Source organism: Microplitis demolitor, chromosome 10, assembly GCF_026212275.2.
Source record: "Microplitis demolitor isolate Queensland-Clemson2020A chromosome 10, iyMicDemo2.1a, whole genome shotgun sequence".
Classification (NCBI taxonomy): Eukaryota; Metazoa; Arthropoda; class Insecta; order Hymenoptera; family Braconidae; genus Microplitis; species Microplitis demolitor.
In genome coordinates this window covers 14,565,413-14,687,308 of record NC_068554.1, presented here as the reverse complement: position 1 = coordinate 14,687,308, position 121,896 = coordinate 14,565,413, and the positions used below count along the sequence as shown (strand labels likewise).

The window sequence follows — 121,896 nt, the reverse complement described above, 5'->3', positions numbered from 1 at the left end:
TTTAGGATCCATCCGGAGTTCACATAGTCGACATCTTCCTTAAGTAGTGCACGATTTCTGGAAGATAGGTGGATGCCCTGTAGAGTTTCCGAGGAGGTTTAGGGAGAAAAATGGAATTCGTTGCAACGTGTGTTATTCAAAATCATTGGTATGTTAGCTCGAGATGACATATCGGAGAGTGATCTGAATGAATCGAACGGCAGAATATGAGTATTTAAAATCGAAATTATTAAATTGATCACAATAATAAAAGTTTATGAATTAAGAGCTAACAAATTATAAGATGTAACGATGAAATATGTTTAAGTATAAAATCTTATAAAATGTTGGAGATACTCGTTTTGTTTTCTTTATTATGTGCAGATAATATTTCCAATTTCATTGGGGAAGGCGAGAAGGAGTCCATTACTAGTCCTTCAAGGATGAGAGGAAGGAGTTCCTGTTCTCATCCCGTACCTGTTCCCATTCCTATTGAAGACCCATTATTCAAGAAGAGGGTTACATTTTTAATTTTATTATTTGAATTTGTAACAGGGTAATTTTCAACCTTGCCAAGTTTGGCCCCTTTATTAATTGTTGTTAATAAGGGCGCCACTGGAAGATAAGACTCGGCCTTCCAGAACCGGAGATGTTATATTAAATTAATTTCAGGGTCGTTGAATATTGTGAGAGTAAGAAAGGATGAGGAATTAAATTTATTACACACAACTTTATTAATATAATTAACAATTTTATTTAACACAACAATTTTCACCCACCGGGTTTCACTTATAATTATTTTACCACTAAGACGTCCACCGGACTTTATTACATTAAATATTTAGTCCCCTGGACTTAATAAACTTTAAGTATTTAATTGGCCCCTGGCCTGATCCCCTGGATCTATTCAAAATTTAGTCCCTTGGACTTATTGCTATAGCTTGGCCACCGGCCTGATCCCCTGGATCTTAAATAAAAATTAGTCCCCTGGACTTTATATACTATTTGGCCACCGGCCTGATCCCCTGGATCTTGAATAAAATTAGTCCCCTGGACTTTACCAAAATAAAATAGGCAACTTGCTAGATCCCCTGGATCTAATTATTTCCAAAATATTTAATAAAAATTCCCCTGGAATTATTTCATTTCACACACACACACACACGTTGAATTTATCTTTCTCTTGTCCACTGGAATTAATTCACACACACACCGAAACTGATTTATTTAACTTTTCTCACTAACAATTTAATTTTTCTTAATTTAATTACTTTCTATTTTTCCTTTTATATAATCATTTAATTAATTTATAATATTTTCCAGTAAAAATTTATCTATCCAGTAATATAATTTCTGACTCGAGTAACTGACGCTATCTCTCTCTAATTCGCGCGTCTCAGTCTGTCTCTCTCTATTTCGTGTCTTTTCTTCGCGTTAACTTTATATTTTCCTTTAACTAATTTACAAATTTTTACTAATTTTACTGACATCAATTTGTTCTACTTAATTTTTAATTAATTAATTTTCCAATATTTCCTGATCACTTTTCACAGCACTTGGTTATCTTAATCTTATTAATTCTAACATAAATATATATAAATTTTTGCTTATTAATTATTACCGATTAAATTATATTAAAATTTTATTTGATTTAAACTATTCTAATTTCTGGCTCCACGCCGAGAAATTTCTTTAGTCTTTATTATTTTTTAATTCAAAAATCTGGCCTCTCTGCCGAGAATTTTGTCAGGCGGACCGTGCAATTAATTACAAAAGGAATTCTGGCTTCTGCCGAGAATTTTATTCTATCCGGAACGACTCAGAAATGGTGACTGCCCACGAATAATAAATTCTTAATAATTATGAAAATTAATTGTTAATAAATTGTGGCTACTGCCGACAATTTATTTACCTTTACTTTTCCTCGTGACGGGTTTTTTTTCCTTCTGTCCTTTCACTGCCGATTTCCTCGTTCTTTCCAATCTCCTAACTCTCCTTTTTAATTTATTTTTTATTATTAACCGTTAGATCTGTGAAAAATTCAGTACAAATTAGTTCTTTATTTTAAATTGTATCGGCCTCCTGCCGGATACAAGAAATTCACTTAATTTATTATAATTATTGCTTCAGGAAGGTTCCGCTATAACCTCTCCAGAGCATGTATAATTACCTTTATGATTTGTGTGCAGTTCCGCTTGGTCTCGTTGCCGGTCCGTCCGACTCTGTCTAAATTCACCTCGTGCACTCACTAATATCTAAGTCCGAGACCCTTCGGCTATTTTCGTAAAATTTCCCACTCTTATTAGTTTCTAAGTAAGGAGGGAGGCTGAGTCTCCAAAATTGGCGTTTTCCGGGGACCAGTCGATAAACTAGATTACGGGGTTAATCGATTTTCGAAAACTAACCGACCGCGGGGAATTCCAGAACAATTTAAATTTAAATTATTTGAATAAGTTTAATTTTACCCCGTTACAAATTCGTTGATCAGGAAAATAAAGTCACGCATATCGATTAACTTCTTAGCAGAATATTTTATTTTTTTATCAATTCTTAGCTCAATTTCATTATAGACTATTTTTTTATTTTTTTTTTTTTATTATCTTTGCGTTAGTCTACAGGGTTGTTTTTTCTGCTATGGTGTTTATTTCCCTGTAGGGTGATAGATAGGGTGTGCTGGAACCATAGCGGAATCGCACCAAAATTGCAAATGATTTAAATTCCAATTAGGTTCGAGTCGCCCAACACAATTTTTATCGGGACGATAATTTGTTGAGAAGGGGGTTGTGTAACGAATGTGAAACTAATGTTTTAAAATATTTGAATAACTAGAAAACAAATGCCTTCTTCTCTTGTTTTTATAGATGCGCGACTAAGTCAGTTAGTCTTATATTGACATCTTAACAGCAAACATCTGTATATCAATAAACTATATATCTCTTTGCTTTTTGTTACTGCTGTTAATTGTGGTGTTATTATTTCTAATATAAGTGTGTTATTATTGTAATATATAAGTGATATCAATTTAAGATACCAGTCACTACAGTATTATAGATTTGGATCATTTATCCGCGTAAGATAAACAAATTTAAATTCCATAATTATTTTACCATTTCTGATGATAAAATTTAAACTTCAGTTTCAATTTAGAATTAAATAAGGATATTCTTTAGTTAAGTTTACGTTTACAGAATGTTCTTGGAATTGCTCGTGAGGGAGTAAAAGTAATCCTTAATGAAATGAGTGATTTTGTAAGTAATGCTTTTATACCATCATTAAATGAACTGATAAATTAAGGTATAGACGGAAAATATAATAATGCAATAGAAGAAATACAAACGAAATTAGAAAAAAATAGAAATCCCTCTCAATCTATCTTTTCAGAATTCAAGAGGTTCAAGTTACACGAAGAAACTGGATTTTTCCATTCACCTCAAAAATATATAATTAGAAACACAAGTATCGAAAAAATCCAAAGTGGTTTAATTATTTCGGAGCCAGATAATATCCATGCAGTTTACATTCCATTGATCGATTAATATTTCTTCTCATTGCATATTTCGATGACTTTGAATGCAGTAATGCTTTGGGTAGTCATGTTGTGAATAGATTGAACTGAAGAATAAATTAGGGGCAATATATGCGTTAATTTCTTGTCTACCACGGCACATTGTATCTCATTTAAGCAGCGATTTTTTCAGGTTCTTTATTTTATAGTAATAACAGAAAAATTTTTGGTAATCAGAACATTTGTAAAATCTTTACAGACGAATCGATTAGGTTAAGAACAGATAGAATAATATCGAATATTTATAAGAAAGAATACCGAATATCATTTCAATGTGCTTCAATCTTAGGCAATGTAACGGGTCCACTTATTTTATCAATTGATTGTGGTCTTGATAAAACAAGGGCCCACACATGTGTAAAACTTAAAGTGTTTTACGTACCTGTCCAGCTATGCTCAGTGGAATCTCAGGACGAGGATAGGTAGAAACTATAACTAAGAGGTAGAAACTATACCTAAAGTTACGCAAAATATTCGATTTAACAACATCTCTGAGATTATTACACTCAAAGAAGTAAATAGTTATCGGAACTATAAAAAACAGAATTGAATGGGATCTCCACTATTAACTCCAGTTTCAATAAGTGATATGATATTAGTTAGCAGTAACAGAATAATATTGTTGAGGTGACTATTTAGTAGTTAGTTTAACAGTTTCTTATTCAGCATGTACAGAAGAGAATTGTGATGACAAAAATACTTCTGTAGTTAGCAAGCCTAATTCGATAAAATTATCATCATAATATAAGTATAGTAACCACTATCAATAACTTAATGTGTTAGCTATTAAATTAGTTAAGCGCTTTCGATTATTTAAACCGCGATAAATTTGAAATCTAAAAACAGAAGTTGAAAGACGAAAGAATTCCATAAATTCAAGTAAAGAATTTATTTACTTGTTTGTGGTCTTTGTAGGACCTGTAACTTTACCTTCAACTTTTGATACTATTATAAACAAAGTGCAATACTATTTTGCGTCAGTTATTGAAATGTTAGACACAACATTCAAAATTTTTCTGACAACTTCATGCCTATTTCCTAAAGCTTGCAGTTACGTATGGATATTCATCAAAAAGTCTTATACAGAATTTCATCACAAGATAAATCATCGATCCAATAAGAAAAAGCTATAACCTTCATAGAAAACTATTGAAATACCAAGTTCGATTAATTCAAACGTTACATGGATCCACGACAATTTATCCAAGATTTAAATGCATCAGCTGCCCTTTTTGTTGCTCAGTTATATGATTTTTCTGATCCACCCCGTAATCGTGTAAATGAGATAAGAAATGGTGTAACTGAATTATTAAAGAATGTAACAGGGTATTTCTCAACCTTGCCAAGTTTGGCCCCTTTATTAATTGTTGTTAATAAGGGCGCCACTGGAAGATAAGACTCGGCCTTCCAGAACCGGAGATGTTATATTTAAAAATTTCAGGGTCGTTGAATTTTATGAGAGTAAGAAAGGATGAGGAATTAAATTTATCACACAATACTTTATTCATATAATTAACAATTTTATTTATCACTACAACTATACCCACCGGGTTTTACTTCACTTATAATTAATTTATTACATCTGAGTTCACCGGACTTTATTACATTAAATATTTGGTCCCCTGGACCTTATAAATTAATTAATTAATTGGCCCCTGGCCTGATCCCCTGGATCTATTCGAAATTTAGTCCCCTGAATTATTACTATAACTTGGCCCCAGGCCTGATCCCCTGGATCTTAAATAAAATTTAGTCCCCTGGACTTTATATTAAACAAAATATTAAATTGGCCCCTGGCCTGATCCCCTGGATCTAATTAAATTTTAGTCCCCTGGACTTTAATACTGGCCACCGACCTGATCCCCTGGATCTATTAAAATAAAAATTGGCAACTTGCCGGATCCCCTGGATCCAATTATTTCCAAAATATTTAATTAAAATTTTCTCTGGAATTATTTCGTTTCACACACACACACACACACACGTTGAATTTATCTTTCTCTTGTCCACTGGACTTAATTCACACACACACACCGAATTTAATTTATATAAAATTTTCTCACTAATATTTTAAATTTTCTTAATTTAGTTAAATTCACTTCTCTCTTTTATATAATTATTTAATTAATTTATAATATTTTACCAGTAAAAAATTTCCATCAAGTATTAGATTCTTTTCTCGAATAACTGACGTTATCTCTCTCGAATTCGTGTCTTTCTCTCTTCGCGTTAAACTTTAGATTTTCTTTTAACAATTTTCGGACGTCAACTTATTATTCTCAATTTTAAAATCTCAATCTTTCATCGCGATTTTCATAGCACTTGATTTTCAGTCTTGTAAGTTTCATCTTATTGATTTACCGATTAATTTATTATACAACAAGGACTAAATAACTATTATAAATTCTGGCCTCGCTGCCGAGAATTATTTTACCAAACACCTGGTTAATTATTATTTTATTTCTTTACAATAAATTCGGGCTTCCTCGCCGAGAATTTGCTCTATTCAAGACACAAAGTTGTTAATACTTCTAATAATTTTACTCTCAATGTAAGTTAATTTAATAATTCTGGCTTACCTGCCGAGAATTAATTTATGCACAGCCCTTCGATATTCACATTAAACTTAACACTTATTCACCGGATGATACTGTTGGCGTCTCTCTAGTTTCCCTTGGGCTTTCCTCGGTTTCCGGTCTTCTGGAGAAGGCTCACGGCAGATGGACGTCCGTTAGGCTTGTCGGCTCGACCGACTCTCCCCGATTTTGCGGCTGTCCTGTTGTTATATATTTTCAGCTCAGCCATTTTCGGAAACTTCCGGAAAATGGCCTCCCGACTTAATTAATTTTGGGACAGAAGTCCGAGCTTCTTCAATTAGCGCACCCGGCGACAAGTCGAAAAACTCTAACGGGTACTTATTTGGGGTTTCGGCTCGGGTAACTGACCAGCCGTGGGAAACCACGATTTTCCTTGATGATAAATTAAATTTTAACCCGTTACAAGAATTTAAAGAAAGAAAGAATTTGAAGAAAGTCAATAAAGAATTTGTTGAATCAATTATTGAATCGATTAAAACATTTAGGCGAATCATCTGATAATATATCTTGATTCATTATTGAATCCTTTCAACTTGTTCAGTACTGAAAGTCAAAGCTTACAATATTTTCAAAATTTTAACACATACATACCACCAATAGAAATAACAGTAGATGAAAAATTAGTTTATAAAATCAAAAATGACAATATGAGTTTAACCGTTGATGTTCTTCATGTTCAAATAGTGCCGTTACGAAAAGTTTTTATTAAATTTTTTGACTTGCCTCATATTTTTGAAGATATTTCTTTATCGAGACGACTATCGAATTAACAACGTTTTTGATAATCACAAAGGATTAGGAAAACTAGGAACCATATACGTTATTATTCCGTGTTTACCACCTCATCTGCAGTCTAAAGTAGAAAATATTTATTTATTAACATTATATAAAGCCGAAGATCTGAAGCACGTATCTTTAGAGAGAATATTATCTCATACTGTTGAAGAATTGGAATTTCTCGAGTAGTCAGACGGTATAATTATCACAACTTCGTTAGGTCAAACTCAAATTTATTTTTCGTTAGTGGAAGTTATCGAAAATAATCTCGCAATTCACTCAATGTTTGGATTCATCAGCTGTCTTTCATCACATCATCACCTATATTTAACCTCCCGAAATAAATACCATATTCACTGAATTACTATGTGACTAATATACATTGTGAAATTATCATCAGGACTTAATGAAAAATAAGCTATCTGAAACTGGTGTCGCAAGACAGTCCGTGCTAAGTAAAATCAAATTTTCAACAGCTATTGATCTTTTAACGGTTGATGTGATGCACGACATTTTAAAGGGTACCTGTGAATATGACTTGGGTTTAATTTTGAATCATTTCATTTCTTCAGAAAATTTTTTCACTCTGGATACACTTAATAATAGAATCGAAAGTTTATACTCCGGTCACGAAGCTAGAAATAATCCATGAACTCTCAAAAAAGCTCAAATTAATGAAAAGTATGTAAAAATGTCAGCCGCTGAAGCACTTTGTTTCACCAGAAATATTGGAGTACTAATTGAACGTTTGATTTCACAAAATAATCCTTGTCGGAAATTATGCATACTATTAGAAGAAATGATAGATATCGTAATATCTACAGTTATTCATTGTTACCAGTGAGATAATTTCGAGAACTTGATTAATGAATATTTGAGATCTTTGACTCTCTTATTTCCTGTACGCTTTAAACCTAAGCACCATTTCCTTATTCCTTATGCTCGAATAATGAGACTCATGGGTCCAGCCTGGAATTTGAATGCCATGAGAGGTAGTATTTAATAAAATACGATAATTTTTTACACATGTTTTTACATTTTTAGATCCAGTAAAGTATGTCTGATGATTTTATCAGTAATGTTTTTGCAAGTATGCGTAGCTATGTAAAAGGATGTTGTATATGTGTCTTAACATTGGCTTGAGAGTCAATTCGCAGCATTTTGTACTTGCACTCTCGATAAGTATAGAGACTTTTTCAGCTTGTTTCATGTTTTTGCACACTTTTTTAATTCACGTACGATTTTGCTGAACTTTCTAATATCTGCTTGGCGTATGCAATCTTTCGAATATCGTTCAAACCACACAGCAACACCATTTCTTAAAAATCGTTCAACCACTATTGAACGCTTGAGTGGCCGCCACCGCTAATCTTGTTCAATTACTCCTCAAAGTCCTTAAAGGTTAAAAATACATGCTGCGAACTATTACCAGGTCGGCGGATTACTGGTGTATTATTTTAAGCGCTAACACCGTCTTCCTCTCTATCTTCTTGGTTATTATGGTTACCAGTGGTAGGATCTTGGACACGTCCATCATCTTGACCATCTCTACCATCACGGAGTCCAAGAAAGTTATTTTCGTCGATTTCGTTATCATTTTCTTCTTCGTCCTCTTCTTCATCGTCTTCAGAAACGTGTTCTCGCTCAACCAGTAGTGCCACTGTTAGCCTAGCTAACAATTTGGATTTACGACCTATCACACGAAGATTTCGTTCTCTAAGGTTAGTCATGAGCTCGGGAACTCTCATTCGCATCAGCTGATCGTCATTCAGCATTACCGCGTTTACACCTCCTGCAACCTGATCAAGTATAACATCAACAACTCACTAATATATACTTTACTGACCACTAGTTAAACGCACTTCAGTGACACGTCTTTACGTCTTCACTTGCACGAATAAAGTCTTTAACTGCTGTGATACCGGATGAACCCCCAAGTGTGAACTATCTTACAATTTTCTATTGCCACGCTACATTCACTCTCGATAATTTATTTTTCTATCCCTAAAATTACTTTTACAACTAACTGCCAACCAACATCTGGCGACAATATGCCAGACGCATATTTTTGGCATTACCTATCCTAATCCTTACATTTACAACATCCGATCTAGTCGTCACACAAAAAATTAATACTTAAATACGGAAATACATAAGCAGTAAAAATAATACTACAACTATTCTTAAAATCCCACATTCAGCTATAAAATTACCTGAAAGCATTAAAGTTCCCATCAACGTTTGTAAAGTAGCTGTTGATTGACTAGAAAACTGTAAAAAGTCATTTTTTGTACGTTTTTTTAAATTATTTTTTTTCTTTTAATTGTTTTCTAGTGTATAGCCGTAATTACGGCCTTTTACACTTTTTGCTTTTATATCGCAAACTGCTTTACTTCTCCTCTGCCTTCCGTTGTGCGGCTGTGGCCCGACTTGTGCTTATACTGTACTGCATCATTACGGTGATGCTCTGCAACCTCCCTTGTGCAATGGAGGTGCAGTGCCTAGGGAAACCGCAGAGAAAACCTAGCTAGTACAGTTCGGATTAGGTAACGGTCCAGTGATCGATAAAATTCCCACTTTATCGATCACTGGATCTTCATCCCGCGTCTAGCGATCAGAGACCTACGTTCGAACCCGACGTGTGGCTAGGCGGTCACCCAGCCAAGTAGTGATCATGCCCGATGCTACTTAACTTCGGTGATCGTCCCAGCCACGCGCGTGCCGAACGGCTGCCTCAGCCACCCCGTTTTTTTAAATTAATTTAAAGACATAAAAATAATTTTTGTATTCTAAATCGACAATTAAGCTTATAAGTAGTTTATTCGAGATTTTTAAGCTGCCCATAAACTTACTACAGTAGAACCTCGTTAAGTCGAACCTCGATAAGTCAAAAACCTCCACATCTCGAAAAAAATTTGTGTTCCCTTCCTTTCAAACACTAAAACCTCCATTATTGGAAATCTCAACCCTCTATTAGTCGAAATAATCAGTGGGTCCCTCCAAGCCAATTCGGTACATATACTCCCTCCATAACTCGAAAAAAATATTTTTACCTCTGTATCTCGAAAATAGCAACGTCTTATTTTACAACCTTTACAACTCTATTATTTTAGACTCATTACATCTCATTACATCTTTGTTACGTGCGATGATGGAGTTATGACTGCTGGGAAATTATCTGATGACGAAATTATTGATTCAGTAGCTCAGAAAACCGATACTAATGATTTAGATGACATAGAAGACTCGAATAATACTACATCCGCTTCATGAGTTTCCATAAAAGAGGCAAGAACCGCATTGAATACTTTACCGACTTTTATAGAGCAAGCAAACTCTGAAGAACAAGAATTTTCTGCTCTTTATACCTTAGACAATGCTATAGATAGAGAACAACCGAACTGTCTAAAGCAAAAAAAAATTACTGACTTTTTTTTTGCTTATTTTTGTATTTTAAGGATGTTTTAAAGTAATGTAGATTTATACATAAACAATAAATATGTGTGTCACCTCTGCAACTTGAATTTTTATTTATTTTACCTCTCTTACTCAAAATTTGTAAGAATGAATCTCAACCTCTTTATGTCGAATCAAAATCCGCCTAAGTTGAAATTCTCTCTAAGTCGAAAACTCTATAACTCGAATTTTTAGGCGTCTCCCTTGATATTCGACTTATAGAGGTTCTACTGTATATGGTGATTTGTTGCTGAAATACTGCCAATCGAACATAAAAGAATCCTTTTTCATATGAAGGCTTAGATCTCAGCATCAAATCGTCGTACAGAGACAACGAAAAAAGAAATTATAGTTTAATAAATTTTCTCTTTGAGCTATGTATTGATATTCTTGAAAAAATTTTCCCGAGCCCGTAGACCCAAAACACCAAACCAAACAATTTCGAAAATTGTTGTCTCGAGCAATTTCTTATGATTACACAATAATCGTGGCTTAAAAATGTGTACTAAAAGATCTCCCAGCTAATGATTTTAAACTTTAAACTGCTTGTTTTAGTTTTCCGATTTGACCATTTTCACAAAAATACAGCCTTCTAAAAATCAGTTAAAGAATTTATAAGTTTTTTTTATTCCTTTGATTCGTTGGATAAGAGTAATCAAATTGACTAATCTCTTTCGTAAAATTTACTATATCGGATAGTAAATTTTACTAAAGATAGAGTCAAGTTTACTCATGCAGTTTGCATTTATTGGCATTCTCCAATAAGAAAAATTAGTAACTATAAACTAAAATTGAATTCTAAAAATATTGAAAAGTTCACAATTTTAACAGCGTTTTAACTTTTGAAGATGAATTAACGAATTTTGTCTCATATTTTTTTAGTAAAGTTTCCTGTATTTTTTTCTTCACGTACGTTAGGCAGAACCTTCAAATGATCATCAGTTTAATGATCGTTACTACGAAAAAATTTCCAACCATTATCTAATTTTTATAATCGCAAGAATGATATAATAGATTATTTATTTAAAAATCAATTTTTATTTTACGCATACAATTAATAATTTCTTCAATGACAACTCAATTAATGGCCGCAATATTACATAACTCTTCCTTTTAAGCTCCTCATTGGCGTTTCCACTAGCAGATTATAAATCATAATCTCTGATTGCTATATTTATTTATTATTTACGGCTTAGGTTTTGGGTTTATTATAAAGACACGTTGGGTTTGTACTGTAACAGAGATAAAAAAATACTCGTTAATTATGCGTACTTGAAATAACTTATTGTCGTTAATGTTGGAGGTCATAATTCAATCGTCTTTTTTTTATTATGTCTACGTCTTATGTCATTCAACCATTTGACTCAAACCAACACTGCTCATGAAAAATTATAGATTCTCTCAGCCGTGTGTATACAGCCCATAGTATTTCTTAAAGAACTTTTAAACTTTCATAAAAGGGTGTAATAATCCCGGAAATAACGTACAAGGAACCGGGCTTCATCTCAGAAAGACAAGCGAAGAAATTGTCCCCTATTAGCCAAATGGTATGTCGACTAATACATCGAATCCATGCTACGGGAGAACCTATCGAAGCTGGCACAAAGAACACCGAATGCTAGGGTTCTAAGGGCACGGACTCGGAGTCGATGCTGGTTCAGCCCTACATGCGAAAGGATCCTTAATCTGATGATTGATTCAAGGGTAACACCAATACAGTCAAAGAAAGAGATATACGACGCGGGTGTATATCCTAACAGATAAGGAAACGGCATCTTAAAAACGAGATAAGCTTTAAAAGTAGCTGGCTCATCGGTTAGCTCCGTTAGATGAATTAAGTGATTAATTATAACGCATGAAGTCGCATCAAAAATAAATGGTGTCACTTCATCTACCGAGATTCCAATTTTTGAAAATAACGTATCGAACAATAATTTCGGTAATAGCAACAATTGAAGTCTGATTTGCGAGAAAACATAGGTTAAAATTTTTTATTTATAAAATTTAATTTAATAGCACCGGCGTAGGATCGAAATATATTGCGAATTAAGTTAAATTTATTTACAACAATTTACTATATTACCAAGATTTTTTTAACTTCCCGTTGAGAAAATTGTAAATTTTCACAAATTCGGGAAGTTATTGTTGTCACCTCAATTTTCGAGATTTGAATTTTCATTAGATAGCGACGTTTTAAGGTCCTAGGAAACTATTCTGACCTAATTCAGAATGACTTCTGTGTGTCTGTATGTATGTGAACATTTATAACTATTGAACTAATTAACCAAATTAAATGGTCCTTGCGGCAACCGAAAGATATTGTCGGCCATCAACTATTCTGATTATTTCAGATTATTTGATTCAACAGAATCAAAGATATTCAATATTTATAAAAAAATTTTTTTTTTGTTTTTTTTTTTCAATTTCATAGAAAAGACTTGAACGATTGACTTTGAAATCTAATGAATTTTATAACTCGATAAAATACGTAGATTGCCATCCAACTACTTCAATTGGCTAATTTGTTCGATACTAGTTCTTGACTGCTCTCATCACTTATTTTTTATTTCATTTTAATTTATCAAAAAACAATCGATGTATTTATATACAGACAACGAAGTGACAGTTGATTGAATATACTACTTATTCCAAATACATAGTGTCAAAATTATTTACTCCTAGAATAATAATAGGGTTTGTTCTTAAGAAAGGTAATCAAGTTACTTTACGAATGTCCTTCAACACGTTTGACACGAAAATTTAAACAAGATTTGAAGAAGATGTACTTCATGATTATATTTGATGCAGATTTTATTTAGTCTTGCTTAAGATTCTTCACAAAAATTTACTCAAATCTGTTCAAATAGTCTGATGTCATTCTCAAGTGATATGTGTACAGTTTAACAATTTTAGGTCAAAGTTGCTGCAGAATTGCTTAAGATATCGAGCATCTTTTTCTCCGAGTCACTCCAGGCTCAAACGCAGTACCTATAGCAAATCCAGTGGTCCTCATTCAAATTTATAGTGCTATAAATCAATAATATTATCGGTCGATAAAATTATTTCGAACATAAAGTGGGTGCCACTACATCCACAATACTAATGCTTAATAGACGACTCATGAAAAAACGATGAGGGTGGCCACGTCCAAGAATCTTATGCAATTCTGCGGCAAATCGAAGCAAATGCATCTCAAGCATGTATCTTGTCTTACGCAAGTATTGCTACAGGTTCACTTTACGTATTTTACCTTAGACTAGTCCAACGCTGATGATGCAGACTTAATAAAGCTTGGGGATACCGATTTACGTAAGACTTCCTTAAAAATGCTACTAGGGGAGAAGTAATTTTTCGATATGTGTGCAAGGAAAAATGACCAAGCTATAGTTGTTCAGGAATCATATTCTTTCCCTCTGCTAATCATCGCTCGGAAATAAGACCCGCAGTTGACATCATGAGAAAATATATATAACATATATCCTACGTAACCAATTCGTTGCAATGATAAAAAAGTATTTTTCATAATACCAGTATTGAAACTTGAAGTTTCAGTGTCTCTACAGTTCGTCGAAACAAGCTAATTTCAAGCCGATTCTGCAAACAACTGCTAGTAAATTCGTAATTCACAAATCCCTTCACAGCGGGCAGAAACATGCGTGTTCCTTTCCTTGGAAAAAAACACAATTGTTTCTGCCCTGTGCTAGTTATATTTAATGTTCATTCGCAGCCTTATTACTTTCATTTGTTTACTTGCCACTTCAACTTAATCATTTCATTTTTTAAGTGACAGTTTTAATGAACCAAATATAATTACTAAAAAATGAGTGAAAATAATATTTTTGTATTATTTACTATTTAATAAGTGACTGTAAATCACATATTTCTTATTCTCTAACAGTTCGTCACATCATCGGGTTGAAATTAACTTGTTTCTTACTGGCTGCTGACACTGAATCTTCAAGTTTCGATGCAGGTAATCATGAAAAATATAGTGTGTGACTCAGGATAAAACACGATTTCAGACTGCGGTTGATGTCAGCCTTCGCCTGCGGCTCGGGCAGCCGACCTCACCCTAGTCTAAAATCGTCTTGTTTCATCCCTTGTCACAGAATATACTATTTCCTCCTAGTAAATTTTTTTGTGATGGTAGCAATATTGGTAATCTTGTGGTAAGAATACCAAAGTTTATTTCATAGAGTAATACGTATACTGACTACAGCAAAACTTAATTACATAATATGTACAGAACATAAAATAAACTTACCCTCACTTTATTGACAGGTATGGATTTGTGTAAATAAGAGTATTATTTAATATAATAGATGTATTATCAACAATTGAGACGAAAAATGAATAAAAATTGATCAATAATCTAATAATTAGTAGAAAAGCACACTGCACGGTTTATTTTATTATTTGTTGACAATTACACTGATATCTGTCACATAATAAGAAGAGGTAAAAATGCAGGAAACAAGGATTGCTATAGTAGCATAGCGTAAAGTTTGAGTCCCACGGTAAAACTCCGTATTTCTGTGTGAATAAGACCAGGTTTCGTGCAGGAAGAATAAGTTTACTTACTATAGGAAGATTAGGTCACTAATACTTTAGATTCCAGGAGAAAAAATACTTTTTTAACTTCCCGCTTAGAAAATCGATGATTTTCAAAAATTTCGGAAAGTTATTGTTTTCACTGCGATTGGCAAAAATTGAAATTTCATCAAATGTCAAGGTTTCGATGTCTTAGGAAGCTATTATGACTATTTTTAGAATGATATCGGAGAAACTATATCTGTGTGCCTGCGCGCGCGCGTATGTGTGTGTGTGTGTGTGTGTGTGTGACCGGTCTATAACTTTTTAACTAATGAACCGATTTTAATAGTTAAGGCGTCAATCGAAGCAGCTTGTTGGCCATCAACTTTTCTAAAAATTTCAGAACATTTGATCAAGTAGACTTGAAGATATTGGCGAATTACGAAAAGACTAAACTTTTTTTTTATTTTTTTGATAAAATGCGTCGTTCGCCGCTTTTGCCATCTCAATTGATTAATTTGTTCAAGAAATATTGCGGGAGAAAGAAATGGTAAAAAACAGTTATTCGTGAATATCTTCGAAATAACTTAACCAAACAATTCCAAAATCTAATCAGCTTTAGGACTCAATAAAATACGTCGATTGCTACCTCAACCATTAAAATCGGTTCATTCGTTCGCGAGACATTTTTGGAGAAAAAAATGGTAAAAAACGGGTTTTTCAAAATATCTTCGACACCAATCAATTTCAAACCATAATCAGCTCTAGAATTCAATGAAATGCCCCGATTTCTACCTCAAACGTCAAAATCGGTTAATGAGTTTAAAAGATATCGGCGTTGAAAAATTAAAAAAATAACATTTTTTATCTATTTTTTCCAGATAAATCATAATATTAGGTGTATAACTTAATTTTTACAGATTTTTAAGTCGTGTTTTCAATTAGAAAGAAATAATCAACAACAAACTTAATCTTGGAAATATTGTTCATCTTGCTCTATGACCTTGCGCCATCTATCAGGTAGCATACGGATGCCGTCGCGAAAGAAACTTACAGGCTTCGAGGTGATAAAATCATTGATGAATTTACGCACATCATCCAGTGTTTTAAACTATTTATCCTATAAACCTTGCTGCATTGACCGAAACAAATAAAAGTCAGATGGGGCCAAGTCTGGCGAATATGCCACTTGCGGAAGAACTTCCCATCCTAAACTCAAGAGGGTCCTTTGAGTCACGCGAGCAACGTGAGGTCGAACGTTGTCATGCAGTAATGTAACTTGCCAGCTTCCTTGCTCAGTAAATGGCCATTTCTTATACACCTCTTCATTCAATTTATTCAACTGTAGACTGTAGCACTCTGCTGTCACCATCTGACCAGTTTCCAGAAGCTCATAATAAAGCACTCCCTTTCTGTCCCACCAGATACATAGAAGAACTTTCTTTAAGTTGCTGTTCGGTTTCGGCGTCAATGTAAAGGGTTGCCCGGAATATACCCACGACTTTTTACGTTTGGGATTCTCGTACAAAATGTATTTCTCATCACCCGTCACAATTTTCGACAAGAAGTCCTTTTTTTGTTGCCGGAAAAGCAGTGAAAGACATATTTCCATTAGTTGACCAAGGTTTCTTCGGTCAACACGCGTAAGACGCATCTTCCAAGTTTATGAATTTTCCCTATTTGGTGCAAACGCTTGGAAATAAATGCTTGAGTGACTCCTAATTGAGCTGCAAGCTCTTGTTGTGTTCGCGTTTAGTCCTTATCTAATAAAGCTTGCAATTCTGCATCTTCAAACTTTTGAGGTTGCCCAGGGCGCGGCTGGTCATTAAGATCGAAGCTAACACTTCTCAAACGTTTGTACCAACAATTGCATGCTTTATAAGATATTATGTCGTCACGAAAAACACTACAAATTGATTCCCGTGCTTGAGAAGCATTTTTTCCTTGTTGGAGTTCGTATAAAATTCAGTGTCGAATGTGCTGTTTATCAGTTGCCATCGTAAACTTTACAATTCTGAGAGGTTATGTAACTTGTATAGACTTATCGTTTGGTGTTAGAAACTTCTATCCGATCCTTACAAAATCACGAAAGAACGCGAAATATTTCTGTTTTAAATATAATTTTAAGCTATAGAAAACAATCTGTAAAAATTAAGTCATACACCTACTATAATGTACTAAAATATATCTGAAATCAGATTAACTCTTCCTTTTCATGGTTTCTTTCGATCAGCATATAATGTCATCTAACTTGTTTTTTAGATTGAATCATACTATCAACAAAAAAAAATTGAAAGAACGGAGTTTTTGATATTTTTCTCGAATATTTCATATTTTATCGTTTCTGACATGAGTCAAAACTTATTCAAATCTTGATTTCGATCCCTGACATCGATTTCTGCCTTAATACACTTATTTTTTTGAACATAATCGGAAACCACTTCTTCATTAATGACTTTCGATTATTAAATTTTCAAACTTCAGCATAAAACGTAACTTGTTAGAGCTTGAAAAGATCATAAGAAAAAAATTTTATGTAATATCATTTTCGAGTTCGAAGAGCTCAAAAAAATATACCCACGCTAATGTTTTCGAGCTCTTTGAGCTCGATTGCAGCGGGAAGTTTTTGGGCTGGCCCAAAGAGCTAACCGACGCCCAGATTTTTTTTAAGTTTGTTATTGATTTCTCAGAAATTACCTATTCGATCGACTTCAAAATCTATGCAGCTCTAGAACTTAATTAAACGTGACGATAGCTGCCTTAACTATCTCAATCGGATAATTCGTTCGAAAGATATCGCGGGCGAAAGAAACGATAAAAACATTTTTTTGCGAATATCTTTGAAACACCTAAAGTAAACAATTCCAAAATCTGATCAGTTTCAGAATTCATTAAAATGCATCGATTGCCACCGCAACCATCAAAATTGTGTCATTTTTCTAAGAAGTATCGGCGAAGAAAGAAATGGCAAAAAACGGTTTTTTGCAAATATCTTTAAAATAACTAAACTAAACGATTTCGAAATCCGATGAGCTTCAGACTTTATTCAAATGGGTCGATCGCCACTTTAAACATAAAATCGAATCATTTGTCAATGAAATATTGTGGGAGAAAAAAATGGTAAAAAACGGCATACGAAATTATTTTCGAGCTGGAAGCCGTAGTGGCTCCGAATTACGGGAAATAACCGTATTTTACTGCAAACTACCGTAATTTGCTGCAACTTTGCCGCAAATTACGGCTATTTACCGTAATTTGCGGCATATTGCCGTAATTTCCAGCCGAATACCGTATCCTATGGTAGTTTTTCTAAATACCGTAAATTACTGCAAATTTGCGGTAAAATACCGCACTTTCGCCGTAAAATACCCCAGTATTTCCAAAATTTTGCCGTAAAATACGGTATTTTAGCGGAGTATGCCTAAGTTACCACAATTTGCGGTAAATAACGGCAATTCTTCCTAATACCGTAAATTACAGTACTTAACGGTTATTTACGGTAAGCTGCGGTAAATTACCGTAATTTTTATTAGCACAGTAGAGATCAAAAATATATTCCTGACAATATTTTTGAGCTCAAGGAGCTTGAAAAGAGCGGGAAGTTTTGGGGCTCGCCCACAGGGTCAACCGATAGACCGATTTTTTTCAGTGTGGTGCATGTAGGTCATATACATATTATATTTCGTATGAAATTTGCAGAGAATTTCAAACTCAAGTCAATAACAGATGAAATTTTTCATGCAGCAGTGGTTATTATGTATCTTTCCTCAAATGATTTTAGACACTAAAACTCAAAACTTCAATTTCAGTAACTATGGAGAATACAATGTGAATCCAGAGCAATTAACTGTATTATCAGATCACCTTCATGTATCACCAGTTATCGATGATTGAAATGATGATAATAATAATAAAAATAAATTTGAACAAATTACTTAAACGGAAATTTATGATCTGGGTCTAATATCATGCACTTCTACTTTAAAGTGAAAGTTAATTTTTATCGATCGAAAATAGAGTAAAGGTGAAAAATATTTACCGAAGGAAATTCGTAAAATCACGTAATGAGCATTGTGACCATTGAGTACTATATGTTCCTGGTATTACTGCTGATGACATAATATAACCTGCTGAGTTAGGACATTCTGCATCGTCATGAGTTGCTCCAAGGCTGAAAAAAAATAGAAATAGTTTAATATTTGCTAAAAATTGCGTCGCTATTCGTACAACAAAATCCATTAAAACCTAGATAAACAATGTTGAATTGCTATTTGGATGATAGTTTTATTACTATGACAATAAGTTATAAACAATCTAATCAATTGCTTAAATAACACGATGAAGATGAAATTGGAAAATAATATTTTTAGGTCAAAATGTTCCTAACAAGAAAAGAAACACGCGTTCATCGTGACCTAGCTTAGTAAGCGAAGTCTGCTATAAGTATTAATATAATGTCAACCAGAAATAAAAGTGCAACGTTTACTTGTTTACGTAGGGAGAAAACCCTATAGAGCACAGGAATCATTCACGTTATACAGAATACTAGATCCACTTTTTGTTCTCAGCCGAAGTAATCTGCGTGGATTTTTCAATAAATAAAAAAAATTAATATATATGTAACATTCCCTGCTGAATCGGAGAGTTTGAAAAATTTTATTATTCAATTTCCTTCATTTTTTGATGTTTTGCATTACCTGTTGAAAACTCTAACTTGTAAATTTGAAACTTTTTTTGGTGACCCCTCAAAAATTGCTCTTTTTTAATTGTTTGCCTATTATTCTTGTATAATGTTTTGAATCAAAACATACGAAAAAAATACGAACAAGTTTTTTCGAAATATTTTGCTCCGTGATTTTTAAGTTTTGTACTTTAAATCTGTTTTTTAAGTTCGCGCATATTTTCATTTACTTCAACATTTTTTGGTACAAACTGCAAATTTTTCCACGGTTTTTGAGCCCAGTTTTATGGTGGGATCTTCATGGCTATTATTTTTCTTCGATCTTTGCAAATTTTGAATGTTTTGTGTTCTTTATTAATCATTATGAATGCTAATTCTTATCAATATTAATTTTTTTTAGTAGTTTCCACAATATTTCCTGCAATCAGGTGGTCAAAGTTAATAACACAGGCCTACAAAATGGAATAGGTACCCTGTACTTTTGATAACATCAAATTTTTTTGTGCTTTTCGACGCTATAGGTCCCATTGACTTGAAATACGGCACACATATTCCTTTCTCAGCGTGTATGCTCACTAAGAACGGATTTTATAGAACTCCTATATAAAATGGACCGTTTGGCAATTTTTTGACGAAATTGAACTATTTTATTTTCAGGCGAGTGCAGAGCACAGCCTTAGCACCCCACGCTTGAGGCATGCAATTTATTTTCCCTTAATTTGTGTGTTTAGTTTTAATGTAACGGTATAAAAATAAAATATTTACATGTGTCCAATTTCATGAGCTGCAGTAAGAACATCTTGAAAATCTCCATTCGTGGCTATGATACCAGCTTTCAGCACTTGTTGTTGAAAATGATCAACTGCACAAGCGCTTGATGATAACGCTCTACCAATAACCTCTCCATATGAAAAGCCGTATCGATTACCATTTGTGACTTTCCTATTACTCAAAAAAATAAGAATTGCTTATTTAAATCTAAATTCATTTAATGTTAACTTGACGGAATAATGATATAATAGGTAATCAATAGTAACAAACTGTCTTACGAGGTCATTGTTATTGCCAGATCGTAACTATCGATAGGGATTACATATCTTTGTTGATAAATCCATTTTTTGAAGGATCTTAATGCAATATGCAAATCAACATTATTTCGGCCGTATGAAGAAAATGAACCATCAGTCAAGTATTGTAAAGTATCTGGCTCCTATTATTCAATGGAGAAAAATGATTATCAACCAAGTTGGTGAAATGGAAATTTTAACAAATATTAAAAAAAATATCAAAGTATGATTAATATTAAAAATTAATTGCAATGGCCGGGGAAAAAAAGTTGAGATCTATGTTAATCTATTACTGTAGATTTATGCAGATCGACAACTGGTGTAGCTATTATTACGGTATAATTATAGCAAATTACCGTAGATTTGAAACTTGTAATTCTTTAAATGTTCAATTGATACGATCTAAAATCGACGATTTACGTCACTTATCAATAAAAAACATAACAATTTTCGTAGATCTAACCTATTTTTATCATAACATCAATAATCATTACCATAGGTATAACAATTCCAGCAATGTTCAATTTATACTGTGGATTGCTTAAGGTACGAAACAGTAAATCAACTTGATTCCAAAACTGTATCAAGTAAATAATTATTTTGTCTTCTCCAATATTTACCAACAACTCATAATCAATAATAATCAGTATTTCCGGATAGATTGTGTCTGGTATAGTATTCATTTGTTGGTAGTACGTATAAAAATTATTATTTGAAACTGTGAAATCATATTCATTGGAATTATTACTAAGATGATACGCTATGACATTGATTGACGTACTCACGATAAGGATATTTCGTAATCGGACTTTTATGAGCGTAAGATGTTTGGTATTTATTGTCATTATGTGTGTAATAATAGTTATCATAACTATTGAATTTATAAAACTGATATTTACGGCTCTGTGGAATAGGAATGATAAACAAATTTTCGGAACCAATGGATCCACTCTAAAAAAAAATTTTAGAAATGAAAGTATTTAGTAACTATGTAATAATGAGTTTTATTTTTAACTTACGTGAATAGTTCTTGAACCATTAGGTTGAGTGACAAAAGTCATGGAAGCAGATTGAACTATATCCTCAAATGTTTCTTTTTCTGAATGAACATCTGGTTCCTAAATAACAGTATGTAAAAAATTGCTGTAAATTTTAAGATTACTATGTTGAGCGAAAAATATGTAGAGAAAATAAGAATAGAGAGCCCTAAAAAAACTGATTGGAAAGCAGAAAGTATGTGAAAACTCATTTCTTTTGTGTCTGAGGATCTAACATTCTATTTCAATGATTTTTGGAAATCTCAAAATTTAAGAGTGACCACTGAAAAATTTTTTATCGACCTGATTTATATTACGGGTTCTTGAAACTTGTTGAGCCAATAAATTTTTGAATAAGATTCGAAAAAACAGTTTTGTTTTGGGCTAACCTAGAGTAGAGCAAAATGACTTTATAACAAAAAGAAAGTATGCTTTTTTTTTGTAAACGTTTATCTACAGTTTCTAGAAAAAATATTTTAAATATTTTATTTTGATTCGAAAGATGTAGTTCGCGGGCAGCCTAAAGGGAGTAATGGTGTCAATCATTTGCAGTCATTGGCGGCACATGAATTGTCACGGTGTCTACCAGAATGAGTTGCGTGCAAAACAATAATGGATCTTGTGCTAAACACTAATTCTGTGATATTTAGCCGTCAGTCTCGTGCAGGATATTGCGTACTCGTGTGCGCATATGAATAAGTTTCCTCCGCATAGACTGATTACAGTACTAACATTCTTGTACTGTACCTGACTGATTGTGAGTACGGTTCTAAAAATGAACTGTTACTGTTAGCACACAAACCAGTTGATCATTAACAAATTTATTTCACTATTTTTTTCAGTTTACTTATAAAGTATTGATTCTTAGACTGAGCAATGTAATTGCACTTACATTTCGATACATACTATAAGACATATCATAATTTTTGAAGAGCTTATAAACCGGTGTTGCTGCACCAAAAAGGACACTTCCACTTTTTTTCAGAACCAGCTTTATTTCTTCACCAAAAGCTGACATCTCCATATTGATTTCGTTATCTATCGATCGTTTATGTCGCCGCTGTATTCGAATGAAACCCTCCTCACAATCTGCACCTACGAATTGAAATGTTAATGTTGTAGACAAAATTTTTCTGAACTTTTTGGTGTTGTTTTTTCGATCTATGGGGCCGGGACATTTTTTTTTTTTTTTTTAGAAAAATCAATTCATGGCTCGCTTGGGAAATGTATTCAACTACAATTGGCTTTTTTGTTTCTTTGTACGACAATTTGCTGCTGAGATATAATAAGCTGAGATATAAGCCTTCAAATGAAAAAGGATCTTTTTGTGTTTGATTATCGATGTCTCAGAAACTAATGATCACACAGTAATTTTGAAGGCAGCTTTAGAAACTGAAATAAATTTCTTACAAGCTTCATTTTTGATTTTGGAAAAAAAATCATTTTTTTATTCTCAATATCAATTTGAAAATCCAACAAGTAATGGACTTTTTGTGGTTTTTTAGTCCATCAATTACTGCTTTAAAAACATTGATGGAAAGGGTAATGTTGCCAGATAATTTTGCAGCTTAATGTACCCTTAAAAGCCCTAGAAGTTTTCGAATCGATCCATTAAACTGTTTGTTCGGGCCGATTGCTCGAAGTTTTACAAAACAATTAAAGGAACAAGTTTTGTTCTTTAATTTGTGTAATCATAACCAAAATGAAAAAAATCAATTTCTTTCGGATTTTCTATCATTTTTGCATTAGTTATTCAGTAAATGTAAGGTAAAAAGAAAAAACAAATTTCCGAAAAACTAGATAAAATTAGAATTTTTTTACAGTTGTTTTTATGTTTTTACCCGGGTTTTTTTTCTCTTTACTTTCCATTTACTGAAGAACGACTTCTTTAAGTCGCCTGGCCTGACGTCCGAGACCGAAGGGTTTATTTTTGCCTGCCAAGATGGTGTAATCAAAACTTTTAAGTACCATGCTAAAGTGCTCCAGATGCAGCTACCCGACACTATGTGTAGGGTATGTAAGCAACATTCTGAAACGCTTCTGCATCTCATGTCAGCAGGTCCTATGTCGAAAAGAAATGCATGCATCCAGCGTCATAATGCTGCTCTGCGAATACTCTACTACCATCTAAGATATACGCACGGTATCGATAAAACACCAGTGCTGCCTTATCTGCCAGGAGAAATTCCGCAAGTTGTTGAAAATGACTGTTGCCGTATTTAATGAAACGTGCCATTCGTAACAACGCGGAAGATTGACCACAATAAACCTAATATTGTGTTCTTCAATAGAATCACTCGTGACATTCATGTTATTGAGTTTTTAGCTCCAGCTGAATATAACATAACCGTTAAAGAAGAGCACAAACACTAGATATATCAGGATCTCCTATTTAAAATTGGCAAACTTTACTCAGTCTATCGTGTCAAACTTGTCGTCCTCATTGTTGGCGTTTGAAGAGGGATGAAACAGTCTTTCATGTCTGCATTAGCTAGAATATCAACTTGTTCAGCGCAAGTTGAGTTTCGGGCATCGTGGATGCAGAAAGCTGTTAATTTCAGATACCTCCGTCTACTTAGGCAACGAAATTTGGCCTGCTGCGCATGCTGAATATCTTCTTGATAGAGCATCCAAGCAGTAACAATTTAGCGCTCAAGTGAGGCCCTCGGTAGAGTCGGACTACCGGGGATAACTCCCTGAACATTTTACTAACAAAGGAATAATAATAATAATATGAATATTTGCCTCTAGCGTTAGCCATTTTTAAGCATCGTCGTCGGCTATTTTTCGGCCTCGTGTTCACTACTAAGCCAATTTTTCGGCCGAAAAAAATTTTATAATTTTTCCGTTTGAAATATTTTTAGCCGGGATACCAATAGTATATATGCATGTTTATTAAAATTGATTTATCCACTTGCTACTTATACATATTTTTAATCATTTTTCAATAAATTTTCTAAATCGATTGACTGTGGTTTCTTTTACCTTTAAAGCTATTTTCACTACATCTTGATGCTTTGGCGCCAATTATCTGTAAATATCAACAAATCAAATCAATGAGCAGTAATGTGTTGAATAAAGGTTGTAGCATTCCTTGCGGTTTCAGAAATACTGAAATAATCTCGAAATTATACGACGTTAATGCTGCATAAATACGGTATAACTTGTTATTTTGGCCAGTGTTTTTGTCGAATTATTACCAAAAATTTACAAAATAAATTTAGAATATTTGGTAATAAAACAGAAAAAATATGGTATTGTGACTACATTAAAACCGTAATTATGCAGCATATTTATTGTATATTTTCGGCATTTTAGCAGTATCAAACTATTCTACCAGGAAAAAAAATGGATACATAATTATATACAATTTTATGAAGTTATAAATACAATAACTGTCATTAAAAAAAAAAAAATCCCGCTATCTCGTGGGCTCGACCCCGACTTCTACATATTTAAAGCCTGATCTGTTAAACGCTGTTCCAAATCACATACTTGAAGGATGATGTGAATTATATCAATCTGAATACAAATAAACTTCTTTTGTTTGAATTATAAACGTGTGAACTAATAGAATGAAATAAAAAGTTTTATACTGTGCAGATTTTCGATGATTTTAAATGAAAAAGGGAAAAAAAAAATAAAAATAGATTTTTAACAATTTTCCATTATATTAGCATAAACTTAGCAAAATTGCAGGATATCTATGATATTGCTACTAAAAAAGTCGGTCTGTCGGTTGACCCTGCGGGCCAGCCCCAAAACTTCCCGTATATTTCGAGCTCCTTGAGCTCAGAAAATTGTTGTAGATACATTTTCTCTTCGAGCTGGAAAATACTTTTGTAAGCCTTTGTTTTCGTAAGAAAACGTTTTTTACGATTTTTTTTCAAACGATATCTCTCGAACGAATAAACTGATTAAGACGTTCAAGGCGACAATCGACATGTTTTATTGAGTTCTATAACTGATCAGATTTTTGAATTGATTCATCAAGTCGTTTTTGAAATACTTTCAAAATACTAAAGAAAAAAATTTGGTATTAATCGGGTCAGTCATTTCGAAAATATTTGGAAAAAACCATTCTTCACCATTTCTTTCTCCCGCGATAACTCTCGAACGAATTATCCAATTTTGATGTTTGAGGTGGCAATCGACGCGTTTTATTGAGTACTAGAGCTGATTAGATTTTGAAGTCGATCGTATGAGTCGTTTCTGAGAAATCAATAAAAAACTAAAAAAAAATATTTTTTTTTTTCGTAATTCGCAAATATTTTCGAGTCTATTCGATCAAATGATCTGAAATTTTCAGGAAAGTTAACGGCCAACAAGCTCTTTCGATTGCCACCTCAACCATCCAAATCGATTTATTAGTTAAAAAGTTACAAAGAGTTTACATACATACATACACACACACACGCACACACACACGCACACACACACACACACACACACACACACACACGCGCGCGCGCGCGCGCGCACATATACATACACACACTCGGACATCATTCTGAAAATAGTCAGAATAGCTTCCTAGGACCTCAAAACGTCGACATCTGATGAAAACTCGATTTTTAAAAATCGGGGTGAAAACAATAACTTCCCGAAATTTTTGAAAATCGTCGATTTTCTTAGCGGGAAGTTAAAAATACGATTTTATTATTATAAAATTATTGTATTATCATAGTTTCTGCATATCATTTTCTCGGTAAAAGTTCGGCATTTTTATAGTAACTTTACTGTAGTATTCTGGTAACTTTGCAATTTAAGTACAGTAAATATACACGGACAGAAAATTGTGAGAATGGTTCGTATAATTTTGTGAAATTTCATCCTATACCAGCATAGGAATGACGACCATAAATTATGGGAGCAGTTCCTATAATTATAGGAATGTTACCCATAAATATAGGAATGGTTTCTATCATTTATGGGAATACTTCCTATACTATTATAGGAACCATCCCTATAATAATAATAGGAACCATTCTTATAAATTATAGGAACCATTCCTATAATATTATAGGAACCATTCCTACAATATTATAGGAATGGTTCCCATATTATTATGAAAACATGAATTTTAAAAAAAGTGAGGAAATACCCTGATCAAATAAAACGATTTGTGACGATTAAAACAGTTTTAATCGTTCTGAATCGTTATAAATTGTCAATTGATGATTAAAAACGATTAAATTTTTCGAATGAAGATTAAAGACGATTCATGACAATTTTAATTTTTAATCATCACAAATCGTTTTGTTTAATCAGGGTACCCGGATCGAAAAATTTGACCTGATTTTAGACTAATTGGACAAGTTGATCCGTGTTTGATCTTTTACAAAAATTTTAAGCCTTTTTTGACCTGTTGTTTTAAAAAAGGTTTTAAGAAATCGAATTTTTGTGACATCTTATTACGGAAGTGCATTAGCGTTTCAAATATTAAGAAAATTCAAATAAATTTATAAATCTAGATTATTATTTATATTTGAAAAAAGTTTTGTCTTAGATCTAAAAGCGATTAAAAACAGACTAAAAGTGATAATAAATAAAATCTGTTTTCGACCTTAAAAACAATTGAATACAGGTCAATAACTATCACAAAAAAGTCTGATTTTAGTCCAAAAGCGATTTAAAACAGACTAAATGTCATATAAAAGTAAGTGTGATATTGGCCTGGATAAGGAATAGTACGGTCAAAAACTGACTAAATTCCTATATGAAAAAATACGATTTATAAACTTAATCTAAAGAGAAGTATTTCAATGTTACATTTATTTTGAAACAGATCTAATTTTTTGACTCGAGTAACTTTTACAATACAGAGGAATATTATTAAATATAAAAACAAATATTTAAACATTGAAAATAAAAATTCTTATATTGCAAAGAACATCAAAATTTTTAACAGAAATTTTTTATCAGCACAAAACGTTCAAGAAAATTTAAATTTCGAAAATAAAAATTTAAATTCCAATAAAACATAAGCAATGTTGTAAACATACACAATAAGAAGTATGAATCAAAAAAAAGATTTGATGTTTTTAAAGCTTTTGATGTAAATAAATTGTTATTAGTAGAAATAAAATTGATGTACTTAATGAAACAGTCAAAATTATTATGTACCCTTACAATTTATTATATTTTTGATTATAAACTTGAATATTTTCATTTATTGGTACATAAAAGTTATCCCTGTATAGTAAGGGTAGTCTTAAGCTTAATTTCGTGTATCCATACAAATTTATCGTCGAAGAAGCATCATTTGAGACGCTCCATATCATGAGGAAAATTTCTACACTATTTTGTAAAAAAAAAAATTTATGATATTATAGGAACCACTTCTATAATATTATAGGAATGGTTTCAATACTATTATGGGAATGGTTCCTATAATATAATCGGAATGGTTCCCATAATATATAGGAACCATTCCTATAATAGTATGGGTACAACTCCTATACCATGTAGTGAGATCTCGTTGGATATTGTCAGATCTGTTTGGATGCGCTTGGATCGCGCCAAAATTCGGATCCAAGCACATCTGACTGTTCGGATCTAATCATATATGCTTAGATCTAAACATTTTTTATCGGGGAGTCTTGTTTCTGCATGTGAAATTTTAGTTTTTTCTGTTATAAATACAGAAAAAAATAACTGATTAAAGTTTGCTTTTCTGCAAACTAGAGCAATTTATTGGATTTTCAAGACATATGACTGCAATTTATATTGTTTTTTAAACAACTTTATTTTTTATAACGATAAATACAGTTTTTGCTGGACATCAGTCTTTTAAATTTAGGAATTGTGATGAACAATAGTATATAAATGTTCAGGTATAAAGTCAATAACATTATTATACTCGAAAAGTACTCCAGATTGTAAAATGTTTAATATTTCGTCTAAATGACAACCTGCAATATTTGTATTTATTGTCCATGTCGCAATTCACTTATTGTATTCGTTCTTTTTATTGCATGCATTTTGTAGTGTATATAATAATTATTCATCATAAAGCTATTTACATCTTATCATACACGAATTCTGATTTATTCACACTCTTTTTTAATACACTACTGGAAAAAATTGAAGGATCAAAAAAAAATTCTAAATTTTTGGGTGATTTACAACAGGCTGTAACTTCGAAAGAAATGGTCGTACATGCAAGAAAAAAAAAGAAAATTGTAGCTCCTAGTGTCTATTTTTTGGATTAGAACTTTAAAAATTTTAGCGTCAGCGGTTTTTGAGTAATCTTAGAAAAACCAGCGACAAAAAAATTTTCAAATTTTTTTTAGTTTCTTTTTTTTGGTCTACGGGCGTAAGAAATTTTTTTTTTTGCTTAACTATTCTAAGAATCGGATACCTTCATTATTCAGCTTTAATTTCATTTTTTATAGACCTTGATACGTCAACTTGCCGCCGAAATATCAGTCTTCAAATGAAAAAGGATCCTTTTGTCTTTGATTATCGATATCTCAGCAACCAATAATCGCATAAAAAGTGAATGGTGGGTTTCAAAAACTTAAATGAATTCCCGTGAATGATTAGCCATTGTTTTCTCTAAAAAAAAATTTTTTCCTTTCGTCACATGAGTTCAAAAATGCAACAAAAAAAGGGCTTTTGGTGTTTTTTTGGAAAATTAAGCGCTGGATCGAGAATATTATGGAAATCAATAATGTTAAGTGTGTATTTTACAGTTTAATATGCCCACAAGTACCCTACAAAGAGCTAGATGAATCCAACCAGCTGTTTTTTTGTTTCACTCGATCGAATTTTTGAAAAAATTAAAGGATCACGTTTTTTGCTCTGAAAAGCCCATAATCTTCAGCACAATGAAAAAGAAAAATTTTCCGAGCTTCGTCCACATTTTCATTCCAAACAGTGCTCAAATTTTCAAAGAATAAAAAAATTTGAAAAATAAAAAAATTGAGAAAAAAAAATGTTTTTGAAATTTTTTTTTTTAACAATTTTAAGAAATTTAAGAGACCAACGCCCAACTATTTCTAACATGTTTCCTTCGCTGCATTTCGTGGTTTCTTAAATTTCTCAACGTCGTTTAAAAAAAAAAATTTTCAAAAAAAAAAAATTTCAAAAAAAATTTTTTTTTTTTTTTAATTTTCTCAATTTTTTGAAAATTTGAGCACTGTTTGGAATGAAAATGTGGACGAAGCTCGGAAAATTTTTTTTTTATTGTGTTAAAGATTATGAATTTTTCAGAGCAAAAAACGTGATCCTTTAATTTTTTCAAAAATTCGATCGAGTGAAACAAAAAAACAGCTGGTTGGATTAATCTGGCTCTTTGTAGGTTCTTTGTGGGCATATTAAACTGTAAAATTCACACTTAACATTATTGATTTCTATAATATTCTCGATCCAGCGCTTGATTTTCCAAAAAAACACCAAAAGCCTTTTTTTTTGTTGCATTTTCAAATTCATGTGACGAAAGGAAAAAATTTTTTTTTAGAGAAAACAATGGCTAATCATTCACGGGAATTCATTCAAGCTTTTGAAACCCACCATTCACTTTTTATGCGATTATTGGTTGCCGAGATATCGATAATCAAAGACAAAAGGATCCTTTTTCATTGGAAGATCGATATTCCGGCGACAAGTGGACGTATCAAGGTCTATAAAAAATGAAATTAAAACTGAATAATGAAGGTATCCGATTCTTAGAGTGGTTAAGCAAAAAAAAAAAATTTCTTACGCCTGTGGACCAAAAAAAAAAACTAAAAAAAATTTGAAAATTTTTTTGTCGCTGGTTTTTCTAAGATTACTCAAAAACCGCTGACGCTAAAAATTTTTGAAGTTTTCTTTTTTTTTCTTCCATGTACGACCATTTCTCTCGAAGTTACGGCCTGTTGAAAATCACCCAAAAATTTAGAATTTTTTTTTCCATCCTTTAATTTTTTCCAGTAGTGTATTTATTGTAGCAATTCTTGATATAGGTCAAACAGAAAGAAATAAACATACACATACACACTAGTAGAAAAAACATATTAGTGTGATCAATGTGTACGCTTCAGATGTTACGTGATTTTTAGTTTTTAGTCAGGATTGCTGGCCCGTTACTGGTTTGAAATCAATTAAAAACTTGACTATTTATACAAGGGATTAAATAATTCTTTAATAAAAAATTTAACGAAAGCTCTCATCTGAAATTACACAGGTCGACAAAAAAAACAGTGATGTGTGCTGGATGTCAGACTATGATTTTCTGGCGTATTTTTTCCTGCTGAACACGAATCTGAATCCAGAATCGGGGAGTAAACTGCAAATATTGGAGAAAACCCCAATATACCGAAAAAAATCACGATTGCGGCATTTTTTCCGCAGGATATTATCATTACGCAGTTTTTGTTTATGTCTCTCAATAGTATCCAACCGTAATTTGTAAATGCATAGATTAATTGCCTATTGTGTCTCATTTAGGTCTCACACAGAGGCCATAGATTTTTCATTTTTCGTCTATGACAAAAAATATTACATTGGTCAATTAAATCGGTACATTTACGAGCAGAAACATGTTACCTTGAAATGTTTGGACTGCGATGACAACTGCCTTTTGATGAGATGTGTAGAATGATTCGCTAGTCAACATTTCGTGGTATCGAAGCCAGCCAAGGCGCACTGTTTTGCAAAGAAGCGCGAGAATATAAGGATGATAACGTAATGTGTCTAACAAAGAGTTGACACTGTCCTCGTCAAAGTCGGAAAGCCCTCGTACTTAGGGAGACCTAGAGGGTATGAGGTTTATCTTCCCTAGGGTGGCCGATTCACCTGCGATTGGGTTAGGTTTTCTAGCGTGCAGGGTTCGTTTGTTTTAATGGATTGTGGTAATTTTTTTACTTAATATTTTGCTGGAACTTTTATTATTCGTTATGGTCATGAACGTTTTGGCAAACCCAATGTCTTTTGCCTTGTTTGTGCACTTTGTGTACTTTATTGCACTGATGCAAAAGGACTTATTGATGAATTAAAGTCAAATTTCTATTAATCTGAAAATTGGCGGTTATTCATTGATTCGACTCAACAGAGCCTTAAGGCAGTCCTTCTTCAAAAGACCAATAAGTTTGCTCTTTTACCTTTAGAAATTTTTAACCGGAAATTCGAAAGTTATTCAATGATGCAGAGTTTGTTTTATCTATGATTGACCAAAAAAAAAAACATTATGGCCAAGTTTCAAGGAAGTATGTACCAAATTAGTAGGTAATACAAAGAATGCTGATTACAGAAATATCGTGGCAACTATGATAAAAAAATTTCTGAGATCGGGTGGCCTCCTGAATTTGAGATGCGTTTTCATGATTTCCATCTCAATGAATTTCCGGAGAATAATGGAGACTTTAATAAAGAGTAAGGAGAAAAATCTCACCAAGGTCTGACAGAATTTGAACGACGATTTTAGGGACAGTAGGGAGTAAATATGTTCGCAGATTAATGTTGGGTGCTATAATGAAAAACTCAAAAGAGAGGAAAAAAGCGCAGCAGAAATTTATTGAATATGTCATTGAAGATAAAACGACCAGAAAAGGACAAAATCTATAAGAACATTATTGTCGTACAGAAAAAACCACTACATCGTGATTTTTATCGGTTTTTTGCGTTTTTCTCCAATGTATGCAGTTTAACTCTCAATTCTGGCTTCAGATTTGTATTCAGCGGGAAAAAATAAGCCAGAAAATAATAGTCTGACACGCAGCACACATCACTTTTTTTTGTGGACCTATGTAATTAGAAAAAAATTCGAATTTTAAATGTTAGTTTCATATGAAAAAAATAAAAATTTTGAGCATCAAAATTTGATGAATTTTTGTAGTTTTTGACTGCTCAGTGTTTTTCTCGAAAAAAAATCACAGCTAAGTCTCAAAAATGGCCGGAAATTCCAATTTTCGTAATCGCATCAGTATGAAAAACAGAAGAAACTTATCAAACGAAATTTTTCATTTCTCTGTTTTTTTAAAGCAGAAAAAATCAAATTCGAGTTACTCAAATGGCCGATAATCACAATTTTTTAAATAATTCTCGTTGATGTTGAAGTTCTAAAAATTTGATTTTCTCAAGTGAGAACAATCATGAAATTAAAAACTGTGGTATCTTTTGCGACTTAAATCAAATTTAACGTTCGAAAATGTCGTGAACTTAGAAGTTCATTCGAGTCTTTATGCTGATAAAAATTTATGACAAATCTATAGGAAATCGAGAATCTGACCACTTTTGAGAACATAATGTAATTTGAATACATTTGAGAAAAGTCCCAAAAAATTGAAAATTCCAATTTTTTAGACCAATGAATAAGAAATAAATGAAGTTTTTAAAAAAATTTTATTTTGTCTGGTAATTCCATTTCATAATTTTTTTGTGTTTTTCTGTCTATTAGTATCGAGTTCTTCCGACAGTTCGAAAAATTTGAAATTGTTCCAAATTTCGAAGTTCGAGATCGAATTTTCCGTTTATACACAAAGCTAAAAGACATTTCTTGGGGCAAGAATTTTTTTCTGGCCTCGAAAAATTTTTTCTTGCGCGAAGAAAAGTTTTTCTCGCGCCAAAAAATTTGTTGTTTTTAATTTATAATGCAAAAAAATTTTTGAGGCAAGCGACAAATTTTTTGCGCCACAAAATCATTATTTTCTGTGCAGTTGGCTCATGTATGAAATCAACGCACTTCATTCCTGCATAATTTATTATAATTTCACCTAAAATTTGTGAAAACTTTTACTTAAAGAATAATAATTGCGATCTACGGACAAACAACAACATACATTTTATTATTTTTGTACTTACAGATGCAGAAGTAATAAGACCCAATTTGTTTACTAACCACAAAATAATTACAATTCTGATTCCAATCATTTTAACACCTATTCCATGTAATGACTCGCGACACACTGGCGCCTATGTTTTCCTCAAGGGCTATGATTAGGTATTTTTTTTTTTTTTTTGACAGCCAAGCCATCCCAATTACTGTCGAAGATAGTATATTTCATAAGATTTAAACCTGAAGTATACGTGCGAGCATCCCACTTATTTGAAAATGTCATTAGTCATAATGTCCCGTTATCTTTTGTCTGAAGAAAAATTGATATCATTTAACTATGAAAAGTTCAGTCACCATCAGATAGTGCAATATTCAAATCTTCTCAAGTTGATAATGTCATTTTGTTGACTGTGTCTTCCTTTCTTTTTTCTTGGACGTAGAAGTATTATATTATGAGAAAAAAATTTCTTTTAATCGGTGAATCACTAATTCTACAATTGTTTAACTATTGAACGAATTTACTAACGCGAAGCTTCACTGTGACTATATGAAATGCTTACACTATCAAAAATTCGGAGCATGAATCCGAATTGGACGCTGAGGGGGCGATTTTTTTTATTAAAATCTTGGAAACTATAACAACCCTGATCGAAAACTCCGATTAAATCCAATTAAATCAAATTGAAACACAGTCCGACTTCAATCAGATTCAATCGGAAATAAATATTCAATAAGGATTACTTGGGATAGTTCCAAACATCCGATTCAATTTCGATCGGATTTTATCAAAAAATAATATATTTTATGATTAACTGTCAGTCAAATTAATTCAAATCTTCCGAATTAATGCAAATAGGACTGATTGAAAGTCAATTGGAAGAACCCGACTAGAATTTCCCAATTCGATTCAATCGGAGGTTTTAATCAGGGAACTGGTGGAGTAAATTGCTAATATATAGTAAAGTTTATTCTTTTATACTTTGAAATCCGTATAATACCTATATAATAATAATACGTATCACGTTTATAAAGTAAAAGAAATAGATCTTTTATTTTCCGCCATCAAAATAATTTGGCTGAGTCACAAACTGACATATAACTTACATCAGCCATACTACGCAATATTATTTCATATTGCATTGAAGTATAAAATATTTCCATGAAATCTATATCACTACACTGAAAAAAAAAATTGCTATAATAACAAAAATCAAGATTACGCAGCTGTTTGTTATGATAGCAAAACTATTGTAACGCAACGAAGTGACATTTGTTGTGGGGACTAAAGTGGAATTGCTATTGTAATAAATGATGTGTTGAGGAAAAATTTTTTGAATACGCATAGAATTTTTGTTTTAATTAGGTGAACAATATCATTAAGAATTCATCACAAGTTTTAGATTTTGGACATAAATTGTGTTTATAAATCATGGCTAAAATATTAAGCGCTATTTATTTTGAAAAATATATACTGACAAAAAGAAACCTTTAAGTCAACTTGGTTTGAGTTAAGCCAAATATGCCACGACATTAAGTACGGCGAAACACTCTACGACTTTGGCTAAAAAGCCACACGTATTTGGAGGGAATTCTCTACTCAAATACATGGCATACTTGTGAACATATCATTTGCATTTGCGACGACTTTTACGCACTCAATTAAAAAATATATGTAATTGAGTCAACATACTACAGACTTTATTCCGCCTACTTTTGCTTTTGTTTCTACAATACTTAAATTTGATGTAAAAAATGATGACATTCTATCTATTTTTTTTTAATTTGAGTAAACTTACATTTAGTCGTAAGAATATAATTTTTTGTCAACTCGATTGCTTTACATCTTTCTTCTAAAACACCGTAAATTGTACGAAATTTACATAACGTTACTGCAATTTATTCAAGTTGTCGTTATATAAAAAAAATTATATATTTTTTATGTATTTGAAATATACTTTCTTTATATTTTCATACATGTATTTTTCATATATTCAAAGATATATGAAAAAGGTAGGTAAAATAGGGCACTCCCAAAATCTGATTAAAAAAAAAAAATCGTTTTTTTAAATGTTTTTTAAACCTTCTAAAATCACTTTTGTAAATGTAATTGACCATTGTTTTGAATTTTTTTTTGTTAAACTTTTTCAAAAATCGAAAATGTCAGTCAAAAAATGTTAATGATTTTTGTTTTATGATAAGAACCATTGAAAAATTTTTAATTTTCCCTTGCATCTAATAACTATGAGAAATGTCATTTTTCTCTTTGTAAATTACTTACAAGAAATTACTAACTTACAAGAATTAAATTACTAACTTACAAGAAAATTTAATGTAATTGAATTTATTCAATATTCAGAAATTTTTTTTTCTTCTTACTTTTTTTAGAAACTACCCTATGTTACCTGCAAGAATGAAGTTTTCTTTTTAATGGTCTCTAAAAATTTTTTCTAATATTTACTTTGGATATCATTAAAAAAAAATTTACTGTATTTGAATTCTCAAAAGCTTAGTATTTCTTTAAGAACCCCGTTTTGCTCCATCCATCCTTTTTTTGATATATTTGAGTTATATTTAAGATACGTAAAATATTTACGAACATCGGCCAAAAGTTAACTATTAAAAATGCATTTTTTACACATATTTTATTTATATAATTTTTATGTATTTTCACTATATTTTTTTTATGCTAAAAATATATATTTTCTAAATTTTAATATATTTTTTTTTATAAACGTTTTTCACGAGGGGTGTTTTAGATAAAAGGAAAAGTGATTTTTGTATTCCACTCATGTTCTTGAATATTCTTAAAATAATAAACGCCTGTAAATTTTTTTTTTTTTTCAGTAAATTTATGTACTCTGGATACACACAATCAATGATATATTTAACTCTTCCAATTACAAAAGTACATTATAGGTAGTAAATAAGTAGTCATATAAAACTGAAATAAAATTGAATCAGCGGTACTAGTTCCTTGTAGCCAGAAAGTATTCAATTATTTCAAAGTCATTTATATTATAATTGAATAAATCATGTGATTGACACATCACTATAATATATTGAGGAAAATAAAAAGTGACTTTAAATAATTGCATAAAACTTTCCATCAACAACATTTGCAAAATTGATTGAAAAAAATCAATAATTTCCATCAACCCAAAACAGTATTTTTTTCAAATTCATAGTTGTTCTTATCACATACATAGACGACGTCAGCTCTATCTCTTATTAGGTAGATTTCTTTAGAAATCGGCCTATTGCTGTGGGTCTCATGATCGAATTATCACACAATTTTGTCACCATATGTCTTATTTTACCTCGTAGAGGCATAAAATATCATTAGCTAATAATTTTATATATGCATGTATATATATATATATATATATATATATATATATATATATATATATATATATATCATATAGCAACAAAAAAAATACTTTCGCCGGAAACGAAGCACCCTAATATATTGTAACGAATGTGAAACTGATGTTTTAAAATATTTGAATAGCTAGAAAACAAATGCCTTCTTCTCTTGTTTTTATAGATGCGCGACTAAGTTAGTCAGTCTTATACTGACATCTTAACAGCAAACATCTGTATATCAATAAACTATATATCTCTTTGCTTTCTGTTACTGTTGTTAATTGTGGTGTTATTATTTCTAATATAAGTGTGTTTTTATTGTAGTGTATAAGTGATATTAATTTAAGATACCAGTCACTACAATACATATATATATATATATATATATATATATATAACCTAATATATATATATATATATATATATATATATATATATATATATTAGGTTGCTTTGTTTCCGGCGAAAGTATTTTTTTTGTTGCTAATCAAACAAAATATTATTTTTTATGCTAAAACAAAAATTCCTGCCAAGTTTGAGCTCTTAATTCCAATCCTAAGTACTTTCCATTTGGTTTCCAAAATTTCCCATTTAAAATACACATAAATTAAATTACTTTTTTTTTTAACTTTCTAATACTCAGCTGTTTTATGATATCAATGCGGTTTTGGTCGCAAATTGTAGGGCATTTGGTGTTCTTCAAAAGCGCCCATAGTAAATTAGCTGTAATTCCAACTGTTTCACTTGTGTCCGTTGCGGAAGTCATTTTACTTATGAAATTGACCTTTATTGGCTTGCAGAACGTAAACCAATGAATGCACATCAAAAATGTAAATGGAAATTTTGTAGAAAATTTTATTCCCTTCAAAAAAAGTCCTTTGAGTCAAGTCGCTAAAGTCCATAGTTTCCGAGTTATAAGAATTTTAATAATTTAAAAAATAAAATAGCAATTGTCATTTTTTTTTTAATATTATATTTTTTAATTTATTAAAACTCCTATAATTCGGAAACTATGAACTTTAGCGACTTGACTCAAAAGACTTTTTTTGAAGGGAATAAAATTTTCTACAAATTTTCCATTTCCATTTTTGATGTGCATTCATTGGTTTACGTTCTGCAAGCCAATAAAGGTCAATTTCATAGGTAGAATGACTTCCGCAACGGACACATGTGAAACAGTTGGAATTACAGCTAATTTACTATGGGCACTTTTGAAGAACACCAAATGCCCTACAATTTGCGACCAAAACCGCGTTGATTTTATAAAACGCAGCTGAGTATTAAGAAGTTAAAAAAAAAGTAATTTAATTTATGTGTATTTTAAATGGGAAATCTTGGAAATCAAATGGAAAGTACTTAGGATTGGAATGAAGAGCTCAAACTTGGCAGGAATTTTTGTTTTAGCATAAAAAACAATATTTTGCTTGATTACCAGCAAAAAAATACTTTCGCCGGAAACAAAGCACCCTAATATATATATATATATATGTATATATATATATATATATATATACAATATAACGCGCCTTTTCATCACGATAGCGCCCGCAATTCTTAACGAATCTTAATGAAGTTTTATACACTTATTTATTGGACGATTACCTTGATCAAGTTCGAAGATGAGCCCAATCGGTCGATTAGTTTGAACGTTGTGGGTGTTTGAAATTTTTTTTGATTTTCATAGAAATGAATTTTCTGGTTTTATCCTAAAGCTACTTTTGAACCGAAAATGATAACTCAATTCTGTAACAAGTATCTTAAAATTTGAACGATCAGCTTGAATTTTCACTGTGATACTTGATTTTTTGAAAGCATCTTTTCTAACAATTGGATAATATCGAAAATTTCACAAAAAATGAAAAAAAATTACTTTTGCAGCTTAGTCTTCCAATAATTTCTAATTGATAAGGCATACCTCATTTCCTTTAAATTCATATTTAAGCTTACAAAATAAGTATTAATTACACTATTGTAGCTTTATTGTATTTACATAAGAAATCTACTTTTTCATTCCGGGTAAGGCCGGATGGCTCTTTTTTTTACTGTAATCTCATATTTCATTTCATCAAATACATCATTTTTGACAGAAATATTTCTATAGTAAGCATAAAACCCTAAATTCTTTTATTCAAATTTCCCTATGAACTTGTTTCAATTTTCATGTTTTTAAATCAATCGAAATTCAGTAGACTCAAGAGCGGATAGGCCAAGTACGCAGTGTATTTCGGAAGAAAACACGATTTTTATCAGTGTACCAATATGTTTAAGTATAGTTAAAAGCGGGCGCCTTGAAGAAGTGATTTTCTTGACTCTGGTTACTATCTCGTTCGCAGCGATTAATCAACAGCTATTGGGGACCGTTCTAGGTAAGGCCTTGGTGAAGACTGTGGACAGGTCAGCCATCGTGGTGCTCTCGGTAAGGAAAGAATACCCGAAAGGATTCTCCAGAATAGAGATGGTCCGCTATAACCACTAACGATTCACAAGGTAGTGCCCCGGTCGCAGGTGAACCGGGATCAGACGCAGAAAGACCTTGTGATAGACAGTTAAAGGTAAGGAATTATAAAGCGACCCAGTTGCGTCAGAGTATTGACAACATGCGAGATACAATAGCAATTGAATCTGTGTACATACCGAAGTAACCCAGGTTGTAATTTACTTAGACCTGAGTTTGGCGGTCGAGAGCTGGTAGTCTATAGCAGGATATCACGATCACACCAGTGTGGGGTGAGCCGAAGCGGATGAAAGATGATGACGAGTTGCTGAGTACCTTGGATGCTGCGTACGTGTTCCTTGATGGCTCTTGATGGTAATGAATGCTCGCTAAACTGGGACTAATTGTAACTGAACGATTGTAACTTTCACTGTGTTTAAGGAAAAAACTGAGTGAACTGATATTTGTAAATTGCTGTGAAGCTGGTCAGGAAAGTTTACAGGCTCGGAAACACTCGATGTGCTCGATGCAAGAGGTCAGAGAATGACTGGTAACAACGGCAGCAAGTTAATGCAGAGCTCCAATATGCTAGAAAAATAAGGTTTGAAAAACTGATTTGGAAGTTTCTCGATTTTTCCACTTTCCCAAGAGCGTGAGAAGGTCCTGTAAAATTGTTTACAACAAAAATTACATGTATAAAAAAGAGGAATGAAATCTGGCGACCAAATGTTCGCGTAGTAGAGCTGCGTATGCAGGTGAAAGGCTCGCGCTGTGAACAGAAAGGATCAAATTTTTATGGCCCCGAACCCAGGACGGTCATAAAAGTAGGTACTCAAGCGATGCTGCGAGTAGCATAGAGCCAAAATATTTAGTTTGAGAGAAAGAATTATATTTTACAATATTTTATTTTATTTTTCAAAATCCACATGTATTAAGTTTTTAATATATATTAATTAATTATTTATTTAATATAGCAACTTTCAACTGGCGGGTTTTTGTCTCATGACTCTCAAACAATCGAGATAAACAAAAATGACTAGGGTACATTACTTGTTGGAAAGTGAATGCTCTACAAAAAAGTCTGTTTGAAATTTTCCGTCAGATGAACTGTTTTCTTATGATTATGTATTGAACATTGGTACAATTTTACAATTTGATTATTCAACTTTGAAATTTCGTAATTATCGCAAAAATCAGTTTCCGAATGAAAGCCGATGAATATTTTCAAAGAAAATTAAATGCTCTACATAAAATATTGATAATTTTATTTTTAAGCTTTGATTATAAATTATTCCGCGTTTGTATACGAATGTGTGTGTGTGTGTGCGTGTGTGTGTGTGTGACCGGCCCCCTGGGTCTACCATTATCCAAATTTTTTCTATCATTTTTGTGTAATAATCAAATGATTTATATCGTGGCCAAGTAAAAATTTTCATTTGGGTAATAACGCCCATGCTAATAAATACAAATGTATATGCATACATACATACACATTTGAACATACATTCATAAGCTTTTGAACTGATTGAATTTCTTGGGCTTTCTCAAAAATAAACCTGTTATGACTCACATTTTTTTAAATTGTGACGCGAGAACCTTTACAATTTCTGAATGAAATATACCTAAAAATAAAAAAAAATAAAATAAACAAAACATAATGACTTATAAGAGTTATTTTACAAGGTGATACAAGATGCCCTCGGAAAATTTTTTTTCCCTCTCTATTAATTCTTCTCTACACCCGCAACTCGTCAATGTACGTATTCATTATTCGATGATATTTCTCAGTTGCCCTTCCGCAACGCCTCCTTCTTAGCCCCCTAAAACCTTAACAATCTTCATTACAACCCTTGGTGTCCTTTCTCATGTCATTTTAGTACTGTACGCCACCCCTTTGCTTTCGATAATACTCAGCCTAATATTTAATAATATTTTTGTCTTTAATTATTATAAAAAACAATATTTTTAACTTCCCGCTAAGGAAATTATTAATTTTCAAAAATTCGGGAAGTTATTGGTTTCACCCCGATTTTCGAAAATCGAGTTTTCATCAGATGTCGACGTTTTGAGGTCCTAGGAAGCTATTCTGACTATTTTCAGAAGGATGTTCGAGTGTGTGTGTGTGTGTGTGTGTGTGTGTGTGTGTGTGTGTGTGTGTGTGTGTGTGTGTGTGTGTGTATGTGTGTATGGATGTAAGCTTTTAAAATCTTTTTAATGAACTAACCGATTAACATGTTTGAGGTGGCAATCAAAAGAGTTTGTTGGCCGTCAACATTTCTGAAAATTTGAAATCGATCGATCAAACAGACTTTAAGATATGGAAGAAAAACAAGAAAAAAAAATTTTTCAATATCAATAAATAATATACATAATTTGATGAACCAAAATTTTAATCAATTATCAAAATTCATAAATCATTTATATGAATGCTATCTCAACTTTTCTGAACTCACAACAATTCTCTGGTAATTTTAGATATTCATTGTATAAACAAATTTTATTTAAAAAAAAAAAAAATAAAACAACTTTTTGGCATATTAATTTTACTACTTGTAAAATAAGTATCAAGTAACACATTGTCATGTAATTCACGCTTATTCATATACTATCATCTGACTCTACCTTATTACAATTAGCATCCTTATACATCTAATTAGGTTGATTATTCTCGAAAGACGTTAGTATGCTACCTGAGCTTCTTCCTACTATCCTTCTTGTTTAATATAACTCACATCCTTTCTTTATGACCGTATATACGATATCTGAGATTATTATTTACTACTTTATACAATAATTATTCACAATACGCAATAATTTTGCCATATTCATACACATTATACTATGTCTAAAAAATCGGTTTTTTTTTTTTTCTAAAAAGTGTACGGGGAATATTGTTTAAGATGACGAAAAATAAATGCTGTTGGAGTTTCAGCCCTTCATAATAATATTATCTAGGGATGTACTCGAGCCGAGACAAGATAAGGTTAGAACAATCTTGTCTCGATCTTGACATTTTCCTTCTTGTCTTGATCTCGAGCTCAAAATGTAAGTCTCGTATTGATTTCGAAAATCAGTCAATTCATTATACCGTCTTGTCTTGTCTGGTCAAGACCTTGTCTTGGTCTTGAATTGCTCTGAATTTTTTGTACATTCATTTGAAATAGTTCACACAATAATATTTCATCGGTTTGTAGTTTATGATTGGGATAATTTTTAAAAATATCTTGAATTTGTTATTTAATTTTTTCTGAAGGCAGATTATTTTTTTCATATTTTCTAACTATATTTTTGATAAGCTATAACATATTAAATATAGTTTATAAGTGATAAATTAAATCACTAATATTCATAATAAGTCTTTTTCTCCAATATATAACAATCTTTTTCAATTCTTGAGCAAGTCTGCTCTCAAGATCGATAGGTGCTAGTGTCTTTTTCTACGCATGGGTCTTGCTGCAGATATTTGTGACCCTGACCAGATGTAAATTGCAAGCCTACTGCAAGCCTCACAAAAAAAATTCGTGCCAGATTATAACTTGATTCTGGAGGAAGACTATAGTTGAAAATAGTTGCGCATGGTTTGCTCGAGATCTGCACAAGGCTCAAAATTAACTTTGGGCCTTGAGCAGATTTTGAGCAAGCCATGCGTAAATACATTCTGTAAGTTACTGGTGCAAGACATGTGTCATACACTGTTTCATTGCACGCGTTCAAGATATCTTTAATATTCTTGCGTACGATACCACGAGCAAGACATACACAAATCTTGACATAGGTTATTTGATACACGATCTTGCGAAAGAAACACGAGCAGAAAAAGACACTAGCAGCTACCGGTCTTACTCAAGATATTTATCCCAGAATCTTGCTCAAACACGTGTCACTAGAGGTGCACCTCTCATATATCGTAAGATCAATATTCTGATTTATTTAATACAAAAAATTTAAAAATCAAAACTAAAAGATTCATTTAATATTACCTAAGAGAATATACAAATTTAAATAAATATTAGATAGATAGTTACATGTATAAGTACTGTCACTATCATCGTCACTATTTGATTCTTCTCTTTTTTTTTGTTTCATTCCAATCATATTTATTACAAATTATTTTGTAAAAGTAATTGCCAAGTATGTTGACTTCCAATCAATTCTATTTAAAGTAAAATTAAGGACAATATAGTGACTCTTTTAAGTGCTAGAAACTAATTGTATAATATTCCAAATATATATGAATTTAATAGTATACATAGAAATATTTTCATACTAACATACTCAGACACTTTATATCTATAGAAATATAAATAATCGTATTAAGTTTAAGTTTTATTTCTACTTTAAATTCAAATATTTCAGAAAAATCAACAGACCCAAATTAACTGTTCAATTATATTCATGTATAAACATAAAATCTTGATAAAACCATCCCACATATATTCATTGCATTGTATTGATTCTTGTCACGACATTGCAAAACTTTTGATGGCGTTGGTCTTGATATTGCAATCTACAGTATCGTCTTGGTCTCGTCTTGATAAGCTGAGACGAGATCAAGACAAGATCAATACAATCTCGATCTTGAGTGCAGCCATATCATGAACAACCCCCTCATTGCAATTTTTGATTTCCTATTACAATAACACAAGACAAGATTTTATTAAAGTTTGAAATTTCACTACTCATCGGGAAATCAGTGCATCAAAGAAAATGAATGATTTTTTTTTTTAATAATTTATTGCACTACAAAAGGTCTGATATTATTTTTCGACGAATTCAATTTTTTAGAAATTCTTGAAAGTCAAAGTGTAATCCATAGCAAATTTTAGTATCGTTTGACTATTCAAGCGAAACCATCAAACTTACTTAAAAATGTTAGAAGACGTTCATTGTGAATCATCTAATTCCCATAATTTATTTTTCACAAAGTTTTCAAAATTCCTGAAAGCTACTTATTTTCTCGCCTACAAATGACAATTTATTCCAGTAAATTATATTTAATAAATACTTTTTTTTATGAATTTATTTTTTTTTTTACTCAAACTATTTACAGGCTCATCGCAACATATATATATATATATATATATATATATATATATATATATATATATATATATATATACATTTATATATATATATATATATACATGTATAAATATATTGAGACAAATCGCTTTTTCTCTTTGCGATTTAAACCAGCAGCCACCAAAATTCGCGGGTTGAACCCTGGCTTAGGCTGGCCTCTAACAATATTTGATTTTACTTGGACAGAGCAGTGGGCTGGGGTTCTTGCAAAGCAAAGACCCGCACTTATTCAAACACGGTGACGTATGTAAAACTCACTAACTTACCTCACAGCTTATTACTTATCAATAGATTTCTTATTGTTGATAGAATTATCAATTCTAACTTAATCAATAATACTTTTAATGAACTACTTAATAATTCTTACCAGTAACATAGGACACAAATAGGATGAACAGTGATAGACAGAGTAAAGGGAATTCATTAGAAAAGTACAGGTTTATTGCCAATTATAATAAGGATCAAGTACTTGGGATAAACATCTCCGCAAAACACAATACACGAATTTGTCCTGGTTTATATCGCTGGAGATTCAATAATTATCTACGTGTACAACGTAATTACAGCACTCTGAACTTACTATTTGACTTTAATACTATTCATAATGCGAGTATACCGCCGGTAACGTACAGAAATATTCAATTTACTTAAACTAACTTTATTTATAATAATTAATGCGAAACAATAAAATAATATCGCAAGTAGAATTTCCAGACTATTAACAGAATATATTGTAACTTAATTAATGTAGAATAATTATCGCAATTCGATAATAAGAGAAAAATACGTCTAAACGCTAATTGATCCCGGATCGAAGTCATTGACCGATAAATTTTGGGTGTAGGACTAGCCTCGGGACCCTATTCCCACTTCCCCCATACGGTCATGCGTCAACGTGAAAATTAGTCATGTGACCATGGCACTATGACTTGTGTAGTTTTAGACGGCAACAGGACGGGAAAAAATGGGAACGGCAAGGCTGAGGATGACGAAGACAATTCACATTATCTCAATATATATATATATATATATATATATATATATTAACATGATGAAAAATTCGACATTGACCCGTGGTTTGAATTTTTCTGACATAATCAATAGTTACCGGATGAGCAATTTCTAGTGACATCTAGAATCAAAAATGTCGACTTCGACCGAGCTAACGATCCAACGCATGGATTGTGACGAGAAATCTGGGAGAGACTTTGTACTGAACGGCCGCGTTGGTACTTTGGAGCAATTCGACTCCGACCAAACGACCAATTTCGATTCCGATTTTTGAACAATTCGATTGTTGATCAACAATTAATTAAAGTGACCGACATATAAATTCCGCGTGAGCAATCACCCGACGACTGTGAATAAGCCGAAGCCTCCGCACGAGAACTGAGCAAGTGTACTACCGACTGATTTTGTAAATTGAACAAGTGAAACGCGTTTTGGGTAAATGATAATTGATTTAATAATTAATTACGCGCAATAATTATGTGATAGTGAAATTACGCGGAACTGAAATAAATATTATTTTATTTTATTTTATTACATTCGAGTATTTCTGAGGATTGCGGATTATCTCTTTCTTCTTCGTTGCGGCAGCCGAGTCTTGCCATGTGAAATACTTTGACGTCACCGGTCGAGTATTTCATTAAGAACTACATCGTGTGGGTTCGTGAAATTAAATACGTGTATTTCAATTTCTTCAAACGACTGTGTTGTTTTTCCCGAGCAATGAACTGACCTTGTTACGATCAATGACGATTTTTTTTATTTATAATTTTGTTTATATTGAATCAAGCCAACAATGGCATTTCGATTTTTTTTGTAACCGATAATTTGTGTGAAACCGATCAATTATTTTGTTTATGTAATACATGACTCATTTTGGTGTTACTTCTGATCAATCATTTATCGTAATCTTAAGTGCCTGACCTTTCCCCGATCGGCCACCCTGAGCCGACAATTTTGATAATCGTTTAGTTGGTGATTATATATATATATATATATATATATATATATTGTGACGTTATTTTTCGTATAGGGGGCAAATCAAAGTGAACGTCACAAGCACCAACTGATTTTATTGTATTTACGAGCATGGTAACTCAAGACTTAGAATTTGATACAGATTTTCGATTTAAGTTATAGTTTAACAATTTAATATGAAGTAACGTTTAGCTACAGTTATGGGTTTTGTTAAGAGAAAATTAAAGTAAAGAATTAGAATCAGAATTATGGTAATTGAATATGGAATATGGCTTGAGATTAAAGTTTAAAATAATGATAAAGTTTGAGTTTTAGTTTACAGTTTTGGAATTTCGAGTATGTGGAGAAGTCAGTGTTACTGTGAAGCGGAACTTGAATTAGTCACCCAGTATCATCTGATGATAGAGCCTAGTTCTATCCCTATGAGACTTCTTGGTAGATTGCAGAGGTCTAGCTGAAATGCTAGCGCTCCAGTATATAAGGAATCTGATGGATGCAGATTGGGATCAGTTTTGGAGTTTTGGTTTGTCAGACGTCAACAGTAATTTTGTGACCGTTGCTGTTCTGGAAGCCGTTTGGTTATTTTTAATTGTTTTGTCTGACAGACCTCAGAGGACAAGCTATGACCACTTGTACCGCTGAGGGAGTCATAGGTCACTTAGTTTTAAGTTTTACGATCCCAGCTGAAGTGTGTTCCAGGAGAGCAACTACCAAGGATATCCATACTCAGAGTCAGGTTTAGTGAGTACGTTTGGTGAGGTATAAACCTCCAGTTACCGATAGAGTAGAGTTTGGAAATTGATTTATGGATTTAGAATATAGAGGTCAGTTATAGATAATGATAAGATTTAGTTTGAGGTTTTGGATTCTGGTTATTGAGAAAAAAAAAAGACGAAGGGAGACTTTCGAAGAGTACGGACGTGAGAATTTGGCTCTGGTCACTCGAAGCGAGCAGACGTGTCCAGTAATGGCGTTACAGCATTATGGCATTGCGGAAAGCTACAGATAAAGATAATTATTACAGGAGTATTATTTAAAACAGTGTTAGACGTTACTCGATATTTGATTCATCAGTAATCAGGTATGAACTAATGATTATAATTATTAATAATTAATTGAGTTAGAGTCAGAGGCTTGAGATATCATACTACTGTTTTAATTAAAGAAGGATTTAAGAACTGAGAGGATTATGAAAGTATTGTTACAGCTCAGAGTCATGTTCACGATTTATTTTCAATATTATTTTAAAAAATAATCATAAGAAATATGTTTGATTATTAAACCAATTGTCGTCTAATTAACGTCAATATGAGACCCATGTACGTTAGTTTAACTTGCATTTTTAAAGAAAACCTTCTAGGGTATTGATTTTATTTCTTGTTCTAGTTTACTGAATATTAGTTGATTGTTATTTAGCTCTAGTAATTAATTTATTTATTTATAATGTATCGTTACGCATCATCTATATGTCAATCTTCTTTTTGTCAAGATTAAAATTTATTATTATTAGATTCAGTATTTTGTTATAAAATGAAATTATTTCTATGATGCTACAGTATTTTTGTTGATTGTTAAATAGATGTTATGTCCAATTAATTTTTTTTTATTATTTAAATTTATTTTATCTCAACAAATAAATTTACGAAACTCCTCTTTACAAAAGCACGCGAAAACGCAGCGTCAGTTTTACCACCATTTATGCGTATAAAAGTAGCACGACGATTTTTGCAATAACGATTGACGAATAAATAAAAACTTGTCGTCATTTTCCACCAATGACAACAATTTAATTACTCCCATCAAACATCAATCAAAAGTTTTCAAATAACCTGAGCACCATGGCTCAGGGCCTTAGTTGTTGATCAAATTTTCAGATCTCGAGTCCTACGGTCCGCGTAAACGGCGTCGATAGCCCGTAATCTTATAGCAAAAATCTGTCCTAGAAAAAGCAATAAGTAACCGTCCTTAATAAAAAGTACTAGGCCGATATTTTCATATCGTGTAGCGGCATTATTTTGTTATTTACAATTATTATAAAAGTCAGTCCGGCTCGATCGAATAGTGACACAAAAAGCAAGTGTAATTATTTTCCGATCTCGGGTCGAGATAATCGGCGCATAGAAAGCCATAAGGCTAAATAAGGACGCATATATTAAAAATAATTAAAAATAATAATAATCAATTAAATGATTTTACATCTTTTATAAGTGAAATCCATTGTAACAATTATAGTGAATAAGTGCTGTAATTGAAAAGTTGAATAAAAAGACAAAAGATCACAATCTTAACTTAGTGAGTTCATTTGAAAATAGCACATAAGACTCTATCCTACAACCCCAGCAGCGTCCATTTAACCAAATCCATCCGGAGGAGGCCAAGTGAGCTGCAAAGTTCTGAAGGGATAAAAGCCTGCCGTGTTAGAAGAAAGAATCAGCTAAAGGTAAGTGAGAGACAATATTAAAATCTTTGCTCTCTGTTGATCGAGTAATAAATGCAACGTAACCAAGCTCAAAGGCGTTTGGGTTAACACTCTTCGAAAAACCCACAATAAATAATAAATATAGGAAGTTAAAATCTTCCTCGTATTCTTTATTGTCCGCAACCTCCAAATCGCTCGTTAAATTTTTCTATCGCTACCAAAGGGAGAAATCCCGGATAATTAATTTAAATCGAAGCGGGGTACATAACACAGAGAATCGAGATTATTGTCGTTAAATAAAAACTGCACATTCGCTAATAATCTATAGAAATTTGGAATGATGTAATCCGGACCACTCCCTCTCTCCATAAACCAACACACTGAGCGACACCATGGCATTCCGTAACTCTGTTTTTAGTTTTCCAGTCTCTGTTTTGTTTTTGCTATAAATTCTGAGTATTTTGTTAAGTTTTAGCTTTAGTTTTTATTTATGCGTGGTTTCGAGATAATTCCACAGATCAAAAATTTATCTAATTTTCATGATTTACTGGTTTGGTGATTTAAGTGATAAAAATTACCTGGTACCCTATTCGTATTGAGACTGGAGGCAGAAGATAGAGAACGAAGTTGTAGCGCAAAATTAAGCGTATTAACGTATGCATAGATTTTGTGTTATAATATATATATATATATATATATATATATATATATATATATATATATATATATATTGAGACAATGTAAATTGTCTTCGTCGTCCTCAGCCTTGCGGTTCCCATTTTTTCCCGCCTTCTTGCCGTCTGAAACTATACAAGTCATAGTGCCGTGGTCACATGACTAATTTTCACGTCGACGCATGACCGTAAGGGTGAAGTGGGGACAGAGTTCAGAGGCAAGTCCCAGACCCTCAATCATGAGTCAATGACTTCGATCTTGGATCTAGTAGCGTTTAGTTCTACTTAAATTTCTGAATTAATTGTTAGCTGGCAATTTATTTGCATTATATAAATTTATTTTTAGTTATTCTTATTATTATACTTTATATTTAACTGGCAACTCTGCTTGCGATTTCATTATAGATTATATCTTATTATTTGAGTATAAAATATATTTAATTTATTAAGTTGATTATTACGTTACCGCTGATACATCTGTAGTATCAGCGTATTAATTATAACACATAAAATCAATGCGATAACTAACGATTTCCACGTTGCTATCCATTGTTATTCGGACCACATCTATTGTATTCTTCGAAAATATTGATTGTAAGTAATTGAAATTATTATAACTGGCAATAAACTTGCATACTTTCCTTTCTACCTACTATCTTTTATTCATATTCTAAAATACTGGTAAAATTATGTAATAAGATACAATACCTATTGATTAAGCTGCATAGGATAATTGAAGTAATTCTAAGAAATAATTTATAAATAATAAGCCGTGAGGTAGGTTAATGAATTTTCATATACGTTGTCGAGTTTGAATAAGTGCGGGTCCTTGCTTTGCAAGAACCCTAGCCCATCGCTCTGTCCCAATAAAATGAAAATTTGTTAGAGGCCAGCCTAAGCCAGGTTTCAACCCGCGAATTCTGGTGCCTGCTGGTAAAAATCGCGAAAAGAAAAGCGATTTGTCTCAACTGGCGCTCGAACAGGGACTTTGCAGTAATCCAAACGGGCAACTGAAAATTCTATTGATTTTTCTAACGGCTTTGCAGCAAAAATTTTATACTATTTTCAATAATAATTTCAAAAATTTTACCAGTATTAACAATATCATTTTTTTACATTCATCGCTTCATTCCATTTTCTCACTTATCATCCGCATCAAAATTTTATAAAATATTTAATTGCTTTTTCAATTTATTTATTCTAATTATTATCTATTTATTATAAATTATTTATTTAAAAAATTTATTTATCATTGTAATATTGTGTGCCGGTGTCGTTCCCATAAATATTTCGTTATACTTTGACCTTGAGCGTATACTAGCTATACGCGTCGTAACCCGAGACGCAAGCAACGCAAGCAAACGGACAGCAGTTCGCCATGCCTGGCTTACCTGGGCGTGAACCGTACGCGCACTCAGTGGTCCCACCACCAACTCATACGCTACCAGTGCATACGAATGCCCAGCCGACACTCTCGTACACATATATACATCCACCTAGCAATAATAGTGCACTCGCACTCACAAATACATACACACAAGCTTCATCAGTACTAGCATACCCACATGCTCAGCCGTCAACCTGGCATAATACTTATACAGTTGCAGCGGGGAATTCGAATATGAGTGGGTCTAACTCTATGCGGTTGTATGATCTCAGTCGTTTTGTTAAATCTTGGAATATCTCATTTCCGTCTCATGATCGATCTTCTCCCATTGACGCCAGAAAATATTAATAAAAAATCGAACAGCGGATGGTCAGCAATGATATTTCTTTTGAAAATTTCCATGCAGTGGTAACCAACACACTTCGCGGTGACGTACTCGAGTGGTACTACCAAAACGAAGGTTTATTTCACAGCTGGGTGGCCTTCAAAGAATTTTTTAAGATCTGGCAGGTTCAGCAAACAGATGAGTCGGTGCTGCAAGGGATATATTCGGCCAAACAAAGCAGCGACGAGACAGGAGTTGCATTTATTCATCGGTTGCAAAGCGAATTTGCAAAATTAGAAGATCCGTTATCGCAAGCGAAGCTAATTCGAATAATAACTTCGCGATTTAATTGTCAGTTTTTACAAAAATTTTCGGATACCACTATTATGACTTACGCTGAATTATATACGCGGGTCAGCGCCTGGCAGTCAACAGCTGATGCGCTGAACCCTCATTTTAAAATTCGTAAAGAAAATAACAATAGAATCGAAACTCGTAGCCAATTAAATTCTATCAAAAGTACGGAAATAGATCAATTTAATAGTATAGAGACTTTACATCCTTCTACCGTATCATACAACAATAATTTCGCAAATAATAATTTTAATAGAAATAATAATCTTAATAGAAACAATAATTTTAAAAGAAATAATAATTTTAACAATAATAAAAATTTTCATAATTCTAAATACACTCAAAATCCAACACAGTCAAATCCGGCTAGTACAAATGTAGATTTTGAGTCTTCTACTTTATTAAATAATTTCGAGTCTATGATGAAAACTATTCTAGAAAAATTAGATCAAAATACGGTAAATACGTCACCGGGAAACGTAACTCCTATTAATCCAACTCCAGTATCATCGAATAATAATGCAACGAAAACTCCTGTCTGCGGTCGTTGCGGAAAAATTGGTCACGCTGCCGAAGTTTGCTGTGGACCAGTAACCGACGAATTGCGTATTAAAGCAGGATTACCTCTTCGTCCGCGTCCTCCTACTCCAAAAAACGCGTAAGCGCCCTGGTAGACACTAATCACAATACCAGGGCTCCTGTACCAAATAACAATTCGGACAAGCCTATTGTAAATATTGAGGATAAATCAAATATGCTCAAATTAAATCCTGATGCTTCTGAATTTGTCATCAGTCGTGGAAAATTCTTTCTAAACTATCCCATAGCTGCTGATACTCCAAAATTGGTTGGTAATGTTTCGGAGAATCCTGATGCTGATTTAATGGATTTTTCAACTCCTCTCGATCAAATTGCTGACAGGTTGGTGAGTGAAGATTCCAGTTGGGAGACAAGTTCAGAAGCTTCTCAACAAATTCGAAATAATAAAAGAACAAAATTTAAAAATCCTGTAAAAATTCTAAAATCCAAAATCAAAAATTCTATAAATCCGTCGCGTAATTCTAAAAATAAAGTTAATAAAAATCGATTAAAATCTCCAATTAAAAACTCACTACTAGACCTTGAAATAAACGAACGGCAACGACCAGCGGTCACAAAGTTTGAAAACAGCTCGGAGATATATGGTACTCCTCTCTGTGATCTAAGGGTGGATACTAGTCCTTTATATGACTCAGAGATTGATGAGTATCGATCCAATTCGAGTGAAGACATTGCTTACGCTCCAAAATTCACCATTCAAATGAATTCGGACAATAAACAGAGTACATTACTGCCAATGCTCAGTAATGATAATTAACTCAGCCATATGACCTCTTCAGCCAGTCTTAAAGCTCCGTCAACAGTAAGTCGCATGATTGCCAATATATTTATCGGTAAATATGAGCTCGAAGCATTATTGGACAGTGGGAGTGAGCGCAGTTATATTTCTGACATTGCGTATGAACAAATCAAAGAATATCAACTGCAAGACCTTACACCTGACCCCACTAGTACCCATTGAGTAACTATGGCTAACTCCAAGTCCACGCAAACCCGTAGTGGAGCCCCATTAAAAATTCAACTCGATGGTCATGCTATTATCACTTGGTTAAGTGTTTTATCTGAATTGTCTACTCCAGTAATTCTTGGTCTTGATTTCTAGCAACTAGCAGATATCCAAGTAAATTCCAAGGAGAGTACTTGGAAATTAAATACCAGTAACGTCACTCATACATTTTTCTCTCGGTCCGGATTTATAAATCAAGCATCATTAAATGTACTGTCGTCAGCTGAACGCGTCGATCTGGAAAAATTTCTAGCCAACGAATTTGAGAAAAATAAACAAGTCCAGTTGGGTTTAACTCATTTAGTTCAACATCGTATCGAATTGACAGATGATACTCCAATACGCACTAAACCATACCGTAAAAGTCCACCAGTAATGAAAGCGATGCACGATAAAGTCGATGAATTACTCGCGAAGGGTTATATTCAGCCTTCAAATAGTGCTTGGGCATGTTCGCCAGTAATGGTACCCAAGAAGAACAATACTTGGCGCATGTGCATCGATTACCGGCCATTAAATAAAGTCACGAAAAAATCTGCTTATTCACTACCAATTATGCATCGTATTTTGTCAAGCCTTCAAGGTGCTAAAGTAATTTCGGTACTTGATGTCAGTGATGCCTTCCATCATATTTTAGTTGAACCAAATAGCCGTCAGTACACAGCATTTTGTGTAGATGGACGAGGGTTATTTAAATGGATTCGGATGCCATTTGGTCTCACAAATGCACCAAGCACGTACCAAGAAGTTTCCGATATAGTGCGACGAAAAATTATTGAGTCATTAAAAACCCAGTTTTCACATACTGAAGCAGAAAATAAAATTTTCGCCTATCTCGACGACTGGATAATAATTAGTGATGATTTACAAGAGCATAAAATTCTTCTTTAAGCTGTTTTTGAAGGATTCCGTGAGGCTGGAATAAAAATGAACGAAGAAAAGAGCCATCTTGGATGCTCTGAAGTTCATTTTTTAGGCTTCATCATTAATGAAGATGGCTTGAAACCCGACCCAGCTCGATTGGAGCCAATTGCAAATTATAACGATCTACAAACCGTAAGGAACTGCGAAGATTTAATGGATTAGTCAACTGGTACCATAAACATCTTAAAAATGTTGCACAAGTTCAAGGTCCTCTGAATAAATTGACCAGTACTCGAGTTCCATGGGAATGAACAGATGTCGAAGAAAAGGCTTTTGAGGAAACTACACGAGCTCTGTTAAAAGCCGCAACATTGTCATTGCCACGTCCAGATTTATCTTATCGTCTATATACCGATGCTAGCAACACTGGGTTAGGTTCTGTTTTAACTCAGTATGATGCAGAACTCGATCGGAAAAATTTAATTATCTGTCTGAGTCGACCGTTAAATAAAGCAGAAATGCATTACACGATAACAGAAAAAGAATGTCTTGCTGTAGTGTGGTCCTTACGAAAATTACGCGGCTACATCGAAGGTTTACCAGTCACAGTCTACACTGATCATTCCGCATTAAAATGGCTCCACTCGCTAAAAGATCCTGCAGGTAGATTAGCTAGGTGGGCAATTGAAATTTCCGCTTATGACATAGAAATTGTTCATTATCGGGGTACACAAAACGAAGCTCCAGACGCACTTTCGCGTCGATATGAAGAACCAGAGACTGCTGATTTAACTGTTTCCGATTCTAATCCATCACCACTGTGTGTTATTGCTCAAAATTCTGCTTGGTATGATGAGAAAGTCCGAGTTGTCCAAAAATATCCGGAGAATTATCGTGAATGGAAATATAAAAACGATAAGTTGTATTTTTACCGTCCATTAGCTGTCAAGGAAAACTTGGTGAATTAAATCCTTGGAAAGTCGTCCTAACTGACTCAGAAATTCGTCCAGCGATCGAGAAAGCACACTGTGAAGTTCAATCGGGTCATCTTGGGATTAACAAAACTTATCAACGGATACGAGATCATTTTTACTGGCCAGGAATGTTCAAAGACGTCTCATCTTACGTTTCTGGTTGTGAGACTTGTATAATGACCAAAAATGATCAGACAAAACCGCAAGGATATATCGGAACGAGACCACCAACTCAACCTTGGTCTATTATCTCGATTGACACAATTGGCCCATACACCCGCTCAACTATGGGGAATCAATATGCTCTGGTTATTGAAGATCTTTATACGCGCTACCTTGATATCTTTCCTCTGAAACAACAATCGGGAGAAATCATAAAACATCACCTGATGACCGTATTTAATCACTGGGGCCCTCCTTGCCAAATTATTTCTGATAACGGTAAAGAATTCATAAACAAAGATATGATTAATTTAATTAGTCAATTTAATATCAAATTTACACCTACTCCTATCGGTCACCCCTGCGCAAATCCCGTTGAACGCTGCGATCGTACAATTAAACCTATGATTGTCTTGTTCACAAGTAAAAATCAGAAAGATTGGGATGAACATCTCGATGATTTAAAATTCGCGTATAATACCTCGGTACACACTGCTTTAGGCGTCTCTCCATTCTATCTAAATCACGGACGTGACGCACGATTAATTAATGACACAGATCCTCTTGAAAATCTAGACGTATCTGACGTTATCGTTTGGCAAGCCCGAATGGACCGTGCAGTTGAACTGAGACATTTTGTTGAGTAAAATATGTTGAAAGCTCGGGAACGCACGCGGAAACAACACGAACAAAAACTTTCCGATGTTCCCATAGATTTAAAAATCGGTGATCAAGTTTATTACTTAAATAAAAAATTAAGTAAGAAAGTTGATGGTTATAATGCTAAATTAGCACCAAAATATTCGGGACCTGCGATTGTCTCTAAGATTTTGAGTCCTTTAGTAGTTGAATTACAGGATAATGCCGGTAACGATATTGGCACATACTATTACCATGATTTAAGAATTCCTAGACGGTCTCGAAGACGTAACTGATTATTCTCAATATATTTCAGATCATTCATCATGAAAGTCAAAATACATGGGAAATCAGGATCAGATACTGAAGCCTCATCTCATGAGTCCGAGGCCGAGGTGTCTGATACTGAAGTAACATCCATCCATGCAGTCATACCATCATCTGAATCATTATCACTCTCATCTAACACTGCATCAACATTCACCTCTGAATCACCCCCTGCTACTGAGAAGACAACAGCAACTTCGTCACCGGCGGCTCCTGTAATCGCAACAACCGTCGCAGCATCACCAACATGGTCTACTGGGTCAGCGACATCAACCGGAGCCCAATTCGCGTTGCCGCCATGGCAAACGACGACTGGTCTTGACTTTGGTCGTCCATCGTCTGCACTATACGTGTCGAGTCCAACTGCAACACCAACATCAGCAATGTTCGAGACTCTAACTAAATTCTTGAAGGATGAATTTAGTAAGCTGCATGCTCGCATTGACCGGGCCATCAGTCACCGTCCTGCTGTCACGTCAATACCATCGGGGACATCAAGATTTGACATCCAGTGGATGGGACGCATCGACGAGAAGTTAGAAGATCTGCAAATCGTCGTTCAAACCAACACCGACGAAGTCGCAGAACTCAGAACGCAAGTAGAATCTCTAAAAATGCCTCCAGTCACTCTGCAACCAGAGTCAAATCTTACAGCAAACCTCACGGTACTTGATCAGTTAACTAAGCAAGTCCAGCAAAGCCAGAAAATGATCGCAGACATTCAATTGCCAAGCCCCGAAGAATTTGCTAAGAAATTCCAGGCGATCAATTCGCAAACGCAACTGACCGTTACTGAAATCAGCTGTCAGACAATAACGACCTCAGCCACAACCTCTACTCCAGTCAAAGTAGAGTATGACATCGGTATTCCGCCAAACAACAAATCGGTGTTGCCATTACTGGCTCAACAAGCTTCCGCTTGCGGTCCGAATCCAGGACTCAAGATTCGCGATGGCGCATACCAACGTCCACCGCCGGAAAATGCCAGATTTCCACCATCATCACTGCTAGTCAGGCGAATGGCTCGCCAAGAGCTATCTGAAAAAGAAGTTTCGACACTACGAGCTTCGGGAGCTATTCCGAAGGACATCAAAACCAAGATCCAGATGGTAACTTTTGCTAATTCGTTACCGTATTCGCAGACAGCTCCAGCGCCAAGGTATGAGGTTCCATTGCAACCTACAGATGCCTACAAACAATTCTTGTCTGGCTTACCACCTGCTTCAGCATCAAACTCCATCGCAGCTGCAACAGATCCAACACCACAAGTTGTGATCCATAACGGTGTTCACTTTCTGGATTACACAACCTTCTGCAAGGCAATCGAGAAAATCTGCGTCACTGTCAAGCCTCGGATATGTTATACAGAATTGAGAGAATCATGGACACAGACGGTAACGACCCAAGCTCAGTCGTTGTTTATCTCCAATGCGTGTCAAAATTGTCGGCAACGAGACCACAAAATTGCCGAATGTCAATTACCATGGCGACCTGACATGTGCCACGTATGCTATCAAGACCAAGTGACGACGGCAACGTGCTTCCGTCCACACGACAAAAATTACAAGGACTACATTCGGGGACGTGGTCAAGGCTGTGGCATTCCAAGCCAATTATTTGACCCACACTGCAACTTTTGTAATCGCAGATACCCGGGGTACAAAAATTGGATATCAACGAAGTACACTCCGGAGGACATTGAGCGCTTCCATCGTAGTCACTTGCGCACTACCAAGAAACTGGAATAAATTACCTTACGTTACCGATTTAGATTGTAAATCTAAATAAAAACATACACATAATCTCACATTCATATCATTAATTCATTTTATTATTGTTGCCAATTGTAATAATTATCAATTACAGCTTCAAGTCCAGTAGCAGTTGGTAGCAGAAAAAAAATTACTATACTTTCCTTACAGCCTAGAGGCTGTGGGAAACAAATATTTAAAATTATCTTTTTATTTCTATTGTATATTTTATTTTTTTTTTAGTTCGTAAGTTGTAAAGATTTCCGGATCCAGATCGAGGTCCCAGGATCGAGGTGGACTCGAGATTAGAGTGGCTAGACTTGGAATTGAATTCACAATACTCCTAACGGCTTGCGATCGTTCTCAAAATTATTTTTTTTTACTGGCAATCTACTTGCACTACTGGCGATTAAGTCGCAAAATTTTTGAAACTAGCGATCTGGCGAGAATTTTTCAATTGCAAATCTTTTTTTTACTGGCAATTAACTTGCAATTTTAGGTGATTTATTCGCACCGCTATAAATAATTTAATGTAAATATTTTTTGTTTATAATTATTGTATAATTATCACCGGCAATCTACTTGCATATCTGGCGATCTACTCGCAATACTTTTAGACAACCTAGACGAAAGGTCAAAAGGGTAACCTTAGCTTGGTAGGGGGGATTGAGATAATGTAAATTGTCTTCGTCGTCCTCAGCCTTGCGGTTCCCATTTTTTCCCGCCTTCTTGCCGTCTGAAACTATACAAGTCATAGTGCCGTGGTCACATGACTAATTTTCACGTCGACGCATGACCGTAAGGGTGAAGTGGGGACAGAGTTCAGAGGCAAGTCCCAGACCCTCAATCATGAGTCAATGACTTCGATCTTGGATCTAGTAGCGTTTAGTTCTACTTAAATTTCTGAATTAATTGTTAGCTGGCAATTTATTTGCATTATATAAATTTATTTTTAGTTATTCTTATTATTATACTTTATATTTAACTGGCAACTCTGCTTGCGATTTCATTATAGATTATATCTTATTATTTGAGTATAAAATATATTTAATTTATTAAGTTGATTATTACGTTACCGCTGATACATCTGTAGTATCAGCGTATTAATTATAACACATAAAATCAATGCGATAACTAACGATTTCCACGTTGCTATCCATTGTTATTCGGACCACATCTATTGTATTCTTCGAAAATATTGATTGTAAGTAATTGAAATTATTATAACTGGCAATAAACTTGCATACTTTCCTTTCTACCTACTATCTTTTATTCATATTCTAAAATACTGGTAAAATTATGTAATAAGATACAATACCTATTGATTAAGCTGCATAGGATAATTGAAGTAATTCTAAGAAATAATTTATAAATAATAAGCCGTGACGTAGGTTAATGAATTTTCATATACGTTGTCGAGTTTGAATAAGTGCGGGTCCTTGCTTTGCAAGAACCCTAGCCCATCGCTCTGTCCCAATAAAATAAAATTTGTTAGAGGCCAGCCTAAGCCAGGTTTCAACCCGCGAATTCTGGTGCCTGCTGGTAAAAATCGCGAAAAGAAAAGCGATTTGTCTTAATATATATATTATAACTCCGAGGAGAAAATGGGGCCCTACGCGTTTAGGGACCCATTTTGCCCCCAAATCATGCGAGGCACTCAAAATTTTAGAGGGCCTATTTTGCCATCAGGAACCCATTTCGCCCCCCCCCTTTTCCCTACTAAACTTCGAGAGTCAGGACAAATTGTTTAATTTCAAAAATTGTAGGGCATAAAATTTCCTACAGAATTGTTACCTACATTTTTATACATTATCAATAGTTTGAGCAATAAATGAGATTTAGTGCTATTTTTACGAAATTTTAATCTAAGAAGCGATTTATGTAGAAATATAATCGAGTTACGGACTCGACTCAAAGGACCTTTTTTGTCGCAAATTTAGTCCTCTATAGAAGTCCGTCAAAATCCAAAAAAAAAAAATTACAATACGGTAAGTGAAAGGAAAGTTATAAAAATTATTTTTCATTTTTATTGAAATAAGAAAAAATAAAAAAAAAATGGATTAGCAACGGGTTAAAATCGGAATCAAAAGCTGCCATGTCGGTCAAAATTATTGTTTTTTAACGTCCACGAGATTTGCAGGTGGGATTTAAGGGGGGAGGGGTTCGGGCTAAATCGTGAAAAAAAAACGCTTTTTTCATGAATTTTTTTTTTGCGTATAAATTGAAGTACTTCATTAAAACCTTATGAACATTATTGAGTTTATATTCAACAACATTAGGTAATTTTTTTAGGTAATAGTATTCGCAAACAAGCCGGTGATGGAACTTTCCCCGGAACGTCATTAAAAAAACATGATTTGCGGTAAGCAGTGTATCTCAGCTGGAAGTTATCTCAAAAAAAAAAAAAAAAAAAAAAAAAAAACCACCAAAATTCAATCAAAGAATTATTAAAATCTCCCCCCAACGTTCCCTGATAAGTTTTTTTTTAATTTTTTCATTTTTTGTGGTCATTTTAAATAAAAACATCCATTTTTTTATAAAAATTTACGTCATTTTGAGCGTGGGTACCCCCTTCATGTAAAAAAAAAATTCTAAAACTCAACGTTGGGGGGAGGTTTTTTTGTACGTAGTGTTTAGACTCGCGGTTGGTTTACCGTAAGCGATTGTTGTTACGTGCAAAACTTGCAATAAGTTTTGCACCAAAAAATATACTCAAGGTTTAAGTGAACTAGTATTTTTATTTATGCGACTGTGCGCGGTGATGATTTCGAGAGTAACTGGTCTTACAAAAGTTTACAATATTTTTAGATAACTTGACCCAGGGCGTGGGTCATTACAATATTTAGTAGTGAGAATAGGGAAAAAGGAAGTAGGATAAGTTGTCAACGAATGTCAAGTAGGTCAGGTGACCAGAAGGAGGAGCAATTAACAATGGACAGTTTTGGGAGGGTTTGTAGGCGGTGAGAGAGGCCAGGTGCAAGGTTTAACGTCATTGGTTCCAACGGCATACCTGAGGATAATTGAGGCAACGGCATGTCTGGACCCTAATAGTAATGTTTACCAAACTTAGAAGTACGTCTACTGAATTTTGTAATAATATGCAGGCTACAACAAAGGAAACAAAAACCCAGAATATTGCTAAGAGATTACAAAAAAAAAGATGTCTAAATGTACACTTTATGACTATATGAGGATGAGCGGGAATACCCATCTGTTTTGCTATAAATATTTGAAAACTTTCTAAAATATAATACTTTAATGACTGGGAAAATTCAGTTATTTGGTGACAACTTAATATAATTTTTAAGCCTAAGATTGCAATAAACAAATAAGCAACTTAAAACTTAAGTAAACAATGAAATTTAAGTGTACATTTAAAACATGCGTTTTAAACAAATCAATTTAAAATCTAAAGTCTAAACAAAATAATTATCTCAAAATATAATAAAAAATATTTAAATTAAAATATATCAAATTATTATTGCGCGACTGAACATGCCGCCCCCCTTAAACGGTCTGGTTCAATCAAATGGGGTGAAGTCCTCATCTTCTTCATCTATGGGAAGAGGGCAGAGCTTCTTGACACATCGCTGGTATTCGCCGGTTTTGTTTTTGAGTCTTACTACTCTTAGAATTCCATTCTGGCTACAGTAATGACGCGTCCTAGAGCCCATTTTGAAGGAGGCAAATTCTCCTCAAAAATGAGCACTAATGATCCGACCTTGAGATTATGTGGCTGTGAACGAGATCTGCTGAATTTGATAAGTTGCTGCAGATACTCCTTATGCCAGCGTGTCCAGAAGTGCTGCTTAAGCTGCTGAGCATGCTGCCAGGCTGATAAACGATTAGCTGGGGTTTCCGACAAGTCAATCTCTGGAAAAGAAGTCAATGGGCTACCAATAAGGAAATAGACAGAAGACAGTGGGAGAAGATCGTTGGGATCAGAGGACATAGGTGATATGGGTCGAGAATTGAGTATTGCCTCTATTTCAATAATATATGTCTCTAATTGCTAAAAAGTAAACAAGACATCACCTACGGTACGGGCGAGGTGATGTTTAAATGATTTGACTGCAGCCTCCCAAATCCCTCCAAAATGAGGAGACCTGGGAGGAAAAAAATGCCAAGAGATTTTCTTTTCATTACAGAAATTTAATATAGTGTTCCGATGCGCTTCAGAATTAAACATATAATAGAGCTCGTTTAGCTCGTTTTTAGCTCCAACAAAATTAGTGGCATTGTCGGAGTGAATTTCTAGGGATTTTCCCCTTCTCGCAAAAAGGCGCTTCAAGCTTGCAATAAAAGCCTCCGTTGTGAGGTCGCTGACAAGTTTTAAGTGCACAGCCTTCGTGCACATGCATATATATACCGCTACATAAACCTTTATGCGACCGCGGTTTCGATGACGTTTTTCTTTTATATAAAAAGGACCACAATAGTCCACACCAACGCGGAGAAAGGGCCTCGAAGAGGTCACACGTTGAGCAGGTAGAATTCCCATACGATGATCCAAAAGACGTGGCTTAGCACGGTAACAGGGCACACATTTGTGAATTACGCTCCTCGTGGTACTCCGGCCGTTCAAAGACCAATATACCTGGCGTACAGAATGTAGAGTCGAATGTATTCCGGCATGCTTAAGCCTTATGTGTTCTGTTCGTAGAATTATCCTTGTAATGTGATGCTAGCTCGGCAATAAAATAGGATGGCGCTGGTCTGAGGCTATAGAAGCATGTGCGATCCTGCCTCCAACACGCAGGATACCACAGTCATCTAAAATTGGGTTCAATGGAATTAATTTACTAGTAGCAGGAAGCTGTTCACCTCTTCTTATTAATTCGATATCTTTTTTAAATGATGATAATTGGACCATTTTCATAATTAAATTATGAGCTTGTGAAAGTCCATCGGTGCCTAATGGACCCTATTCGCGCTGCTTATTTAATTTGGCGTTGTGAATAAAACGCATTATGTATGCAATAACTCTCTGTAGCTTGCTGGACGAGCTATATCTTTCAATAAATTATTCTCTTTAAATTCAATTTTCATGCAAGCAATTCTGGGAATTATCGGCTTCAGCTCAGGAATGTCAATAGAAGTGAGATCTCTGTTAGGCCATAATGAGCTTTTCTGCAGTAGCCAAGATGGACCCTCAAACCAAATGGAGCTTGTCATGAATTCCGATGGAAGTTGGCCACGCGATATAAGATCTGCGGGATTGTCCTGAGAAGAAACATGACGCCAGTAGCAAGACGCTGCAACTTCTTGTATTTCTGCTACACGATTAGATACAAAAGTTTTCAGACGGTTAGCTGGAGTATTTATCCAATGCAATACGATCGTGGAGTCAGACCAAAGACATGACTCATTAATTTCTTTCAATATAGTTGGCTTTACAATACGATAAAGTCGAGCAAGTAATAGCGAAGCACAGAGCGCTAATCTGGGCAATGTTAGAGGCTTGACAGGTGCGATGCGCGATTTAGAACAAATTAGGCGTATATGGACTCGTCCATGAATGTCAGTCGAGCGCAAACATAAACAGGCGCCATAGGCCTTCTCACTGGCATCGCAGAATCCGTGCAGTTGCACATTAACAGCATTGGGTATTGTCACTCCTCGGTGAAAACGTAATTTTTCAATCACTGATAGCTGGTCCTGATACGCAGACCACGATGAATGAATTTCAATCGGGATTGATTCGTCCCAATCAACACCAGCCTTCCACAGTAGTTGGATGAGAATTTTGGCGTACACAATAATGGGACCAAGAAGTCCAAGAGGATCAAAAAGTTTAGCTATTTGAGACAAAATAGTTCTTTTAGTTATGTCCTCACGAGGCGTAATATTTACTGAATAAAAGAAGTAATCCTTGCGGGAATTCCACCGGATACCCAAAGCTTTAATGGATGCATCAGGATCCAACGACATATGGGTGCTATCAGGGTGCTCCTGATTCTTGATAAGCATTGAGGGGTGGTTTGATGCCCATTTTCTTAGGCAAAATCCACCTTTCTTTAACATCGCAATGAGCTCATCACGTAATATGATTGTTTCGGAAATTGTATCCGCACCTGAGAGCAAATCATCCACGTAAAAGTCTCTGCGCAGCACTTGAGCTGCAGTGGGATAATTCTTTTCCTCATCCTCAGCTAACTTAAATAAAGTTTTGATAGCTAAGTAAGAAGCACTAGTAGTGCCGTATGTTGCTGTATTAAGCACATATGTCCGAATAGGTTCAGTTGAATTTGCGCGATACAGAATTTTCTGATATTGGGCATCGTCGTAATTAACACGAACTTGCCGATACATTTTCTCAGCGTCCGCAGTAAGCACATAAGTATGGGAACGAAAACGCTTGAGAATAATAAATAAATCATCTTGTAAATTAGGTCCAACCATGAGAGTATCGTTTAAAGAAATCCCGGTAGAAGTTCGAGCAGAACCATCAAAAACAACTCGAACTTTTGTAGTAACGCTGTCCTCCTTTAGAACAGCATGATGAGGAAGGAAAAATCCTTGATCCTTGGCTTCTTGATCATCTGCAAGTGACATATGTCCTAAAGATGTATACTCATTCAAAAATGCAACACAATCATCTTGAATGTCAGGCTTCTGCTGAAACTTCCGCTCCAATGAATAAAAACGTCTTAACGCAGACGAGTAAGATTCACTCAAAGCAGATTTTTTATTATTGAACGGCAGTCTGACTTCATATATTCCATCAGCATTTCTCTTGGTATAGCGAGAATAATGTTCTTCACAAGCCTTTTTTTCTGGTGACAGGACCGCAGCGGCGTCAAGTTCTTCAAGCTCCCAAAAACGAGTTAAAATTACGTCTGGAGGGCCTGACTGAACAGTCATATGACAAAATACACTTGCAACCTGAGGAAATTGATTGAGCTCACCGGCAACAATCCAACCCAATTGTGTTTTTTGCAACACCGCCTCAGGGTGGTTTTTAATGATATTTGCCCTACGCTGAACAATTTATAAAATAATTTGATTCCAATCAAGGCATCCACCTTGGAAGGTTTGAAGAAATCAGGATCTGCCAGTTGTATATTTTTAAGTAAATCGAGCACAGCCTGAATAATAGAAATAGAAGGCATAGTTTGGCTGATTTGAGGTACAATGAAAAAATCAGCTGTTTTTTCATACTTGCTGACACGAGAACGCAATGTAACATGTGCAGAGAATTTGACATAAGTAGAAGTATTATCAATGCCTGTGACAAAAGTATTTGTAGGTTTTTTAACTAAATTTAAAAAATTTGCAACGTCCTCAGTTATGAAATGAGCCTGAGAACCCGCATCCAAAAATACACGACAAGGTTTACTTTTACCTTGACTATTAACTAGGTCAACGATAGCAGTGGCTAATACCGCTTTTGATGATGATTGAGCATGCATGCTCGTAGTACTTGTGGTAAAATGTGACGACACTTGATTTCCATTAGGTTGACCAGAAGGATCATTACCTTTTTCAAAGTGCAAAAGCGTATGGTGCTTTTGCTTACAATTACGGCACGGTGGAGACGTACATTTGAACGATCGGTGGTTCTTTTTTAAACAATCAGTACATCAACCACCATTTCTTGATGCTTCGAAACGAGCATAAGGAGTTAAGGCAGCGAACTTGTTGCAAGTGTATACTTGATGATTTTCATTACAGTATACACACCGCTGCTCATGCGTGGCAGCCATGAATGATTGCTGCGGTTTATTATTATTATTATAATGCCGAGAACTCTGCTTTTCTTGTGCAGGTTTCGAAGCTGAAGTCTGCGCTCTAACACCTTCTAATTGAGCGCGTCGCTTAAGAAACTCTATAAAATTTTTAATAGTAGAGCGACTTGCACCAGTACTGAGATCCTCCCACCGTTCACGGGCGGAAGAGTTAAGCTTTTCACGAAGAATAACGATTAATATGGAGTCCCATGAATCTATGGGCTCCTTCAAGGCCTTGAGAGCACGTAAGTGCTTCTGTAAGGTATTCAGGAAAGATCGCACTGGTAATTCCTTAGATAAGGAAGGCATATCTATAATGGCTTTAATATGACAATCCCCTATGTAATTACGATCATCATATCTTTCTTTTAAAAGTTCCCATCGATAAGTGTAAATAAATCTCTAATTTATTTATTGACAAAAACAATGTAATTTTTAATTGTTTAAAAATCCTCACGCCTAAACCAGACCCATTTTAGTTCATTCGCTCATTTTTCATATATATTGTAACATGATGGAAAATTGGACATCGACTCGTGGTTTGAATTTATTTCAAATAAGAAATAGTTACCGGATGAGCAAATTTTAGTGACATCTAGAATCGAAAATTTCGACTTCGACCGACTAATTGATCCAACCCATGGATCGTGATGGGAGATCCGGACTAGACGCCGTACTGAACGGTCACGTTTTACGATTCGAGAAATTCGACCCGACCAAACGAACAATTTTGATTACGACTCTTGAACAACGTGAATTTTGTTCTATAAGAACAATCCGAGTGATTAACGAACAATTCATTGCGATAAGTAAATTTTTTTTTACAAATAACCGCCGTCGTGAACAAGCGAATAAGCCGAAGCCTCGGCACGAGGACTGATCAAGTGTACGACCGATTGATTTGGTTTTATGAACAAGTGCAACGCGATTTGTGGAAATAATAATTAAATTAATGATTGATTGTACGTCCTAACTGTATGATAGTGAAATTTCACGCGTTACCGAAATAAAATATTATTTTATATTTTATTTTATTCCAATCGAGCAATTCCGAGAATTACGGATTATCTCCTCCTCATTCGTTGCGGCAGCCGAGTCTTGCCATGTAAAAGACTCTGACGTCACCGGTCGAGTATTTCGTTAAGAACTACGTCGAGTGTGTTGATGAAATAAACGACGAGTTTTTTTTTTCTTTCGACAATTGACTGTTATTTTTTTTGCAAAACTGACTGTTTCCGATCAACTACGTTTTGTTGTACTTTGGTTTATATCGAGTCAAGCCGACAACGGCATTTATTATGTTTGTGTAACCGACAATTTGTGTGAAACCGATCAGTTATTTTGTCTATTGAATATACGATTAATTTGTTTAATTCTGATCACTTATTTTATCGTAATTTTAACTGCCTGACCTTTCCCCGATCCACCACCCTGAGCCGAATTTTTTTTTGTTTTGATAATTATTTATTTGGTGATTATAAAATCACCTGGCGCCCAACTTTAAAATTTTGAACAAGGTTGTCAAATAGTAAGTGTACTCGGACTTCACTCCGGTAGATCCCCGGTGGTGAAAAACCCGTTATATATTTTGGCGCCCAACGTGGGGCCCGAAAGGTCAGAAGGCACGGATCTACACGAGATTACGATCGCCATTTCGAACAAGCCGTTTACGACCCGACTTATTTGATCAACTTCGTCAAGAGATTCCTGTCACCACCAGTGACTCATCCGACCAATCTGAATGTGACATTGAAGATCATTCGATCAATGGAACAACTACCGGTATCAACTGATCAGAGCAACCGAATAACGCATCAACGACCGATACTGATCACAGCACAGGTGATCAACCGAACGGGAACGACGCCAATTGCTTCACCGACACCGCCCAATCGAACAAGCTCGACCAGTACTGGCATGGAGGCCATGATAGCACAACATGCTAGCCTATCCGCTGAGCGAACACTTCTTGAAGCCACCGAACGAGAGATGACCCGACAAATTGAAGCCCTCCGTCTCCGAGAGGAAGCGGCCGCTGCTGCATTGCGCAAGCAGGGAGCTCAAACGCCGAGTTCGGTAGGAGACGACTCTGATTACGAGTGGATCAACGACTTGACATCGATGCAGGTACACGAGTTCCTGCGGACCCTAAATGCTAGTGCATTGGGAACCGAACAATTACGCCGGGGTCGACTATATCGTGCGCTTCGAAGGAAACGATACCCCGACACACCCTGGACAATCGAGGACCAAAAACCGCTCGCCCATACGGTTCTGCCTGCATACGACTGCAGTATGCAGTGTTTAACGCGCTCCACTGTGGTAACCACCGTTCAAGTGACCACAGCATCGACTACGACTATGACCAGTACCTCACCTGGCTTACTAAGGATCTATACGAACCCCGAGAACCGATTACCGCCTTGTACAGTGACAGTGAGACCAATCATGAGTACAGCGCTATCGGTATGCCAAGCTAGGCCCATACCGAGCCCTCGACGATTAATTCCGAAGAACAACACCGAACCAGCAGTGACTACGACCGGGAACAATTATACACAACATTCACCGAACAAACTGAATAGAGCGAAGAACGAATCGAGAAGAAACGACACCGATTCGAGCAGTGGGTACTCATCTAGTAGTTCAACCCGAACAACGACACCGACAACATCGCCGAAACCGACACCTATTACATCGCCAAGAACGACACGAACAACGACCCCGACATCGAGTACCTCGCCGAAAACGAGACCGATAAAATCGCCAGAAAGGGCACCGACATCGATTATACCACCGAGAATGACACAGCCACCGATTATATCGGCGAAGCCGACAACTATGAGATCGCCGAAACGGATATTGAAAACATCGCCGAGGACGACACGGACATCGAGTATATCGTCAAAGACTGCCTCGACAAGTCGACAAACCGATTTAACGCCGACAATCGATTTGAAGCTACGTGGTAAATGCTTCAACTGTCGACAAGCAGGTCATGGCCACCATGACTGCCCGAAGCCACGCCGATCTGGATATTGCTGGTCCTGTGGTGCCGAAAACGGCCCAAACCCGACCTGCAGGACTTGCAACCGATATTGGTCAAGGTCAAGGAATAACCAGGCCAAGCAACGACCACCAATCAATCGACTACCGCTGAACAACGCCGCAAAACGACCGATTAGATCAAGTAAACAGGTTACGAGGTTCAACCTGATGAAGATGCCGAACAACGACAACAAACAACGACCATCGATCGATCGACGACTGCCGAACAACAAACCGGACCGATCGAACGACCAAACCGAACAACGACAACGAAGAACAACCGCCAATCTACTCGATCAAACCGACCAAAAACGTCGAAACCCCGAGTCAATGTCTGGGGGGAGGTTTTGTAACATGATGGAAAATTCGACATCGACTCGTGGTTTGAATTTATTTCAAATAAGAAATAGTTACCGGATGAGCAAATTTTAGTGACATCTAGAATCGAAAATTTCGACTTCGACCGACTAATTGATCCAACCCATGGATCGTGATGGGAGATCCGGACTAGACGCCGTACTGAACGGTCACGTTTTACGATTCGAGAAATTCGACCCGACCAAACGAACAATTTTGATTACGACTCTTGAACAACGTGAATTTTGTTCTATAAGAACAATCCGAGTGATTAACGAACAATTCATTGCGATAAGTAAATTTTTTTTTACAAATAACCGCCGTCGTGAACAAGCGAATAAGCCGAAGCCTCGGCACGAGGACTGATCAAGTGTACGACCGATTGATTTGGTTTTATGAACAAGTGCAACGCGATTTGTGGAAATAATAATTAAATTAATGATTGATTGTACGTCCTAACTGTATGATAGTGAAATTTCACGCGTTACCGAAATAAAATATTATTTTATATTTTATTTTATTCCAATCGAGCAATTCCGAGAATTACGGATTATCTCCTCCTCATTCGTTGCGGCAGCCGAGTCTTGCCATGTAAAAGACTCTGACGTCACCGGTCGAGTATTTCGTTAAGAACTACGTCGAGTGTGTTGATGAAATAAACGACGAGTTTTTTTTTTCTTTCGACAATTGACTGTTATTTTTTTTGCAAAACTGACTGTTTCCGATCAACTACGTTTTGTTGTACTTTGGTTTATATCGAGTCAAGCCGACAACGGCATTTATTATGTTTGTGTAACCGACAATTTGTGTGAAACCGATCAGTTATTTTGTCTATTGAATATACGATTAATTTGTTTAATTCTGATCACTTATTTTATCGTAATTTTAACTGCCTGACCTTTCCCCGATCCACCACCCTGAGCCGAATTTTTTTTTGTTTTGATAATTATTTATTTGGTGATTATAAAATCACCTGGCGCCCAACTTTAAAATTTTGAACAAGGTTGTCAAATAGTAAGTGTACTCGGACTTCACTCCGGTAGATCCCCGGTGGTGAAAAACCCGTTATAATATATATATATATATATATATATATATATATATATATATATATATATATATATATATTAGACTTGGCAAAAAATAATCGACTATTTTTTTCTTCTTTCGATACTGTGAAAATATTATTCCTGACAACAAAAAAAAATTATTGTGCAAGTTTGAGCCCTTAATATTGATATTAAGAGGTGTATCGTTACGACTACTCGTTTTTTGACGGAAATTTCATTTTTTACCCGAGACTCGTAAATCATCTATCTAAAAAGTTTGAGCAATGCATATTCTTAAAGGAAATTAAATTTCCTACAAAAAATCTCTCTTAGTAAATTGACGAAAAACGAGCCTTTTTCTTGTAACCGTGCCTTAAATATTGATTCGTTTTTTGAATTCTTTGTTTTTATTTTTGATTTTTGTAACTACTAGAAATATTAAAATTTTTTCTATTCAAGACACATATTTTTGAAGGAAATTTAATGCTCTACAAAAAAGGTCTTTTAACATTTTTTGCTAAATTCACTCCTTCGAAATTTATTCAGATTATTTAAGTCGTTTTTACTCAACTTCAACCTTGAATAACGTTTGAAGGAGTGAATTTAGCGAAAAATGTTAAAAGACCTTTTTTATAGAGCATTAAATTTTCTTCAAAATATGCATCTTGACTAGAAAAACTTTTAATATTTCTACTAGTTACAAAAATTCAAAATGAAAACAAAGAATTCAAAAAACAAATCAATATTTAAGGCATGGTTACAAGGAAATGGCTCGTTTTTCGTCAATTTACTGAAAAAGATTTTTTGTAGGACATTTAATTTCCTTTAAGAATATGCATTGCTCAAATTTTTCAGATAGATGATTTACGAGTCTTGGGTAAAAAATGAAATTTTCGTTAAAAAACAAATATTTGTATCGATACACCTCTTAATATTAATATTAAGGGCTCAAACTTGCACAATAATTTTCTTTGGTCGTCAGGAATAATATTTTCACAGTATCGAAAGAAAAAAAAAATAGTTGATTTTTTTGGTCCAGTCTAATATATATATGTGGTGGTTCGGCTTCACTCTACGAGATGGCATTGTACAACGTGCCTCTTGCAATACCTCGTCCCTACACCTATTTCAATATATGACATTTCCAACATGTGACTTCCAACTCGGCGTCTTAGGTGGGGTATATGATCGACACACCTAACTGTGGAGTCTCAGCTATTGTATAATTAGACGAAACGCCTCTTACCCCACAAATACATTTTTCCATCGCTTCTCTCCTCATTATCATTCACAACGTTGCACTGTTTGATATGTGGCGATTTGGACAGAGATTGCTTCAATCGAAACCTAAAGAGTCGTCGCTACATATATATATATATATAGGCAGATCCATTAATTCTCGAAGAAAGTGTGCGCACTGGGGTTGGCGATTTTGATGCTGATTTTTTCCTCGAAAGTACACCTAAAAAGGAGACAATCCTGAAAATTTGAGCCCGATATGTGCAAGCCGGCCGCTGGAGAAATTTTTTAATTTTTGAAAAATTCGATTCTTTACTAATTTTCAAATATTTGTATCTTAGCTTGTATATAACTTAAAGACTTCTACCCAGCGGCATTCTTCTCAGTGAGACTTCTACTTTTATAAAAAAAAATAGATATTAGGTCTAAACTTATATCGGGCTTATAATAGCTTGCAACTAAACAACTGTTTCTGTCAAATTTTACCTATGTATAAATTACTATTCTATGTACCGTATTTGAAGTTGAGACTAAACCAGCAGCTATTATTTTTTGTCGAGGTATATTTTAGTGGAATCGACCCAGTTTCTGCTTTATTCCTCCGATTTTGTACAGCTATAGCTATTTAAAACCAATCAAATTTTAAAAAATCGCTATTTTTAGATGGCTAGAACTTTTTTCTTCGAACTTCGATTTGTTTCAAAATTTCAGGAAAGTTGCTTTATTCTGGCCCCAAAAAGCCCTGAGAATTTGAACTAGGGAATCGATCTTGTATTTAAGGTATAAATTTTTTAATATTCCCAAAATTGCATTGAACCTGATAAAGAATTCCTTAATAATCACTAATTTAGCACATAAAATAATGATTATTGAATTGAATGGAAAAAATTTCATGTACATATTCAATAGTTATTGAAATTTTATGTTCTCATGTTACGTAAAAGTACAAAAACATATAAAGGAAATAACTAGTGTAGAAAATTTGAAAAATTTATAACTATGAGTTATGATTTTATTCATGTATAAGGTATACAGAGTAAAATCATAACTGATAGTCATGCATAATGTAAATAATGCCCTATATTTTCCGAGCAATATGGGTATCTGATGCTTTTATTCAAAAACTTAAAAAAAATTGAATAAATGATTTTAATCTGTGAAAACCTTCAAGGACACTTGAATTAACTATTCTTTTACACCTATCATTGACAATTCTTGAGAAGTAAGAGTGACTTCTTTTGAAAAAGATTGTAAAGTAGTTAATCTGAATTTATAAATAAAAATTTTTCAAATTTTCTACAATAGTTATTTCTTTTATATTTTTTGTACTTTTACGTAACATTAGAATATGAAATTTCAATAACTATTGAATATGTACCTGAAATTGTTTCTATCCAATTCAACAATCATTATTTTATGTGCTAAATTGGTGACTATTAAGGAACTTGAGTATTAATAATTAATTGTACCAAAAAAAAAAATACCGTGAAAGTTTGAGCTCTTAATATTAATATTAAGAACTGCCGCATCGCAATTTTCTATTTCCCGTTTAAATAACACGGGAAAATTTATTTTTTAAGCTTTGGAATTTCGTAGCTCATGGTGGGACCAATACTTTCAAATGTCCAAGACATATACTTATGGGAAATTTGACGCTCTACAAAAAAGGTCTCATACAATTTTTCGATATTTTTATTTCTCCAAAAATTATTCAAAGTTAAAGTTGAATTGATGATAAATTTTTACATTTTTTTTATTTTTTGACGCAACCATCAAATTTATGGGAAAATTTTGTTGGACATTTTTTGTAGAGAATTTTATTTCCTATAACTTATCTTCGAGAAAATTTTCGAGATTTCTCACAAGTTGTAAGTTATTTGCAATTAACTGAAAACTTAATATAATTAATTTTAAGCAGCAAAATTTAGATTATTTAAGAAAATTTGTGTATGTTAGAAAATAATTGTTATTTAAAATATATGTGAATTGTTGGTTGTGTTTTTTTAAAACTATTCTGTAAGTATAATTTATTAAATGAGATAATATTAAAAATTTATCAAATAATTTTTTTTTTATTTATATCTAAGCAAAAACTAACCTAAACTTCTGTGTTTATTTTTTTTCCAAAATTTAGTCTACAGTCATAACCAAACAGTCATTAGAAAACTGTAAGTTTATATTTGTATGTAAGCTACTTTTTCCTGAATACCGAGCCTTTTATTCGGTGGGCATCTTGAGACCTGTAGCCTCTGACGTCAGGAGCTAGCCCCAGCCCGTGACAAGGTTCACCCCCACTAGAGAAGAGCGAGTTGGACATCGAGGCGCACGAAGACGAGGCATTCCAATGGGGCCCTCCAAGAGGGCCCAACGTGACGTCATCTAACTGTTCTCACTCTTACCCTTATTATATTACTTATTATCAACTGTCCACATTATACGATTAGTTGTCAGGTTTAATAATGTTTAATTGTTAAATAAATATTTGGTTTTATCCACTAGCAAGTAAAATATATTGAAGTGTCCTTCTTACATGTATTAATGATTTCTTCTTCGTGTTTTTTTTTGTTTTATATATATATATATATATATATAGTCACGAATATTAAAAATAATTTATGAGATTTTCATACTTTGATATTTTTTATATTCATCGTTGACAATTTTTTGTTTTTAACTTGTTTCATATCTGTTGTTGCCATTTGTAGTATTATTCATTTAATATCGTTGTTTTTAAGAATTAAATTGTACATATTTGTTATGTTTTAATTTTTATTTTACATACAGCTATTGACGAAGTTTTGTTGTCGGTGTCGGGAAACATTCCACTTAACATAACTTCTGATACCTTCGTTGGGATTGATAATATCATTAACTTTTCACAAATCACGTTTTACGATCCAAATGAAAATATAAAAAATTATTTAAGCCGTGATGTTGAAGGATTGATAATATTGAGCTCGTTTGCGAATAATCCAAAAAAATTTTTATTTGACGACATATGATCGCTATTGGTAAAGAAAATAATTGAACGTGAAGTGAATATTGCATTACGAGACGCAAATTTTGAAGCTGGAAAGCAACCGTTAGAGAAATTTGTGTAGGTTTGATAAAAGAAATTGATAATTATGATTAAGTGGACGGTAATAAGCAATAATTTCTTGACAAATTTTTTTTTAATTTTCAAAATAATATATTTGGCTAAGATATTATTATTTAATACTGTTCAATTGAATCGTTGATAATTTATTTGTTGTTAATCTACAACATTTGTCATTTTATCGTAGTTATTCAAAATCATTTGTAGTATTTGTACTATTTGAAATCTTTATTGCCTTCTTCCAATTTTTTATCTTATATCTCGACTGCTTACTCACCAATTAATCTCGCATTATATAAATTTTCTAATTATCTTCATACTTGTATTAATTAATTTTTTAATGAAATAATAGAAATATAACTAACATTGATCATTAATCATAACGTAGCAATAAAAATATACGTCAAACCCAAATCTTTTTCTTTTTCGAATTGATAAAGATCGTTTCATAAGCTTAGCAAACGAAATTGAAGCTCAGTTTAATGAAGACTCAGGGCTTTATTATACACCTTATTGTCAAGTAGATGGTGTTAGGGTAAACCCCTCTGGAAAGTTGTGGAAACGATACAACCTAGTCAAAAAATTTTACGAGATGCTAGAATTTTGAAGTCTAAGTCGAAACCTTTAGAAAACAACATATCTATAGCTTTAACAGATGGTATATTTTTATAGTTTTTTCATTTACAAATACTTATAATTATTAAGCAATTTAATTACTAATATCTTTATATACATAACTATAGATAAGAGTATTGAAAAAATTCAGTGGCTTCAAGAAAACGTCGAACACTGGGACAAAGTTTTACAATACTGGGATGAAACTTTCGATGAACGGTTGAATTTTTTAAAACAAGGCAAACACACAGATACGCCACTCCACTCACTGTATGAATGCCTTAAACAAGAGAATGGGATAACTCTGGTAATGAATATTATAATTTGTTATTTTGACTACACTTTGATAAACGGTTTAATTATCTGTCCATTTTCAATCCTTACAGATTCACCTTGATTTTCAAAAAATTCAGCCAAATGTATCAGATGATCGTGTCAAAAGAAATTGGCCACTTTTATGCAAATTTATCGGAGAGTATTGTAAAATTGATCCTCAATTAAAATCCAATCCTACAGCTCAACAACTACTTTTAATGATTCCAAGTCTATCTGACGGTTAATTTAAATTTATATATAATTTATCGATATCGATTTATTTATGAATTTTAATTAATATTTATTATTTATTATTTTTTAGATAATAAAAAAATAATACTACTTCTATTATTAGCTCATATGCTTAAAAATACAAATCTTAAGCCTCCGGCATTAAAAAAATCTAAGAAAAAAAGAAAAAATCCATCAGGTGAATCTCCAAAACAAACTTTGGAAAAAAGTGAGCAATTGGCTGTTTCCGATGCAGTAAGCGATTTTATTGCAAATGTCAAGGTAAATATTATGGTCATACTCACATGTGTTTGTATTTATTTTTCATTAATTAAATGTAATTTTTTTTAAAGATTGAAACTCAAATTAATGAGTACATTGAAAAAAAAAGTCTGCGGCTTTTAATGAAGAAAAAAATGTGCAACCGTATATGTTGTTTGTCGGAGGGCCCGAAAAATTTACAAGTTTTTATGTCGTAGTAGACAGTTGTAAATATAAAGTTGACGACCCTCTGAAAGCTCTTATTGTTAATTTTGAAATCTTTTATACGTGTAATTTCGAGTTCCCAACGTCGTGTTACAGTGTATGGGTATTTATTCAAAAATTTTCATTTGGTATCTCGATTGTTGGTAACAAATACCCTGCTAAAATGAAGAAAATGATGGACTACATTAATCATCATATGAATATTGAAATTTAAATCCCTTATCAGATTTATATATTTACTTAAATTGAACCTAATATCAACAGTGATACTTAATGCTAGATATTGCTGAAATACCTTTATATTTTTTGTGTAAGCATTAACGATCGCATCATAAATTATATTATTAAATAATATTTAAGAGTTACTCTTAACTATTTATAATAAAAACTTTGAAAAAAAAAAACTACGGATATTTCCAGTAATAGCATTAATATTATATTGTTAAAAGATTTTCTATATTTGTAATATTCATAATTTAGAGTTAGATCATTAATATTTTTACTTAATAAAACTACGGTATTAAATAGTTTTAATATGGATTTAGCAGGAAGATATGATAACTTTTTTAATTTACCACTTTTAAGTGATAATATGACCGAACAGTCAATGTCCAATCTGTACAGTTATGATGACGTGTCTCGTAATCGTGTGTAGAACATTATTGATAGCTGTTCAAATTTATTCAAAAATTATCCTTTGAATACATTTATAACAGGATTGTTCCAACGATTAGAAGACTTTAGTGAAAGACCGGAAAATTTATATCATTTTCAAACAATTTATGATACTTTGATTGATTCTTTCAAAGATTTAACAACGGAATACAAAAGATTAGAAGCTTTCAAACAAGACGGTACATACATTCCTCCAGAAACAATAAAATCTACAGAAAGAGAGGACTACCGTAACAGTAAAGGAAGTACCACTCTTGTCAAAATTCCAGTTACAATTGAATTTATTTCATTAAGTAAGACGTCAAAAAATTTTTTGGAACTTTCAAATATTTTTGACAGTATTAAAGAATATTTAAATAGTGTATCAGACGACTCACTACTAATTCAAAATGTTGTACAAGGAGATCTATGGAAAGCAAAAGAAAAATCATTTGGAGATAAATTTGTATTACCATTGGTGGTATATCATGACAATTATGAAACGAATAATCATTTAGGAAGCCATAGAGGCCTGGCAAAGACAGGTGCTGTTTATGCAAGTATCCCATGCTTACCTCCTAGTCTTCAATCGAAATTGGAAAATATTTTCGTCGTGTTACTTTTCAATTCTCTTGATGAAAAAGATTTCAATTACAAAACAATTTTATCTCCATTATTACAAGAATTGAAAAAGCTTCAAGAAACTGGATTGATAATATTTAAACAAACTCCATCGGAAACAACTATTTATTTTGCATTACTCACCGTTGTTGGTGATAATCTTGCTGTCTATGCGATTCATGGTTTTATTACCAGTTTTTCGGGAAATCACTGTTGCATATTTTGTTTAATTAATCGAAGTCAAATAAAAGACTTTTACGAAGTCGATGATTCTTTACTTAGGACACAAAGCCAGTATGATAATCAAATAAAAACCAAAAAATTTGATTCAACAGGCATTAAAAGTCCAAGTTGCTTTAATGATTTGATAGGATATAGTATTATAGATTCTATGTGTGTTGACGTTATGCATGACATACTGGAAGGAGTGTGTCAATATGATTTGGGTAAAATATTAAATACTTACATTTAAAAAAAAAAATAATTTTACTTTAGAAACGTTCAATAACAGGATGCGAGGGTTTGATTATGGCCCAATCGAAAAACGTAATAAGCCACCGGATATTACCCATAATCATATTAAAAATGAGTGTATCATTCTATCTTCATCTGAAATGTTATGTTTCGTACGCAATATAAATCTCATATTAGGAGATTTAGTTCCTGAAAATGACGACCACTAGTCACTAATTATCTTGCTGAAAAAAATTGTTGACTTTACAACAGCTAAAGCTCTTTATAAAAGTACTATAGCTTATTTTAAAGTTCTTGTTTCGGAGAATCTACGAAAGCTTTTGGTACTGTTTCCAAGTTGCCTTAAATTTAAGGAGGTTCGACCGCAACTAGTGAGTCAAAGTAGTGTTTGAATTTTTTTGTTTGCTAAATTCTCCTAATAGTTATAAAAATTCATTATTTTAATTTATAATAACATAACGAATTCATAAATTAATATTTATTACTTATTTAATTAAAAAAAGTAATGGAATGACTTGGTTATTTTTGACTCATATGATTTAATAAAAAGATGTGGCAACAGCGCGCTCTAACTTCTTACACATCAATATTCAAATAAAGCGGGAAAATTTATTTCTAATCTCGTCTCTCTTATTAATGTATTTCTATCTTTGTTTTTTCTCTCAGCTGCTTCCGCGACGTTGCCAAACCCTCAATAATATGTATCTCTGTCGATGAACGAGATTAAATAATAAAGTTTAACTTGAATTATCTAAATAATTACAAAAGTAACACTATATTGTTAAAATATTATCATATTCGCAAAATATTCAAGTTTATGGCATGTGGTTTTTCATTTCTTAAACTTTGGAGGTTAATAATAAAAATAATCGAACAAGTCATGACGGGAGCTTGTCCGCCATAAGAGCCTATGTATAAGAACTTTAGAAACGTCATTTTTAAATCTTTTTTCCTAAAAAACTAGACGTCGGGTCATATTCAAATTTTGAGAATACATAGATAATGTACTTATTTACATGATTGGAAATATGGAGTGCTCTATCTACGAAAAACTACGCAGAAAAGGAAAAATTGTAGCCTGTAGTTCGATTAGTCGCGTTAATGTCTGTCACACAGTAGCTGTTAAGAGTCAATTAAAATTTTATCATTTACTCCGAAACTCAAATAATCAAACTCATTCTTTTACAACCGGTCCAATATCCAAAATTTAAAATCTTCAAGCAGTACCTAATTTTCACTTATTCGCACCATTCCTTCCTACTGGAATAAAAAACGTTTCAAGTATCTCATTTGTAAAATATATGGGCCAAGAATTGATGAAAAGTACAGTATTAATTATGCCCTCCGAAAATGGACCATTATTCTATTATAATCATTATATATTTTTGGAATCTACTATAAAATTAATTTTAGTCGTCACTCGTATTGAAGAATATTTTTTTTAAGAACACTATCAAGGATATGAAGTTACTCTTGATCACAAAAACTGGTTTTGTTTATTTTATTCTGATTTGAAGTTTGGTACTATGGTAAAATGTGTAATAGGCGGAAATGGAAAAAGTTATATACCAAAGCGCTGGATATAATTAATATTAATACTTCGAGTTAGCTATAAGTTTTTTTGTATAATCTATATGTCAATGTTATGATACACTGATCAAATAAAATAAATATAAATACATAAATTTGAAAGAAAAAAAAAACTTATCTTTGAATTTTTAATTAATTTTTTTAATTTTACAAAAAATGATCCCTCATACCTTGAACGCTAACTTTACTATAAAAAAAAAATATTTTTATTATTTAAAGCAATTAATATAAATAATGAGGCATAATATTTCAATTTCCATTGAATCTCATTGAGGGGTTTTCATCGAGAATAAAAAAAAATGATGCACTCAATACATAAATAATAAATATTAATAACATACGAGTAAACACCCGACTCGGGTAAAATATTCATGCATTAATACTTTGTTTTAAAAAAATTTCAGATTTATAAACATTAAGTCCAATTTTATAACATTAATAGACAGTATTTTTAAAGACTACAAACCAACAAAGATTACCTCCATGATAAAAGTTTATAAAAAAAATATATGTTAAAATATAAAAAACAAATTTTTCATATAAAAAACATGTATTAAAAATATATAAAAATATATTTTAAATAGTTAACTTTTAGCCGATTTTCGTTTATATTTTAAATACATTAAAAATATATCTTAATTCAATATATCTTTATAAAGTACATAGAAGTTATAGTTATGAAAATATAAAAAATCCACATCGAAATACATTTTTTTATATAAATTTTATATATTTTTTTCTTAGGTTGCTGGTTTCAATAAAAATATGATTTTTATATGTATTTTTAACATTTCCATAATTGTATTTTTTTATATTTCTAATATATTGTTAATATAATTTTTTTATATTTTTATATATGTATTTTTAATATATTCTAAGATAAATTTTTAACATATTTAAAATATTTAAAATATATATGAAAATCGGCCAAAGGTTAGCTATTTAAAGTATATTTTTTATATGTTTATAAATTTTTAATACATTTTTTTTGTATGAAAAGTATATTTTCTTTATAAATTTTTTTCATGGGGGATATAACCTATTTTTTGAATCAAATAAACTTTGGTAATACTACAATGTTAACATAAGTAATTTGACAATATTGAATAGCGTTATCTACCAGAAGCATTGTAGATACCGCCAAGCAGTATGGGCTTGACGCCAATACTGACATAGGCTCATCCGCAATGACTATAGTGAATGTTACTATTCCCGTGATGGTCAAATCATCTGTATTTACAATTTTTAAACGAATGAAAAATCCTTGCTACCATACGGTATGGTCGAATCGACCATACGGTATGGTTGAATCGACCATACAGCATAATAGTATCCATGAAAAATTTCTGTCCGTGTGAGGAAGTAATTTTTCCTATGAAATTGACCTTTATTGGCTTGCAGAACGTAAACCAATGAAAGTACACTGAAAATGTTCGAAGAAATTTTGTAGGAAATTTTATTTCCTGCAAAAAAAAATCTTATAAGTCAAGTCGCTAAAGTCCATAGTTTCCGAGTTATAGGAATTTTAATAATTTGAAAAATACAATAGTCAAAAAAACAATGACAATTGATATTTTATTTTTTAAATTATTACAATTCCTATAACTTAGAAACTATGGACTTTAGCAAATTGACTCATAGAAGAAATGACTTCCACAATGGACACAAGTGAAACAGCAGGAATTACAGCTAAGTTACTATGAGCACTTTTGAAGAACACCAATCGCCCTACAATTTACGTCCAAAACCGCATCGATATCATAAAACGCAGCTGAGTATTAGAAAGTTAAAAAAAAAGTAATCTAATTTACGTGTATTTTAAATGGGAAATCTTGGAAACCAAATGGAAAGTACTTAGTATTGGAATTAAGAGCTCAAACTTAGCAGGAATTTTTGTTTTAGCATAAAAAACAATATTTTGCTTGGATAAGTTTATTCCAGATTCAGACAACTAAGAGTTTTTGACGTTGAATAAAACAAAAATGTTTTAGAAATACCTAACATGTGCACATCACATGTTCCCGTTACATTGCGAATAATCAATTTACTCTTATGAATTATCGACGCACGTATTCTTGGATAATCTAAGGAAGTATTTAATCTATTTCATTAACATTGAATATTTCTCAACGCTACGATATCAGAGATCATTTTCTATGCTAACGCAAAGAATTGAAGAAAAAGAAAAAATTTTTTAATTTTTTAGTGATTTTTGCACGGCTGTAACTCAAGGTTGTTATGTCCGCCGCTTTGATTTAAATTAATTATCCGGGATTTCTCCCTTGGTAGCGATAGAAAAATTTAACGAGCGATATGGAGGTTGCGGACAACAATAAAGAATACGAGGAAGATTTTAACTTCCTATATTTATTATTTAATGTGGGTTTTTCGAAGAGTGTGAACCCAAACGCCTTCGAGCTTGGTTACGTTGCATTTATTACTCGATCAACAGAAAGCAAAGATTTTAATATTGTCTCTCACTTACCTTGAGCTGATTCTTTCTTCTAACACGGCAGGCTTTTATCCCTCCAGAACTCTGCAGCTCACTCGGCCTCCTCCGGATGGATTTGGTTGAATGAACGCGGCTGGGGTTGTAGGATAAAGTCTTATGTGCTATTTTCAAATGAACTCACTAGGTTAAGATTGTGATCTTTAGTTTTTTATTCAACTTTTCAATTGCAGCACTTATACACTATAATTGTTACAATGGATTTCACTTATAAAAATTATTATTATTATTATTATTATTTATTGTTCATTGGCCATGGAGTAATAACTCCTTGCGGCCATCCATTTACAAATGCAAAATAGTATAGTTTAATAAATGCTATATAATGCTACAAAAAGTTTACATATAATAGTTAACTATAATTAATACAATATAATTAATACGATATACGATACACACAACCATCAACAAAACAATCAATAGTTTATAAATCAAATATAAAATGTTCATAACATGACTTTCTAAAGTCCAAAAACGTCGGTTGCGATGTACAGTGTTCAGGCAAGGCATTCCATACTTTAATTGCACTAATTAAGAAAGAATTGTCATATTTAGTACTGTGACAATTTGGTATTACAAGAAGATCTTGACGAGCTTCCCCTCTCCGTAAACGAATTCCAAGTAAACGTAAGTTCTTAGCTATTAGAGGTTTTTGATTTAAATACAAGGCTTTATATATAAGACATGATAAAAAGAACTTTCAATGTCAGTAAAGATTGCTGCACAGTAGTCAAATATAAGAAATATTAAAGTAGTAACAAGCTTTTTTCTAATTTCTCGATTAAAAATATTACCATTCATTTTTAGCTGAGCAAGAGTTCTCATGCTTTTTTTACACATTTCAGTGATCTGTTGCGACCAAGTTAACGTATCTTCTAGTATAATACCTAAGTATTTGACAAACTTATGATAATTTATTAATTGACCATCCACGGAGATATTTGGAACAGATATTGATTTGAGATTTGCTAGCTTCTGTGAAGTTCCAAAAATTACAGCTTTTGTCTTATTAAAGTTTAACTTAAGGCCATTCTTAGCACACCATTCAGCAATAATTACAATTTCTTTTTCAAGAATATTAGTACATTCAGTAATATCTCCTATTCTACAACTTAAATAAATGACAAGATCATCAGCATAGAACAAGTGCTTACATTTTCAAAGTATAAGACCTAAATCAATTACAAAAATAGAATAAAGAAGGGGACCTAATACGCTTCCTTGAGGAACACCACGAAAAACTTCTTTCCAGTTAGATTTCTGACCAGTACTAATACGAATAGCTTGCCAACGGTCTTTTAAATATGATTCAAACCAATTACATGCATTTTCATCAAAACCCAAAGCTTTAAGTTTAAAAATCAAGATTTCAAATACTACGGAGTCAAAAGCTTTACTGAAATAAAAAAATATAGCTATAGTTATCATAGAGCTATCCATACCTAAGCGAACATCATCACAGAATTTTATTATAGCATCCTGTGTGTTGAGACCTAGTTTAAATGCAGTCTGAAATTCATCAGCAATACCATTACTTATTAGATAATCATTAACTTGATTATACACACAACGCTCTAAAGCTTTTGACAAGGTACATAGTATAGATATAGGTCTGTAGTCAGAATACTCTCCGGGGTTACGTATTTTCGGTAGCGGTAATACATACGATCTTTTCCAAGCTGTTGGAAACACTCCTAATGTAAGCGAAAAATTAAACAAATTTGTAAAATGCTGCAGAAGGTGCGGCATCATTATTTTATACAATTTGATTTCATATCCATCTGGACCAGTAGAGCTGGAAGTTAATCTAATAATTGCCTTTTTGACTTCAAAATTATCAATAAATCTAAAAGAAAATCTGCTGTTAGATTTGAAGATACATTTATTTAGGTAAACATAATCAAATGCTAAACTTCCGGCTGAAAAGTCAGAGAAGTTAGCTGCATTAATAAAATAATCATTCAATTCATTCAAATTTACATTATGATCAGACCATGAGTCTGAACTTTTTATAAGGCCAAGTCTCCTGAAATCATTCCAAATTACATTCCAAATTAAAAATTGTAAAACCATTTAATTGATTATTATTATTTTTAACATATGCGTCTTTATTTAGCCTTATGGCTTTCTATGCGCAGATTATCTCGACCCGAGATCGGAAAATAATTACACTTGCTTTTTGTGTCACTATTCGATCGAGCCGGACTGAATTTTATAATAATTGTAAATAACAAAATAATACCGCTACACGATATAAAAATATCGGCCTAGTACCTTTATCAATTTACAACTTAACTGAATTTAAATATAAGATAAACCGCTGTTAACAAAATAATACCGCTACACGATATGATATCGGCCTAGTACTTTTTATTGAGGACGGTTACTTATTGCTTTCTCTAGGACAGATTTTTGCCATAAGATTACGGGCTATCGACGCCGTTTACGCGGACCTTAGGACTCGAAATTTAAAGATCTGATCAACAACCACGACTCCGTATTACGCGGATCGTAGGACTCGAGATCTGAAAATTTGATCAACAACTAAGGCCCTGAGCCATGGTGCTCAGGCTATTTAAAAACTTTAGATTGATGTTTGATGGGAGTAATTAAATTGTTGTCATTGTTGTCATTGGTGGAAAATGACGACAAGTTGTTATTTATTCGTCAATCGTTATTGCAAAAATCGTCGTGCTACTTTCATACGCATAAATGGTGGTAAAACTGACGCTGCGTTTTCGCGTGCTTTTGTAAAGAGGAGTTTCGTAAATTTATTTATAAAATAAAATAAATTAATAAAAAAATTAATTGAACATGACAAGGTACAAAAAAGAAAATAATTTTAAAGCTTGAAATCTCTAGTTTCAGTGCATCCTCAGTAAAATAATTCCTGAGCTACGGATATTTCGCAAACATGAGAAATACCGCGAGACAAAAAATTTCTAAATTTTTTTCTTTTTTCAGGGCTCACGGGCTGTGGAAATTGTTTTTTATCTAAACTTCCCGCTAAGGAAATTGAAAATTTTCAAAAATTCGAGAAGTTATTGATTTTGGTCTGATTTTCGCAAACCGAATTTCTATCAGATCTTGACATTTTGAGATTCTAGGCAGTATCCTGACTAATTTCACGATGATGCCCGAGTGTATGTATGTGTGTATGTACGTAGGTAAATGTCTGTAGCTTTCGAACGGATAAACCGATTTTGATCATCATTGTGTCATTCGACGCTGCTTGTTAATATCTAAAAGCGGTGACAAAATTAAACTTGATCGGTAGAGTGCGTTCCAAGATATTCCAAAAATAAAATTTTTTAAAAAATGTTTTTTTTAGATTACTTTTAAAGTGCTCGATAAATCAATTCCGAAATCTAATCAGCTCTAAAACTTTATATGCCACGGCGAATGCAATCTCAGCCATCAAAATCCGTTCATTCATTCAAGAGAAACCGTGAACGAAAGAATGAGAAAATTTTTTTTTTGTATTTATTGAAATTTTTAAAAAACGACTAGATATAGTTATTTTCGATACATCCCTGATTAAAAACTCTGATTGAAACTGATTGAAACTCAATCAGAATTCTATCAGTTTCAATCAGAAACGAATTTTCAATCAGAAATGTTCGGGAGCGTTCGAGCGTCCTGATTGACTTTCTATCAGTTTCAATCAGATTCTATCAGAAAAAAATATTTAGTATTTTCTGATTGAAACTGATTGGATTTTTTTCTATCAGTTTCAATCAGGTTCAATCAGAAAAAAATAATTTTAATTTTCGATTATTTTCCGATTGAATCTGATTGAAACTGATAGAGAAAAATCCAATCAGTTTCAATCAGATTCAATAAGGAAATAATAATTTTTAAGAAATAATTTTCTGATTGAATCTGATTAAAACTGATAGAGAAAAATCCAATCAGTTTCAATCAGATTCAATAAGGAAATAATAATTTTTAAAAAATTATTTTCCGATTGAATCTGATTGAAACTGATAGAGAAAAATCCAATCAGTTTCAATCAGATTCAATAAGGAAATAATAATTTTTAAGAAATAATTTTCTGATTGAATCTGATTGAAACTGATTGGATTTTTCTCTATCAGTTTCAATCAGATTCAATAAGAAAATAATAATTTTTAAGAACTTATTTTCTGATTGAATCTGATTGAAACTGATTGGATTTTTCTCTATCAGTTTCAATCAGATTCAATAAGGAAATAATAATTTTCAAAAATTAATTTTCCGATTGAATCTTATAGAAACTGATTGAGAAAAATTCAATCAGATTCAATCAGAAAATAATAATTTTTAAAAAATTATTATTGTAATAAAAATTCGTATAACGACAATGTACAGAGAAATTGAGCTTCAATGTAATATTAAGCATCAAAATAATTTTTTTCTCTCTAAAGTCAGTATTTAATTTGTAGATAAAAATAAAAGTCAACGTCAGGGTTGAAATTATAACTTTTTTTTTTTTGGACCTCAAAATTATTCGGTTGCATACAAATATACCCTGATTAAAAACTCCGATTGAATCTGATTGAAACTAAATCAGAATTCTATCAGTTTCAATCGGAAACGAATTTTCAATCAGAAATGTTCGGGAGCGTTTGAGGCCTCCGATTGAATTTCAATCAGATTCAATCGGAAAAAAATATTTTTTATTTTCGATTATTTTCCGATTGAATCTGATTAAATCCGATTGAAATATCTCAATCAGTTTTAATCAGATTTAATCGGAAAATAATAATTTTTTAAAAACTACTTTCCGATTGAAACCGATTAAATCTGATTGAGAAAAATTCAATCAGATTCAATTGGAAAATAATAATTTATTTCTCGATTTTATCCCGATTGATCAATTTTTTATTTCTCCGTTTAGAATGTTCTACTTGATTTTAAACTATCTTTCTGATGAGCTAGATATAGCTAAAGTCCTTAGTAAAAATGAAACGAGGCACTGAATTGAGGCTAGCGTCGCTAGAATCAATGCTAACGGTAGATGACAGACGAGGCGGCCCTCGTTTATTTTTAATAGGGGTATGCGTATTATCTATGAGATACGAGTAGTTTAACATTAGACAGTATAAAAATTGTAAGCTTAATATAGTATAAATCCTTTTTACTGTAGAATGTTCTACTGATTGTATCTTATAAACAGTGCACTTTAGCGATATCACCCTGTTTAGAAAATCTCATAGATTCTCATACGTTTCCATAGAGATTTTATGAGAATGAATGAGTTCTATGAGAAGTGCTGTATGGTTAAGTATAGGGCCTTATACATACAGCTATAAGAATCTCTCGGATTTTTTTAGCAGGATAGTATAATAAACAATTCTGTAGAGGACGAAATTTTCTAAAAGATGGGTGCTATGCATCTTTTTCGTACGATGAGCCGTTTTTTTTTTCACTATTAACAAAATTATATGAAACAAGTGAAAAATAGACTTTCGGAGCAGATAGAATCGACATAAATCGAGTTAGAGCAATTTGTTTTATAGACTTTCAAATTCAACAAATTCTCTGCAAATTAAAACTGGTTTCAAAATGATAGCTTAAAATCTGGCTAAGTTATAGCAATTTTAAAAAAATGTTATTCAATTAATATACTTTTTGAATGGAAAAATTTGATACTCGAGAAAAAGTACTTTAAATTAAATTTAAGAGCTGAAATTTTCAGGGAATTTTTTTCTCAATATAAACAACAAAATTTTTTTGTATCGGCTAGAAAAAAAAAATTTCGTTTCAAACGAAGCGGATTCAATTAGAAAATAATAATTTATCTATCGATTATTTTCCGATTGAATCCGATTAAATCCGATAGAAAATTTTCAATCAGTTTTAATCAGATTCAATCAGAAAATAATAATTCATTTATCGAAGATTTTCGGATTAAATTCGACAGACAATTTTCAATCAGTTTCAATCGGATTCAATCGTAAAATAACAATTCAGATAGTATTGATAATTATTAAAATTTGGGCAGATATGAATTCCATTTATCATTAATTCAGCAATTTTTAAAATATCCGAGTATAGAATTTTATCTGTCTTTCCAATTTAATCAATTTTATAAAAAGTTAAAACAAGCATTTTTCAGGATTATATAAAAACTTTTTTTAAAAAACTGTATTGATTGAGTTTAAAACTATCACAAAAATAAAAGGAAACATCAATAAGAAATTATATATATATTAAGATAGTTAAAAAAAAAAAATTTTTTTTTTTTTGGTATCCCAAAATTGACAGTCTACCTAAAAATAAAAATTTCGGTACCAATCCAAGCTCTTAATAATAATACTACGGTTTGCGTCAATCAATTTTTCTATTTTCTATTTAAATAACACGGGAAAAAACTTTTTATTTTTTAGAATTTTCTAACTTACAAGCCAATCAACGAATTATTATGCACGATAGATATTTTTGTAGGATATTGAATGCTCTACAACAAAAGTCTCATCATTTTTTGATAAATCTAACTGTTCAAAAGTTATTTGAGCTTAAAGTCAAATTTATAGAAAATTTTGGGATCTTCTTACTTTTCCGGCGAAACTATCAGTTTTATCAGAAAATCTCATAGAAACTTTTTTGTAGGTAATTTCATTTCTCAAAAATTATTATGAATAAAGTTTTTTAAAATTTCGCTTTTTTTTTCTAGTTATTTTCATTTCTATGTCAAGCTCTTAAAAAAATAGTTTTCTGATTGATTTTTTATAAATTCTAAAATATATTTTTTGTATTTTAACTTATATTTTTTAAATAAATTTTTTTCGTGGGGGGTTTTTAACGCAAGGATTTTTGTATGCTCCAACTAATAGAAAAAAAAGTTGCTTGAACCAAGAAAAAAATTTCTTAGGAGAAAAGATATATGTAGAGGAGAGGAAATTCACCAGTCCTAGGTAATAGCATTGGGAGTAGTTCGGTGCTCGCCACTAGATAGCGCCTACCACTTGTGAAGTGTCCCTGGTAAGAAACGTAGTTCAGACGTATTGTATTCCAGACTTGGAAGCAATTCTGACACGAGCACTCCTCTGTTCTGTGACAGAGTGACAAGTGCCATTTTTGGTGGTAATATAGTATATCCTATATTACTTCATGACATGAAATCTAATTGTTAATATAGATTCAACGTAGATTTTAATATATTTGATTTTTTAATTTTTTACCATTTAATAATATATAAAATTATTTTTTCCCGGGAATCGATAATTTTTGATTAATTTACAATCGAAACCTTCCGGAAATATCTGATTAAATCCGATTGAAACTAATTGAAAGTCAATCAGAAATTTCCGATTGACTTTTAATCAGTTTCAATCGGATTCAATCGGAAACTTCCGAATGATTCCGATTAAAACTGATTAAAAGTCAATTGGAAATTTCTGATTAACTTTCAATCAGAATCATTCGGAAGTTTCCGATTGAAACTGATTAAATGTCAATCAGAAATTTCCGATTAAATCTGATAGGACGTTTTCAATCAGTTTCAATCGGAGTTTTTAATCAGGGATATGCGGAACGGTAGGAATTCTGACGGTTTGAAGTGACGTCACAAGTTTGAGGCTATGGGCGCATTCTTAGCAAGACTGGATATGGTACGAGGTTTTGATAAGAATGTATCCATAGCCTCAAACGCGTGCCTGCACTTCAAGTCTGTCAGGGTTCCTACCTTTGAGCATAAAATATCGAACAAAAAATTTATTGTCATATCGACGGCGGAAGTTTATAACGTATACCGTAATTAATTTCCGCGACGGAGACGCGGATTAACCGGTAAACCGTATGCGGTCACCCACGTGTGAAAATAAAAATAATAAATAATAATAAATGAATGATTTTAAATGTTTCCTCCAAATTAAAATAAATAATAAGTTATAAACAACAATGAAATTATAAATAATGAACTCTTGGAGTGCCTGAACCAGCTCCTCAGGCTGGGTTAGTGCACGCAGGCGCCAGACCGTTTATCCCAAAACGGACAAAATTTAATTCAGGGGGAAAATCTGCAAGGGAAATCCGAGCAAGTGACACACGACAAAGCGGACAAACAATTGAGGAAAATAAAATAAAATGAATAATAATAATAAGAAAAAGAAAAATAGTCAATATATAATAAATAGTTATATTACAAATAATAAATAAACCAGAAGAATGAAATTAAGTAGCAGGAAAAGACCCAGGGAAAATAAATATTAAATTTTCCCCGACAGCTGTTGGTTTCCGTAATTTAATTTTAAACAATAAGCAATATAATTGATAATGTTTTACAATCAATAGTTTTGTTAAATTAACCCCAATAATGACACTTGGTGGTTATAAAAAAATAATAACATTATATAAATTCAACCCAGAATAAATATAATTTAATTTAATCAACACTAGTAATTTTAATATTAAATAAAAAGAAACCAATTATTTTCACTCAAATTTTCCAGACGACAATAAAAATAATAATAATAATCTTACTTTATTTTATCTCTCAACACGCTTGAGAGAGAGAAAGACACGGAATTTTTCCTCACTCACACTCAAAAGGATAAATTTCTCGGTACTACCAAATTATAAATATATAACATATAAAGTTAAATAATAATTTTTGCATAAAATCTCGTTAATAATTTTTACCGCTGGGGTACATATAATCAAAATAAAATAATTATAATGCTATGCAATTATCTTAAATAATAATTAACGTGAATAATAATTGATAATCTTATACAAATATTCTAAATAAAATAGAAAAATAATAATTATATTAACTCGGGAATTTTTCATCCGAGTGCTGACATCAGTGTCTGAGGAATTTATAAGTACAGCGTGTATCGTATAGCTATTTACACTACCAATGGGTATGGGTATATATATATATATATATATATATACCGGCAACGTTTCACGACGTTGCGTATGCTTTTAATATGAATATGTATTTAATTACCAAAAATTTTCACCAACATACGAAATAATATTTAATGATAATCAATAATAATTCTCTCGTGTATCATTCAGTAAATATGTAATAACTGCAGATGAATAATTTTCTCCGCGGCGACCAACAACTACCGGGGGAGGCTAGCACGTGAAAGTATATTATCCAGCGAAATAAATACAAAGTACTTACTCAAAATCAGCAATAATCAGCAAAAATAATAATCAATATTGTAAATGAAGTAAGGTAATTAATTGTTTGAATTTATTCACCCGGTAAACTTTACTTATTTTAACCAAAAAAAAGAGAAACTTTATTGCAACAACAAAAATCACGTCCGTACACAACGCTTGTCCGTATCTTTCTAACTTAATTGTCTCAACCTCCACCTGTTGGTCGTCGCACACATGACACTACTGTCCCCTTAATTTTTATTATAATTACATTTGTCAGCCCTGGGCCTTACTTAAATTAAATAAATATAAAATATAAACCATAAATCCACAGACAACTGAATGGTACATAATTAATTAATTAAATATATGAACTATTACTCTATATCCTTCATATCGGATAATGAATTAAATAATAGTAACCCAAATAATAAACATCAATTCACGTCATCAGTGGGATGACAAGTTTAAACAAAGTAATGGGTTGTCAATTTTTGGGGCATAATATAATGCTGGATTATGCACCCCAATTAATTCAAAATTATAAATACATAATTAAAACAAACAAAAGTCACGCGTTTGTGCTTAAATCATAAATTATAAAAATAAAAATAAATTAAATCACACATGTGCTCTCTCATACCCTTCGCGCATGCGCGAGCACCGTGTACGGACTGCCGTCTCATCGGCGAAATGGCGGAATGCCCGCGTAACGATTCAAATTTAAATTTATAATTAAAATAATTAACTTAAAACTAAATAAAATCAAATAATTTGAATCGTTACGTGACAAGTTGAATTTGCGAGAGAAACAGTCAAAAATGTTTAATTACTGTTTATTTAATTTGAAAGTTCTACCTAGCGGGCGTTTGTCGAATTAAAAGATAATTCGACTCATCTATAGCGTATTTTAGTAGTTGTGTAAGAATGTAGAGACATATAGAGAGAGAGAAGTTACTTTTCGATACTAGTTCGAGGAAAGTTAACTAAACTATAGATTGCCAGAAATCGTATAGTTCGCGCCCTCTGCATGTTATTTGAAAATTCAACTTCCACGGTTGATATGACAAAAAATCAATTTCAATAGACCGTCCTTTTTTTTAACTTTTCTTTCATTTTTACGTAGGTTACTCAGTAAATGTGAGGGAAAAAGAAAAAAAACCAATTCCAAAATATGCCAAAAGAGTTCAAGAAAACAAAAAAACGGTCTGTCAGTTGACCCTGAAAAACCAAAAAAGTCATCTTTTTGTACTTACTTCTAACGGATGATTAAAATAAAAAAAAATTTTTCCCATAAAATAATGAAAAAGCGTTGTAGGGAATTAATTCAAGTTTTTAACACTACCCCCTGATTTATCATGCAATTCTTGGTAATTCTGAGTGAACAATAAATCGCCTTCTGCACTGAAAAAATTATATAATTATAGTTAAGATATTTTTTAACTTCCTTCTAACGAAATCGACGATTTTTAACGAATTAGGCAAGTTATTGGTTCCACCCCGAGTTTCCAAAATCAGGTTTTCACCATATCTTGACGTTTAAATGTGCTAGGATGTGTGTGTGTGTGTGTGTGTGTGTGTGTGTGTGTGTGTGTGTGTGTGTGTGTGTGTGTGTGTGTGCGAATGTGAACCTCTCATATCTCTCTATTGAATAAGCCGATTAAGATGGATTTTGCGGCATTTGAAAGATTCCTTCTAAACTTAGATTTCCAGAAAATTTAATATCATTAAGCAAAATAGACTCTGAGATATTTAAGAAATACAAAATAATAAATTTTTTTTTTTATATCTTGAAAACTATTGGATCAATCAATTCCAAAATCTATTCAGCTCTAAAACTCGATCAAAACATTCAATCGCTACCGAGGACGTCCCAATAAGATAATCTGTTCGAAAGATATCGTCGTCAGAATAATAAATGCATAATCTATATCTGCTTTCTTCATCGAATAACATCATAATTACTGATCAATATTTCTCAAAAGTAATATGTTCTTCTTTATGTAAGTCATTGAAAGTGACTGCTTAAAAATCGTCAGGTACGCACGTACCACGATATACTTACATGTTACAGATATAACGTATTACGGAAATACTAATTTTTTAGAAAATTATTGAACATAATTGTGAATAAATACATGAAAAACGCTTATTCATTCATTATTTTGGATTCTAAATTTTTTAATTTTGATATGAAACGTAACCCTTTCGAGCTTGAAAAGCTCATAAAAGAAGAAAAATAAAGGTATTTTCGTGCCCGAAAATGTATTTATACTAGTTTCCGAGCTCTTAGACGAAAACAGCGGAAAGTTTTGGGGCTGGCCCGCAGGGCCAACCAATGTCCAAATTTTCTTAATACAAATGAATGGTAAAGTTAATTATGAAGAATTAAATTTCCATACATTATGAATAAACAATATATTCATTTTAAATAATCAAATATGCTTGAAACAACTCTACATACACTAGAGAGAGAGACACATTTATTCGCCAGGAATAAAAACACGTATTAGAATTTTTTTCTCAAACGTTACTACTTATAAATGAATTTTAGTTACACTATAACAGGGCTATGCTGTTACTCTGGTCGTCCTTAAATTACCTTTTTAAGGGTGCCACTGGAAGTGATAACGGCCTACCAGAACCGGATCTTAGATCGTCAGGGTCGGTGTAATTTATTTAATTGTAAGAGAAGGATGAGGAAAGATAACTTATAAATAATTTACTTCTCTGATTGACACTTTAAACCTTTTTATTTTCCAATAACCTTTTAACCTTTGTTTGACCTTTATAACTATTCACTTATAACCCCTTATAAACCTTATATATTATAACTTTTATAAACCTTATAACTTATACTTTATAACTTTTATTAAACCTTATAACTTTTTATAAATCTTATAACTTATACCTTATAACTTTTATTAAACCTTATAACTTATACATTATAACTTTTATTAAACCTTATAACTTTTTATAAACCTTATAACCTAATGCCTTATATAACCTTTAAACCTTATATGAACCTTTATTAAAACCTTATTTTATTAACCCGCAATAATTTCTTGATTAAAATTGGCCAACTACCTTTGGCACTTCTACACACACACACAGTTGTTAAAAATGGCTTAACCTTCACGATACTTAATTACTAAATTTTCCACTAAATTAGCCAACTACCTTTGGCATTCTCACACACTCACACGCACAATTGTTAAAAATCGCTTAACCTTCACGATACTTAATTACTAAATTTTCCACTAAAATCCTTTTCTATTTCACTCACACACTCACTCAATAATTTTAACTTTATTTACACACTCTGAGTTGAAATAATTTTCCGCAATAAATAAATTAATTAATTTGAAGAATTATATAATTATTAATTAATTTATTAATTATTTTCCTTTTCCCACTTTGTTGATTATTATTCATTTCCTTAATTTTTTTCGCCAATAACTTTTAACTTTAATAACACAATGATCGCGACGTTACCAATTTATTCCACGCAGTTCCGCCAATTTTTTTAGCTTTTATCACGTACTTCTTTTCAGGTACTTGGTTCTCGCAAGATTTATTCTTAATTTTATTAATACTTTTCTTTAACTATTTCCTCTAATTAATTAATTATAAATTCATTAATTCACTTAATTCTTCCTATTTATTTTTCAGCGACCACGAACCCTTTTATACTTTTTCCAGAGATAATTTCTTATTAATTTTATTAATTTTTCTTACTTATTGTTATGTCGGATTTGCAACAAAAGCAGGTTTTGAGCCCTGACTATAAGATGCCAACGGTGTTAAAGATGACAAATTATGAGCGAGAGACTCTACCCACTTTAAAATCGGATTTATTGTAATATTAAAATATTCGGTCCTAGTCTTGCGACTAATAGACCGGGGATCGATGAAATCTTTAAATGAAAGTTAATGTGTAGGAATTTAATTTATATAATAGTAGTATATTGAAAGAAAAATTACAAACAAGATAAATTTCTGACTTACTCGGTTTACAGATTTATTTTACGTCTAATAGATAAAGTAGTGGTACGGCCCTTCTCCCTTTTCTGTGAGTTTCTCCTTTGATGACCTGTTTAAATTTACACGCACACACAACTCAGACTTTGTTTTACTAATTTGCTTATCAACTTAACTTTTTGTAACCTTTAAATTTCCAACTGCAGAGTGGCAACCTGCCTACCCTGATTTATTACTATTTATTTTAATTATGGTTTTCTTTAAAATATCAGGTGGCTACCAGCCGACTCTGATTTTCTTCTATTTATTATGCAACCGTCCACTTTGGACAGAAATTAACGACTGACTTTTTAGTTAACATTTCGGAGTCTCACAGAAAATGAAAAGGCGTTTCTTAACTATTTGTTCGGGGAAAAATCAGGTCCAATAGAAAAACATCTTGGCCTTGACTTTCTTCCCATTCGTTTTAAGGCCCAATGTTTCGGGGGTCGCACCATCCCCTCCGCATTAGTCTTAGGCGTGTTCTTTTGCCCTTCCTTTAAATTAGCTTTTACTTAACTTACTATTTGTTTAGCTATTTATTTAACTATCTATTATTTATTTATTTACTTATTCACTTATTTATTTACTTAATTATTTCATTAATTATTCATTCATTTGGATATTTATTCAATCATTTCGATCCTTATTTATTTATTTAGTTATTTAGCTATGTATTGATTTACTTATTTATTTAGTTATCTATTTATCTATTTATTGATTTATTTATTTATCTATTTATTCATTTAATTATTTTATTGGATTTTTTTTTCAAGTATTGTTTGTCTCTTATTCTTATTTTTTCTTTTGGTTCCTTTTAGTTTTAAATTAAAGCTGTGTTTAAATAAAATGTTTAAATAAAAATATTAAGATAAAATGTTAAAATAAAAATATTTCCGTTACTTCCCAAAAGTGATCTGGAAAGTTTCACCTTTGGGTCGGAGCACTCCCAAGCAGCGGAAACATAAATTTTCCATTTTATTACCACTTTTATGAGTTTTCGTAGAAAAACTCTCAAAAGTGATGTTCGGCCTTATCGCGGGAGTTATGCAGCTGTCCCCTTTAGAGGACCCCTGCACAGCCCCCACAATCGGTTTCCTCATAACGAAATACTAAAAATAAATTCTCTTTAAATTATTTTTGTTTCTTCTTGAAATATTTTAACTTAACTTTTTTTTATTAAATTGTCTAACTTTAATTTTTATCTTTTGTAAAATGAGGATGGTCCGACATAACATTATAATTAATTAATTTTCGACTAGCGATTATGACTAGATTCGACAGTTCCGGTGCGTGAGTTACTCGACCTACCTGGAAACTTCTAGAATAATTCCGGCTACCTGCCTGGAAATATTTCACTAACGCATTGGCTCCGGCTACCTGCCTGGAGTTTATTATTTAATTTTTTTATATAGTTTGATTCCGGGTTTAAATTATTAGTTTGCGCTTTATGAATTTAATTATTCGAATTACGAGTAATAAATTTTTGAACGCTAAGACGCGACGCTACCAGACGTACGGCAATGTATTAATTAAAATTTTCCAGCTTCCTGCCTGGAAAAATTTTAATAAATACCTTTACAACAATTTAACTCTTTGGTTCCTTTCTCGTCGTTGTGTTTGTCTTGGTCTCGACCTGGTCTGGTCTGGTGATTATAAAATTTCCGTCTCGTTCCAGTATTTGTCCCTTGTCTCTCCTCTTTCTCTATCTCTAACCTCTCCTCTACCCGTTCTCTCCTTCAACCTGCTTAATCAGACGCAATAAGTAATATTTATAATAGATACCAGCTAACCGCCTGGTATCTGATAAAAGATTTGAATAATTTATCGCTCGGTTCCACAGTAAAACACAAGCTCTCAATTAAATAATTTTACCTAATATAAACTCGCAGCGTCTAAATATCGGCGGTTATAATGGAGTCCTATCGTAGCGTCTCCTCAGCTGTTGAACTTTTCCTCGACTGGACTAGGTCCGTTCGGTCTGGTCGTTCCGGTCACTAATGCGCGATTCTCGTTTCGGTCCCCGTTATAATTGCTCCCTCACTTCTTGACTTTGGTTGTCTTTCTTCTCCTACTTAATTCTAAGTGGGGTTGACGATCGAGCAATTGAAATTTCCACTTCCGGACGACTAGTCGCTACCTACCCGGAATACCCTGGGGGGTAATGTCACATGACCGACAGTACACATAATGGATTATATTTTGGACTTATTTGAACGCGGTAAATTCGAATTTACCCCGTTACAACACATAAGTATGAATTTTATTTTATAATTTTAAATACGATTGCAAAGAAATAAATGAGAGTTTTATCAAAATTAAAATTTCATTATCATTTAATAAAATGTTATTAGTATTCAATGAAATTTTATTAGTATTTAATAAAATTTTATTCGATACAAATATGTGTTTACTAAAATGACCGCAAGCTTTGTTCTATGACGGCCATCTCTAATTCGTATGAATGTCAAATAGGACTGCAGTTAATTTAAAAAAAAAAAAAAACAAATGTTTGTGAAATATATACGAGAGACGTTTAATAATGGGAAATTTTCAATAAAAATAATGTTTTCTTCGATATGATTGGTGTGTTTATTATTTTTTCATGAATTTAACCTATTTTCAAAAATTGGAAATGTTGTTTGATGAAGTATACTGGAAGTAATTTATAAACTTACGAAAAATATGTATTTATTAAAAAATTAAAATTATTTTATAATCTATGTGATTTAAAAAAAATATCCACGTATCAAAAATCGCCCGAAGTTTAATATTTAAAATTTTAACCGTTAACACTTTTTGCTTCAAATCTTAGGATAACTTTTAATATTTTGATATTATTTACTGCTAATAAATAAATTTATCAATAATTTCGATTCATCTATGGAATACAAGGAATTTTTAAATTTCACATACTCATTTATTAATTATTCGCAATATTTATTCATTTAGTATATAAATAAACATGTAGTCGATACTAATAAACACGTATTGAATACTAATAAAATTTGAAACGGGATTTTAATAAAGTTTTTATTCGTATCTAGTAAACTTTTTATTTGCGCATAACCATAATACGTGTTTTACTGAATACAAATAAATTTTATTACTATGCAATAAAAATGTCTCTCATCGTATATTAATAGTTAAGATACCAGTATTTGAGCCTAGCACTAATTTGTTAATTACTAGTACTCTTCACTCCCGTGAAAAATGGAGCATATAGGCCCATGTATGGTCGTATATAATTCATATATGAAGCATATATGGTCGTTCATGAAACATATATGGCAATACATGGACATACTAACTTCTTCATTAGTCATTCCTGGCCATAAATGGTTTTGTATGACTATGGATGGCCCTTTCGGCCCATGATTAACTAAACATATATGGCCATACATGCCCGTTTATAGTCTGTGCATGGGTATATATGGCCATGCATAAAAACGTATAATTATATATGACAATTTATGCCTGTGATTAATTAAACATATATGGCCGTACATAGTCCACGTATGGCTATGTATGGCCTTACATAGTTGCAGTGCTGAGCACTATTCCGGACAGTAGTGGATACAGTCTAGATAGCATACAGTACGGTATGCAATTTTTTTTATTCAAAAAGTACTTAGCACTATCTCAGAGAGTTGCCATTACTATGTTGTTTTTCCCGTGTATGATATACATTTTGTCAAATGGGAATCTATTAAACTAAATTGGATATAAGATCAACTATATGGTTACCGGTAAAAATGGAACACATATGGCCATGCATGGCCGCATATAGTTCATACATGGGCATGTATGGCCATAAATAGGTATAACAACTTTCCAATAAAGTTATGCATGCCCATTAAGGTACTTTAATAAAAAAATTTTTTTTCGCTCTCACCTTCTGAAGCGTTAAAGGTAGCCGAGAAAAAAAACCTCCCAAAAGATGGGCTTTCTAGCTGAACTCTAAGAGGTCGCGATTTTAATTTTTATTTCCCATCTAATTAACATGCAAAAATTTACTTTTTCACTAAAAGTGTAATTACTCGTAAGCTGCTCAATATTTTATAAATTTATACAAAGATCTTTATAGCTGATTCCTCAAGCTTTCCAAAACCCTATGATTAGTCATAATTATCATAATTAAATCGCCAATTGAAGCTATTTGAATGGTATTGATTTTGTATTTCAAAATGAAATTGTTAATTTTCATTTTTTTTTACTAGCTTCAATTGGCGATAATTTTGACTTATTGTAGGGATTTGGAAAGCTTGAGGAATCAGCTTTAAAAATCTTCGGATAAATTTGAAAAATATTGAGCAGCTTACAAGTAATTACACTTTTTGTGAAACAGTAAATTTTTGCATATTAATGAGATGGGAAATAAAAATTAAAATAGCAACCTCTTAGAGTTGAGCTAGAGCCCATCTTTTAGAATGATTTTTTTGTCGGCAACCACTAACGTTTAAGAGGGTAAAAGCGAATAAAAAAAAATTTTTTTTAGCACCCTAATGCCCATATATCAATCATATAAGGTCACATATGGCCATGCATAATTATGTATACCTATATATAATCATGTCTGCCCATAATTAATGACTTATGTATGGCCATACACAACCGTGTGAAGTTCATACATGGGCATGAATAAACTATATAAAGCATTTCGTTTATATTTGTTGCGTAAACTGATGAATTCTGAAATTTAGGAACTTTTATGACAATTATAATTAAGGCCAACCTTTCAACCTCTGTAACTCGAGTATCGTTGGTCGTACCCACCTGGCTTTTAAAAATTTTTATGTAGCAATTCTTATGCTCTACAAAAACTTTCCACTGCTTCTTTGCAAAAAAAAATTTTTTAACACCCAAAAATCAAGTTGAGACCGGAAAAAAATCTGGACATTGGTTGGCCCTGCGGGCCAGCCCCAAAACTTTCCGCTGTTTTCGTCTAAGAGCTCGGAAACTAGTATAAATACATTTTCGGGCACGAAAATACCTTTGTTTTTCTTCTTTTATGAGCTTTTCAAGCTCGAAAGGGTTACGTTTCATATCAAAATTAAAAAATTTAGAATCCAAAATAATGAATGAATAAGCGTTTTTCATGTATTTATTCACAATTATGTTCAATAATTTTCTAAAAAATTAGTATTTCCGTAATACGTTATATCTGTAACATGTAAGTATATCGTGGTACATGACGATTTTTAAGCAGTCACTTTCAATGACTTACATAAAGAAGAACACATTAGTTTTGAGTATCATTGTTCAGTAATTATGATGTTATTCAATGAAAAAAGCAATTATACATTTATTATTCCGACGACGATATCTTTCGGGCAGATTATCTGATTGGGACGTTCTTGGCAGCAATTGAATGCTTTTATCGAGTTCTAAAACTGGGTAGATTTTGGAATTGATACATTTGAGAGATTTCAAAATATTCACGATAATCAAAAGATTAACGGTTTTCTTTCCATTCTTTCGTGGATGATATCTTTCAAACGGATTACCGTCTAAGACGGTTAATGTAGCATTCGGCGCGTTTTATTGAGTTCCAGAGCTGACAAAATTTTAAATAATTGGTTCAGTCGTTTCGACGATATTTGGAAAAAACCGTTTTCTACTATTTCTTTCGTCGACGATATCTTTCAAAGGGATTATCCGATTGAAATGTTTTTGACGGCAATCGAAAGCTTTCATCGAGTTCTAGGGCTGAGCAGATTTTGGAATTGATCGATTTGACAGTTTTTAAATATCGAAAAAAAAAACAAAAAAAATTTACTTCTTTGTTTTTCTTAAATATCTCAGAGTTTATTTGACTGAATGATCTAAAATTTTCTGGAAATCTAAGTTCGGAAGGAATCATTCAAATGCCGCAAGAACCATCTAAATCAGTTCATGAATTAAAAATTTTCAATTCGATGAGTGATTCAATTATTCGCATATCTGATAGTCCCTGCGTTGTAAAAATAATTAAAAAATCGGTCTGTCGGTTGACCCTGCGGGCCAGCCCCAAAACTTCCCGTTGTTTTCGACCTCAAAGAGCTCGAAAACATTAGTGTAGATATATTTTCGAGCTCTTCGAGTTCGAAAATGCTATCACACGCAATTGTTTTTTTATGATCTTTTCAAGCTCTAACAAGTTACCTGTTATGCTGAAGTTTGAAAATTTAAGAATCGAAAATCATCAATGAAGCGGTTTTTAAAATTTAGTTCCTAATTTTGTTCAGTAAAATAAGTGTATTGAGGCAGAAATCAATGTCGGGGATCAAAATCAAGATTTAAATAAATTTTGACTCATGTAAGAAACAATAAAATATGAAATATCCGATAAAAATATTAAAAACTACGTTTTATCGATTTTTTTGTTGATAATATGATTTAAACTAAAAACCAAGTTCGATGACATTATATGATCAAAAGAAACCATAAAAGAGATGAGTTGGTATGATATCAGGCACATTTTAGTAAGTTATATTATGATTTATCCGGAAAAAATAACATAAAATGTTATTTTTTTAACTTTTCAACGCTGATATCTTTCGAACTAATCAATCGATTTTGATAGTTGACGTGGCAATCGGCGCGTTTTATTGAGTTCTAGAGCTGATTAAAATTTGAAATCGATCGCGTCAGTCGTTTCGAAAATATTTCGAAAAAACCGTTTTTCACCATTTCTTTCTCCCGCGATAACTCTCGAACGAATTATCCGATTTTGATGTTTGAGGTGGCAATCGACGCGTTTTATTGAGTACTAAAGCTGATTAGATTTTGAAGTCGATCGTATAAGTCGTTTTTGAGAAATCAATAAAAAACTAAAAAAAAAATTTTTTTTTTTTCGTAATTCGCCAATATTTTCGAGTCTATTCGATCAAATAATCTGAAATTTTTAGGAAAGTTGAAGGCCAACAAGCTCTTTCGATTGCCACCTCAACCATCTAAATCGATTCATTAGTTCAAAAGTTACAAAGAGTTTACATACATACATACACACACACACACACACACACTCGGACATCATTCTGGAAATAGTCAGAATAGCTTCCTAGGACCTCAAAACGTCGACATCTGATGAAAACACGATTTTCGAAAATCGGGGTGAAAACAATAACTTCCCGAAATTTTTGAAAATCGTCGATTTTCTTAGCGGGAAGTTAAAAAAAAATTTTTTTTAACTTAGCTAAAATTTCTATACTTAGTCATATCAAGTCATATATGACCGTATCAAGCTATGTATGGTCGTGTATGGCCATACACGGTTATGAATGATCATATATGGGCATCTCTAGTCATGTATGGTCATACTTAGCCAATTTCCATACATGGCCATGTATGATTCATTTTTTACGGGCTCACTGATAGAAGGATTTGTTTAGGAGTAATAAATTGATTTATTAAATTTTTCTCAATTGACTTTTTTGGATTTAACAAATATTTAGTAATTATTAATAATATTTATTATAATGAAATAATTAAGTTCTTTATTATTAAGAAATATTTTTAATGCTAACAAAGCCTTATTAACATAAAAGAAATATTTGTTAGCACCAAACAAGATTTGTTAATATTTAATAAATATTTCTGAGAAGAATTTGTTGGTAGAGGACTACACACGAGCCTGTAGTGGTGTACATGTATTAAAAGAGCTATATGTGTGTGTAAGTGCTACGCCATATTGTTTACTCCGTTCTAGCTTGCATCGTTGGGTAAACGTTGCCTACAACTGAAGCTCTCGTATACTTAAATAATATTTATATCAGAAGTGTTTTGTAAATAGTCATTTATATTATAAATATGAAAATATGGAAGCCTTGTTAAAATTATGGGACTTAAGCGAGTTATATCCAACTTTTTGTGGTAAGTTTTTGGTTTGATCAAATCATACACTCGGCATTACAATCTATCACCTATCCATTGTGTTTACATTTTACTCAATCATTTGTATTCAGTTTTCAATTTCAACTCCAATTTAACCAAATTATTTTTCTCTTCTCCCTTTAGTAAATCATATCACTGACCTCGAAATTCTCGAAGAGTTTCTTACACAAGCTACGGACGATGTCCAAAAAAAAATTATTCCTAGTGTTGGTTTACGCCTTCTATTTAATAAAAAAATACCATGAACATGTACGTTTCAATATTATTTTTCAGTTAAAAAATTTTTTTTATTACTGTAAAAAAATTTTGGAGTAAAAATTAGATTCGAGAAATTTTTTCTAATTTTTATTGGTTTATTCAATTCTCAATTTTTTGTTATATTTTTTGTAACTTTAATGCCAAAATTTTTTATACCAAATCATTCACACTGTAGAGCCCAAAAATTTTTTACAGTGTATAAAAATAATCATATCTTTTAAAGTTTATTTTAATTTTCAAAATAGTGATCTTATTATTGTTATTAATATTACACACAACACAAAATTTTTCTTGATAATTATTAATTTTTTTACTTCATTTACAGGTTGCTACATATAAGGATTATCAATTCATTCCAGTGATTGATGGATGACAAAATAATGTCGTAGTTGAAAATTTACCCGTGGAATTTATTACTTCTAACGACACCATTGGAACTACTAGTACTGAAAGTGATTCTTTTTTGACTAGAAAAAAAAGAGTCTAAATTTTGTCATTTTGAATTGAGAAAGGTGTTGAATGACCACCCTGTTGGCAAGGAACTGCTGTTGATCGCCAACAAGGAAGACATCTCCTTGGAATCTGTATGGATATCTCATCTCTGTGAAATTATCGTGATTCACTGCTTACAAAAAAACTAAACTCTTATTAACGAAGATTTTCAAGAATTAGCCAGGAAAATAGTTAATTTGTTTTCGGCAGAGTGTATTCAAACTTTTTGCGTACCTCCAGTAAAAAAAAAGAATTCCTTACGCCAAGTTAGTGAGATATCTAAAGGGAAATTGGTAGATAAATATCGAAATATTTTGACCATTAGAAGTTTGTGAAAAGTCGCAGATATTTCCAATGACTGTATAGAATTAGATGAAAATCAGGACAATAATAATCAAGATCCTGCGCTAGAGAGTAAGAAATGGTTAAAACATCATCGCGATGAAGTTTAGGTGATACTTCATTGGAAATCGTCTTATCAGTTACGAAGAACTGAAGTTTTATCAAACAAATATTCAAGTACGACTGATATTCTGAATAATTGGCCTATTTTAAACGAGTCTGTATGCGCTGAATTGATAAACACAGATTTTGAGCAAACTTATACTTGTCAAGTTGGAAATTTTAATGAGTGTTGGAATAAAACTTTTCTTCAACTGAAGAAGGTTTTTTTTGATAAATTAAATTCGAAGCATCAAGAGAAATTAAATCTCTTAGGAACGAGTAATGAAGAGGTTTCTTTGCTAAGCAAGAATATTATTCAACTCTAGATTTTCCTAAATATTCTAACACCCAAATTGCGAAAGAAAAATAAAAATACTTCTATCGAAAAGCAAGTGCAAGAAGATGCTTTTAGAAGTATATGTATGCATGTGAAAATTCCTGGTGACATTGACAACGCTTGTGCTTTGAAAGTTTCTGCAAAAGCAAAGGCGAAAACTTCAATTCAACCATATTTAATGCTCGTGGGCCCAAAAGCATTCGACTTGAAAAAAATTTACATTCAAGTTGATAATCATTGTTTTGAAGCTTCAACTTTTGCGGATGGATTTGACTTACTTTTCAAATTTTATTTCATGTTTAAACTCGCGTATCCTATAGAAAGTCAGCATTTTTGGTACTTTATACAGTGGGGTGTTCATAAAATAAAAACTGAGTCTGATGTGCAAATACCCTCAATTTTTCATTATTTTAAATAAATTAAAAATTAACTTACCGTTAAATTAACAAAAATTAAAAAAATAAAAATTCTTTGAAAATATAAATTTTATATTTACTCAATAAAATGAATAATACACAAAATATTGTTGAAAACGAAGTTTTTAAATTTGTTAACAAAATTTATAGTGATCCCGGTATTACTCAAAACTTAGCTCAAGCAATCATCAAGGATTTTCAACTGTTGATGACAAAAGTATCTACAGTCACTTTAAAAAATTTAATAGAACGCATTCCGACAGAGTACCATGAGCTGATGGAAGGATGTTTTGACTTTGACATTTTTGATAATTTTGATTCTAATCGGAGATGTATGCAGCAATTTAAAGCTTCCATTCATTACGTTACCCCACAACAAACAAAAATTGGCGAGATATCTGACAACAAAGTTGTGGATAACATCGTTGTTTGGATGAAAAAACCATGCTTTGGACAAGTAATTCCGTTACGTGCTGTATTAAAAAAATTTTTAGAACTGCCCAACATTTTTCAAGTTGTAAAAAATTTTTTTATCGACGAATCTGCTAAACACGATGATCAAAGAGTTTATACAAGTTTGTTTCAAGAAAAAAATTTGGAAAAATATTTCCAAATCTTTTTGTGAAAAGACTGTTATATCTCTTCATTTATATTATGATGATTTTGAAGTAAACAATCCTCTTTCTTCGTCAGCAGGAATTCACAAAATTGGGGGATTATATTTTTCAATTGCTTCATTACCACCGAAATTCGAGTCAACTGTGGATAATATTTTTTTGGCACAACTTATTTACAATTCTGACTATAAAGAATTCGGAGCTGAAAGATGTTTTACTGAAATCAAGAATGAATTGAATTACTTGGCAAAAAAAGGTATAACGATTAATGTTAATGGACAAAATCACAGTATTAACTTTGTATTAATTGGAATACTTGGTGAAAATTCGACTCTAAATAGTCTTTTTGGGTATAATGAAAGTTTTATCAGTTAGTATTGCTGTCGATTTTGTCGAGCACCAAAATATGATGCACAAAAACTAACAGTCGAAAATAAAAATCTGTTAAGAACTAAGCAAAATTACGAAAAAGATTTGCTGAATCATAGCAAAGGTGTTAAGACCAGGTGTGTTTTTAACGACATAAAACTCTTTCATAACACGAGCAATTGGACTGTCGATGTTATGTACGACTTGTACTTCGGAATCTGTCGATATGATATGGCGAAAATTGTTAAACATTGTATTCGAGAAAAGTATTTTAGCCTGGAACATTTAAACAACAGATCAAAGTTTTTTAATCATTCTGAAGCTGATTGCGGTAATCAAATTTCATCAATTAGCGGAAGTCATGTACAAAATGAACATTTAATTATTACAGCGGCAGAGATATCTTGTCTTGTAGCATATTTTGGAATATTAATTGGGGATATGGTTCCACCAGATGATCCTGCATGACAACTGTATAACTATTTATTTGATATTATCAGTATAGTTACAGCAACAACTATTTCAGAAGACGATATAGTTTATCTTGGTGTGTTGATAAAACATCATCATAAACTATACTTGAAAACATTCAAAGGACATCTGACACCTAAATTCCATAATTTAATACACTATCCAACTGTAATTAGACTTTTGGGTCCACCAAAATTTTTTTCATGTTCTCAATTTGAATTTTTTCACAAAAAATCGAAGCATCATGCCCAAGTTGTCAAGTGTCGTGTCAATATATTATTAACTTTGGCCAAAAAATTACAGTTGGATTTGAGTAAAAGGTTTTTGACGAATGAAGGATTTAAAAATTTCGTAGAAGTAGCATCAGTGCTAGCATGTAATACAGTTCATAATTTTGGGACAAATTCTAATGATTTTAAAGCTTTCGAGTCTGTAAAAATTAACAAAACTTTGTTTAAGCCATTATTTGTATTTCACTTATCAAATACCTCAGAAAATAATCCTGTTTTTGGCATCATAACTGCAATTTTATCTGATACTAAAACTATTTATTTTTCTTATAAAAAATTTACAACCATTGGGCTTAATACTCATATCAAAGCATATCAATTGATAGCACCGAAAGCAAGTGATGTAGAAAATTTTATTCAGTTCAATTTTAATCAATATATAAAACCATTAAAAACACATGTACTATCAAACGGATTTGATGTTATTTCTCAGCGTAGTTTAATATAAAAAATTTTAATTTGTTTATTCTAGTTATAGTGTTAATTACTATGGAATTGTATTTTGAAATTGAAAGAACAGAAAATTTTATACGATGGTTGTTTTAGTTATTTTTGTTTATAAATATAAATATTAATTAATGTGTGTAGCTGCATGCAAAAACATATATAGATATATATATTCTTGAACTGTGTGATTTTATAAATTAAATTTTAATAAATAAGTTAATAGATAATTTCTTAAATAAAAAAAAAAAAATTGTTCAAATAATAAAAAATATATTAAATATAAAATATTCATTTATTAATCATTAAAAAGTGATTCATTAAATGTTAAAAAGTGATTTATTAAATATTAATAAATCATTTTTTTAATAGAAAGAAATCGTTTATTAAATATTAACAAATCATTTATTAGATGCTAAGAACTATTTATTAAATACAAGAAAATGATGTTTAATAAATGATTTGTTAAATATTAATAAATATTCCTTAAATAAGGCTCCGTTAAGAAAACATTTGTTAAATATTAACCAATCTTTTTTAATACTAAAAAATCTTTCTATCAGTGCTGTTAGCGCAACTAGATCTATTAATAGTTAAGATATTGATGTTGATGAAATAATGGAATGATGAAATAGAATTCTGAAATTGAATAATATGGTACTTATATTGAATAAGTCTATATTGAAATTAATTATTTTAAGGTTCCGATGAAAATATATTGGATTAAATCACAAATAAAAAATCTTCAATTAGTCATAAAACTATTTGAGGAAATTAATGCAAAATAACTATAAGAATGAGTATAATATATATAATGCGATTATATAGTAAAGTTAAATTTAACAATTACTGTTTTTTAATTATTATTTAATTTCACATTTGTATTTTATTCACGATAATTTGTTTTTTGACATCATTTAGCATTTATCATCACTTTTAGTATTTTTTATTTAACTGAAAACACTATACAATTATAAATGATTATCGCACCGATACTGATTAATAAAAATAGATGCTAATCTACCCGATCTTTTAGACAGGGGGGCAGTTTCTTTTTGTTTTAATTGCATCACTTGCTACTGGCGCGTTTGAGCGCCCTTGGCATATTTTAATAATGTATGAAAGAATGATATCTTAACTATCAAGACATTATATTTGCGGGAAAAGTAGGGAGTTTTATTATCAAAAAACATTGGTTTAAATAAAATCGCAGTTATGAAAGTAACCAAAATATATCTTTCATATAAATATGATCTTATTAAAAAGCATCAACTCCAGCAGTATATTTAATCTATAGAAATTGTTTTTTCAGTGTATAAACAAGCCTAAGCCTCGGCGCGAAACTAAACAAAGTATGCAACCGATTTTTTAATAACTACGTGAGGTGCATTTGCCTGATAAAATTGATTAATTAATTAACTACGCATAATAATTGTTTGATAGGAACGCGTAGTCGAAATTAAATATTATTTTATTTATTACATTCGAGCATTTCTAAGAATCACAGATTTTCCGTGTCTGCGGCAGTAGAGTCTCGCTGTGTATAATACTCTGACGTCACTCGTCAAGTATTCCGCTGATACGTACGTTGCATGTGTGTGTGAAAAATAAAATAAGTTTATTTTATTTCGTCAACCGACTGTTTTGTTTTCTTTTTTTTTTTAATAACGAGCTGACTTTGCGATCGATCAAGTACAACTTCTGAGAACAATCGAGTTTATATCGACTCAAGCCAAAACTGACAAATTATATTTTGTTTTGTAACCGATTATTTTATATGTGATACCGATCAATCTATTTTGTTGCCTTCAATATCCGACTGATTATTTTTTTAAAAATCTGATTAATTATTTAATCGTAATCATACGGGCCTGACCTTTTCACGATTCGCCACCATGAGCCGACATTTTTGACAATTGGTTATTAGTGATTAAGAAATCATTTGGCACCCAACTCTAAATAATTTGAACAAGGTTGCCAAATCGTGAGTGCATTCGGACTTCACTCCGATAGATCCCCGGCGTCGAAAAACCCGTTACAATATATCAAAAGTAAAAAGATAAGTAAAATGAACAAAAATACTATTATTATTGTGTCCTCACTGCCAAAAATGTGTGAAAAAATTATTCTCGATGAATTAAAACCAAAGCTAATGACAATATTAAGGTTGTTGATGGTCAATGTAGATGTACTTGAGGGATGTTTTTTTTTACCTTTTTACTTGATTTTTCGGAAAAATCTCAAAATATATTTCTCTATTTTTTTACATCTTCGATCGCTGATATTTTCGTTAAAATCCATGGAATAGTTTTCTTTTAGAAAAAATTTATGAATTTCATCCCTTATAACGTTTGTTCTATTAATTACTTTATAATTAAACCAAAGTCGTTTTTCATAATTTTTCACTCCGAAAATGATGGTGTTGGTCCGATTATTTAAACTGCAAGTATGCGAAACTTGAAAAACACCCCTCAGGAGCCTAACTTTTAAGAGGTGGTTTGACACCCTAAATATGTTTTTCCGCAGCGAAAAAAAATACGTGTCCCTTAGATTTCGACAGAGAATCACGTATTTCAGCCCCATCGAAATCAGAGAGTAACACTTGGAATACCTTCCTCGTTAGATTGAAACTAAATACGCAAGACCAAGACCAAGGAGCGGAACTTAACTTAGGATTAAGAACTTGACACAATTTAATAAGTTAATTTAGGTTCTACAGCATTTGATTATTTATGTAAACGTAACTAATTTGTAATCTCTAGCGTGGAGAATATTTAGCTCAGGATCGAACGACTCGATAAATCAGGTTATATGGTGATGGGATGCTAGGCCGAAGCATTTCGTCAACAGAACAGAAACATAAAGGATCCCTAGAGTCTAGTGTAAATGACGCATATATCGGTGGCAGTGATTGACTCCCTGGCCATGTATCTATCTCGTGGTGTTCAGCACTTTAAAGACTGAATATCTGGGATAATTTCGAATCGGCTAGTCGTACTCAATCTCTTTGGATGGATGCAACTGTGAGCAGACATTAATTTTAGTACTTCATTCATGCTTTGAGACCGAATCAAATTGTCTGTTTTACTGATTATTTTTGTATTTGCTGGATGTTCTATTCCACATCAAAATTTGACTTACGATATTTTTCGATTTTGCTCTCTACATTCGAAATCAACACACCATTTCCTGCTTTGTACAGAGTATACAGCTGATTTACATATACATCATATACATATCACTAAAGAGTCTCAATGTATTTCATCAAAAAATAACTTTTATATGCTTATAAATTCTCCTTAATTTTCTTTTCAACTCATATAAATTGTGCGTTAACTTTTCGGCAATATTTACAGTAATGCAAGATACGCAAGAATATGCGAGCTATTAAGTTTAAGCATGAGCAAGCGAGTGAGCATTATCGAAATACTTATACCAGACAAAGAGCATGTTTAGAAATGCGCGCGCAGTTATCCTTAGAAAGAGAGTAATAGAGTGAGAGAATTAAAATACAGCAACGTCGTGTCTCCGTCGGTTTTATTAGAATTATCTTTGTCACTCTACTGAGTTTATATTTACTCTCAGCGAGTCTCTTAAACCTAGTAAGTGTAACGAGGATCCTCAGTATTTTCCCCTACTTTCTGATCCTTCTACTTTTACTCTAACAAACAAACTTATTCTCTCTTTCCTTTTCTATCCTTTTTAATTTAACGTCTAATTCACTCTCTCATGTTATATTATCCTTATCCTTTACCACCCTTTATTCATCTGCTCCTCTCCTCTGCCCCCCTCTCCTTTCAACCCCTTCATCGTGACCCGCGACTCGCGATTTTCAGAACTATATTCCATCCTATACTGCTGCAGACTATCCGAGCCCTTCCCCGACCTCACTTATTATCTTTACGACTGGCAAGATGGAATTAAACATCGTGGGGGCATATACCCAAAATGTAATAATATTCATTACTATGCTAATGTCACGGTTACTTCGTGAAACAGTCAGTTATTGCGAAAAGTTTATGAGTATATTCGTTATCTGTGAGTCAACATACAACATGAGTCTATTTCAATCTTTGTCGGATGACGACTGAGAATAGAAACAAATAAGATAAAAAGAGAGCGAGAAAGGCATGACAAGTCTTGGTCCTTAAATTTCCGAAATATTTGGGATTTTAGAGTAGAAGTATGAAAAGAACAAGATTGAAAAAAAAAGTCAAATGAGAATAGGTAAATAACGAAAGAGTTAATCACGATCGATATGATCTATAGCAATAGCGTATAAAATTATATAATTATTGATTATTTTTTTATAGTTTATGTAATTGAAAAATTTTATTCCCGAAACTACTCAAAATAGGCTAAATTGCAGGGATTTCAGAACTCTATCCATTACGCATAAATGTACTAAGAATGGAAAAAAACCTGGATATCAGTTGATCCTCCAGACCAGCTTAAAAATTTCACGGTTTTTAAGTTCAAAGAGCTCAAAAATATTTTGTGAATACGTTTTTGAGCTCGAAAACAAAAGTCTGGCTTTGAACGACCAACTGATTACAATGTTTTATTGGTTATTTAAAAGAAATTGTAAAGATAAAATTCTGATATAATTTTTGAAACATTTCGTGAGTTATATCATGAGTCGTCGAAAGAAATCAAAGTAAACTATTATTTTTTTAATTTTTTAATTTTATCATATCTCTTACTCGAATAAACTTATTGAGACGTGTGCGTACATCACTCAGTCAGGTCCCACACAGTAATCAGTGTGGTGCTGCAGCATAATCGAGCATTTTCTTCCAGCACCGTACTGAGTCGGGTGCAGAACATTAACCACTCGGGTTCCAATCATTCCGTGTATTTAAATAAGATAAACTTCAACATTTAGGTAATCATTCATAAATATTGAATAAAAAAAAATAATAATAAACATCTCGGAAAAAAAATGTTTTTATGAAATTTTATAATGAAAATGACCTGGTAAAATTTTATTAAGTTTTATAAAATTTTGTAAAATTTTATCAAATTTTACCAGACCATTCTCAGTATAAAGTTTTATATAATTTTGTAAAATTTTATATAATTTCATGAAAACCTTTTTTTCCGGGATAGATCGTCTATCCAATTAATGTTCCACCTCGATACTGTTCTACTTTTGTTATTGATAGTTTTCAGTTTGCTCTGTTCGTTTATTGGTCACTTGTAGGTATGAAAAATTCATGGATGTTTTTTAGATTACACATTAATTCTTATCGGTCATATTTTATAGTAGGTTAAATTCTATATGACTTCATTTATAGCTATATTAGGACGGCCTAAAAACCGACTATTTTTTTTTTTTTTTTCGAGTCTCTTATAAAAATTTGTTGGTTTACGATGTTTTAAGAAGCCTCTCCAAAAATCAGTTCGATAAAAAAATTTCAAGAGGTCGCTTACAAATTTTTAAAATATCAAAAATGATTGAAATGATTGATTTTTTACATCACAATTTCTTCTTTCTCGTTACAGCAATAGTTTATAATTGTGAAATCATGTATTTACTGAAAATTTCAGCCAAAAATTTAAACATTTAAACGGTGCTCAAGAATTTTGAATATTAACTGATAATATGTAACGAATACTTTGCATAACTTTTGCATAACCAAAAATATACAGGACAGTCTTAAACAATAAAATTTGGTAAGTTTTGAATAAGCGAAAAAACCTAAAAATTGAATTAAAAAATAAAAAAGTATGTAAATAACTTATTATTTCATAGGGACTGGCAATAGCCTATCGAACAAAGTACTTGCTTACCAAATCCTTAGATCAGGTTCGATTCCGGCATGCACCAATGAATTTTGTTTTCACAATACTATTTATGTACATTACATTGACAGCCCCCTGGTGGTGGAAAACTGACAATTTTTCGACCGAATTGAAGTGGCGCTGACTTCATTACAAAATGATAGTGGAACACAAAAAATCGATCGAATCGGCTGCCTCTATGACTAGGCTAGCAGGTAGGGCTTCTCATCAAAGAAGAACACCTATATCGGCCGAGCATTGGTCGTGGCAGAGGCCCATATACATTCGCAGAACATCTAGCTTTGGTGTAAGCCAACGTGTCAAAGCAATAATAGAGGGAGTCCTCCACCACCAACGTTGCCCTTGGTTAGCAGGCATCCTCCATTGTATAAATGCTTTATCCTACACAGTGGGCTCTGAGGGATGGACGATAATTTCACCCACATTAACTTCTTAGGCGACATAATTTTGGATGACAAGACCCCCCGATGACAAGGACACGACGCAAGATGGCCACAGTAGCTGAGGGCTAGGATGCATAGCGACGGGAGAACGACGGTGAGCTTAGCTAATGTCAGGTCCCGGTTCTTCCTGCACTAGTGGGGACTGCTGACAGTGGCTGTGTCCCGCGACATGTTTCCTTGGACTCGGGGCGGGAAATCACTGAAATAAAGCTATGTCTCCTCCACATATTATAACGGTGGACCCTGGTTATTTCGTGTCTAAACACCAAGTTAACATAATTTTCCCGAATAATTTGAATTAATTAATAATAAATTCTTCAATTTAAATATTAATTAAAGATTATTTTATTGTTGGTTCGGAAAACGAGAAAATAGATCTCAGGATGTAGGTAGACTCGTTATGACCGGATACAGGGCTGAAATATAACTTATTCTAAGAGACGCTGGTGATAAGAAAATTTATTTATTACAGACTCAATTATATTTTATAAATTTTATTTAACCAAATCCCAATTTCATTTGCACAATAGTTTTCCCTTTTATTAATTTTATTTCATAATTTTTCAGTTGGAAAATAAACGTCCAGCAATAAATTAATTTACTATTTGAACGCGCAAATATTTATTGGACGTAGTTGGGATTAAATTAATTGGTAATAAAATTTCGAGCTATGATGGCGAGAGAAAAAATGTTTGTTACAATTTTGTCTAGACTTATCTGGTTGTACGTGAGTTTACGGGTGATATCGGTCTCCGATTCGTTGCAGGCTTCTTGGACTCGATGTGGATCCTCTTCGGGCAGGCGTTGCACACCAAACCACCACACTCACTTGGCAATCAAATTTGGTTTTCTTTAATCAGACAAAGGAGTCGCAAAATCTCCTTATTCAATTCAAATAAACACAAATATCACCTATAATAAAATCAATAATTTAGTTTAATATAAAAGAAAAGTTACAATAGATAAAATTATTTAGGTAACTACTTTACTGAAATAAAACTGATTACTGGGCTAACTGACTATATATAACAAAACTTGTCGTCAGGCCGACTCATATAAATTGTTATGAGTCTTGGTGCTAGAGTAGGGACCTCGCTAAGCGTCCTCAGTCCACTCTAGGCGATGGCCAGGGCGTAAGTCCTAGAGCAAGTGTTTGCTAGGCCTTTCATATGTTAATTTTGGAGGGGTGGAACTACCCCACTGTCGTCTGAGTTCGAATAGAATTCGATCTAGGGGGCCTCTAACATGGCTCCGAGTGACTGAGGGGTGTTTATTAACATATAATTATCAAAATAAGTGGCCTTAGAATCAGTTAGATTTATGCGCTCGATTTTCAAGTCGTAAAATGAAAACGCACGGTTACAATATCAACTCACAAGCAATAATATCTACAATACCAGTTGTCGGAAGGACAGTGGGCTTGCTAAGTTCGTTGTTAGATGGACTGGCAAAAACCCAAGGCCTAATCACTATGATCACCAGGATCGTGATCTTTTCAGATCACTATAAAATTGTCCTCAATAGGCCCGGGTACAATGGCTAATACAAGCTGAGTGCCCGGTGAGAACCAATTCAATTCAATTCAACTTATTATTTCTGTTTTTCGGGTAATATTTTCAATCATTGTGATGCAAATGTGATGCAATAACACTCAGGAACATTCAAATCTTTTGAGCGAGGATTAAATATTTAAATTTTTAGCATAGTCATGATTTCACAAATATAAACTATTGCAGCCACAAGAAAAAAAAATTTGAAAAAAAAAAAAAAAAAAAAAAAAAACACTAATGTCGATCATTTTTGATATTTTCAAAATTCGTATGCGACCTCTTGAAAATTTTTTGTTGAGCTGATTTTTGGAGAGGCTTCTTAAAACATTGTAAACGAACAAATTTTCATAAGAGACTCGAAAATAAAAAATAGTCGGTTTTTTTGGGTCACCTTAAGTTACTTATAAAAAAACGATTCAAATAATTCAACTATCGATTGGTTAATGGACACGAAATTTAAAATTAATTAAATTTATTTTTCTTCATATCTCAGTTGAAAGTACGTATCTTCTGCATCAATTTCACGGTAGAAAGTATAAGATTCATGCATTGATAAAACTACACGCACGTCATCTGTAACAGTAGAAGCAAATATTTTTTTCATGCTTACCAAAGTTGCAGTGGTCGCCCCGATTGCCGTCAATCACTAGTCACTAGCTGTGTTAGTATGTTTACGCTGCTATGTATAAAAACCGCGTATTCCATGAGAATGTAGTTAACAATATTCCTTATTCATGTGATCATGAAAAAAATAATAAAAACAAAAATATGCAATTTTTTCTAAACCATAGTGATAATTGCTTTTTCTTTTATTAAGGCCTGCCTCCCCCCCCCCCCTTTCCATTGGGACGTTTTTTTTTAATTTTTGTCTTTGAGTGTTTCTTTTTAGAAAAAAATACTAACAAATTTCAAGATGATAAATTCTATAAAATTTTCGACTTTTTTGAGAAACACAGTTATTTTCTTTAAAGTCACCATTTTTTACTTTTTTTTTTTTGAGAAAATAAATAAAAAAATAAAAAATGGTAAACTTTAAGAAAATAACGATTTTTGTTAAAAAAGCCAAATATTTTGTAGAGTTTAATATCTTAAAATTTGTTGGTATTTTTTTCTAAACAGAACATTCAAAGACAAAAATTTTGAAAGAAAAAACGTACCGATAGGTCAATTTTTGAAGGAGTTATAGCTATTTTAAAAAATCAAAGCCTTATTTTTGAAAAACTCAACTTTCTTCAGGTTGAGTAAAAAAATTTGCAAATTACCTAAAAAATGATTTTAATGGGGTAGAAAAGGAAAAAAAAAATTTCGGTCAAATCAAAAGGGGTCGGGGTCAAGAGTGGTCGATTTGGCGTGGAGTGCCCCATATTCAAACCATTTTTTCGGAATTATCCATTATTAGATTTTCAATGAGTTTATTAAAAATATAGCAAAACTAAGTATACTTCTTTTGTTATTTCCAAACGTTTTCATTGGTAGCTATTTTCAGTTTCGTTGAAATCAATAAATATCTTTCTGTCATTTCTGTTACGCATTATTTTCTGAAAATAATTATAGTTTGAAAAATGAGCGAATAAAACTAATGGATCTGGTTTAGGCGAGTTTTGTTAAACAATTAAAAATTACACAGATTTTATTCTAAATTAAATTATAGATTTATTTACACTGATTTACACCTTAAAATTATGAGAAATATATACAATAGCGAATGCAACTAGATAAATTTATACGCGATAGCGAATGCAACTCAGATAGTTTATTCACGTATAAATTGACACGTGATCAGTAGCGGTTCACTCAACAATGATTAATTAACAATTAATTATTAGCGACAGAACATTTTATTTATTCTCAATAAATAGCAGCCTTGATATACTGTCTAAATATTGAGTATAATTTAGCGTAGCGATTTGATTTAGTATCACACAAGAAAAAATAAGCGAAGCGGTTCAAGCACGAGGTTGCAAGTAGCAAAGACACGTTGTAGAAACTCTGAGCGAAGCGGTTAGACAGATAGATAGTTGTAGAATCAAAATTGGTAGCGTCGTTGAGTCGTCGAGACGCTTGGTGTCGACGTGGCAGCCTTGCTGCCTATAACGAATTTTCCCATTGGCTTAAAAGCGCGCCAACAGGAAGCGAATTTTGTGATTGGTCAGCTTGTAGCGGGTTCTCAGGACGTCTTGACACGATCCTGAGTTAGAAATAGTATGTGCCGGGCCCAAATAGCGAGTGACCCGGCACTATTCTGACCTTCAGTTAGTAGCGAGCTCGGCTTCTCCCGAACCGAGCGGAAATGCACGAAGCTTGATTTAAATTAATCAAGCTCGTGACTGAACATTCTCCCCAGCGCTGGCGACTGTGTCGACTGGATTGTCTTCTGGAGAGTGCACTGGTAGTACACACAGCTTAGCGATTGGTCGTACAAGTTCCGTGGTAGCGGTCTTCAGCGTGACTACTCGAGTCAGGCCATCTCTGCCTGGATGTAATGCGAGTACTCGAGCAAGCGGCCATTTTGATGGTGGGAATCTTTCATCAGTCAACAAGACTAATGAACCCACTTTGATGTTGTTTTGCGGATTATGCCACTTCGAAATAGATTGATGACGTTGCAGGTACTCTGATGACCATCTACTCCAAAATCTCTGGAACATTTGTTGTAATTGTTGCCAGCGTGACAACGTAGCTGAATTATTTTCCAGTAGCGAGGGCCCAGGTACGGCGATTAGTGGTTCACCGATGAGAAAATGTCCAGGAGTTAGAGCGGTTAAATCTGCAGGATCTTCAGATAGCGGAGCGATCGGTCTTGAATTTAACACAGCCTCAATTTGTGTTAAGACTGTAGCGAGTTGGTCGTAAGTCAATAGCGATTCACCAATAGTTCGTATGAGATGGAACTTGATTGACTTTACGGCTGCTTCCCACTTGCCACCAAAGTGGGGAGCACTTGGTGGGTTGAACTTCCAGTCTGTGCCATCTGTAGCGAGTAAATACTGAAGTTCTTTTAGCTGTCTCGATCCTGCTGCGAATTCTTTCTTTAGCGTGGCGTCTGCTCCTACAAAATTTGTACCACAGTCCGAGTATAGGATACTGCAGGCGCCTCTTCGACTAGTGAATCTTCTAAATGCTGCGACGAAAGCGTCAGTAGAGTAATCGGTGACAATTTCAATATGTATAGCGGACGTAGCGAGACATACAAACACAGCGATCCATCCTTTATAGGTTTTGGCACCTCGACCTTGGAAAGTCTTCAGTGTTACTGGCCCAGCGTAGTCTATTCCAGTGTGTAAGAATGCTTTAGATGGTCTTACACGAGCGGATGGCAATTGTCCCATTAATTGTTGTGCGCGAACACCTCTATGTCTCGTGCACACGACGCAGCGAAGAATGTGTGATCTGACTGGAACTCGACCACCTTCTATCCAGACAGATCTCCGTAGATCAGCGAGAGTCAATTGAGTTCCCCCATGGTATGTTCTTCGATGCGAATGATCTATCAATAGCGTACTTAAGCGTGATGACCTTGGTAAAATAGCTGGATTTTTCTGTTCATCATCCAGCAGCGAATTCTTCAAGCGACCGCCAACTCTGAGTACTCCGTTGTAGTCGACGTAGGGAATCAATTTAGCGAGATGATGACTTCGGTGTAGAGAATCACCATCCTTCAATAGTTTCAGCTCTTGCGAATAGTACTGACTTTGAGTATACTTGATCAGCAAAGTCTTAGCGAGTTCCAGGTCAACTGTAGAGAGTGGTGTGTCCAGTGTGGACTGTGGCACTTTTTTAAATTTAGCGATGGCACGAAGACAGATTCCAAGCGTGCGAAGTAAAGGTGACAACTTAGAGAATTTTTCTAGTAGCGTGTATAGCGGGTGTGAATCTGCCTTGAAGATGGTAAAAACCAGACCTGGACGTTCTTCAAGATGTGATACCGTCTGCGTAGGGATATCAAAAGATGGCCAGTTATCTTTTGATTGACTGAGCCACTTTGGTCCCGTCCACCATAGCGAATGCTGTTCTAGTTTGGCTGCTGTTAAACCTCTTGAAGCGCAGTCAGCTGGGTTAAGTTTTCCAGGAACAAAATCCCAGTTGACACTTGGTAGCGATTCTTGAATCTTGGTAACTCTGTTGCGAATGTAGACTTTCCATCTAGCTGGGTTGTTTCGTATCCACGTTAAGGATACAGCGGAGTCTGTCCACATGAAAACTGGAACGTTTTCAAGTTTCAAAACTTTCTTGACGTAGAGTACCAGTTGAGCGAGTAAGACAGCGGCATTGAGCTCCATTCTTGGTATAGTTATAGGCTTCAGTGGTGCCACTTGTGTTTTGGCACACACTAGCGAAATATTGGAACTTCCAGTAGCGTCAGTAACTTTTAGATAAACTACAGCAGCCATAGCGAGTTGTGAAGCGTCAGAGAATCCATGTAATTCGATTGATACACCATTTTTTACATGATTCCAGCGAGGTATCTGAATCTTCGAGATCTGATGTAGTTCATCTCGAAACAAATTCCATTCTTGAAGAAGCGACGGTGATAGCGTAGCATCCCAGTCAAAGTTCTGCAGCCAGAGCTTCTGCATGAACATCTTGGCTCTCACGATAATCGGTGCCAAGAAACCCAGTGGGTCAAACAAGCGAGCAATTTCAGATAAAATTGTGCGTTTAGTTGTTGGTGATGCTTCTGGAAACGAATATCCGAACTGGAATTTATCCTGTGTTGAATTCCAGGTTAGCCCGAGCACTTTTACTGTAGTATCCCCAAGCTCTCTTGGTGTATCTTCTTGGGTTTCACTTGGAGCGACTTGAGAAAGTAATTCAGTTGAATTACTTGCCCACTTGGCAAGCGGAAAACATCCTGTGGCGCACATATTTTTTGTGTCGAGAGCAACTTGGATTGCCTCAGCGAGTTCATCTGCACCTCCATAGATGTCGTCAACGTAGCGTGTATTAGTTAGCGGTTCGACAGCCTTCGGAAATTTTTTCCCTTCGTCTTCAGCGAGTTGTAAGAGTGCTCTTCCAGCGAGATATGGAGCCGATGTTGTTCCATAAGTAACAGTAGCGAGTGCAAATACTATTGGGATGTCATCTTCGTCAAACCAGAGTATGCACTGTAGATGATGATCTTCCTTGTCAACTGCAATCTGACGAAACATTTTTGTAACGTCAGTAGCGAATAAATAGCGATGGCACCGAATGCGAATAAGTACATCACTGATGTCAACTTGGATCTTTGGGCCCACATGAAGTATCTCGTTGACAGATACGCCAGATGTAGTTTTCCAGGACCCATTGAATACCACTCTGAGCTTGGTGGTAGTGCTCTGCTCTTTCAGAACCCCATGATGAGGCAACAGGTAGCTGTTCGGTGGTAATTCCTTTAATTTCAGACGTTTCATGTGCCCCAAGTCTTCATACTCCTTCAGGAAGTCGAAGTACAACTTCTTGTAGACTGGATCAGCTTCCAGTCGTTTGCGAAGACGTAGTAAAGCGTATTGTGCAGCTCTGAGCGAATCACCCAGTTGACTTGGCGAAGATTTAAGCGGCAAGCGAACGACATATCGACCATCAGACTGTCTGTAGTGTGTATTGACAAAGTGTTGTTCACACTCTTCTTCTTCTTCAGTATAGCGTGTAGCGAATTCTGTCTGTGGCTCTTCTTGGTACCAAAACTTGGTTAACAAGTCTTGTAGTTGATCATCAACAGCGACATGATGACCATGAGCGGTCAATTTTGATGTAGCGGTGTCCACAGATCCATATATGATCCAACCAAGTGATGTTGACTGAGCGATTGGGTCATTTTCACTTCCTTTTCGTATTTTAGCGTTGATTATATGTGCAGCTGGTGCTGCACCCAGAATGATGTCAATAGGTCTTGATGTCAAGAAGTCTGGATCAGCGAGTTGTAGCCCAGTTATATGCGGCCATTTCTTCTTCTTAGTTAGCGTAAATGACGGTAAGTTTACCGTCAATAGAGCAAGCACATGAGCTTGGATGGTAATAGAAGCGTTGTTGTGTAGCGAATGCAGCGTCATCTTGCATGACCCAAGCGAATGCCCAGCTGACACATTACCAATTCCACGTAATGGTACAGCTGCTTTACTGAGTTGAATATCCAGCTTCTTGATTAGCGAATGCGTCACAAAGGATAACTCCGATCCTTGATCAATAAGTACACGGGCTGTACATGTACTTCCTGTTAGCGAATTCAACTTAACAATAGCGGTAGCGAGTAAAACATTGAGCGAATGAGCTGGGTCAGCTACAGGAGCGTCCTGTGCTGGTTTAGCGGCAGCACCATCGTCAAGATGAGTCGACGTGTGATGTGGCTGATCACAATGGCGGCACTTCTGCTTAGTCCTGCAGTCAGCGTAGCGGTGGCGTCCCAAACAGTTGAAGCATAAGCGGTAATGCTGAACAATCGTTCTTCGGTTAGCCTCTTGTGAGTCGAATTGAAGCGGTTCCACAACTCCGTCAGGATGGCGAGTTCAGCATCAATGGCGGCGGCACCTTGGGTAGCGAGTACAGCGTCAGTCAAGCGGTTGGACATATTGCGCATCGTGTCGATGCGTTGCATTTGAAAAGCGATTTGAGCTTCGGCGGCCATCTTGTTAATACGTGGCACACAGAATGGACGCGATGACGTGAAACCGACGCTAAGTTTTCGATCTTTTCTATTTTAAAAGTCTTTTTACACCGGTGTGTAAAATAGATCACCCTGGGCAGCACTCTAGCAGTGCTCAGCAATGCCCACGGCACTTAGCGATTTCCACGACACAGAACTGACACTACACTTTTTTTTTTTCTCACAATTTTTTTTTTTTTTTAATTTAAAATAATTTTTTAATTGTTTAAATTTCGCCAGATCCGGCTCGAAGGACCAAAATGAAAAATGAGCGAATAAAACTAATGGATCTGGTTTAGGCGAGTTTTGTTAAACAATTAAAAATTACACAGATTTTATTCTAAATTAAATTATAGATTTATTTACACTGATTTACACCTTAAAATTATGAGAAATATATACAATAGCGAATGCAACTAGATAAATTTATACGCGATAGCGAATGCAACTCAGATAGTTTATTCACGTATAAATTGACACGTGATCAGTAGCGGTTCACTCAACAATGATTAATTAACAATTAATT

General features: G+C 33.0%; 2 protein-coding genes across 3 annotated transcripts; both read right to left on the bottom strand.

Moving 5' to 3' along the window:
• Window positions 1–11,468: 11,468 nt before the first annotated feature.
• Window positions 11,469–91,091, bottom strand: LOC103569156 (venom metalloproteinase 2). Of its 2 annotated transcripts, XM_053742517.1 has the most exons (9): window positions 90,937–91,091; window positions 22,585–22,787; window positions 21,675–21,773; window positions 21,441–21,606; window positions 21,150–21,373; window positions 20,638–20,798; window positions 20,354–20,530; window positions 18,947–19,078; window positions 11,469–11,606 (listed from the first exon to the last, which is right to left on the bottom strand). In XM_053742517.1, the coding sequence occupies exons 2-9, from the start codon at window positions 22,714–22,716 to the stop codon at window positions 11,567–11,569; spliced, it is 1,131 nt and encodes a 376-aa protein (XP_053598492.1). In that variant the 5' UTR covers window positions 22,717–22,787; window positions 90,937–91,091; the 3' UTR covers window positions 11,469–11,566. The 2 variants fall into 2 exon arrangements, with proteins under 2 accessions (XP_053598492.1, XP_053598493.1); XM_053742518.1 differs by lacking the exon at window positions 22,585–22,787.
• On the bottom strand, window positions 62,769–65,839 carry LOC103569151 (uncharacterized). Its single transcript, XM_008546287.1, has 4 exons — window positions 65,456–65,839; window positions 65,146–65,362; window positions 64,826–65,028; window positions 62,769–64,781 (listed from the first exon to the last, which is right to left on the bottom strand). Exons 1-4 carry the CDS (start codon window positions 65,837–65,839, stop codon window positions 62,769–62,771), a joined length of 2,817 nt encoding a protein of 938 aa, XP_008544509.1.
• Window positions 91,092–121,896: the final 30,805 nt, after the last annotated feature.

Excerpts from the sequence above, each read along its gene's own strand:
- LOC103569156 (XM_053742517.1), bottom strand. The coding sequence starts at position 22,716 with ATGGAGATGTCAGCTTTTGGTGAAGAAATAAAGCTGGTTCTGAAAAAA. Across the intron at positions 21,607-21,674 it reads ATGGTTCAAGAACTATTCAC|AGTGGATCCATTGGTTCCGA; the intron begins GTAAGTTAAAAA and ends ATTTTTTTTTAG. Across the intron at positions 20,531-20,637 it reads CTGGCAATAACAATGACCTC|GAAAGTCACAAATGGTAATC; the intron begins GTAAGACAGTTT and ends TTTGAGTAATAG.
- LOC103569151 (XM_008546287.1), bottom strand. The coding sequence starts at position 65,839 with ATGCCTTCCTTATCTAAGGAATTACCAGTGCGATCTTTCCTGAATACC. Across the intron at positions 65,363-65,455 it reads ACTGTAATGAAAATCATCAA|AACCACCGATCGTTCAAATG; the intron begins GTATACACTTGC and ends TGTTTAAAAAAG. Across the intron at positions 65,029-65,145 it reads TGACCTAGTTAATAGTCAAG|GCATTGATAATACTTCTACT; the intron begins GTAAAAGTAAAC and ends CTTTTGTCACAG.